Here is a 144,179-nt window from a genome sequence, read left to right as displayed (position 1 = left end):
AAATGACTAAAAATGCTTAGGAGTGAGCAGTAATAAGTAATAATGACTGAAATGACTTGTAATGACTAAGAAATGACCAGTATTTCTAACGACAACCTTTAATGACCACAATTCATTAGAAATGACTAAGAATGCCTAGTAATGACTAATAATGACTTGTAATGACTAGTAACGACTACGAAATGACTATTATGTCTAACGACAACTTGCAACGACTACATTTCATTATAAATTGCTAAAATACTTAGTCATGACCAGTAATTACTAATAATGACTGAAATGACTTGTAATGACTATTAATGAGCATATGACCAACATGTCTAACGACGGCTTGTAATGACCTAGAACTGGTACAGCACAATATACAAAGGAAGAAACAAGCCGAGCCTGCTAGATAAAGGAATAGAGCGCTGCCCGTTGTACAAGAAAAGAAGTTCACTAGGGTTGAGGATTGGGCGAGTTGGTATTGCATTATAGAACTGGTGCAATGACCCCAACTGATTACAAATGACTAAACATGCTTAGCAGTGAGCAGTAATGACTAAAGGAAAGAAGAGAAAGAGGCGAATGATAACAGGAGGAAGAGTAGGCTTTCTCCGTTCACTTCTTAAGAAAGTTCTTAAGAGGCCCTGTAACTTTTTGCTTGCTGCCTATTCGGTCAGTCGGTATGCGTGCAGCGTCCATCGATCTTTCGCGGAATGTTTGAGGACATTACTGTCGATGCGCGAGAACGCGTAATCACGTGGTAACGTTCTTCAAATCTTGCGCGCTTTTGTGACAGCCCGGAGAAAAAAAAAAGGAAATAACCACAGCCTCTGTCACAATGGAAAGAAATTATTTGAATGTTTCTCAATAGTACTCTACATCTCCAGTGAAGATTTTCCAGTTTAGACAATACTTAAAGAACTGGTTAATTAATTATTTGTAAATAATTACCTAAGACCATTAAGATGCAGCTCAAGTTGCGAATGAGGACCGTGAACAATGCCTGCATCCGCAGCTTCTGACTGTCCGGGGGCCGCCAGGTTTTATTGAAACACTGCAATGACACGCCGACCTTAGCTCATCGCTTATGCGGCTACTGTGGAGATAGCTGCAACCGATTTCGATACGTGCGGATCGCTGTCTTATCTGCTTAATCTCTCGGCAAAAATACAATTTCTTATGCGGTATGGATCAAGTAAATCATGGTGTCAGCATACGTAATCTGTGGCTATTAAATTTTACCTTCGTAGCGTCATTTGACGAGTTGCTATGTAAACAAAATCGGCCCTGCTATTGCGCCCATTTTTCTACGTGTATCATACCGTGTAAGACTGCTCTATGACGCCTAACATGGATGCATTGTAGTTGTTGGCCTAGATATAAACCTCTCTTCAATGTTGTGTCCGTAACTTGTGGAAGATGGAAGACACTGCGCTATATTTTGAGGGGGGGCGCCACTTTCAATTTTTATATTTTTTTCGTTGCATAGAACGTGCAAATCGGTTGATATGCACATCATCCGAATTGCGTATGGTTGAAGAATAAAGACGTAAAACTTGGCAGTGTAGCTCTGCAAGGCGACTTTCAAATGTTACCTTTTCTTTCACCTCGATTCATTGGCTACTCCAGCAGAAGGCGTGTAACGTCTGGCCGAGTTTCGTTATCCCTGCATCACGAAAACGAAGATGGGCAAGACAGGACAAGGCAAGGCAGCTTCTGCGTCTTGTCGAGTCTTACTGACCCTGCCCTGCTGCATTGCGAGCGCAAAACAAGAAGCAACTCGAGTTACCACGGCAACTTTCCCAGCTCGATAATCGGTTGTCCTACCACTAAAAGCCGAGGATAAGAGGTGGGGGCGGCTGGTTCACTGCAGCTTCATAGAATAACGATTCAGCACTGCTTGTTATTTAGCACTGTCAATGTGTGTATGCGTTCAATTTCCGTTCGGAAGGCAAGCAAAATGATGACTTAAACGCAGGAATTTGAATGTCAGGCGGCATAACAATATCTTTCAAGTTAGGACGGGAATATTTTACAAATCGTAAATGAGGGTGTATGTATGCACGTGGCTTCTGTGCTGAGGGTGAGGGTGGAAAACAAACTACTGAGGGCATTTGCCCACCGCTACTGGTGCCAAGGTCATCGTAGGTTTGGTTCTAGGCCGCAGCCAACCCATGTATAGGAAGGTGCAGTGCCAAAAGGCTCAGACGCAATGCCAAGGAATAATTTAAAGTTCAAATTGTCAAAAACCCAACCAGCAATCTGGACATCTTTTCCTTTTCTTTCGTAGGCCTTCTTTGGGTCGTGTAACCATGTCAATCATTCCAGAAGGAAACCTTCCAACGCAGCTCTCGTATCGAGTTTCTTCAACAGAACAAAGGTAAGTATTTCAATATAAGCATTCCTGCGCTATAGTCAGATGAAATAAAAGAACAGCACAGCTCCATTTGTCGCGAGTATAAGTTCTGAAAGAAAAATATAAATAAGAGTATGCTTGAGACACCCTACAAGTCTTAAAAACTTAAATACTTTATAGGTGAAGAACTATTTCGAATGTTGTTTTACTGTCTTTATCAAGGTGGTCATAAATATAATTAGTTTTAAAATTTTCGTTGATGTTGAAGTGGTCTAGCAGTCTGATTTCAGATGTTATTAAATGAAACAGAATAAATGGCCCGCAGCTTTTTTTTAGTATCTAATTCATTTTAGTAGAAAGAATAGTAGACGTTTTTACGTTAACCAGCTCAGCCGTCTGTGCAATAAAGATGTAATTACCTGTACATCAACTTTAAATTTGTTCAGGTGTGTGACAGCGGAGGATGAAATTGTCAACCTTGAGTTCAGTACTGCGATTTCTCATTCAGTAAAATAAGACACGCCATTAATCAAAATTACTTAAAATCTGGGAGTTCACGTGCCGAAATCAAGATACCTTGACGAGGCACGTTGTAGTGAGAGTCCGGGTAAATTTTGTACCAGTTGTGCTTAAATATATAGATCCACAAAGGCTTTTTTTGCATTTCGCCCCATCGAAATGCAGCCGCCACGGCCGGGATCGAGCTCTCGAGCTCGGCTGCTCATGGCCGTAGCCACTTAGTTACCGGGGCAGGAATGGCAGGGCAGATGAAAACAGCACGTTCTCACTTGCAATAAGTTCTCACTTGCAGCTTAGCCAGCAGAGCGTTGCTCTAATTCAAATTAAAAGTTTGTCAGCACGATTAGCTTCTGTCCGATACTTTACCTTAAACATCTCTTACGGCTTTGCCGCCTTCTCAGATTGACTTTCCATTGACTTGTTTACTTGTACCACATGCCATTGTTTCAGGCATGGCGTCGTTTTCCAACTGCGATCCCTGCATACTTACCTGGTGCTGGGTCGGCGGTGATCACGGAGGCCGCGGCCCCGTGCGGAGGCCAGTCCATTGCACTGCGGTTGGCTGAAGCACGCCACTTCCCCAAGTCGGGGTAGCTGGAGCATGCAATTTTTGGTCGTGGGGATAGGCGTGCGCGCCAGCCCCCATTGTGAAAATCAAAAGGAAGATGTGGTGTAGCGTTAAGCACGCGTCTGTTCCAAGAACTAGGGTAGCAAAAAAAAAAAAAAAAAAAGAAACAAGCAAAGACAAAGCTGGCGGTCGTTTTGAGAAATTTGAACTCGTTCTTAGCGCGATTTTCAGGAATCTTTTGTCTCGTTCCCGTCGTTTTGCTGGATTCCTGCTTCGGTTCCGGACTGCGCACACTTTTCAGCTGTGTGAGGTCGGGATCAAACCACAGTCTATCACACACCTTGCAGCTGTGGCCGCCTTCACGGTCAAGGAATTCTCTCTTGAGCCATCCGTCGGCACCCTCCGTCTCAGGTGCTCGGCATCTGTTCCATTCGTTGCCGTAGAAAGTGACCAGCAACTGGAAACAAAACAGAAGTGTCAAAAAATGACTCTAGACTGCATGTCGTTTCACGAACAACCGAGGAGCCCACATCGCCACGCTCGCACGTAATGGTTGCTTAGTTGCTTCGCTGTGCCTCGTAATCCGAACGTGCTTTCGGCCAGTAAAATACCAGAAAGCATTTCTTTTTTATCGCCGCCCTTGCCGACTTTTACTTTGAAAGAAAATTTGCGACCGAGAAATGTCGTGGGAACCTCATGCTGCACCCGAACAGCTGTAATGCCACATCGTTGTCAGGATTGGCCGAACTACGCCTACACAGCATGAATTGATTCCGTAGCATTCCGATCATATCATTATATCATCATATATATATATATATATATATATATATATATATATATATATATATATATATATATATATATATATGTATATATATTTATACAGAATTCATATTACAGCGTTAGTGCACAGAACTGACTGTAGTAGTATAACAAAGCTTAAGGTTAAGGCATCATCCTGAACGGAGTATACCCATGCTTCCGTGAAGTTGTGGTCGCTCTCAACAGCCACACATTTTCTTGCTGAGCGAGCCAATCCGTCCAAAGGCGGCTATAATGACCAACGTCTGCTGTGCTAGCATAAACTCCGTGTCTTGAAAAATCGGAACGCGTAAAACAGCGCATGCCGACCGCTTCACATATTTTGCTGTTCCCATGCACCAATGCGTGACATGCCTAGATTCAGGTTCACACTGACATCATGCCGAGTGGAAACCCAGGCGCATAAAAAACGCATCAATCAGTTCGTCGGGTACTGATTTAAGACGATTCTTGATGTCTATTCAACATCACAAACTCATCGAAGCCTCAGTCTCATATGCTGAAGCTAGCAGCGTAAAATACATTATATTCTGTCCAGGAACGCTTGCAATTGCAGTGGACATTGCAGTGTCTTGACACCGGTCACACAAAACCAATTCAAGAAAGGGAAAAAGAGTTGTGTCTTGTCCACATAAACGTATTAGCGTTCGCAGAAAGCTGGGCAATCAGGCAGCGGTACGGCAGCAAAATCCTTGGTAGCGACGTCTTGCGACGCGTAGTCCAACGCGAGAGGGCAAAAAGCTATCACTGCGGCGTCCCGCCATGTTCCACTTATCTGCATGCGTTAAAGCGTCGGTAGGGACCAAACCACCAATGTGCAGACTTATTACGATTGGCTATTTATTTACTTTGTCTACGATTGTCTATTACGATTGTCTACTTATTACGCGTTGTAGTTGAAGAAATCGTTAAAGGAATTACTTTACCGACACGTACACTATGACGAAAACTACATAAACCCAGGCGAGTACTTGCCACCGTCTGTTCATTTTTCAGAGAAAGAAGATCCGACGTTGCATAGTTGCGATAACATTTAGAATTATATTGCCTTATTTTGCTCTTTCTAATGCCAGACCTCAGAATCTTGGTCGGATCTTATCTCTGTTATTCATGACGAGTTTACTTCATTCGCTTTTTCCACGCCCATGTACGTTGACTTCTCTTGCAACGAATTTGGTTGACACGCCTTTACTTTAATACCTTATGGCCAAGACGCCAGCTAGGTGGCATTATACCGTAGATAGTGAAGTTTATGGTGCAATATGGTTAATTTTCGAATATATTGGCGATAATTACCTGTGCGGCTAATTTTACCGGCCCAGCAAGAAATTGTCGCTGCTTGTTTCACACAGACCAACTTTTTGATACCATTTGCGACACTGCGACATTGGAGAAGTCGCAAGGTCGTTTTTTGACCAGGATGTCCGATACATACCCATGCGGACTCCACGTTCGCCAAACTCGTATGAAGATACAAAAGAAAAACCTTGACATAAAAAAGAAAAAAAGAAAAGGAAAGCCCGGTACAAAGACTTCTGTCCTGTAGACACGTGTATAATGTGTCGTTGTAAGGAAAACCTCGCTACTTCTAGCGTAAAAAATGTAAACGCTACGTGATTAACTGCCGAATATCGCAAGTTACTTGTGGGTTTCCACCGCGAAACCATAAACGCAGTTCGCATTACCCATTCAGCGGGTATTATTCGGTTCGTATAACAAACTTTGTTTATTCGCCCTGTCCTAGTTACCCGGCTTTCTAGGGCAGGTTGGAGAAATCCACTCTCTACATTACTACCTGTCTTAGGGACGTGAAAATGAAGTAGGGCGCCAGCAGAGACACTTCATTCAAAATTGTAGGTGTGGCCTATCCTGAGGGGCAAGATATGTATGCTCGCTAATCTTTAATGTGGTCTAAAATACGGGCCAATGCAGACGGCTCAAAGCCCTGGTGTTATTCTAGTCAAATTTGCTAGAATAATTAGCTTTTTGTTTTTATTTAGTGGATGGGGAAACGGCGCCACGGTAGCTCAATTGGTAGAGCATCTCACGCGAAATGCGAAGGTTGTGGGATCGTTGTCCACCTGCGGCAAGTTGTTTTTTCATCAGCTTTAATTTCAGTTAATTGATCGTTTCTTTATTTCATTTATTAAGCACAACTAATTTACCCTATGTTGTCCTTTGTGTAAGTGTGTCTTGGCTTCTTATGATATGACTAACAATAATCGGGCCCCTAGGTTGACCCCCTTTCTTCTCGTTTTTTTCTTAAATGCGACTAATTTCAGAAGTTACCAAGAACTATTTCTGCTGACACACAGAAACGACGGAAATTTACGTTAGATTAAAAGAAACTCATTTAAGTACTTACAAATATTCAATTGGCATGCTTACTCTGTATGGTTAGTATCTGAGTGTTCTCCAGTTTTACCGAACGATTAATCATAATATAGAAAAAAAAACATTGTGCACCAGGTATTTATTACGTTCGAAAGGGCAATGAAATGGTCTACTTAGTCTTGCATTTGCCCGCCAGTCCGTGTTTTTATGTATCCGTCTTTTGGTGAGCAGCGCAAGAAATAAGTACTCCTCTGCGTAAATTCGCCAATAAGTGTATCGAGTTGTTCTGGCGCAAACTGGTAGGCGGAAGGTCGTTGAAGAAGAAACTTTATTTAAGAATGGTCCGGCAGTTTTTGTTGTGGTGGCCTCATGTGGCGGCTCGAAGTCCTTGGACTCGGGCGGCATCTTCGGCGTGCCGGACGGCCCAGAGCTGGTCTGCCTGCTCTGAACTTTTGAGAGCCGCCTCCCAGCGGCGACGACGCCGACGGACAAGGTCCGCGGCGACTCCCGCAGCCGGGGCGGCGTCGGGAAGAAGCGAGCTCGAGGCTTCCCGTACTCTGGCAACGGCCTCGATTATGGACTCGTCGCGAACGGACATGGTCTCAATACCGTTGTTGCCGGCACATTCCCAGAGCGTGTGTGTAAGACGGCGGGGCTAGGGTAGGTGTGTGTCTGGAGCAAGCGTAAAGTGACGGCCTCGTTCCTGTTTTATTTTTCGTGCGGTGGCGGGAATGTGCGTCTTTCGAGTCTGCAGTGTTGGGTGAGGTGGTTCACTTTGATTCTAGGCGCTGCATTTCTGTCACTGAAAAATAACAAGCCAACAATGCGCCTGCGCCGTCTGCAACAAAGTTTTCGTCTGCCAGTACACCTACCACTTTCGGCTCCCCCCTGGCAGGAGAGACGGCTCCCACGTTTGTCCCGAATGCCGCCACGTATTCGATCAATTGGGCCGTTAAAACTTGCACCGAGGCGAGTACACCGGATGGAAAGGCCGCATATATCACGAATATCATAGTTCCTCTCACAAAAAAAAAAAGCTTCATCTCTACAAGCATCTCCCCACTTGACCCTGGTGGATTACGTCCCACCTATCTCGACATAATGAAAAAAAAAAGGCATTTGCGAACAAAACGAACGTCGTATAACCTGTACCTAGCCTGAAACGCCGTCTGCAGCGAAGATTTTCACAAATTTTATAAGGACCAGGAAAGTGCCGGCACTAGATGCCTGGGAACATCGGTGAAAGTATGTATCATTTAATGTGAACTGCAGCTTTGACAGTGATTGAAAACGAAAAAGAAAGCTTTCGACCGACATGTGATATGGTAGTATTAATTTGTATGTGCACCGCTGCATAAATTTCCGCGCTCATGACATCAGACTAGCCGATGCATGGTCCGTAATGGCGAAGCGCAAGTCTTTTTGTCGTCAGCGGTGGACCCGTGTATGTGGCAGGCACGTAACGCCAGGTTTGCCGTTTCGCAGCGCGTCTTCGGCGCTGTGCCGCTAACAAGGCTCCACCTGGACCCGTTATGCCTACGTAACGCGCAGCCTTGAACGAGCACTGCTGTATAACGTGCAAATGAATATTTTACGATAAGAAAATAAACGGCTTCGGAGTAACAATGTGTCATTTTTTATTCATCTGCAGCCGCTCGAGCTGCATCAATGCCTCTGTGTCATGGCTTGGCGGGGAAGTATAGGGAAAGAACATTTGCTGCAGAAGTCAAGAAGGGAAACGGTATAATGCGGTAATACATATCAATCATCAGTCGAACCGAAGACATCCCACTCGAGAGCGCAATGCTCTGACGCGGTGACGCGCTGCTTTATTGCGTGGAAATAGCGTCCGATGAACAGCAGTACTTATTACTACTACATAGTACTAAGTAAAGGCATACTTAGAAGCAAGATTCCGTCACAAAATGTCGCCCAGATTTCGCTGGCCCCTTTAATCACCCCGCAGAGAACCGCTCCTAAGATGTGTCGTGGCTTTGGTATGAGGGCTCCCTGTTCGTCTGGACGGCCCTCTCTGGCGCCGTTCGAGCGAATACGCCAGTACAGCCCCGTCAGTTCCACTTGTGGGGGCGTACCTTCGGCTGCACCACATCCGCGTTGCGAATTGTAACCGAACAGCTCGAAACGTGCAGCACGCTTGTGAGGTGGCTAGGCTCAGTGGAGCGCTGGAATAGGGGCCCACCCTTGCCGGAAGAGGCTCCAAGTCGCCGGCGCCCAAGAAGACGACGGAGACCTCGAGACGCTAAATCCTTGAAGGAACCAAATAAAGTTTTTTTTCTCTCTCTCTCTCCCAGAGTAGAACAACGAAACAGAAAAAAATAAATAAACGTGACGACGTCGTCACATTGGTTCTGTGGTCACAGACCGGTTCCGGTGAAATACAACTGCTTGCTTTCACGCAGTCGCGTTGGTGGACCATCTCGCAACTTGCAATAGCCGCGGACAGTGCCGGATAGGCAGAATTCTTCGCATAACTTCGATTCCCACACTGCCAGGAAATATATACATTTTTTTTCTAGCTTCGTCTGCTCATGACTACCGAAAGAGATTGCCATTTGCGTGTGCTTTTTTGTTATCGTGTTCGAGTATCTGGCAGCTGGGCTGTGCGGTCCTCACGTACTGTGACCGATTTCATATAGCTTCTCACCATTAGAGATGGAACGCCGAGGACTAGTTAAACTTAAGAAGACACGACTTCTTACACAGGGTATTCGCCGGCAGTCGTTAATTGGTTGTCATTGGGTCTGAAGCACTGCCTCGACCGAGCAGTACGTGTAGAGCAACGCTGCTACGTGAAGAACACTCGTGAAGCGTCGGCATCTTGCTTTTACCACCTACGTTGCACCTAGGAAGCCATTCTGCCAAATATCGCAGCACGCTAGAGACATGAGTGGGCCAGACTTGCATGTATCTGAAGTACTGTACTCAATAAACTTCAAATGCTTTTGCGAGCACTTTAATAGTTCAGAAATAATTTCGCAGAACATTATGGACGCTGCAAGTTACACAACGCCTGGTGTGGTTTTGTACTCTTTATTTAAGACAGCTGGTACGGGTTTGATTATTTGCAAAGTCTAGAGTGCATTGCTGCGGTACTGGATTCGTGCTGTCTACTTGAATTTTCAGTCATCATTGCGACGTGTTGAGTCGAACTTGCAACGGATATCGCTGAAGTGTGTGCTGAAAAAAAAAAAAAAGCAGCCACGCTGCCATTCAGCTTTACGATGGCTGTGTTCGACCATGTTTGCATTCATTCCTCTGTGTTGGGCAAAGCGGCGAATCTTGCTTTGTAGCCGGCTTGCCCCTGGAACGAGTACAGCAGGGGGGTGTAAAATGCGACAAGAGTTTTATGATAGAGGGCGGGGAACGCAAGCCACCGGGTGTGCGAAAGAATGCAGAGCGAGGACAAAAGAATTCCAGACCCCTCAACCCTCGGGTGTCTCTCGAGTGTTCCTTCTGTTCCGTTGTGGAAGAATGGCTCACTTCCTGCTGCCATTCCAAGAAGTGGTAGCAGGTAGTTCCTGTAAATAGCTCACTGTAGCATGACTTTGCGATCATGCACGAAATGGCGGGTGGGAGAGGGGGGGGGGGGGCAACAAGTAAATCTGACATGCAGGCCAACTTCTCCGGCGTTGTTTCCTCACTGCCCAGAGTGCAGCCATCAATAAAAACTGCCGGGAAAAGCCTGATTAAGGGCGCGCGGTAACGATTACGGTTAACAATGCCGCAACCTAATCCGTCGTAAAGGTGCGGCCTCCTAAAACGCGCCAGGAAATGGCCGCCCCGAAATTCCGGGCGTTCGATTCCGGTAAACTCCGCAACGGTGTGTCTACGACACTTGAGAGGGCGATTATATTTACTGCCTGTTGGGCTGCTAAGCATAAGGTCGCGGGATCGTATCCCGGCCACGGCGGCCGCATTTCGATCGGGGCGAAATGCGAAAACACCCGTGTACTTAGATTTAGGTGCACTTTAAGGAACCCCGGGTGGTCGAAATTTCCGGAGTCCCCCACTACGGCGTGCCTCATAATCAGAAAGTGGTTTTGGCACGTAAAACCCCATAATACATACATACATAATATATACATATATTTACTGCAACTGCCTCATATTATTAAAAATAAAAGAAAAATACCTACTTGCCTTGTGCCACCATCGTTCAGTTTACTATCACCCGCATATTCTGCAGAGAAAAATTAGTTTCGGCTGGAGAAGCTGCCCTTTCGCATTTGTTCACCCACAAGTTGTCCTGCTGTATATTAGTTCTGCAGGTATGCTTACAATAGTCCAGCGACTGGCGTATCTTCTCCGAAGCAAGGTCGGACAGACAATAGAAGCAAAGACTTTCTGGGACGAAAGCGACGGACCCCGAGAGCTGCTTTCTTCCAAGAAAGAAAAGGAAAATTCAGCATTCCTTTTGCCGTCCACGACGCTGCGACACTCGTTTGTGCTACTGATCTAATCGGTTCCCCGAGTTTTGTATTCCTTCGGTTGGTTCACAGTGGACGTGCAGACGCCGTGGTGCGTATATCTGCGCTCTTGAGTTGCAGCAGTCAGACATATCGTCCGAGCATACCGAAGCATACCAACGCACACCGACGTCCTGGGCTTCGCATCGACAGCGACTCTGCGCCGACCACGAGCCGTGCAAGAACTGACTACACCTCGTCAACGGTAGGCGACAACACCCGGTGAGTTATGCTTCCGGCAAACTTTTCGTTCGCTGTCGCAATCGTACGAAGAAGCAGGCAACGCTACCACTTGCTTTATCGGAAAGCATAAGTTGAGCTTATAAGTTTACGCTACTATAGTTTATTAAACTGGGAACTCAGTTGCATGGCTTTAGATTCTTCCCACAGAAATGGGCGCAAGTAAAAGCCAGTGTTCTGAATATTGCCGTATAGTGGTGATATTATTAATGATAAGAAAAACTATTAAATACGGACGAATGAAAATTTCCTTTCTAAGTGGATTTTTTTTTTGTAGTTCTTCTCTTTGAAATTCAGCGTTCTTCAGCAAATAGTCACCGGTCTGTTAACAACGCCAGTTGCTACATTCAGCCATATTGAAATGCGAAATTGCCATCGAAGTAAAAAGCCAACGTTTTCGAACTAAGTCTACAAACACGTCGTAGAGCTGCAGCAAGGCTCGCAATGCTGTAACCACGGTAGGTTTTTTGCCAAAATATGGTCTCAACCGAGACCCAATTACCAAGAACCGCATATATCGGGCTTATTCTTGGCAATTATTAATTTTTAAACTTAGACACACGCTCGCGTATAATATATACATTCGGAAACTATAAGAGAATTCAGCTTGACAATGGTACGTATGACAACCTCATACAAGAAGCAGAAGAACCGCCACGGCCGCTCGAAAAAATACTCGAAACGGATTGCGTTGTCAAGTGCGCAGATCAAACAGCTACAAAAATGATCCTACTCTTCGAAAGCGCCCGTTTTACTGCAGAAGACTTACCGCAGAAATTAATAACGGTGCTCTGAGGCTTGTCACGTCATTTCTAGTTTTTTAGAACTCCAGGATTTTCATTTAATGGAAGACATCATGAGCCGAAAATATCATGGCAGTGCCTCATTAAGCAGGATAAAAAGCTCGAAATGGACAGAGAACATAAACAGACATACGCGTTCCCACACGCTGTGCCTACGGTTCTATTGCTCTTTTTTGTTTTCTTTTTGATGGTGCACTGGCTGTTGGATTTTCGGCAGTCATATTAAGTTGTTGTAGCGCAATTATTAGGCTTCTGAATCATAATATACGCTCGACGCGTTTTATGTGACACACGAAAGGAAATGCACTGTAATTTCTTTGTTTCTTTGCTAAGATTAGTCACATCGAGCATGCATAGCAATAAACTTGACCCGGTGTAAGCAAAAATATGTATTATGTGAAATATTGATCGTTCAGGTAATGGGGATTGCTACGAACAGCGGTGAATGATTTTCCTGGTCTACGTAATGTTCGGGAAGCTGAGCCAAACATATTTGAGTATTTGAAAGACAGCTTCATGCTTAAGAAGACACTTCATATAGCAGAGCGATAAAATTGTATCAGTTGTCGCACAATATAGCTTACAGCTGTCTTTAAAAGCGAAGCTTCCTTTACCCCTTTTTTCGACTTTCCCACAGCTTAGAAAAACTTGTGTACCGAGTTGGTGAGGGAGGGAAGTTTTATAACTACCCCTAAACTAAAGCTCTATTGTGGCGCACTCCATGTGGCGCACACCCGCCCCAAGCAACATGCCTATAGAGTCGGCTTGGGCTGTGTTTTGCCAAACAAATCAACAGCGCGTGCCGGTGACGGCTTGTGTTATGGGCGCTGGGACAGGTCTGTGCTCGTGGCCTAATTTACTCAGAATACAAAGTAGTGCGAACCAGAAACGAATACATTAAGTACGAATACACATCTATGCCTACAATTCATTAAAGATTTCTTGGTTACACTTGACTGATCAGCATAGCATGCCCCTCGTAAAAGTGCGACATTAGGATTGGCGCGGTTCCCCGTTACTGTCTTCGCAGTGCGCACATAGTAGTTAGCTGGTTATGTCGGATGGTAGAGAGACCGCCCCGCAAAGACCTTGGCCCCGGGTTTGAATTTCTGAAAAGGTTTTGCTCAACTGCAAAGCTTTATTTCTAAAAAAACCCGTATGGGTTTCCTCTGTAGCTTTCTGCTGCATTCGAGTGGATCACAATGCTCGCTTTCACGAACCTTTCTCCACCTTGTGGGATTCCACAGAAGTGATTTCCAAAATATAGTGCCGAGGATCTTAGGTTTTATGAGTACGATTTGTATTTTATTGTCATTAAGTATGATTAGACAAGTCGGCGCCAGTGCGACCGCTAACGTGTACGTGCAAATAATGTCCCTAGACCTGTGTCCGTGTACGCGAGAACTCGGCAAATGCATGTCACTGTGCGGACCACAACGCAAGCGCGCGAGTGATATCCTAATGGTAGCATGAATTAAAGGAACTCATGATCTCAGTGTGAGTGTACCGTCAGTCCACCTACCTTGTAAGGAAATATCTTACCATTCTTTGTATTCATATGCTCCACAGACAGACGGAGTTGTGCACGCTTCGGTGGTTTGCTCTTTGCATGTTTATTATTATTATTATTACTATTATTGCGATTCCCTCTTATGTTATTCAGATGGTTCTCGCAATAAATTTTGTTGCTCGTTAGTGCTTGCCGGTGTCTGTCCTGCTCATCCATGTTTTCTTTTAGTTCTACTCTATTCATCATACAATGCTGCGTGTTCGCAGTTACGTTCTGGGGAAAAAAGTTTCTGAAGTATCCTGGCACACTTGCCCATTCTAGCATCTGAAACCCAGATATGTGTCTACTTGTAGTGAACCTGACGGCGCCTCCATGGCCGAAGTCCAAAGCAACGCGGTTTATAATTCAAATCTCAACGGCCCTCACGTTTGCGGCCAATGCGGGACGACCTTCAGCCGCCTGCATCACTTCCGCAGGCACCTAGCGATGCACCTGTACTGGGAAGCAATCGACGAGGAACGCGGTGCAAAAGTCGAGGAGAAGGCGGAACCACTGGACCTCCAGCAACTCCACGACAAAGGTAAAAGAAAAAAAATATTTCGAACCTCCTGACAATGGACGGAGATGCGATGGCTGGTGTCTTTGCCGCTTTGTAATGGGGCCGCCGTAGTTTCCCCCTGCGTCGTCAAAAAAAAAAAAAAACAATATATATATATATATATATATATATATATATATATATATATATATATATATATATATATATATATATATATATATATATATATATATATATATATATATATATATATATATATATATATAACATGGTTGTCACTCGCTTACGTACAGGCGATGTAATGTAATGCCGTGTCGGACGACCGCTTCATATGAACGAAGATAGGGAGTGTTTGAAGTTTTGGTGTATAAACTGCTTCACTATAGATGGTGCTTTAGTTCTAGTAAGTGTGAGAAAGATGTCGGTTGTGGTGGGCGGCTGGTTCTACTGTCGAAATTAGAGTCGTGCGAATATTGGGGAACTTTCCAATACCGAATCCCATAGTCACTATTTGTAAATGCCAACAATTGATCGAATACTTTTCGAGTATGTGCAAGCGTCCACTACGGCCAATGAAACATAAATTTGAAGCAAATGTACGGTAAGATTTCATCCCCGCGGGCATAGTATACAATTAAATACGAGAACTTACGTAGTGGAGCGGGTTAGGTCGTCTAAATAACCATACTTTACAGGCTATCACGTGATCATTCGCATTCTCTGAACAGTTCTGTGGATGCGAAGAAACGACTTGTTTGCACTTAATGCTCCATTTGTGCTTTTATTAAACAACGCTTAATTCATACATACTGTCTAATGACAGTAACTTGATAACTTTAAGACTACCAGTGTGAACATCATTTTATAATATTTGTCACAACGGTTGTAAACGAAATATTTCAGTTTATTATAGAGACTCTCTAGAGACTTGCTGGATTTCGTTACTTACCACACGTATTCTTGCAGCTGATCTAGACGCTGGTCGGCGACCACTTGACGAAGCCGAGGAACGTCGGGAAACCTGCGGACAGCTCCCGGGGAAGAGACGGAAGGCAGACGGCGTACAAGGCACCAGTCGCCCATTGACACGAAGTTACAGAAAGATGATTTTAAGGAAACGAATAAAGAGAGAACACTGACTGAAATTGCACTCGTAGAAGTGTTCTTCAAGCCCTGTGATTTCATTTAAAAGGACCAATAAAGAAAAGAGCCAAATTGTACTGGTAGAGTGTTCAGAGTGTTCTTTCTGCCCGCTGATTTAATTTATTAGGGGATGAAGGATAATTAATACAGCGGAGTAACCGTAGGCCCAGCTTCCTCCTTTTTACGCTGGTCTGGGAAATTTTGCCGTCTTTGGGCAGTTTATTTGTTCTTGTTTTCTTGCGCATCAGTAGAAGGCGCTGGCTGCGTTAGGAAGAACTGTAATCCAGTCGCTTATCGATAAACAACTATCTCCGAGCAGACACTCCCAAACGCATGAAGCAACCTCGAGCTACTACGGTATCGCCAAGGATGCATTCCCGCCAGTACCCACTCTTGAATCACTCCTTGCTTAGGAACCTCCGCTCACTTTAAGACTAAACATTAGGCTATTCCAAACATTAGGCTATTCCACTTGCCAGCACTCGCACATAATTACAAGAGTTCTAGAAGGGGAAATAGGAAGAAGAAGAGAGCTAGTCACTATAGCTCTACAGTCTGAAACGCACTTGTGTAGAGCAGCCGCCAGTGTCTGCAGTTACTACCTTGAGGTAGTAACTGTGGTAACTGAGGTAGTAATACTAAAAACAAGGTAAGTTCAAGATCACCCAGAAGTAGCGACGGATACCCGAGCAAGCCCGACGCAGACGGCAACCTCCGTGGAACGGAAAGACAAATTAGACGAGCCTCCATGATCTTACAGAAACTGCCGAACGATGGAGAAATGTAAGAAAAAAAGATAAAGAAAAAACGACGACGTCTTTATACGGGAAACATTGATGACATTTTATGCGTGTGCCCTGATGTTGTTGTTGTTGTTGTTGTCCAATGTGGTCGTGGCACTTACCCACAGTGGGGGATTGGCCAAGAATCGGGCGGTTTAATTAAGTGCCTAAAAATAATAATGAAACAAGGGAGTTAACAATTTGGGCGTGTGAGCTTAAAAGTAAACGTTTTGTGTCTACTCAGGATGTCATGCACATGCCGAATGTTCCACAGCATTTTCATTTTTGGGTGACAGACAACGAAATGTTGCCTCCGCCATAGACGTCACCTAAATGAGCGAACATAATTGGTTGGTTCGTATATACAACTTGGGCAGCAGTGTCCCCCAGCTACGGTCTTAGTATTACACTTTGTGATAGAACGTCACCAAACAGTTTCGAAGGCCTGTCACGTCTAAAACGATGCCATGTGGTGCTGGTAGACATGTCAATTTAATGTTAATCTGGGGAGGCGGCAAACTCGCAAACGATATTACATCTGATGATTCTGACGAAAGGTAGTCGGACTGACAAAGCTTTAAATTAAATTAAAGCGATGCTCTGCAGACTGGGCTGCAAATGAGAACTTATGCGAGCAAATGTGCGAGAAAGTCAGCGCGCCGCGGTAGCTTAGTGGCTGCGGCGATGAGCAGGCGAGCTCCAGAGCTCGATCCCTGCCTTGGCGGCCGCATTTCGATGGGGGCAAAATGCAAAAAAAAAAAAAAAGAAAAAAAAGAGTTCGTGCATATATATTTGGAGCGTCAGCTGGTTTAAAACTTATCCAGATTCTCAGTATAACATGCCTCATCATGTTCTGCTTTCAGCACGTGAACCCACAGATATGATTTAATTTTATTTAACGCCGCGTCTTGTTTTACTGAGTGAGAAAACGCAACCCTGAACGCAAGATGAGAATTCCATCCGGCCCTGTCACACACCTGAAGAAACAAGTTCATGCAGATATGAATGCATCGTCATTGCGCAGTCGGCTGACCTAGTTAAAGTAAAAACGTTTACTGTTCTGTCTACTAAAACTGACAAGGATGATAGAAGAGTTGCGCGCCTTTTGTTCTCTAACATTTAATACGATCAGAAATGAGACGACTAGATCTCTTCGACATCGACAAAATTGAAAATTGATTATTTTTATGACCACTTTGATAAAGACAGCAAAACAACAGCCGAAATAGTTCGCCGCCTCAGCGTCATTTGTGGCTCACACCCCGCAACATTATATTCACACGAAGCGACTTTTCAATGATTCGTAAAAAACACGTTGATATACTTGTCACACATTGAACTGGTCACAGGTTTCTCGCCATAGGATTTACATTAGGCTGGCTGATATCATTCGCTTCGAAGATAATCGCCGAGTTTATTCAGAGCGCCGCGCACCAGCCCCGAGTGCTCGGAGGCGCTCGCACCTTAAACCTCGAATTGTGGCCGAGATACGGCAGCATTCTGACCTCGTATCTCGTCCGATTCCTCTGCGAGCGGCCGAACGTTTAGCTGGAGCAGACTAGAGAGAGCTCGGCAACCTCCACAGGTCTCTGCATCGCTGTCAACCGAAATGGCGCAGGGCAGGGACCAGTGGAATGTGGGCAGGCTATGTCATCCGGCTCAGAGCAGCGGGACGTTCACACCACGCGCGAGTGTCCACAAGTTACGCAGGTTTCGTAAGATGGTCCTCCATTGGCACACTGCGCGTACCAAATGATATCCTCTACACCACCACGTACTTTAGGTATATTATTTGCGAGGACGCGGTTGGATTATGTTTGGTACCAACAACAGTAGATCCGTTCGCCACTATCTTGAGGGGAACCACCTCGCGGTAAATGGCATCACTCGGCGGCTGAGCCAACCTCGTCCACCGCCGGTTTTATTTTGTGCTCGCGTGTGTCCAGTCGCGCCAAGCGACTGACAGGTTAGACTAAAAGCGACACGACTGTCTTCCCGACCAGTACAGCCGCCCTGATTTTTAATAATATAGCGCGAGCGTCGACTGAACTGCTGGTGAGCGCCTTATAACGGCGATAAGTGTGCAACAAGGCGAGAATTCGCGCACGAGCAGGAAGAAAGCTCGTGCGCGTGCGCGAACTCTCGCCTTGTTGCCCGCTTATCGCCGTTATAAGGCGCTCACCAGCAGTTCAGTCGACGCTCGCGCTATATTATTAAAAATCAGGGCGGCTGTACCTTCAAAGCTCAGCGCCCGACACGGTGCATCAAAAAGGGGGAAAAAAGTAACGCTGTCGGGATGCTGTGTCATGCCGAACAAGGCGGCTGGTTTCCGCGTCGCTCCCTTATCTACGCGAACATCTAAGTTGGGAACGAGAGTAGCGGCGCCGGTGAAAGGTCAGCGAGAGTCGCGTGACGCAGGGGTGCTGTGCATTTACGTGGTAGAAGCCGACGCCCGAGTTCCAGGGGTGCGAAGGAAGAAAAAACGTCAATATGGTGGTTCCCGGTCTCAGCAAGGAACATAAAGCCTCCGACGAAGTTGGAAGTAAAGCTTCGTCCCTTTTTCAGCGTAAACAGTTCTCGGCATGGCTTCAGGGGGTGAGCCCTCAACTAAAGTTGGTTCCGCTAAAAGAACAGTGCGAGAAGGCTAGCAGCTGGGAACTAGGTTAGGGATCCGAATGCCGAAATGTTCATTTATGAAGAATATTGGCACCTTAAGGAAATTAGAAGTGAATGCGCAGTCCTCCACTATTGTGTATCCCGTTTCAAAGAGCCGTTTATAAAGGTAATTGATTTCTCTGTCGTTCCCTGCGCGCTGCATTGAGACGTTAAAGCAATCAATCAGCCACTCAGTCGACGAAATTTATATAGGAGCAACCACCCGGTGCAGGCAAGCATCGCACAGTACGCATGCATACTTACGAATACAACGTGCCTGACGCTTTAATAAGCTGCCAAACAATCGTGTTGCGGGCCTGCATAGACCGCTGTGGTACTGCTACGTAACCTGAGAACACTGACGTCGCAAAGGCAGCTCGTTCGCGTCAAGTCTGCCCTTGCGGCCGATACGTCAATCGCGCATTGAGAAAACAAGTCGAATTTGGCTTCTTACATGCTCATTGGGAAAACTATGTAAATAGGTATGTATAGTGGCGTGCTAATCTCATAGGGCGAATCCTTTCATGACTACGAGTGTCATAACCAAAGCTACGCATTCATAACCGAAGCTGTAAGCGTATGCCAAAGCGCGTGCGGCGTGCTTTCTGCTCCCCCCCCCCCCCCCCCCAGACGCTTCCGCGTGTATCGAAATATCACGTGACCGGATCGTCGTGACTTAGGCCGAGAGAGATCTATTCTCGGAGCTCAGTTCGTTTCAGCGAAAGCCTTTCTAGGCTCATGGTGAAGTTGGTGTCAGCAGACCTGACCGCCGGAGTTCCGCCGCAGCGTCATCACGCCATACGAAGACAGAGTAAACACAGAATAAAGAATGAAAAATTATTGGTATTGACAGTTAGTGAATGATAACGTTACAATAGAGATTGGTAGAGGTTAATAATGACTAGTAATTACTACTTATGACTACTAATGACTCCGAAATCACCAATATGTCTAACGACGGCTAGTAATGACCAAAATTGATTAGAAATGATTAGAAATGTCTAGTAATCAATAGTAATGACTAAAATGACTACTAATTACTTGTAATGACTACGAAATGACCAACATGTCTAACTACGGCTGACTAAGAATGCTTACTAGTGAGCAGTAATGACTAATAATGACTGAAATTACCTGTAATGACTATGAAACGGCCAATATGTCTAACGACTAGTTGTAACTACAATTGATTAGAAATGACTAAAAATGCTTAGTAATGACTAATAATGGCTGAAATGACTTGTAATGACTGCTGATGACTACGACATGACTAACATGTCTAACGACGCCTTCTAATGACCACAATTGATTACAAATGACTAAATATGCGTAGTAGGGAGCAGCAATGACTACTAATGACTGAAATGACTTATAATGACTAGTAATGACTATGAAATGACCAATATGTCTAACGACAACTTGTAACGACTACAATTCTACTAAAATGCTTAGTAATGAGAAATAGTGAATAATAATGACTGAAATGACTTGTAATGACTACTGATGACCACGAAATGACGAATATGTCTAACGACGAATTGTAACGACTACAATTCATTAGAAATGACTAAGAATGCTTAGTAATGACCGGTAATAACTAATAATCCCTAAAAGGACTTCAAATCACCACTGATCACTATGGTATGACTAATATGTCTAACGACAACTTGTAACGACTACAATTAATTAGAAACGACTAAATATGCTTAGTAATCACCAGTATTGACTAATAATGACTGAAATTACTTGTATTGACTGCTAATGACTAGAATATGACCAACATGTCTAACGACGGCCTGTAATGACCACAATTGATTACAAATGACTAAAAATGCTTAGGAGTGAGCAGTAATAAGTAATGATGACTGAAATGACTTGTAATGACTAAGAAATGACCAGTATGTCTAACGACAACCTTTAACGACCACAATTCATTAGAACTGACTAAAGATGCCTAGTAATGACCAGTAATGACTAATAATGATTTGTAATGACTAGTAACGACTACGAAATGACAATTATGTCTAACGACAACTTGCAACGACTACATTTCATTATAAATTACTAAAATACTTAGTAATGACCAGTAATTACTAATAATGACTTGTAATGACTACTAATGACCATATGACCAACATGTCTAACGACGGCTTGTAATGACCTAGAACTGGTACAGCACAACATACAAAGGAAGAAACAAGCCGAGCCGGCTAGATAAAGGAATAGAGCGCTGCCCGTTGTACAAGAAATGAAGTTCACTAGGGTTGAGGATTGCGCGAGTTGGTATTGCATTATAGAACTGGTGCAATAACCCCAACTGATTACAAATGACTAAACATGCTTAGCAGTGAGCAGTAATGACTAAAGGAAAGAAGAGAAAGAGGCGAATGATAACAGGAGGAAGAGTAGGCTTTCTCCGTTCACTTCTTAAGAAAGTTCTTAAGAGGCCCTGTAACTTTTTGCTTGCTGCCTATTCGGTCAGTCGGTATGCGTGCAGCGTCCATCGATCTTTCGCGGAATGTTTGAGGACATTACTGTCGCTGCGCGAGAACGCGTAATCACGCGGTAAGGTTCTTCAAATCTTGCGCGCTTTTGTGACAGCCCGGAGAAAAAAAAAAGGAAATAACCACAGCCTCTGTCACGATGGAAAGAAATTATTTGAATGTTTCTCAATAGTACTCTACATCTCCAGTGAAGATTTTCCCGTTTAGACAATACTTAAAGAACTGGTTAATTAATTATTTGTAAATAATTACCTAAGACCATTAAGATGCAGCTCAAGTTGCGAAAGAGGACAGCGAACAATGCCTGCATCCACAGCTTTATTGAAACACTGCAATGACACGCCGACCCTAGCTCAGCGCTTATGCGGCTGCTGTGGAGATAGCTGCAACCGATTTCGATACATACGGATCGCTGTCTTATCTGCTTAATCTCTCGGCGAAAATACAATTTCTTATGCGGTATGGATCAAGTAAACCATGGTGTCAGCATAGGTAATCTGTGGGTATTGAATTTTACCTTCGTAGCGTCATTTGACGAGTTTCTATGTAAACAAAATCGGCCCTGCTATTGCGCCCATTTTTCTACGTGTATCATACCGTGTAAGACTGCTATATGACGCTAAACATGGATGCATTGTAGTTGTTGGCCTAGATATAAACCTCACTTCAATGTTGTGTCCGTAACTTGTGGAGGATGGAAGACACTGCGCTATATTTTGGGGGGGCGCCACTTTCAATTTTTGTATTTTTTTCGTTGCATAGAACGTGCAAATCGGTTGATATGCACATCATCCGAATTGCGCATGGTTGAAAAATAAAGACGTAAAATTTGGCAGTGTAGCTCTGCAAGTCGACTTTCAAATGTTACCTTTTCTTTCACCTCGATTCATTGGCTACTCCAGCAGAAGGCGTGTAACGTCTGGCCGAGTTTCGTTATCCCTGCATCACAAAAACGAAGAAGATGTGCAAGACAGGACAAGGCAAGGCAGCTTCTACGTCTTGTCGAGTCTTACTGACCCTGCCCTGCTGCATTGCGAGCGCAAAACAAGAAGAAACTCGAGTTACCACGGCAACTTTCCCAGCTCGATAATCGGTTGTCCTACCACTAAAAGCCGAGGATAAGAGGTGGGGGCGGCTGGTTCACTGCAGCTTCATAGAATAACAATTCAGCACTGATTGTTATTTAGCACTGTCAATGTGTGTATGCGTTCAATTTCCGTTCGGAAGGCAAGCAAAATAATGACTTAAACGCAGGAATTTGAATGTCAGGCGGCAAAACAATATCTTTCAAGTTAGGACGGGAATATTTTACAAATCGTAAATGAGGGTGTATGTGTGCACGTGGCTTCTGTGCTGAGGGTGAGGGTGGAAAACAAACTACTGAGGGCATCTGTCCACCGCTACTGGTGCCAAGGTCATCGTAGGTTCGGTACTAGGCCATAACCAGCCCATGTATAGGAAGGTGCAGTGCCAAAACCCTCCGACGCAATGCCAAGGAATAATTTAAACTTCAAATTGTCAAAAACCCAACCAGCAATCTGGACATCTTTTCCTTTTCTTTCGTAGGCCTTCTTTGGGTCATGTAACCATGTCAATCATTCCAGAAGGAAACCTTCCAACGCAGCTCTCGTATCGAGTTTCTTCAACAGAACAAAGGTAAGTATTTCAATATAAGCATTCCTGCGCTATAGTCACAGGAAATAAAAGAACAGCACAGCTCCATTTGTCGCGAGTATTACTTCTGAAAGAAAAACATAAATAAGAGTATGCTTGAGACACTCTACAAGTCTTAAACAGTTAAATACTTTATAGGTGAAGAACTATTTCGAATGTTGTTTTACTGTCTTTATCAAGGTGGTCATAAATATAATCACTTTTAAAATTTTCGTCGATGTTGAAGTGGTCTAGGAGTCTGATTTCAGATGTTATTAAATGAAAGAGAATAAATGGCGCGCAGCTTTTGTTTCAGTATCTAATTCATTTTTAGTAGATAGAATATAGTAGACGTTTTTACGTTAACCAGGTCAGCCGTCTGTGCAATAAAGATGTAATTAGCTGTACATCAACCTTACATTGGTTCAGATGTGTGACAGCGCAAGATGAAATTGTCAACCTTGAGTTCAGTGCTGTGATTTCTCATTCAGTAAAATAAGACACGCCATTAATCAAAATTACTTAAAATCTGGGAGTTCACGTGCCGAAATCAAGATACCTTGATGAGGCACGTTGTAGTGAGAATCCGGGTAAATTTTGTACCAGTTGTGCTTAAATATATAGATGCACAAAGGCTTTTTTTGCATTTTGCCCACATCGAAATGCAGCCGCCACGGCCGGGATCGAGCTCTCGAGCTCGGCTGCTCAAGGCCGTAGGCACTTAGTTACCGCGGGAGGAATGGCAGGGAAGATGAAAACAGTACGTTTACTTTCTGACACATTTTGCTCGCATAAGTCCTAGCTTGCAGCTTAGCCAGCAGAGCATTGCTCTAATTCAATTTAAAGGTTTTTCAGCACGATGAGCTTCTGTCCGATACTTTACCTTAAACATCTGTTATGGCTTTGCCGCCTTCCCAGATTGACTTTCCATTGACTTGTTTGCTTGTACCACATGTCATTGTTTCAGGCATGGCATCGTTTTCCAGCTGCGATCCTTGCATACTTACCTGGTGCTGGGTTTGCGGTGATCACGGAGGCCACTATGTTAGTGCGTGAGGACTCGGGCATTACTTACGTTGAAAATGTGCTGTGTTTCGTTTCTTACATGTTATCGTCCCGGTGGAATTGTGTCGTGATTATGACTCAGTGTTCGTATCGTCTCTTGTCGAAATAAACTTTTTCTAAACACACGGCCCCGTGCAGAGGCCACTCCATTGCACTGCGGTTGGCTGAAGCACGCCACTTCCCCTAGTAGGGGTAGCTGGAGCATGCAATTTTTGGTAGTGGGGCTAGGCGTGCGCGCCAGCCCCCATTGTGTAAATCAAAAGGAAGATATGGTGTAGTGTTAAGCACGCGTGTGTTCGAAGAACTAGGGTAGTAAAAAAAAAAAAAAAAAAAAAAAAAACAAGCAAACCCAAAGCTGGCGGTCGTTTTCTGAAATTTGAACTCGTGATTAGCGCGATTTTCAGGAATCTTTTGTCTCGTTCCCGTCGTTTTGCTGGATTCCAGCTTCGGTTCCGGACTGCGCACAATTTTCAGTTGTGTGAGGTCGTGATCAAACCACAGTCTATCACACACCTTGCAGCTGTGGCCGCCCTCACGGTCGAGGAATTCTCTCCTGAGCCATCCGTCGGCACCCTCCCTCTCATGTGCTCGGCATCTGTTCCACTCGTTGCCGTAGAAAGTGACCAGCAACTGGAAACAAAATAGAAGTGTCAAAAAAGACTCTAGACTGCATGTCGTTTCACGAACAACCGAGGAGCCCACATCGCCACGCTCGCACGTAATGGTTGCTTAGTTGCTTTGCTGTTCAGCGGCTAAGCTCGCCGGCTGAAATCCCGGCCGCGGCGGCCGCATTTTGATGGACGGTGAAATGCAAAAAAAAAAAAAAAAGCCCGTGTACCGTGCTTTTGGTGCACGTTAAAGGGAACCAGGCGGTCGAAATCAACTCGAAGTTTCCCCGCTACGGCGTGCCTCGTAATCAGAACGTGGTTTCGGCCAGTAAAATACCAGAAAGGATTTTTTTTTTTATCGCCGCCCTTGCCGACATTTACTTTGAAAGAAAATTTGCGGCCGAGAAATGTCGTGGGAACCTCATGCTGCACCCGAGCAGCTGTAATGCCACATCGTTGTCAAGATTGGCCGAACTACGCCTACACAGCATGAATTGATTCCGTAGCATTGTATCATATCATCATATATATATATATATATATATATATATATATATATATATATATATATATATATATATATATATATATATATATATATATATATATATATATATATATATATATATATATATATATATATACATATATATATATATATATATATACAGAATTCATATTACAGTTTTAGTGCACAGAAGTGACTGTAGTACTATAACAAAGCCTAAGGTTAAGGCATCATCCTGAACGGAATATACCCATGCTTCCGTGAAGTTGCGGTCGCTCTCAACAGCCAAACATTTTCTTGCTGAGCGAGCCAATCCGTCCAAAGGCGGCTATAATGACCAACGTCTGCTGTGCTAGCATAAACTCCATGTCTTGAAAAATCGGAACGCGTAAAACAGCGCATGCCGAACGCTTCACATATTTTGCTGTTCCCATGCACCAATGCGTGACATGCCTAGATTCAGGTTCACACTGACATCATGCCGCGTGGAAACCCAGGCGCATAAAGAAACGCATCAATCAGTTCGTCGGGTACTGATTTAAGACGATTCTTGATGTCTATTCAACATCACAAACTCATCGAAGCCTCAGTCTCATATGCTGAAGCTAGCAGCGTAAAATACATTATATTCTGTCCGGGAACGCTTGCAATTGCAGTGGACATTGCAGTGTCTTGACACAGGTCACACAAAACCAATTCAAGAAAGGGAAAAAGGAGTTGTGTCTTGTCCACATAAACGTATTAGCGTTCGCCGAAAGCTGGGCAATCAGGCAGCGGTACGGCAGCAAAATCCTTGGTAGCGACGTCTTGCGACCCGTAGTCCAACGAGAGAGCGCAAAGAGCTATCACTGCGGCATCCCGCCATGTTCCACTTATCTGATTTCGTTAAAGCGTCGGTAGGGACCAAACCACTAATGTGCAGACTTATTACGATTGGCTATTTATTTACTTTGTCTACGATTGTCTATTACGATTGTCTACTTATTACGCGTTGTAGTTGAAGAAATCGTTAAAGGAATTACTTTACCGACACGTACACTATGACGAAAAGTACATAAACCCAGGCGAGTACTTGCCACCGTCTGTTCATTTTTCAGAGAAAGAAGAACCGACGTTGCATAGTTGCGATAAAATTTAGAATTATATTGCCTTATTTTGCTCTTTCTAATGCCAGACCTCAGAATTTTGGCCGGATCTTATCTCTTTTATTCATGACGAATTTACTTCATTCGCTTTTTCCACGCCCATGTACGTTGACTTCTCTTGCAACGAATTTGGTTGACACGCCTTTACTTTAATACTTTATGGCCAAGACGCCAGCTAGGTGGCATTATCCCGTAGATAGTGAAGTTTATGGTGCAATATGGTTAATTTTCGAATATAGTGGCGATAATTACCTGTGCGGCTAATTTTACCGGCCCTGCAAGTAATTGTCGCTGCTTGTTTCACTCAGACCAACTATTTGATACCATTTGCGACACTGCGACATTGGAGAAGTCGCAAGGTCGTTTTTTGACCAGGATGTCCGATACATACCCATGCAGACTCCACGTTCGCCAAACTCGTATGAAGGTACAAAAGAAAAACCTTCACATAAAAAAGAAAAAAAGAAAAGAAAAGCGCGGTACAAAGACTTCTGTCCTGTAGACACGTGTATAATGTGTCGTTGTAAGGAAAATCTCGCTACTTGTAGCGTAAAAAATGTAACCGCTACATGATTAACTGCCGAATATCGCACATTACTTGTGGGTTTCCACCGCGAAACCATAAACGCAGTTCGCATTACCCATTCAGCGGGTATTATTCGGTTCATATAACAAACTTTGTTTATTCGCCCTGTCCTAGTTACCTGGCTTTCTAGGGCAGGTTGGAGAAATCCACTCTCTACATTACTGCCTGTTAGCGCAATTCAAGCATTAGTAACAAGATCGTTACACAGGACATGCACCGGCCATTGTTGTCTTAGGGACGTGAATATGAAGTAGGGCGCCAGCAGAGACACTTCATTCAAAATTGTAGGTGTGGCCTATCCTGAGGGGCAAGATATCTATGCTCGCTAATCTTTAATGTGGTCTAAAATACGGGCCAATGCAGACGGCTCAAAGCCCTGGTGTTATTCTAGTCAAATTTGCTAGAATAACTAGCTTTTTCTTTTTATTTAGTGGATGGGGAAACGGCGCCACGGTAGCTCAATTGGTAGAGCATCGCACGCGAAATGCGAAGGTTGTGGGATCGTTGCCCACCTGCAGCAAGTTGTTTTTTCATCCGCTTTAATTTGAGTTAATTTATCGTTTCTTTATTTCATTTATTAAGCACAAGTAATTTACTCTATGTTGTCCTTTGTGTAAGTGTGTGTTGACTTCTTATGATATGACTAACAATCATCGGGCCCCTAGGTTGACCCCCTTTCTTCTCGTTTTTTTCTTAAATGCGACTAATTTAAGAAGTTACCAAGAACTATTTCTGCTGACTTACAGAAACGACGGAAATTTACGTTAGATTAAAAGAAACTCATTTAAGTACTTACAAATATTCAATTGGCATGCTTACTCCGTATGGTTAGAATCTGAGTGTTCTCCAGTTTGACCGAACGATTAATCATAATATACAAAAAAAACATTGTGCACCAGGTATTCATTACGTTCGAAAGGGCAATGAAATGGTCTACTTAGTCTTGCATTTGCCCACCAGTCCGTGTTTTTATGTATCCGTCTTTTGGTAAGCAGCGCAGGAAATAAGTACTTCTCTGCGTAAATTCGCCAATAAGTGTATCGAGTTGTTCTCGCGCAAACTGGTAGGCGGAAGGTCATTGAAGAAGAAAGTTTATTTAAGAATGGTTCGGCAGTTTTTGTTATGGTGCCCTTGTACTTGTACTCGGGCGGCATCTTCGGCATGCCGGACGGCCCAGGGCAGGTCTGCCCCCTCCAAACTTTTGAGAGCCGCCTCCCAGCGGCGGCGACGCCGACGGAGAAGGTCCGCGGCGACTCCCGCAGCCGGGGCGGCGTCAGGAAGAAGCGAGCTCGAGGCTTCCCGTACTCTGGCAACGGCCGCGATTATGGACGCGTCGCGAACGGAGGTGGTCTCAATGCCGTTGTTGCCGGCACATTCCCAGAGCGTGTGTCGGAGCGTTGCTCTCTGTCCGCAAACTTTACACGCATCTGTTGGATATAAACCCGGGTAGTAGTGATGTAAGACGGCGGGGCTAGGGTAGGTGTGTGTCTGGAGCAAGCGTAAAGTGACGGCCTCGTTCGTGTTTTATTTTTCGTGCGGTGGCGGGAATGTGCGTCTTTCGAGCCTGCAGTGTTGGGTGAGGTGGTTCACATTGATTCTTGCCGCTGCATTTCTGTCAGTGAAAAAAACTTTTATTTCCCGTCTATTTCAAGGGATGAAAGCGAGGAGACAAGCCAGCAATGCGCCTGCGCCTTCTGCAACAAAGTTTTCGTCTGCCAGTACACCTACCACTTTCGGCTCCCCCCTGGCAGGAGAGACGGCTCCCACGTTTGTCCCGAATGCCGCCACGTATTCGATCAATTGGGCCGTTTAAACTTTCACCGAGGCGAGTACACCGGATAGAAAGGCCGCATATATCATGAATGTCATAGTTCCTCTCACAAAAGAAAAGCTTCATCTCTACAAGCATCTCCCCACTTGACCCTGGTGGATTACGTCCCACCTATCTCGAGATAATGAAAAAAAAGGCATTTGCGAACAAAACGAACCTCGTATAACCTGTACCTGGCCTGAAACGCCGTCTGCAGCGAAGATTTTCACAAATTTCTTAAGGACCAGGAAAGTGCCGGCACTAGATGCCTCGGGAACATCGGTGAAAGCATGTATCATTTAATGTGAACTGCAGCTTTGACAGTGATTGAAAACGAAAAAAAAAAAAAAAGCTTTCGAGCGACATCTGATATGCCAGTATTAATTTCTATGTGCACCGCTGCATAAATTTCCGCGCTCATGACATCAGACTAGCCGATGCATGGTCGGTAATGGCGAAGCGCAAGTCTTTTTGTCGTCAGCGGTTGACCCGTGTATGTGGCAGGCACGTAACGCCAGGTTTGCCGTTTCGCAGCGCGTCTTCGGCGCTGTGCCGCCAACAAGGCTCCACCTGGACCCGTTATACCTACGCAACGCGCAGCCTTGAACGAGCACTGCTGTATAACGTGCAAATGAATATTTTACAATAAAAAAATAAACGACTTCGGAGTAACAATGTGTCATTTTTTATTGATGTGCAGCCGCGCGAGCTGCATCGATGCCTCGGTGTCATGGCTTGGCGGGGTAGCATACGGAAAGAACATTTACTGCAGAAGTCAAGGAGGGAAACGGTATAATGCGGTAATACATATCAATCATCAGTCGAACCGAAGACATCCCACTCGAGAGCGCAATGCTCTGACGCGGTGACGCGCTGCTTTATTGCGTGGAAATAGCGTCCGATGAACAGCAGTACTTATTACTACTACATAGTACTAAGTAAAGGCATACTTAGAAGCAAGATTCCGTCACAAAATGTCGCCCAGATTTCGCTGGCCCCTTTAATCACCCCGCAGAGAACCGCTCCTAAGATGTGTCGTGGCTTTGGTATGAGGGATCCCTGTTTGGCTGGACGGCCCTCTCTGGCGCCGTTCGAGCGAATACGCCAGTATACGCCCGTCAGTGCCACTTGTGGGGGCGAACCTTCGGCTGCACCACATCCGCGTTGGGAATTGTAACCGAACAGCTCGTAACGTGCAGCACGCTTGGGAGGTGGCTAGGCTCAGTGGAGCCCTTGAATAGGGGCCTACCCTTGCCGGAAGAGGCTCCAAGTCGCCGGCGCCCAAGAAAACGACGGAGACCTCGAGACGCTAAATCCTTGAAGAAACCCAATAGTTTTTTTTTCTCTCTCTCTCTCCCAGAGTAGAACAACGAAACAGAAAAAAATAAAGAATAAACGTGACGACGTCGTCACATTGGTTCTGTGGTGACAGACCGGTTCTGGCGAAATTCAACTGCTTGCTTTCACGCAGTCGCGTTGGTGGACCATCTCGCACCTTGCAATAGCCGCGGACAGTGCCGGATAGGCAGAATTCTTCGCATAACTTCGATTCCCACGCTGCCAGGAAATATATACATTTTTTTTCTAGCTTCGTCTGCTCATGACTACCGAAAGAGATTGCCATTTGCGTGTGCTTTTTTTATCGTGTTCGAGTATCTGGCAGCTGGGCTGTGCGGTCTTCGTGTACTGTGACCGATTTCATATAGCTTCTCACCATTAGAGATGGAACGCCGAGGACTAGTTAAACTTAAGAAGACACGACTTCTTACACAGGGTATTCGCCGGCAGTCGTTAATTGGTTGTCATTGGGTCTGAAGCACTGTCTCGGCAGAGCAGTACGTCTAGAGTAAGGCTGCTACGTGAAGAACACTCGTGAAGCGTCGGCATCTTGCTTTTACCACCTACGTTGCACCTACGAAGCCATTCTGCCAAATATCGCAGCACGCTAGAGACATGAGTGGGCCAGACTTGCACGTATCTGAAGTACTGTACTCAATAAACTTCAAATGCTTTTGCGAGCACTTTAATAGTTCAGAAATAATTTCGCAGAACATTATGGACGCTGCAAGTTACAGAACGCCTGGTGTGGTTTCGTACTCTTTATTTAAGATAGCTGGTACGGATTTGATTGTTTGCAAAGTCTGGAGTGCGTTGCTGCGGTACTTAAATCGTGCTGTCTACTTGAATTTTCAGTCATCATTGCGACGTGTTGAGCCGAACTTGCAACGGATATCGCTAAAGTGTGTGCTAAAGAAAAAGCAGCCGCGCCATCATTCAGCTTTAGGATTGCTGTGTTCGACCATGTTTGCATTCATTCCTCTGTTTTGGGCAAAGCGGCGAATCTTGCTTTGTAGCCGGCTTGCCCCTGGAACGAGTACAGCAGTGGGGTGTAAAATGCGACAAGAGTTTTATGATAGAGGGCGGGACACGCAAGCCACCGGGTGTACGAAAGAATGCAGAGCGAGGACAAAAGAATTCCAGACCCCTCAACCCTCCGGTGTCTCTCGAGTGTTCCTTCTGTTCCGTCGTGGAAGAATGGCTAACTTCCTGCTGCCATTCCCAGAAGTGGTAGCAGGTTGTTCCTGTAAATAGCTCACTGTAGCATGACTTTGCGGTCATGCACGAAATGGCGAGTGGGAGGGGGGGGAGGGCAACAAGTAAAGCTGACATGCAGGTCAAGTTCTCCCTCGTTGTTTCCACACTGCCCAGAGTGCAGCCATCAATAAAAACTGCCGGGATAAGCCTGATCAAGGGTGCGCGGCAACGATTACGGTGAACAATGCCGAAACCTAATCCGTCGTAAAGGTGCGGCCTCCTAAAACGCGCCAGGAAATGGCCACCCCGAAATTCCAGGCGTTCGATTCCGGTAAATTCCGCAACGGTGTGTCTATGACACTTGAGAGGGTGATTATATTTACTGCCTGTTGGGCTGCTAAGCATAAGGTCGCGGGATCGTATCCCGGCCACGGCGGCCGCATTTCGATCGGGGCGAAATGCGAAAACACCCGTGTACTTAGATTTAGGTGCACGTTAAGGAACCCCGGGTGTTCGAAATTTCCGGAGTCCCCCACTACGGCGTGCCTCATAATCAGAAAGTGGTTTTGGCACGTAAAACCCCATAATACATACATAGATAATACATACATATATTTACTGCCGCTGCCTCAAAATAATATTATTAAAAATAAAAGAAGAACTACTTGCCCTGTGCCATCATCCTTCAGTTTACTATCACACGCATATACTGCAGAGAAAAATTAGTTTCGGCTGGAGAAGCTGCCCTTTCGCATTGGTTCACCCACAAGTTGTGTGGCTGTATATTTGTTCAGCAGGTATGCTTACAATAGCCCAGCGACCGGCGTATCTTCTCCGAACCAAGGTCGGACAGACAATAGAAGCAAAGACTTGCTGAAAGGAAAGCGACGGGCCCTGGGACCTGCTTTCTTCCAAGAACGAAAGGGAAAATCCAGCATTCCTGTTGCACTCCAATGCGCTTCCACACTCGTTTGTGCTACTGATCTATTCGGTTCCCCGAGTTTTGTATTCCTTCGGTTCGTTCACAGTGTACGTGCATACGCCGTGGTGCGTATATCTGCGCTTTTGAGTTGCAGGAGTCAGACATCGTCCGACCATACGGTAGCATACCAACGCATACGGACGTCCTGGGCTTCGCATCGACAGCGACTCTGCGCCGACCACGGGCCGTGCAAGAACTGACTACACCTCGTCAACGGTAGGCGACAACACCCGGTGAGTCCTGTTTCCGGCAAACTTTTCGTTCGCTGTCGCAATCGTACGAAAAAGCAGGCAACGCTACCATTTTCTTTATCGGAAAGTATAGGTTGAGCTTATAAGTTTACGCTCCTATAGTTTATTAAGCTGGTAACTCAGTTGCATGGCTTTAGATTCTTCCCACAGATATGGACGCAAGTAAAAGCCAGTGTTCTGAATATTGCCTTATAGTGGTGATATTAGTAATGATAAGAAAAACTATTAAATACGGACGAATTAAAATTTTTAGTTCTGCTCTTTGAAATTCAGCGTTCTTCAGCTAGTAGTCCCCGGTCTGTTAACAACGCCAGTTGCTACATTCAGCCATATTCAAATGCGAGATTGCCATCAAAGTAAAAATCCAACGTTCTCGAACTAAGTCTACAAACACGTCGTAGAGCTGCAGCAAGGCTGGCAATGCTGTAACCACGGTAGGTTTTTGGCCAAAATATGGTCACCACCGAGACCCAATTAGCAAGAACCGCGTATATCGGGCTTATTCTTGGCAATTATTAATTTTTAAACCTACACACACGCTCGCGTATAATATATACATTCAGAAACTATAAAGGAATTCAGCTTGACGATGGTACCTATGACAGGCTCATACAAGAAGTAGAAGAACCGCCACGGCGACTCGAAAAAATACTCGAGACGGAGTGCGATGTCTATAGTGCGCAGATCAAACAGCCACAAAAATTATCCCACTCTTCGAAAGCGCCCGTTTTACCGCAGAAGACTTACCGCAGAAATTAATAACGGTGCTCTGAGCCTTGTCACGTCATTTCTAGTTTTTTAGAACTCCACGGTTTTCGTTTTATGGAAGACATCATGAGCCGAAAATATCATGGCAGTGCCTCATTAAGCAGGATAAAAATCTCGAAATATACAGAGAACATAAACAGACATACGCGTTCCCACACGCTGTGTCTACGCTTCTATTGCTCTTTTTTGTTTTCTTTTTGATGGTGCACTGGCTGTTGGATTTTCGGCAGTCATATTAAGTTGTTGTAGCGTAATTATTAGGCTTCTGAATCATAATATACGCTCGACGCGTTTTATGCGCCACACGAAAGGAAATGCACTGTAGTTTGTTTGTTTCTTTGCTAAGATTAGTCACATCGAGCGTGCATAGCAATAAACTTGACCCGGTTTAAGCAAAAAAATGTATTATGTGAAATATTGATCGTTCAGGTAATGGGGATTGCTACGAACAGCGGTGAATGATTTTTCTGGTCTACGTAATGTTCGGGAAGCTTAGCCTAACATATTTGAGTATTTGAAAGACAGCTTCATGCTTAAGAAGACACTTCATATAGCAGAGCGATAAAATTGCATCAGTTGTCGCACAATATAACCTACAGCTGTCTTTACAAGCGAAGGTTCCTTTACCCCTTTTTTCGACTTTCCCACGGCTTAGAAAAACTTGTGTACCGAGTTGGTGAGGGAGGGAAGTTTTATAACTGCCCCTTAACTAAAACTCTATTGTGGCGCACTCCATGTGGCGCACACCCGCCCCAAGCAACATGCCTATAGAGTCGGCGTGGGCTGTGTTTTGCCAAACAAATCAACAGCGTGTGCCGGTGACGGCTTGTGTTATGGGCGCTGGGACAGGTCTGTGCTCGAGGCCTAACTCACTCAGAATACAAAGTAGTGCGAACTTGAAACGAATACAATAAGTACGAATACACATCTATGCCTATAATTCATTAAACATTTCTTGGTTACACTTGACTGATCAGCATAGCATGCCCATCGTAAAAGTGCGACATTGGGAGTGGCACGTCCCCGTTACTGTCTTCGCAGTGCGCACATAGCAGTTAGCTCGTTATGTCGGATGGTAGAGAGACCGCCCCGCAAAGGCCTTGGCCCCGGGTTTGAATTTTTGAAAAACTTTTGCTCAACTGCAAAGCTTTATTTCTAAAAAAACCCGTATGGGTTTCCTCTGTAGCTTTGTGCTGCAGTCGAGTGGATCACAATGCTCGCTTTCACGAACCTTTCTCCACCTTGTGGGATTCCACAGAAGTGATTTCCAAAATATAGTGCCGAGGATCTTAGGTTTTATGAGTACGACTTATATTTTATTGTCATTAAGTATGATTAGACAAGTCGGCGCCAGTGCGACCGCTAACGTGTACGTGCAAATAATGTCCCTAGACCTGTGTCCGTGTACGCCAGAACTCGGCAAATGCATGTCACTGCGCGGACCACAACGCAAGTGCGCGAGTGATATCGTAGTGGTAGCATGAATAAAAGGAACTCATGATCTCAGTGTGAGTGTACCGTCAGTCCACCTACCTTGTAAGGAAATATCTTTCCATTCTCTGTATTCATATGCTCCACAGACAGACGGAGTTGTGCACGCTTCGGTGGTTTGCTCTTTGCATGTTTATTTATTATTATTATTATTATTATTATTATTATTATTATTGCAATTCCCTCTTATGTTATCTAGATGGTTCTCGCAATAAATTTTGTTGCTCGTTAGTGCTTGCCGGTGTCTGTCCTGCTCATCCATGTTTTCATTTAGTTGTTCTACTCTATTCATCATACAATGCTGCGTGTTCACAGTTACGCTCTGGGGAAAAAAGTTTCTGAAATTTCCTGGCACACTTGCCCATTCTAGCGTCTAAAACCCAGATATGTGTCTACTTGTAGTGAACCTGACGGCGCCTCCATGGCCGAAGTCCAAAGCAACGCGGTTTACAATTCAACTCTCAACGGCCCTCACGTTTGCGGCCAATGCGGGACGACCTTCAGCCGCCTGCATCACTTCCGCAGGCACCTGGCCATGCACCTGTACTGGGAAGCAATCGACGAGGAACGCGGTGCAAAAGTCGAGGAGAAGGCGGAACCACTGGACCACCAGCAACTCCTCGACAAAGGTAAAAGAAAAAAAATATTTCGAACCCCCTGACAATGGACGGAGACGCGTTGGCTGGTGTCTTTGCCGCTTTTTAATGGGGTCGCCGTAGTTTCCCCCTGCGTTCTCAAAAAAAAAAAATAAGATATATATATATATATATATATATATATATATATATATATATATATATATATATATATATATATATATATATATATATATATAACATGGTTGTCACTCGCTTACGTACAGGCGATGTAATGTAATGCCGTGTCGCACAACCGCTTCATATGAACGAAGACAGAGAGTGTTTGAAGTTTGGGTGTATAACCTGCTTCACTATAGATGGTGCTTTAGTTCTAGTAGGTGTGAGAAAGACGTCGGTTGTGGTGGGCGGCTGGTTCTACTGTCGAAATTAGAGTTGTGCGAATATTGGGGAACTTTCCAATACCGAATCCCATAGTCACTATTTGTAAATGCCAAGAATTGATTGAATACTTTTCGAGTATGTGCAAGCGTCCACTGCGGCCAATGAAACATATATTTGAAGCAAATGTACGGTAAGATTTCATCCCCCCGAGCATAGTATGCAATTAAATACGAGAACTTGCGTAGTGGAGCGGGTTAGGTCGCCTAAATAACCATACTTTACAGGCTATCACGTGATCATTCGCATTCTCTGAACAGTCCTGTGGATGCGAAGAAACAACTTGTTTGCACTTAATGCTCCTTTTGTGCTTTTATTAAACAACGCTTAATTCATGAATACTGTGTAATGACAGTAACTTGATAACTTTAAGATTACGAGTGTGAACATCGTTTTATAATATTTGTCACAACGGTTGTAAACGAAATATTTCAGTTTATTATAGAGACTCTCTAGAGACTTGCTGGATTTCGTTACTTACCATACGTATCCTTGCAGCTGATCTAGACGCTGGTCGGCGACCACTTGACGAAGCCGAGGAACGTCGAGAAACCTGCGGACAGCTCCCGGGGAAGAGACGGAAGGCAGACGGCGTACAAGGCACCAGTCGCCCATTGACACGTAGTTACAGAAAGATGATTTTAAGGAAACGAATAAAGAGAGAACACTGACTGAAATTGCACTCGTAGAAGTGTTCTTCAAGCCCTGTGATTTCATTTAAAAGGACCAATAAAGAAAAGAGCCAAATTGTACTGGTAGAGTGTTCAGAGTGTTCTTTCTGCCCGCTGATTTAATTTATTAGGGGATGAAGGATAATTGATACAGCGGAGTAACCGTAGGCCCAGCTTCCTCCTTTTTACGCTGGTCTGGGAAATTTTGCCGTCTTTGGGCAGTTTATTTGTTCTTGTTTTCTTGCGCATCAGTAGAAGGCGCTGGCTGCGTTAGGATGAACTGTAATCGAGTCACTTATCGATAAACAACTATCTCCGAGCAGACACCCCCAAACGCATGAAGGAACCTCGAGCTACTACGGTATCGCCAAGGATGCATTCCCGCCAGTACCCACTCTTGAATCACTCCTTGCTTGGGAACCTCCGCTCACTTTAAGACTAAACATTAGGCTATTCCAAACAATAACAATAGTGAGACAATGCTCCCTTTGCCACTTGCCAGCAGTCGCACATAATTATAAGAGTTCTAGAGGGGGAAATAGGAAGAAGAAGAAAGCTAGTCACTATAGCTCTACAGTCTGAAACGCACTTGTGTAGAGTAGCCGCTAGTGTCTGCAGTTACTACCTGGAGGTAGTAACCGTGGTAACTGAGGTAGTAATACTAAAAACAAGGTAAGTTCAAGATCACCCAGAAGTAGCGACGGATACCCGAGCAAGCCCGACGCAGACAGCAACCTCCGTAGAACGGAAAGACAAATTAGACGAGCCTCCATGATCTTACAGAAACTGCCGAACGATGGCGAAATGTAAGAAAAAAATAAAGAAAAACGACGACGTCTTCATACGGCAAACATTCATGACATTTTATGCGTGTGCCCTGATACTCAGGATGTCATGCACATGCCGAATGTTCCACAGCATTTTCATTGTTGGGTGACAGACAACGAAATGTTGCCTCCGCCATAGACGTCACCTAAATGAGCGAACATAATTGGTTGGCTCGTATATACAACTTGGGCAGCAGTGTCCTTGCAGCTACAGTCTTAGTATGACACTTTGTGATAGAACGTCACCAAACAGTTTCGAAGGCCGGTCGTGTCTGAAACGATGCCATGTGGTACAAGCAGACATGTCAATTTAATGTTAATCTGGGGAGGCGGCAAAGTGGCAAACGATATTTCATCTGATGATTCTGACGAAAGGTCATCGGGCTGACAAAGTTTTAAATTAAATTAAAGCTATGCTCTGCAGACTGGGCTGCAAATGAGAACTTATGCGAGCAAATGTGCGAGAAAGTCAGCGCGCTGTTTTGTACTGCCATGCTATTCTTGCCGCGGTAGCTTAGTGGCTGCGGCCATGAGCAGGCGAGCTCCAGAGCTCGATCCCTGCTTTGGCAGCCGCATTTCGATGGGGGCAAAATGCAAAAAAAAAAGAGAGTTCGTGCATTTATATTTGGGGCGTCAGCTGGTTTAAAACTTATCCAGATTCTCACTATAACGTGCCTCTTCATGATGTCCTGATTTCAGCACGTGAACCCACAGATATGATTTAATTTACTTAACGCCGCGTCTTGTTTTACTGAATGAGAAGTCGCAGTCGAGAACGCAAGATAAGAATTCCATCCGGCACTGTCACACACCTGAAGAAACAAGTTCATGCAGATATGAATGCATCGTCATTGCGCAGTCGGCTGACCTAGTTAAAGAACGTTTACTGTTCTGTCCACTAAAACTGACAAGGATGATAGAAGAGTTGCGCGCCTTTTGTTCTCTAACATTTAATACGATCAGAAATGAGACGACTAGATCTCTTCGACGTCGACAAAATTGAAAATTGATTATTTTTATGACCACTTTGATAAAGACAGCAAAACAACAGCCGAAATAGTTCTCCGCCTCAGCGTCATTTGTGTCTCACACCACGCAACACTATATTCACACGAAGCGACTTTTCAATGATTCGTAAAAAACACGTTGATACACTTGTCACACATTGAACTGGTCACAGGTTTCTCGCCATAGGATTTACATTAGGCTGGCTGATATCATTCGCTTCGAAGATAATCGCCGGGTTCACTCCGAGTGCCGCGCTCCAGCTCCGAGTGCTCCGCGGCGCTCGCACGTTCAACCTCGGAGTGTGGCCGAGATACGACAGAGTTCTGATCACGTGTCTCTTCCGATTCCTCTGCGAGCAGCCGAACGTTTGGCAGGAGCAGACTAGAGAGAGCTCGGCAACCTCCACAGGTCTCTGCATCGCTGCCAACCGAGTTGGCGCACGGCAGGGACCAGTGGAATGTGGGCAGGCTATGTCATCCGGCTCAGAGCAGCGGGACGTTCACACCACGCGCGAGTGTCCACAAGTTACGCAGGTTTCGTAAGATGGTCCTCCATTGGCACACTGCGCGTACCAAATGATATCCTCTACACCACCACGTACTTTAGGTATATTATTTGTGAGGACGCGGTTGGATTATGTTTGGTACCAACAACAGTAGATCCGTTCGCCACTTTCTTGAGGGGAACCACCTCGCGATAAATGGCATCGCTCGGCGTCTGAGCCAACCTTGTCCGCCGCCGGTTTTATTTTGGTCTCGCGTGTGGCCAGTCGCGCCAAGCGACTGACAGCTTACAGTAAAAGCGACATCCCTGACTTCCTGACCAGAACCTTCAAAGCTTAGCGCTAGACACGGTGCATCAAAAAGGGGGAAATAAAATAACGCTGTCGGGATGCTGTGTCACGCCGAACAAGGCGGCTGGTTTCCGCGTCGCTTCCTTATCTACGCGAACCTCTAAGCTGGGAACGAGAGTATCGGCGCCGGTAAAAGGTCAGCGATAGTCGTGTGACGCAGTGGTGCTTTGCAAGCACACGGAAGAATCCGATGCCTGAGTTGGTCCGACTTACTTCAGGGGTGCCAAGGAAGAAAGAACGTCAATATGGCGGTTTCTGGTCTCACGAAGCAACGTAGAGCCTCCGAGGAAGTTGTAAGTGATGCTTCATCGCCTTTTCAGCGTAAACAGTTCTCGGGATGGCTTCAAGGTGAACCCACAACTAATGTTGGTTCCGCTAGGCTACTGCGAGAAGGCTAGCAGCTGGGAACTAACTTAGGGGTCGGAATGCAGAAATGTTAGTTTATGAAGAATAATGGCACCTTAAGAAATTTCGAAATGAATGCACAGTCCTCCACAGTTGTGTATCCCGTATCAAAGAGCTGTTTACAAAGGACACTGATTTCTCTGTGGTGCCCTGCGCGTTGCATTGAGACTAGCGTTAAAGCAATCAAACGCTCATTCAGTCGATGGAATTTATATAGGAGCAACTGCCTGGTGCAGGCACGCATGTATACTTACGAATACAACATGGCTGACGCTTTAAGTTGCCAAGCAATCGTGTTGCGGGCCAGCGTAGGCCGCTGTGGTACTGGTACGTAACCTGTGATCCCTGACGTCGCAAAAGCAGCTCGTTCGCGTCAAGTTGGCCCTTGCGACCGATAGATCAACCGCGCATGGCGAAAACTCAGTCAAGTCGAATTTTGCTTCTTACATTCTCATTCGGAAAACTGAAAATAGGTATGTATAGTGGCGTGCCAATCTCATAGGGCGAACCCTTTCATAACTGCGTGTGTCGTAAACAAAGCTACGCTTTCATAACCGAAGCTGTTAGCGTATGCCGAAACGCGCGCGGCGTGCTTTCTGCCTCCCCCAGATGCTTCCGCGTGTATCGAAAAATCACGTGACCGGATCGTCATGACTTAGGCCGAGAGAGAGATGTCTTTTCTCGGAGCTCAGTGAGCGTTTTTTTTTTAAATTGAAAATCTTTCTAGGCTCATGGTGAAGGGGGGGGGGGGGGGGGGCTTGTGTCAGCAGACCTGACTGCCGGAGTGTCCGCCGAAGCTTCATCACGCCATATAAGACACATTAAACACAGATTCAAGAATGAGAAATAATTGATAGGAACGGTTAGTGAACGATAACGTTACAATAGATATTAGTATATGTTAATAATGACTAGTAATGACTAATAATGACTTCTAATGACTCCGAAGTGATCAATATGCCTATCGACGGCTTGTAATGACCACAATTGATTAGAAATTATTAGAAATATCTAGTAATCAGTAGTAATGATTAAAATGACTGCTAATGACATGTAATTACTACCAATGACTACAAAATGACCAATATGTCTAACGACGGCTGACAGGCTGCTTACTAGTGAGCAGTAATGACCAATAATGACTGAAATGACTTGTAATGACCAGTAATGACTATGAAATGACCAATACGTCAAACGACAACTTGTAACCACCACAATTCCTTAGAAATGACTAAACATGCTTTGTAATGACCAGTAATGACTAATAATGGCTGAAATGACTTGTAATGACTACTGATGACTACGAAATGACTACTATGTCTAACAACGAGCTATAACGACTACACTTGATTAGAAATGACTAAAATGCTTAGTAATGACTAATAATGATTGAAATGACTTGTAATGACTACTGATGACTGTGATATGACCAACATGTCTAACGACGGCTTGTAATGACCACAAGTGATTACAAATGACCAAAAATGCTTAGTAGTGAGCAGTAATGACTGAAAATCACTGAAATCACTCGTAATGACTACTGATGACTACGATATGACCAGCATGTCTCACGATGGCTTGTAATGACTACAAATGATTACAAAAGAAGAAAAGTGCTTAGTAGTGAGTAGTAATGTCTAATAATGACTGAAATTACTTGTAATGAGTATTGATGACTACGAAATGACTAGTACGTCTAACGACAACTTGTAGCGACTTCAATTCATTAGAAATGACTAAAAATGCTTAGTAATGGCTAGTAATGACTAATAATGACTGAAATGACTTGTAATGACTACTAATGACCACGATATGACCAACACGTTTAACGCCGGCTTGTAATGACCAGAATTGATTACATATGACTAAACATGCTTAGTAGTCAGCAGTAATGACTAAAAGAAAGAAGAGAAAGAGGCGAATGGTAAGAGGAGGAAGAGTAGGCTTTCGCCGTTCGCCTCTTAAAACAGATCTTAAGAGAGCCTGTAATTTTTTGCTTGCTGCCTATTGTGTCAGTCGGTATGCGTGCAGCGTCGATCGATCTTTCGCGGAATGTTTGAGGGCATTAATGCTGCTGCGCGAGAACACGTATTCACGTGGGACTTTTTTTCAAATCTCGCGCGCTTTTGCGACAGCTCGGAAAAGAAAAAAGAAAACGCAGCCGCTGTCACCATGGAAAGAAATTATTGGAATGTTTCTCAATAGTACTCTACAACATCTCCAGTGATGATTCTGCGGTTTAGGCAATACTTAAAGAATTTGGTAAGTAATTATTCGTAAATTATCAAGTTGCGAAAGAGGACAGTGAACAATGGCCGCATCCGCAGATTGTGACTGTCGGGGGACCGTCAGGTTTTATTGAAACACTGCAATGTGATGCCGACCCTACCTAAGCGCTTATGAGGCTGCTGTGGACATAGCTGCCGCCAATTTCGACACATGCGGATCGCTGTCTCATCTGCTTAACCTCTGGGCAAAAATACAGTTTCTTATGCGGCATGGATCAAGTAAATCATGGTGTCAGCAGCTACATAATCTGTGCCTATTGAATTTTACCATCGTACCATCATTTGGCTAGTTTCTGTCTAAACAAAATCGGTGCTGTTATTGCGGAGGTTTTTCTACGTGCGTCGAACCATGTAAAACTGCGAAATGACGCGATAGTTGGACGTATTGTGGGTGTTGGCCTTGATGTAAACCTGACTTCAATTTTGTGTCTGTAACTCGTGGAGAATGGAAGACACTGCGCTACGTTTTTTTTTTTTGGGCGCCACTTTGAATATTCCTCTTTGTTTCCGTTGCATACGACGTGCGATTCGGATGATATAAATATCAACAGAATCGCGCATGGTTGAAAAAGAGTGACGTAAAACTAGGAAGTGTAGCTTTGCCAGGCGACCTTCTAATGTACCTTTTCCTTTCATCTCGATTCATTGACTACTCCACCAGAAGGCGTGTAACGTCTGGCCGAGTTTTATTATTCTTGCATCACAAAAACAACGCATATGGGCAAGACGGGGCAAGGCAAGGCAGCTTCTACGTCCTGTAGAGCCTCACTGCCCCTGCCCTGCTGTATTGCGAACGCAAAACAAGAAGCAACTCGTGTTAATACGGCAACTTTCCCAACTCGATAATCGGCGCTCCTACTACTAAAAGCCGAGGATAAGAGGCGGATGCGGCTGGTTGGTTGCAGCTTTATAGAATAGCAATTCAGCATTGCTCGTTGTTTAGCACTGTCAATGTATGCGTTCAATTTCCACTCGCAGGGCAAGCAAACTAGTGTCTTAAACGTAGGCATTTGAATGTCAGTGGCATAACGATTCCTCTCAAGTGAGGGCGGGAATATTTTACATAGCGTGGATGAGGGTGTATGTGTGCACGTGGCTTGTGTGCTCAGGGCGAGGGTGGAAAACAAACTACTGAGGGCATTTGCCCGCCGCTAATGGTGTCAGGGTCATCGTAGATTCAGTTCTGGGCCACCGCCAGCGCATGTATATGACGGTACAGTGCAAAAAGCTTCCGACTCAATGCCAAGGAATTCTTTAAGAAACTTCAAATTGTCAAAAGCCCCAACCGGCATTCTGGGCACCTTTTCCTTTTCTTTCGCAGGCCTTCTTTGGGTTGTGTAACCATGACAATCATTACAAAAAAAATAGGGGGTTTTACGTGCCCAAACTACTTTCTGATTATGATGCACGCCGTAGTGGAGGATTCCGGAAATTTCGACCACCTGGGGATCGTTAAAGTGCACCTAAATCTAAGTGCATGGGTGTTTTCGCCCACATTGAAATGCGGTCGCCATGGCCAGGATTCGATCGCACGACCTCGTGCTCAGCAGCCCAACACCATATCCACTAAGCGACCACGGCGAGTGATCATTCTAGAAGGAAACCGTTCAAGGCCAGCTCTGTCATCGAGTTTCTTCAACAGAGCAATGATAAATATTTCAATACATGCATTCCTGCGTTATTGTCAGATGAAATTAAAGAACAGCACAGCTGCGTTTATCGCGAATATAATTTCTAAAAGAGAAACATAAATAACAAGTGTATGCTTGAGGTAGTCTACAAGTCTTCAACACTTAAACGCGTATATAGGTGAACGATTTCGGATGTTGATTTACTGTCTTTATCAAGGTGTTCACAAAAATAATGAATTTTAAAATTTGGTCGATGTTGAAGTGGTCTACTAGTCTGACTTCAGATGTTATAAATGAAAGAGAATTAATGATCCAGTAGATAAGGCAGCTGGACAAGCGCGTTCAAATAACGCCACAGATGGTCTCCCTTTAACACAAGGCGAATTGCGCCGCATACTACGGGGGATATTAGCCCGTGGGTGCCAACTGACACGGTTTGATGAGAACACGAAATATTCCGATTTATTTCACATTGACCCATCGCTTCAATTCCAAAATCCCGTCCACACTAAATACAACCAGAGCCTTTGAAACGCTGATTCACCATCTGCGTCTCGGTAACGCGTGCGCAAAACATTTTCTGCATAACATTTCAAGAGTTAACAGTGCGGAATGCACTTGTAGCCACGCTGATGACGATGTACAGCATCTTCTGCTAGAATGTCCGCCACACCCCACACCCAGACAACGCTTAGCACTTGACTTAGTGACATTAGATCGCAGGCGCTTCCACCTCAGGAAGATCTTAGGTACTTGGCCAACATACTCATTGCAATGACGAGCGTTACAGGTCCTTCAAAGATTTCTAGAACCGAGCAATGTTCTTGGAATGTATTGATTAGGGTTTTTAGATGTGATAGCGCATTCCATGGTTTTCATTTACCCGACTTTGGCCAATCCAATGCCTGGTTATTTGTCCCCGGTTTCTTAATCCGTGATTTTTTTTATGTGCCCTTATTTTAGTCAAGGTATGTGACCGGACTTTGTGTTTACTTAAGTGCACATATGTGACTGGACTCTGTGTTGATGTGTTACTGAGTTGATCTTTGTTTTAGTGTGGCATTAGTCTAATTACATGACTGGGCTTCGTGTTTTTGATTTGGATTGTCTTTCAATTATAGTGTGACATTAGTGAACTTACGTTATCGGAATTAGTGTTGTTATGATTTCACTTGTTTCGTTACGATTTATTCGTTTTTTAAAAATCCCTGTGTGAAAAGGAGTAGCCGGCGACAAGTAAAGGCCACAACATTTCTAAACACCATATAATAAAAGAATGGCGTGCTGCTTTTTTTCGTATCCTAGTCATTTGTAGTAAATAGACCAGTAAAAGTTGTTATTTCAACTAGGTCAGCCATCTGCGCAATAAAGATGTAATTATCTGTGCATGAACTTTAAGTTTGTTCAGGTATGTGACAGCGCAGGCTAACATTCTCAACCTTGAGTTCAGGGCTACGATTTCTCATTCAGTAAAACAAGACGTGCCGTTAAAATTATTTGAAATCTGGGGATTCACGTGTCGAAATCAGGACATTATGATGAGGTATGTTGTAATGATAATCTGGGTAAATTGTGTACCAGTTGTGGTTACAAATATAAGTGCACGAACATCTTTTTTGCATTTTTTCGCCATCTAAATGCGGCCGCCACGGCCCGTACCGAGCTCTCGAGCTAGGCTGCTCATGGCCGTAGCCACTTAGTTACCGCGGCAAGAATGGCAGGGCAGATGAAAACAGCATGTCAACTTTCTGACACATTTGCTCGCATAGGTTCTCACTTTCATCTCAGTCTGCAGAGCATTGGTCTAATTTAAATGTTTGTCAGCAGGATGATCTTGTGTCCGGAACGTCGTCTTGAACATCTCTCGCGACATTACCGCCTTCCCAGATTAACTTTCCATCGACCCGTTTAGTTGTACAACATGCCATCGTTTCAGGCATGGCGCCGTTTTGAGGCTGCGATCCCTGCATACTTACCTGGTGCGGGGTCGGCGGTGATCACAGAGGCCGCGGTTCCATGCGCAGGCCTCTCTATTGCATTGCAGTTGGCTGAAGCACGCCACTTCCCCAAGTCGGGGTAGCTGGAGCATGCAAATGTTTGTAGTGGGACTAGGCATGCGCGCCAGCCGCCATTATGAAAATCAAAAGCAAAATATGGTGTAGCCATTTGGTGTAGCCTTAATACGCGTCTGTTCCAAGAACTAGGGTAGTAAAAAAACGAGCCAAGCCTGTTCCACGCAGTTGAAGGCCTTCAAAACAGCGAAGCTGGTGGTCGTTTTCTGAAGTTTGAGCTCGTTTTTAACGCGATTTTCAGGAGTCTTTTGTCTCGTTATCGCCGTTTTGCTGGATTCGTGCTTCGGTTCTGGATTGCGCACACTCTTCAGTTGAGTGAGGTCGCGATCAAACCAAGTCTATCACACACCTTGCAGCTGTGGCCGCCTTCACGGTCGAGGAATTCTCTCTTGAACCATCCGTCGGCACCCTCAGTGAGAGGAATCTCTCTGCATCCACGTCACCGCTCGGCCTCCTACTCTCGAAGTTGCGGGCTAGCTCGCCTCTGCCACCGGGGCTTGGCTTGCGCTTTCCGTTCTCGAGGCTCGGGGTTTGGGCGACGTCTGCGCTGCCGCTCTCGTGCGATCTGTGGCATTTGTTGTGCACTTCATCATCGTCTGTACATTTCGTCATCAGGTGTGTGCCCTTCATCTTCGTCGCGCGTGAGGGTGCATCATCAGCGCGGACTGAGCCGAGGGTCCTTCGCCGTGTATCTCGGGCTTAATAAAGGAAAACCCTTATCGTGATGTATATACATATATTGTAAGAGTAACAAAGAACGCCACAAGTGAAAGAGGAGGAAGAGAATGGCAAGTAGAAGGATAGAGCAGTAGTGGGTCAGGAGCTCTGAATCCGTCCCCCCCCCCTCCCCCGCGCCCCTGCGTGACACCGGACAACGGACGGCGAAGGTTCGACTTGGGACTGCTCCGCTGGTAAAAAAAGGAAGCATACAGTGGCGATTTTACGGTGGAGGCGAGAAAGATTCCTTCGGAATACGTAGTACCTACAGCGTTCACCACATGGCAAGCTGTTCTTGTGGATCTCATTCGACTCCAGTCCTGATTTTTCGAAGACTGAGGTGCAACTGACGGTGGTGCGGGGTCGACCACCGTCAGTTTCTATATATAAAGTAGATACAGGTTGTCCCAAATATCTTCAGTCAGAGTTTTCAAAATGAAAGTCGCTCCGGACGGGAGTTGAACGGAGTGCCTAATATTGGCAGTGGCCTATAGTTACTCAAGTGATCTTTTATTTTCCCCTTATGAGAAAGCTTTAGCTCGGGCCTAACTCCGATGCGACCTATTCAAATGCATGTAAAACGCAAAAACTCTTCTTTTTTCCCCGAGAGAGGTCGATGCACGCACTAGCACAGTTACGTGAAAGCAAGTCGCAAGTTCTGTCATCCTATAACTATGTGGACCATTTGGGAAAACATGAGAAAATGTAAATGCCGTTTTTTTAATAAACTTGATCTACAGAAGCGGGTTCACATACTTTCTGAGAAATAGATGCGGATCCCGCTTCTTGCACTAGAAGCTGCATCGTCTTGTCTCACGCTGCACGCTGATTCACGAGCTTCCACTTTGGGTGAAGATTCGCGAAATCTAAAAATGCGGATGCGTGCGTTCGTTCGCATAATGAAACAAGCTTGGCTTATTCCATAGAGTTTCCTACGATGTACTAGAGGGAACTCAGCCGCTGCAATCGTCGAGCTGTCATGTGAATGATGGGAAGTACACAGGTCTGTCTGATCATCATGCTTTTGGATTCAGACGTTCTTGTGGATTCGTTTATTGCGCTTCGCACGCCTTCATTATCGTAAATTTTAGAGCAACGTATACTTCTCTGATTGTAGAAGATGCTGCGAACACGCAGAACTGCTACTCATTGCAATGGCTCAGCTTGTCGACGTGGCCAAATCGAAACGCGCCAAAGGCGTTAGGGTACTAGCTTTCCAGCGATTAACTCATATGTGCGTGATATGTCTCTTGTTGATGTGTGCGTTCATGGCGCTGTCGTTTAAATATCGGGCGTCTGTGCTGGAGGTCGTATGTTCGAGTCCAGCCGTCGAGGTATTTTGACAATGTTAATTGAATTATTCATTAAGCAGTACATTATTGAAATAGACGACTTTACAAAGTGTCGAATGCCGTTTAAAGCGAGAAGGACAAAGTTTAGGCAAATCCATGCGCTTTCCATAACTCCCATGGTGGCCGAACCGCCCCGATTGCAGCTTCCGTGGACGCTAGCGCCAGAGTTCCCTCTTGCAATTATTAAATTATGGAGTTCTACGTGCCAAAATCACTTTCTGATTATGAGGCACGCCATAGTGGAGGGGTGCGGAAATTTCGACCAACCGGGGTTCTCTAACGTAAGTTCTTTCTTGCAATTATGGTATGAAACTCTATGGCTCGTTCGATACTGATGTATAGTTTACCGGACCTTTTGTGGCAACGTGTTCGCCTTGTGTGTCTCTGAAACCAAACTGCTTGCGCGAAATCGACAAGCAAGGAACACTCGCAAATAAACTGAATGCTTGAGAAATGCTTTAAAGCTGACGTGCTGCAACCAGATGTTCGAATATCGAACGAGTGGTTCAAAGTATTCTTTCCTTTCTTTTCCGGCGCCAAAGCAACGTTCACGATTCAAGAGCTCATGTCAGCAGGCATGGCTGCTACGTAGAGTGCGCTCCTAAAGGTTATTTGACCAATACAGAGTGTGCTATCAAGGTAAGAAGTCATAAGGTGCCTGAGGAAGGCTCGCCAGCGTTTCCATAGGAGGGCGTATCTCTGGCAAAGGCGGCTGCCATTCTTTGGAGGTTTGGTTTTTGCTATTTAGTAGTGGGATGTCACGGGTGGTTGTCGGTGGTAGCTGGCTGTAAAGGGAGAGGCTTAAAAGAAAGTGAGCGCTGTCTCTTGACGCCTCTAGACGTGATTTCTTAGGCAAGGGGATAAGAGCAAAAGACTGGCAAGGCAACAAAAAAAAAAAAAAGGAAAAGGAAGAAAAGAGAAAAGAAGGACATAGGAGGGTGTTTGGGCTCGGAGCGGTTAGGGGACCTTCAGATAACAACAGAACAGAAGCCACGGTGTGATGGGCGGCAAGCGTTTATGGTTTCAGAAAAGATGGTCAGACGGTCAGTGTGCGAGTAGCAAAAAGACGAGTTGAAGGAATTACTTGCGAAGCGTAGCAGCAGTGCGTCGGTGATGTTGAAAGTGTTGATGTTGCGTCACAGAGACTGGGGGCAATGGATGGGGTAGTTGGTAGGCAGCGGCTCGGTCTTTCATGGGACGTTAGCCTTTGGACCTAGGCCTAGGCGTCGTGACGGCGGCACACTGACATGGTGCCACCCTTCGTGGTCGAGGCGTCGGAAAAGGTATTCTGGCAGTCTTCTTAAAAATTGAAAAGTAAAGAAGAAAGGAAAGAGCGAAAGATTAGGAAAAACAAAACAAAAAAGGGAGGAATAAAGAAAAGCCTGACGGCAGAAAAATCGAAAGGGCAGATGTACTTGAGAAAGCGCTCGTATGGTTGACATAAGCGCAATAGCTGGAAGAGAATATGAAATCGAGTGGTATGGGAAAAACAAGTAAGAACTCGAAACGGATGAAAAGGTGACGTTAAGAGTCGAGGTTGCCTTGTGCCATCAAGTGTTTTTTTGCATTTAATGATGTGAAAATTTCTGCTGTAAGGTACAGTTTTCAGTGATTCGAAGTTTCCACGTGCAAAATTGTTTCCTTTCGAGTGTAGACATTTAAATTTGTGTATGACGATGATTCCATACATTTACCCTCACGAGGGGAACAGAAATTAGTTTGCGATTTTTAGGGCCTTTCTTCATCGAATATATGGCCATGTTCATTGAAATGGTTGGTTACTGCGTTATGTAAATTGTGTTTTGTATCTGCGCGATGGCAGTGGAATTTGTTGTCCAGTCTCACCTATGTATTGTATGTTACAATCGACACATTCTAGTCATTCGACTGCGTAGCTTGAAGTGCACGTGAACGCGAAACTACACCGTGTCTGTAATTCGACGCCGTACTTTTTAATGTAGTACGAGATAGAATATGTTTGCATGTAGAGCACCTGGGGTGGCCACAGGAACCGGATGTTGACTTCGTCTTTGTCTTTAATTCGCCATGTTCAAAAATGTCCTTAAAGTTAGTGTTGCGTCTATAGGCTACTCTGGGTGGGTCGGGAAAGACCTCAAGTTTCTGGTTTCTCGTGAGAATTGGGCATGGAAGGCGTATCCGGTTGCAACGACGCACCTCTACGAGATGTCACGTTGTACTAACGGCGTGCAACACAGTAGCAAGAACCGTGAGTGACAAAGTAGTCTTTATTGGGCCTAAATGAACAAAGCAAAGAAGCTATGCACGGGCAGAAAGATAATGCCGGGCACATTCGTCGATCGTCCAAAACGTGGTTTGTGTTTAATGAGCGTAGGCCATTTCCACGTGATTCGTCTAAGATTCCTCCGTGATCGCTGGAGCTAGCGCGTCTTTAGGAAGGCACATATGTATACACAATGCGTCTAATTACAACGCAGACAAACAATATAATCAGCGATAAATTTTGAGACTGTTCTGTTACATGCGGGCGCGTCATGCGCTCAGCAGTAACTTAACCTTTGCTAGCAGTTCAAACGCGTTCAAAGTAAAGAGATATACAAGTAAGGGCATCAACACGCATCGCTGCACCTTACTTCTCATATCAATGCTCGCACGGATGCGTTTGTCACATCAGACTAAGAAGATTCTACAGTTGCAACTAGAGAGCAGGCGTAGTCAGTACACGCGACTTCATAGGGGATAAAAACTGCCGTTTGAAACTGACGGAGGTTATGCCACAATAAAACAAGAATAACTAAAAATTTTGTAGAAGAAGACCATATCATACAATGAAGTTCCAAACCATCTGAATTTAATAGTCCCACTACTGTCATCAGCTTTGTTTATGGTATGGAACAAATATCTTCGGTAAGAATACAAGAGCCAAAGAGAGAACCAAAATATTCAATGTATTAAAAAATTTAAAAGAAATAATATTGCCTGACGAAGTCAGCAGGCCTTAAGAACCTCAATTAATCGCAGAGATGACTTTTCAGTTGACAAAGAAAAAACGAACAAAAACACGCCTTACTTTTTAAACTGCTCCTAGCGAGATTTGTTTTCTCTTCACACAGCAGAAACACTGAAAGGATGGTTTACTAAATCTTGTTTTCTAGTACACGGTCAAAACGCTTGCACAAAGCAAGTCACTAACTAAACCGCCTGTCGAGGACCTTGTGCGGACCTTTCAGCCTTCTACTTAAACAAAACACATACTTGCAGCCCATCAGGACTTGTCTTCAAATGAGTTTTCTAAAGCTAGGTTCAAGAACAACAGAGTTCTGAATGCAATGAGCTCTAGCCATGACCTGCACTGTACTTCGGCATTTAAGCACGCCGAATTATGGCGATGACGTCTTGTCTTTTCTAAAAACCTAAAAATTTCTAAAAACCAGCATTTTACTCAGCCGTTTTAAACGTAAAAAAAAGCCGGTCTGTACAGATGATGCGTTTAGTTAGCTGCTCAATCCTGTGAAAGAGTATCAGCCTTGTTTCCCAGCATGGCTTCACTCTCACGTTGTTATGCCAAAAGCTGCGGGCGAGTTTAATTTACGCACAAGTCAGAATACTACGGCTGCCCGCCCTTTTGCGTCACAAGGTGTTTCAGTAGTTGAACCGCGTCTCCAAGTAAATCTCCACATAAGTAGCACGTATTACACCGGTGTTACACCTACAGTTCTGATCGCGCTTGGGGCCGATCGGGATCCGGGTTGATCCCGATCGGGTGTTTCTACGCAGTCATTTGGGATCGCGATCCTGCGGGTTCTGCATCTGGGCGATCGCGATTCGCCAATTTCGATCAGTCCCCTTAACCGCAATCGCAGGCTGACGTATGTGACCTCTAGCGCAGTGTTCTGAAAACGTTAAAAAGAAGGGAAGGCAGCTCAGTAAAAAAGTTAAAAAATATTTTTACCAGTAATATCAGGCGTAAAATAGAAATATTGCCCAAATTTAACCATATTTTACAAACTGAATTTGTAGCCGATACATTATGCAGTTCTGAGAGTTGCTGACGATCAGCAGACGACAATAACTCGATCCGGATCGTTTAACCATGTAGCAGCGACCACTGTTTATCGCGATCACGAAATCCAATCCTGATGGGCCCCGATCGCGATCAGAAGTGTGCGTCTGACACCAGTATCATCACTCATACAGCGTTTTATCCTCGTGCATGCTTTGGCGGCGCTGAGACCTGAGTTGTGCATAAATAAAAGATGACATATTTCTCAAACGAAAGCTCCATTCCTACAGTACAAGTTGAGATGACGCTTGAGATGTGGTATGGTTTTGAATCGCTTGGTGCATTTATGGCACACATGGGGTTTCTCGTCTGTGTGAGTGTACTGGTGTATGTGTAGACTTGCCGTCTGCGCGAATGATTTACCACAGGTTTCGCAAGCGTATGGTTTCTCGCCTGTGTGAGTGCGCTTATGGTCATCTAGATGTCTAAACCAGCGGAACGATTTATTACAAATATGGCATTTGTGGGGTTTCTCGCCTGTATACGTGCGCTTATGGTCATTAAGATGTTTGGGCTGCTGGAACGATTTATTACAAATACGGCTTTGGTAGGGTGTGTCGCGTGTGTGCGTGCGGTAATGTGCAGTTAGGTCATCAGCCAGGTGGAACGATTTATCACAGGCTTCGCATCTGTGGTGTCCGTCTGTGCTGTTCCGGCAATGTTTTACGAACTTCGAATTCTTCACAGAGGTTAGAACACACGCATTACGAATTTGGGCTGTGTCACCCGTGTGTTCGTTGGCGTGCCCGTGTAAGGCATCGCGACTGCTGGAAACATTGGAACATGCACCGGACAACTCTTGCTGTTCTCGAGCCCCAGCTCCAGTAGCACTCCTGCAAGTAGACGGACAAAGCAGCACAAAATAACCGACTCTTGTAACGGGACGACGTAAACACATTTCGGGAAATTGAGAACCTGGCAAACTAAATCGCTCGTTTACGTTGGGCGACTTGCTCCACATGTGCAATAACTTACTACCTTTATATTTAACGCTCGATTTGTCCTCTAGATTGGCAGAATTGGAACAATGGTGCTTTTCGTCGTCTGTGGCATTAAACTGAAAAACACAAACTATAGTCACTGGAGTGGCAAGTAATACAAAAGTCTTATTACATCATGTGTAGCCTAAACGTAACCGGTGCAGGTGAGTAGGACTATCTGAAAACGGCGGTTAGTTAGTAAACCTTCACGTTCGACAGATTAAAAATACTCATGCATTTCTCTCACGCTAACAAGGAGTGTTCAGGCAAAAGTCCAGAAATTTGTGCTCGGTAGTGGTTAACATTTCGTATTGAAACAGGCTGTATTGCCTGAGCTAAAACAGGTCTGCGGTTTATAGGACCCCTTGTACGCCAGGCGTCACGTTATCTCTGACAAATACAGCCAGACGGAGTACTCGTCATCATCGTATGTCGTAACTAAATCCTTACATGTAGAATAACATGAAATAATTCAGTGTTTTCACGCACGATCGTTAAAATGTGCTGCCGAGGAATTTTTAAAAAAAATTCTGTTGTACAAATACAGTACAATGCTCATTGCAATGTTCGTCATAATAACATCGAACACCTGTATTTCTCTTTCTTTCGATTCCTTGTCCATAACATTTTTTGTGTTAATTGATGAACTTTGCATGCTTGAAGTTTTGGCATCGCTGGCGCGACATCGTTCCTACCGTTTATGGGAGAAATAAAACAAAAAATATATGGATAGAATAGGGCATATACACAAGTGCCTAGTCTATGTGTTCTCTCCTGTCTGTTTTTTTAAATGTTCTGCCCTATGAACTTGATTAACATTGTACGCTGTGGTGTCGTTAGTATGCAATTTATTTATTTACCTATATTTATCCTAGTCATTGTTCACGTGACTCGTGGAATGTTGTGGTGCGTTTCGATCATGAGGTGTAAGCTTGTACGTTTCCTCTAATCGTGTCGGCTAAGCCCGTATGTAAACCAGATTATGTATTTAATAATTGTTACTACGTAAATAAATCAATAAATCAATGATAATAAATGCTGTTATGATAAATTATAGAAATGGATAACTGGCCACAGCTGCGGCAGTAGCGTTTTCAGAGAACTGGTCTAGGCTGAAGAAAAGATCTTTATTGCCTGCCGTATGAATTCGAACATAATTTATGGCTTTTCATTGAAACAGTTTAATTAGAGCAACTGTATCAATCACCATCTTGACTTTGGTTGTGAACAACAAAAAAAGAAATCACACAATATTTACTACAGTAACTACACAGAAAAATATATATCGCAGTTATATTACCTGCATGTCGGAGAATGTTAGGTGGACAACTTCCTGTGTATACATTTCCCGTTTACATGTAGTTTGCGTTTGTCGGGATTTCTAAATTATCTGCTCATAAAATACTATATTTCAGAGCGTGGTGTAATGTATCAATTTTGTGTTTTTAGATGTGTCATTTACAGCAGTTTATAGAATCGCACCTTTGTATGTATTGCTGTTTCTGAATTTTCGATAGGTACCACATAAACCACTTTTTTTTTTCAAATGCCAGAAACTTCAGTATTCCTGCAGTGTGCTATCGAGCAGATTGATTTCTCATTTTCAATGTAATTAGGGTCTGAGCTAAAGCTTCCTGTTTGCGTCAGCGCCATATTGTCTTGATTGCAGATGACATTTGGCATTTCAGGCAACAACACTTCCATCCGTCGCACGAGTTCGTCAGTGCAAGTATAATTGAGCCAGAGATAGCGTTCCGTGTCGTCTCAGTTGTTTGCTCCATCGAAAGCAATTCATACGAAAGTATCGCTCACCAAGCGTCGTTTCCAAAAATGCCCGATGGTTCCTCCATGCGCGCATAGCTTGTACTGGCCATTGCGTTGTCTGCACCACCGCTGCTGCTGTAGACCGGAAGTGTGAAACCAGTGCTTCCAGTTTCTGCGTTGTGCGTACGCCCTGAAAGGAGAGACGCCAATTTTCCATTGTGCGACAACAAGGCTGGAGCATTCCGTGATATTAACGCGCAGGAAGCAAGAAGAAACTGACATCACTGCAGCCGTCTGAAGTGATTCTCTGAATTCAAATCAAAGTGGCAACGTGGAAAGCCAGAACGTGAGGCTACGAAAAAGACACGCATGTGTTCCGGCAGTTGTTCATTGCCGTATTCCTTGGTCTTTGCTGCCTAGACCGGAGCTTGGTTGAACTCTCAATGGCAGATTTTCGCTCTCTCGCTTCTTGTCACGCTTTGACAATTGGTTGGCTTTGTTGTAAGCGACTCAGCGCCAGACATCGGTGCTGTATGCCACACAACAAAATGTGACATGCAAATGCATGCAGGGAACGATCTCTGCATGCTAGTTTGCTGCTGTTATTGAAAAGTAAAGCGAAGTAAACTTTCCATCTTTTACCTCTAAAATCGCTACAAAAAAATTGGGCTTATGAAAAAAACCAGTTATCCCTGAAAAGCGGGGAATCTGGAACCGTATGTTATGATGAAACCTGGACATGTTGGCAAATCTTATGGGTGAATCTCATATCAGCGCTGAGACAAAGGTAATACTTTAACTTGAAATTGCGAGCTTTCAATCTTCGATTAGGTTACATTTACGTTAGCAGAGCCAGGTCATTAAGGTGCTAGCGGATTCCAGCTGGCTTTGCTTTGAGAGGGTGAGGGCGGTCGGGCTTGGGAATTGTGGGCGGAGCTTGCACTCCATTCCTGGGTTGCCACAGTATATTGAATGAGACAAAGAATGCTTAGTAATAAAATGATTTGACGGAGGCAACGAAAGTTTGGATCAACCGAATAACGAAAAGGTGTGTGAAGTGCACCTCAGCCAGCGACGATGCTGCTTAACATTGGTGGCACGTTAAAGGAGCACTGACACAAGAATTCCAAGTCGACCTAACGTGAGATCCATTTACTTGGGCACACACATTTCGTCTGCAAAATACAAACGGCGAATATAGCTTGGATCATATTTAAGATCGATCTTAAAGCACACGTGCGCGCAGCCAATCGCTACGCTGACGGCAGCACAAGAAATCTGCTAAAGTGTGATTCCGAGGTGGCATAACTCGGAGCAAAGTGCCATCGAAAGTGTGCGTGTCAAAACGTTGCGCGAAATAGTAAATATTTGGCGTAGCAACCGTTGCAATCGTCTCTGCGGACGACTCGCCTGGCTAACGTGCTCTCTCATCGCTACCGACGGCGTCGGGATAACTAATTGTGCTGTCACTTATAAGCGACATAAATCTGAAGACACTGATTGCGTTGACGAATATATGTGCTTTATTAGGAGCTTCGGCTGGATGGCAAGGGCCGCCGGCCTCGGATCTGACGGTCTGCGACCTAGGCTTATACCGTTTCCCACCGATCGCCAGCTCACCTGACTTGATCGTTCGCAACCGTCGGCGTCGATAAGCGGCAGAAGTGGTCCGAGTTCGTGCGCGCCGCTGGACGCTTAGAATGGACCCCGCTGAAGTGGAGCCGGATTTGCAGGTTTCATTTCGAGCGTGCCTGGTATAAACAAAACCCGCCGAGCTTAGAGCAGTCCGATGATGTTCCATCAAGACTACGTACCCCCAAGCCTTATGCGCTCCGGAATACTCTTCATTCACAAAGCGCCCTCGACGAATGGTTCGTACTACTTGTAGCAGTGCGTACGCATATTGATAGATGTCGCTGACTGAACTTTCCGAGTCGCTGCTTCGAAGTGGATCCAATCGAAAGTGGTTGACCACGTCTAATACGGCGGCGACTCGCGCCTGCAGGAAACAGTCGCCGCTTGTGGAAGAAAACGAGGACGACGATGATGGCGAGGACGTCGATGAGCACGAGCAGGCGTAGCAGACGAACCGGCAATGCGAAGCTCGCGCGCCGGCGAGCGCACGTCACAGTTTTGTACGATCACGTGGCCAGCTGTGTTTGCACTCCTTCTTTGGCTTATGTCGTTGCTCTCTGAAACCGGAACTTGGACTGCTCGCTAAAAACAAGACTCCAAATAATTACCTGTCGTGATCTGAAGCAAATGATGTTTCCGGCTGTGATTACTGGTTAATCACCTACTTATTGCAGAGGAAGAAATAAGATCGAAAATTTGTGTCACTGCTCCTTTAAGGGTCCCCTGGTGATCAAAATAAATGCGGTGTCCCACACTACGGCATGCCTTATAATCAGATCGTGCTTTTGACACGTAAAGCCCCAGAGTTCATTCATTCATGCGGTGTCAATTTGCAGTGTGCGATAGCAGATGTTAGCTTCCTCTATCATCTCGAAGGCGTGGCATGGTATATCAGTGGCCGCAAACATTCCCGCACCTACCCGATACGGTGGATGTGCCATCAGCGGGGAAGTACTTTGTCTTCATTTGGTCAATACTGGTGGTCTCAGGAATTCTGCAACACCAGAAAGATATTCACATGAACACATAGGCAACAATGCTTGAACAAAAATCGTAGCTGAAGCCAACGTTTCGACTATAGGGGACACATCACATCAGGACAAGTTCCCTTGTGTAAACGTTTGCTTCCAAAATCCTTAAGGCACAAAAGCACATCGCACTTAAACAAACTACGGTCTAAGATATTGGAATGAAAGAAGCCTCGTGCCGATATAGACGCAGTCTTCGCGGAAGGGCGAAACTATTACATTTATAGCATGATATTAGAAACAACAAAAGTAAGGCTCGTAGGATTTAGACAGTGTATATTCTAATGACGGCTCACGTATTAACGAAACATGTTGTACCACGTGCACAATCACCCGCATAGCACGTCACCTTATGACATCTAACATGCCCTGTCAAAAAGATGGCGTGATGAGGAGGGCCGGCGTAGGAGCCTGCAGGTGCTTGTCCCAAAGAGAACGTTTCCTGATGCCTCTGCCCTTTACGCGTGATTTCCGCCGCGCAGACCAAGAGAGCGGGAAAGCCATTACGTGTCAAGGCATCAGACTTTGCTCGCCGTCTCTTCATCACCCCACACGCATATAAGTTTACGTGACTTCCAAAACTCCGCCTGGACGACACATGTGCAGTGGAACTTAGGATAGAATGGCGGTTGCGACGATGCGCGAATGCCTCGAGATTTCCTAGCATAATTTTTCTCATAATTTCACCTAGAGGAAAATTTTGCGCCACAATCTGAATTTCCTAACGGCCATCGTGCCGCCATGGTAATGCCGAGATATTGGTGTCCGAGGCATCGTCTGTAAAGTGGCATGGCTCGAAACATGGTCGTGACTTCACAGACGCAAAATTATTATGAAATATTCATAAAGTGTTTTCAGTGACTGGCACAACTACTTTCGATAAAGTTTACTCGCCCGCAGTAGATAAGCATACGCTATAGCAAAATGTGGCCATGCTTCCGCAAGTCTTGTCTGTTCTCCAACTTCACTGGCTCGAAGGCACTATGCATTTCACATAATTTTAAATCCAAGCACAAGCGCTTATGACTGAAAATCAAAAATTATTGTCCCACAATAAAGAAAGAACAGGTCATTACATACAACTTCAGCAAAATAAAATTAACCATCATTAAAGGCGAAACGGTGTGGCCATGCGCGTCTTCGAGGTGTCCTGTCTCTGCGAAAAGGATACCGATCCTAAGTTTCCACATCCCGCTTTCCCATGCGTGCAACACAAATGCGCCGTGGAAGACTCTTCTACGTAATGTAGTAAAAAACCGATACAGCTCCTGTATTTGCAAGCAATACAGAGAACCTGCTGCGATTTGTATCCCGCTAAAATATTCCATTTACACAACTATCCGATACGTGAGGAATCGCCGACGCAGGTGCTCTTAAGGCTATACATATTCTATGGATGTGTGCCGCAAGGCATACACAGTATTATTTATATCGGATAGTCTTGTCAAGGCACCCTCTTTTGTTCAAAGCGCACGGGAACCCTTCTGGCATACGGTAAGCTAACCACAGCAATGCGTACCAAATGACGCTAGTAGCAGGGAAGCCGAATAATATTCCGCGGCATGCAGCAGTTAGCCAAGAATATAACATTAGACACTGAACCCTGGCTTGAAACTTGAGAGGTTATTTGTAACGTTCAGCCCAAGATCTTATAAGCTTGCGAAACAACACCGTTACGCTGGCTATTTAGCAATTGTTAATGGCGGACTCGTGCACACTCATCTAGCTATCTCGGAAACAGAAGCCTCATTTGTCAACGCGTCTCAACCGACCTGCCAAGGCTTGTTCTGCCGCTCTCCGGCAAGCTTATTCTTTATTGTGATAGCAAGTATATGGACACTCAAGACGCAGTTGTGCCGTCGGCGTCGCGATCTCCGTGATGTTCCGTATAAATTCCAAGGGCGATAATGCGGTCCTCGCTCCCACAGCGCTGCGTGTGCGAGTGTAAGCACGTGTTTATTTAACTGGTCACGCACATCTCTGAAATCAGGCCAATGGCTTTAATGCGAGAATAATGGATGCGTAAGCCTTTGAAGAATTCGGGTATCGGGCACACTTCTGCGATTTTATAATACTGCGTTAGTGTCAACCGAACCGCCAATCATTGTCGTATGACTAAGTGAATCAGTGAAACACTTGAGAACGTGCCCGGATGCATAAAGCATAGCCCGGAACAAGTGTGCTTGGTGAGGCTTTCCTGCTCGACAGATTGTTTCCGTGTTGCCTTGCACTGCTTTAAGTTTTCCTTTCTTTTCATTTTTGTGGTGAAGTCTTACACGGTTAATTGCCTAAAGCTACCTCTTGTTGTGAAGTTCTTGAACACAGCCGAAGTCGAGACACGCATATTGACATAGCTTTTACCATATATTTCTTGCCCTTTCAGCGGAAAGAAATAAGGAAATCAAATTAAAACCAAAGTGGGCGGCCTGGACGGGTCGGGGTGCTCGCACTTGTTTACACAAGCACTGCAACACGCCGTATTATCGGTACAAGGCTCACTTGTGCAGTTGGCCTAGCGGTTAACGTATCATAGCTACGTATCGATCAAGCTGAGAACTCCCCCTCAATGACATGCAGAAGTACGACAGGCTAAATTTAAAATAAGATTTACTTTAATATCATCAAAAATAGGGAGCGCCTATTTACCCGAAAAAAAAAAAAGAAATGGTGGGATTACGGAGTACTTTCCTTGACATTTTGACATATTTCATGTTTTCTTACTGAGATATCTGCGGCTCAGCAACTGCTTAAATTACGGCTACCTAATACATTTCTTATTATGGCCTTTGAAACGTTTGGTGTATGTAAAAATATTAAAACATCAAAAATTGAATTCTGGGGTTTTTACGCGCCAAAACCACGATCTCATTATGTTGTACGCTGTAGTGTGGGAGTACACATTTATTTGGACCGCTTTGCTTACTACCTGGGCACTTACGCTACATTACCGAGGTAGACTTAGACATCCTCTGTTTGATTGTACGCGCTTTCTTTTAGATGAACATCTTGCTCCTCACTATATTCAGGTATTTCACAGGGGGAGTGAGCAACCACGGTAACCATCCTTGAAGCGTGCCTTCACGTGTAACAGGAGTGCTACATGCTGCCTGTTTTTGTTTTGTTTTACTCTGTCCGTGTCCAGTCGCTCTCTTGCAAATATTACGTATGTCATGGCAAGCTCCGCCTGCCGAACACTCAGCACTGCTGATGCAGCGCCTGTTTTGGGCATCATAGCTAGCCCTTCCCGGGAGAAATTAGCGAGTACAGACATAATTTTTCCACGGGTAGCCATCCCTGTAGTCTCAGAGTTTCTTTGGAAAGAAACTTTTCTAAACATGGGCTCACCTGGCGATGCCTTCTATAATGACTGATGATTCCTCCATGCTTCTGCAGCTTGTGCTGGGCGTTGCGTGATCAATGCTGCTGCTGAACCCCTGGTGCACGTAACCAGTGCTACCATTGTCAGTGACACCTGTACGGTACAAAAGTACAGCACAGGTGTTCATTCTCCGCTGTGCAAGGGTAATTCATAGGAAATGATAGATGGATAGAAGGTTGATGGTGCTAGGCCAGAAGCTTTATTCGTTGGCGAACCCTACTGCATTGCTTCAGGAGTCGTTGCTTTTCCTTTCTGTAACTATCTCTTGACTTCACGCAACAACTTGGTGCTCCGCGATGGAATGGAACGTAGAATCATGGAATGGAACGTAGAGTATCGCATTCTGACGTGACCACCTGGGAGCATGCATTCTCAACTCGGTCATATAAGTACAAATTCGTTCGAAAACTTGAACTGTATAGATGTCGTCTGAATTTGCATGTATTTCCATCAACACAGACCGAGCGAGAGCAAGGATAGCAAAGGCAGGGAGGTCAACCAGATACGCACCTTGTTTGCTTACCGGCGGTGGGGCTGAGGGAAAGGGGCCACACATTTCTAAGGACAGTGAAGAAGTGGCTTATGCGGAAACGGTGTAGGCGCCGCTGGTAACGTGCCTCTTTATACGCAATGAGTACTCATCTGCCACGCACGTTTGAGCTATCTTCCACGTTTGTTGTAAAGGCGTGCGACCATCGCCTACGTACCGTCGACGTTGTAAGTCCCGTCTGTTATTGGCTTGTGCTGAGTATTCCGTTGGAAACACAAGGCGTCGTCAGAAATGCTGCAATTAATAAACGTGTAGGTGTTAGACACAGCTGTGGCGAAAAGTTGAAAGTACATTTTGTTGATACAAATTTCAAGAAAGGCAAAGTACTGTTTTGTAAACGGGCTACTTGAAATGTTTCGCTCTCACTAAAGGCGCAGGGCGCTGGCTGGAAAAGCACAAACGGCATACGGGGCAACATCTGGTGCAGGGCACTCATCCACCGTGGTCGAAACGGCACCTACCTTGACTTGCACGAGCATTTTCAGCTTTATCGTTAAATTACTTGCAATGGGCATGATGCCTCTGTATGTACTTTCCTATATAACAGGCGTGCTCCACTTGCCACAGTGACAGAATCCTAACAATTCTGGAAGAAAATATTTTGCGCCATGGAACATTTTTTATGCAATAATAATAAAACAGGTTGGGACATAAAAAAAGACACTGTGCGGACGATTTCTACAAAGCTGATGCAAAGCAGCGCTTATGTTAGAAAAAATTCCCTTTGTACCCTCATGTTGTGGTTCGGCATCGTCGTGGAGAATGTAGCCTTTTCGCGCTAATTACATTCATGACTCGTGCATCCCGGAGCTGTGTGAAATACAGGCATTTTAGGTAGTATTTGAAATTTTGGGCTTAAATAACTTGATCATAATACAAAACAGATTTTGTCTCATAGCCAAGTGTCAATTTGAACAGTTCAGAATGAGAGGATGAATTCGAATGGATTGCGGATCAACGAAGATGGAGTTCATAAATATTTCTTTGCAAACTATGCTAAGTTTGCTTCTGCTATGACAGTCGCAGGTGATTATGTGAGAATTTTTCGAAGGATCAAGTTTATTGGGAGACCAGCATGAAAAAAAATGACAGTCACTTTAGCATACGCCATAGATTGTGGAGATTAATGTCACCGCGCTCAAGAGAGAGCCATCGAATTACTCGACATTTTCTTTCGAATGCATTCTTGCTTCTTATTACTTGTTTTTCCCAATAAAGGTCGTGGGTTCGAGCGCCCTAATTATGCTACCTTTATTAACTGTGCCTTAGTCATCTTCGCCCTTAGTAACACCAAATCTCGTGGGTTCGACTCCTATCAAAGGTCCTGAGTTCGGGTGTTTTAATTGACTCTACAATAATTGACTGTCTTTTTTGGCATGGTTAGTAGCGTCGATGTGGCAGCGATGTGAAATACGACGGCGACGAAAGAGCCAGTAGCGATACGAGCACTCCGATTTTCTGTGCAATTATAACGTGGCCTTGAAACAGATCTAGGCTTTCCGCTTTAAAAATGTCCGATGACGGATACACTGTATAGCATGAGCGTAGCAGAAACGCGACGTACGACCGCAATTGTTTTTAAATGGTAAAGGGTACCGCAGCATATGGTCACTTTCCACATCTTGATCGCTGTAGTGAAATGTCGCGTAAGTTTGCTTTTTTAAAAACATTTGGGAGCCCTGTTATATAAATTTCAGTGGTAAAGGAACCCTTAAAAATAATACCAAGAGTGGTTTCATTGGACCTACTACTCCGAGCGGAAAATGGGTCAGCTCGCCCAGTACTTTGTTTTTTCTTCAAAATACATTGGTCGCCCTTAGGCAACAGGCAATACGACAAGCAATCGTGTTAAACCAAACTGTTGCTTTTCCTCTACCGGCCTTATGTTTAATTTACCGGAATTTAATGTCTCTGTTATCTTTGTAGCAACTTGGTTAACACAAACACATGCGTGCAATTTATCGCTCCCGCACAGCACACGAAACAACCGACATGCGCATAATCTATTGCATCATACACCGCGTGCGCGAATAGGTGAAATACAAGTACGTTATGTATAAACGCACAGTGGATGAGGTATGCCGACAATGAAATTTTCTGCTTCTTCCAATCTCAGTCTTCGAATCTACATATCAACACTGATTGCAATCTGCTTTACTGTAACATAGGTAACCTCTATTTTTCTTTATTTCTTTTGCTTCGGTGGTACATGATTGTTTTTATAAATAAAATAATGAACATTTCCAGCTATAACTTCTACCTTCTATATTTTATAAATTTGTATATGAACAGTAGGAACAGTTGGGCGAGTTTATGTGCTGACATAATTGTAAATCTGACCTTGAGAGGCAGCGCGCCGTCCCGTTGTTTCTTTTCTCTGTATGCGCCCCTGGCGCTGTATTATAATTAGGATTGCGTAGTCGCATTTATTCTGTTACTTTTGTTGTCGCGACTCAGCGATTGTGTGACGATTCAACGCACGTGATGTTACTTTGTAAGCCTTCTTTAACTCTACTGGCTTATGTGGTATCTATATCGCAATACGTACTTAAGTAAAAGGAGGTAAAGAAACCACATAATATAAATCGATAGAATTAAGTAAATATTTATCATTTTGTAAGGAAAATAGAAATTTATTCAGGAAGTATAAAAATTGAGATTTAGGCAGAATTGTTCGCACGATCAATGTCGACCTTTATTAAACCAAAAGCACTGGTTACTTGCCTGTGGTAGAAGATATACAAACCTAAACTCTTTATCTTACAAAAAATTGCACCAACTATTATAATACTTCCGAATGTCTAATTTTGGCACAGCTGCATACGTGTTTTCCTTTCGCGATATATTGGCTGGCGCGGACAGTCTCGCGCGGCACGTTGCAAACGGAGCCAAGTGGGGCGCAACTGCCTCGCTAAATGGGAGATCACGAGAGGCAGCGCGTGGGTGACGCGGGAGCGCGATTCACAGCAGCCGCCGCCGTCATCACTTCAGTGTCGTAATCCCATCGTCGTGATGCCGTCACACCACCCTCGATGATGTATCGATGTCATTTTTTGTTCGTAGTTCGGCTGCAGTTATGCTGTCGCCATCGTGTCGGGATTATGCCGTCGTTGTCATGCCATCGTTGTCATTGCGTCGTCGTCACACAGACGCTATCATGCATTCGTTGTCATTACGGTATAGTCATCGTGGCGCCTTGGTGGTGCGGTCGTCGTCATTCTCGCTTTTTCATGCGGTTGCTTTACCGTCATCGTCACGTCGTCCTTGTTATACGATCATCATGACTTAAGGATGCGCCTGTAATTGTAATGCCGTCGACAGTGTACGACTTTACCATAACATCAATATAATTCCTTAAATATAAAATTAAATTATGGGTTTTTACGTGCCAAAATCACTTTCTGATTGTGAGGCATGCCGTAGTGGGGGACTCCCGAAATTTTGACCACCTGGGGTTCTTTAACGTGCACCTAAATCTGAGTACAAGGGTGTTTTCGCATTTCGTCTTATGAAAATGCGGCCGCCGTGGCCGGGATTCGATCCGGCGACCTAGTAATATCATTCCTTTTTATTCCATTATCATTGCGTTAGCGTCATACAGTCATCATGCCTCCAGTCTCATAGGCTACCTTCGTAAGCGAAAGTCACAGCAAAACGGTAGAATATTTGAGCATGTGGCATATAGTCGAATCATCGAACGTCTAAGAATTATCGCTGCACTCTGAAATGAACGCCACTTTAGCAATATGGCCTGTCGCTGCAATGCTCGATTGCTTTAGACACCCGCCGTGGTTGCTCAGTGGCTATGGTGTTAGGCTGCTGACCACAACGTCGCGGAATCCAATCCCGGCCACGGCGGCTGCATTTAGATGGGGGCGAAACCCGAAAACACCCGTGTACTTAGATTTAGGTGCACGTTAAATAACCCCTGCTGATCGAAATTTCTAGAGTTCTCCACTAAGGCATGCCTCATAATCAGAAAGTGGTTTTGGCCCGTAAAACGCCATAATATAAGTTATTTTGTCTTCAGACGGACACCTTTTTTTTTTACTATCTTTAAAAACGAATATAGCAGAGTACGTACGCATTTGAGAAACTTGCAAGAGTGCTGAGCATGACAAGCATGTTAGCATTACCTCCACCATACCCGGTGTTTAGAATAACGGTTGATATTGTGCGCGTTTTAAGCATCAGAGCTCTCCTCCATAAGAAAAGTTCGAAAGTGGAGGCATAGTTGCACCACGGGCAGCATTACGCACCATTTGTGATTTGGTTTATGCAAGGAATTTTTCCAAACGTGTGCTCACCTAGCAATGTTTTCCTGAATGGCCGATGTTTCCTCCATGCCAGCGCGGCTTGTACTGGGCTGTGCGTGATTGATGCTGCTGCTGCACGCCATAGGTGGGGAACTGGTGATTCCGCTTTCAGTGACATGTGTATGGCCTGAGAGAATAACAGAGGAGTTAGCTCGTCACTGTGCAAGGGTTATTCAACGAGCGTCAACATATCGTGCTGAAACAAAAAAAAAAAAAAAAAACGCGGAGATTTGGTTGAGGTTTAGTGATAGGGTAACCTGACCTTAGTGCTTCCGTGTGCGGTGCTCTTTCTGTAAATATGCCTTCAATACATATGACGAAAGAGACGTGCTTGACGGAAATTATGCAACGTTGTATTTACCCGAAAATATGTGCTGTATTTAATACACCAGAACAAAACACGACAGTGTTCCATGCCGAAGATGAGAGTAGGCATTTTTAACGCGATAGTACTACGGGCATCGTGTCGCAGAAAATCAGGTGTCTGCGTCCGCCGCCGGCGTTGACCATCTTGAGAGCAAAAAATCATTCCGAATCAGACATACCGAATCCCGCAGGCCTTCCTTGTAGCGCAAATGTGTTACTGAACTAAATGAACATAAGTAAAGTGCGTGAGAACCATAGTAAAGTACGACTTACACACTACCTAGACATATTATTGCACCAGATTGTAATTTCAATATAAGAGAAAACATTGTTTTAAGTGGAAACTCAAGCACAAAGCAATTTTCCAGCGTTTCTACCACTCTTGTACCACGGGCAGGGGTGTACCCATTTCCGTGCAAAACCATTCAGATGCCGCTCGCCTCCGAGCATAAGCGACCCTCGCAAGAAGCCGCGTACCAGAAAGCTCGTTTTCGTGCATAGCGATTGCAGCCAGCGCTTCCCGGTAAACATTACGGTTACATAAGATGCAGTTACCGGGAAGCGCGAGAAGCAACCAGGGATCTTTGAATGGTATCGCGTTCCACTCTTAAAGGAGAAGCTAAAGCGTCCTGCAAAGTTCGTTGTGTCTGTAATCGGAGTCAAATCTTTGCTCTACATTTCCAGCAATGAGCATATTTGAGGCTTTACCATGGGGCCGATGGAAAATATGCAAAATTGTTTAAGCTGGCTTTTGCACAAACCTAACTTGCCTTATACATAAAGGCCGCGTTGTTGTTATAGTAAAGCTCCTTAGTAGCACAGAAAACTAATGTTTAGCTCGGGGGATTTTGTCTAAATACATGAGAAATACGCGGTAACCATTGCACTAAATTTGCTGAGGTCTGTTGCACTTAAAAGAAAAAAAATTGTAATGTAGTGACTGGAGCAAACGAAGTTTTCTTTTGGTTGTGAACGTATCTATAAAAATATTTCAGTATGAAAGAATTTGTAAAATATGTACAATATCAAGCTTTCAAATCTAATAGACCAATAAAAAGGGTTACACAGTTTTGGATACATCTAATAATATATCTCAAGTGGTCAAAATGACATAATATGCGGCGCTATGAAATACGATACTATGTTACGGGTAGGACTTTTGAAAAAGCTCGTAAATATTCGAAATATTTGTAAGTTGGTGATTCATGAACTAATATTGTCCACCTTCGGTGCTCTAGCACATGCAGTTTTCCAGAGCTGTGATATCTGTTTCTTTTTGGGGGTGGGACAGAGCCACAAATTTGTAAACTATGTCCTTGACGGTTGTGTCTTCCAAGTATGGCTTGCACGCTGTATGACTTTCACCCGCCAACTTTCCCAATCCGCTATCCTGTTAATTCGCATTGGGGCTGCTCATACATAAACCGACACGGTGACGCTCGTAAAGTCTTTCCTCTTGTGCAGTAAATGCATCGCTGTCGTGGCCTACATAAATGTTCTTTCCTTTGAGGGTTGTTAAGCGTCTTCGCAAGTAGTGTCGATGGTCGAAGGCCATACCGTACATACCCGTAATGTCCCTGGCATCGTCGTGGCTGTTCAATGCGTTCCAGAGGTCTTCGAAGGAGTCGTCACAAATCCTAGAATTAGACATACTATTTGGTATCGGACTCTTTGCTTCCAGGAAAGGCGGGAAATATCTGATGAAGCTCTTGTAAAAGCACAATTTGGAACAAGCAACTACTATTTCGTTAATGAACGTGATACATGTATGGTTTCATTTTACCCAAATGCTCACTTGCTGGGTGGCATAAGGGGAACCCGGCGTAACACGTGGAGTGTGGAGCGACCATCGACCTTAGTGGAAACGCCTTCTTGACTCGCACGAACACGCAAGTCAAGTTTAGTTTACTTTAGTTTCGAACTTAAGTTTTTGTTCCCTTACAACGGTTCGGATTAGTGCTTTATAGTTGGCAATATGTGTTCGGTTTTCAAATTATGGCGTGAATAACTCGTGGAGGAGAATCGCAGAGATAACTTCCGAAAAGGCTCGCCGGAAATTTTTTATCTAATTGTTCTATAAAATAGGGGCAGAATCAAAAGAAGAGGCTGCGTTAACTTCTTGCATGCTTTGATTCAAAGCAAAGTTGCAATAAAAAGAGGTGCTCCTTCCGCGTCGGATTGAATTAGCAATCGTTGCGGTGGTATTAGGATTTTCACGGCAATTTCAATCAATTACGAATAATGGATCCGTGCCATGAGGAACCTATCTTATAAATAACTGAAGTTACGCGCAACGTGGCTTCCACAGAATGATAGAGAACCGACAGTTGCTTCTTAGGGAAGACTCATTTTCAACACTTGAGAAGAGTAGGACTCAGTCAGTTGAAGTTAAGCATATGTGACAAGAATGTGTTCTTGCCAGTTTGCTTCACGTGTGACCCGTGCAGCTGCCTTTCCGAAAAATTAAGTTACAGGGTATGAACAAGGCGCAATTGCAGACATAACCCTCTGAAAAATAAAACGTAAATTAAGGGACGTGCATCTGCAGTTGTATACCGCAAATTATTCTAACTACCGACTTTTTTACCGTGGCAGCAAAAAAAAAAAAGTTGTCCAAGGTTTACTCTTTAGAACCTGTTTTAGAAGTTAAATATACTAATAACTTTTGCTTCAGCTGTAAAAGAGGCGTCATGAAGTCAAAGACGCACGTTGAGCAGCACGCGTGAACGGTGCGGCGTGCTGTGTGTTTTTGTGTTATGCGTTAGACAAACTCTCGTACAGGGTGCGCATCAGTCGGCCGAGACAATCACGCAGCTTGCGATGGCATTTCAGGAATTGCCCGACATTTGTGCGCAGGTGCGAGTAAAAGCAGGGGCGAGAGAGAGAGAATCTGGGGGCTTCTGCTCCTTGAATATCTGACTGCCTAGGTACTACCAGAGTCCTTCCATGTTTTTCTGGTCACGAAACTCCGCCGTCTCGCTATGGGAGAGGTTCATATGCTGCCCAAAGGTGCCGCGACGCGGCGCCACTGTGCCACAGAGGGCATCGTTCGCGTACCGAAACGCGTGCGCAGTGTGAGGCGAGCTGAGTGAACGGGTGCGTTCTGTGCATGTGCTGCGCTATTTTTCGAGTGCTGGGCTGTTTAGTTGAAGTGGCAGGGTGGGACAACGATGCCGAACACGTGTTGCAAGTAACAGCTGAAAAAGTAGAATGGTGGTATCTCTAACAAGCCATTTAGAAAAAGTGCTATATTTGTAATGTGGCTACTTGTGTTCGTTTGAGAGTTGTTTTGCCATGTGTTATGAAATGCTTATGCCTTACACTTTCTTGTTTATAGAAACAATCGATTATGCATTCTGTATTTATTGCCATTCGTTTGCTGGTGTTTGTTTCCTCCCCCATTGCATATCTCTCACGTTTGATGTTATTTCTTTATGCTTATTATATCAGTGGTGCCATGCTTTTACCAAACTTCTTGCATTATGAATGGTGGACCATTCGTGACCGGACGCCTCTGTGCTGTCTGTATTTCGATCCGCTTATTTTACATGATAAATAAATGATCGTGTTTGTATGTTGTTCTTGCACCAACACGTTCTATTTCTTTTCTTAATCGAATTATAAAGTTTTTAACATATTGTAAATAGTTGTGCATTAAGAACCAAAATACCTAGTCTCGTCGTTTCCGCGTCGGAACCACGAGCAGCGTGAATAAGTGCTGGGCTTACTGACGCTTCTAAACGACTGCTTGCTAAGGCAATTGCCTAATTACAATACAGCTAGTTTGAACTGTGCAGATCCTAACACTTCACGTTCGCCTTAATCCGTTGCTAAAAGCCACACCGAAGACATTTAGTAGCGAAGTTTGTCTTGCAATAATCCTACCTATTCAGAAATGACATCGCTTTGCAGAAAAATCTTAAGCGCACGGAGCAGCTCAATTTCCTTTTCTTTGTCATAAAGTATTCTACGGTAGCAGCCCTTTGCAATAACAATTTCATTCTTTTGATCTCCTTATAGGGTACTGCCCACAGTCAGAGTCCTTCTCTGCCACAGTTTAACAGAAAGTGAACAGCTGTGCTCGGCGAACATTCTGGCGCTATGCCAACGGAGAGTTTGCGCTTACTTAAGGGTAAGCGGGGGTGCAACAGTCCATATGTTTGCATCTGGTGATAAGTGGGGCCACTGGCACTTTGTTGCGAATGCGCGGTGTTTAATTTCAGGCAAATATTAAAAAGCTGAGCCCACCGAAGTGTTGAGGCGAACGGCGATGATGCAGAAATCTGGACCGAGACCGCTCGGCCGCGTACAGCGGACGCATTTCGACGGGGGCGAAATGCAAAACACCTGTTTATTTAAATTTAGGTGCATTTTAAAGACATTTAGTAGCGAAGTTTGTCTTGCAATAATCCTACCTAAATCTCATTCAGAAATGGCATCGCTTTGCAGACCTTTAGGTTCATTTAAAGAGATTTAGTAGCGAAGCTTGTCTTGCATTAATCCTACCTAAATCTCATTCAGACATTTATTTACGTTTATATAAATTTAGGTGCATTTTAAAGGATCCCAAGTGGTCAAAATTAATCCCGAGTCACCCACTACGGCGTGCCTCATAATCGTATCGCGGTTCTGGCTCTTAAAATCCCAGATATCTTTTTTTTTTTTTGGTCTGAGACCGCCGCAAGCTACATGTTATAAGCGGCTTTTCTTTCGTCCCGGGCGCTCATATCATGGCAGAAGACGCGCTCAGGCAGTAATTTAAGCATATTCAATGCTAAAAATAGTAACGTGAAACTAAAGCGACGGTTGAAGAAGTTGAGAAAGCTAGAATACCGAGGCTGCCCCACACACAACCACAGCGGTAGCGGCGTTCGCATGCCCTCTCATGCACGGTTGCGCTTCTAGCGGCGGGCGCTCGCTCTATATGAAACTGAGGCGGCAGTTTCGTGACCAGAAAAAAAATGGAAGGACTCTGGTACTACGGAGGAGCAGTTTCTTTGCTCGTTTTGTATGCGTTTGCCCCGGTAGTTCCGGCATTGCGGAACGAGGTCGCGCGCTGGCAATGCCCATGAACTTGTGTGTTTATGCTCCGACGCTAGCTGCCGGCACAGTAAGTCAATTGAAGCAGTTGGCATTGACGGGGCACGTGGTGATCGCTGTTTCTAAAGTTACATCGGACGTACGCGAATCCCAGAGTCTAACGGCACGTCGGCCGTACCTTATTTGCTTCGGTTTCGCTAGCTCCGCTGCTCCCGCCTACCAATTTTTTTGCACATATTTAAGTGAAGCACGTTTATTTAGCTCAAAGGGGGCCATTATCAAAATTAGCAAAAAGGTCACGACAAGTAGCATTCGAAACGCCTGACACGAACGAAATGGCGCTTCACCACCTGGGTTTCGATAACAGGCACGTATACCCGTATGTGCTTTTGCATTTAATCATCAGCGATACAAGGGCGTTGCTCCAGGGACATCAGGGGTGACCTCAAACTCGCCAGCTTGATGCCCCAGCCTTGGGTGCACCGCAACAGCTGTGCGATGCGGTGACCAAACACGAGTAAGGAATGTGTTTTTGATAAAACCATTTGTTTCCAGCAGTGACATTCCTTTGGACCTTAACGATAAACAGCCGCAGCTGTGCTTTCCGTGAAAATATTTTCGCATCACCGTGCATCGACGGGGAAAAAGAAGCTAAGAATGTCGCCCACGTACGATGTCTGAAGTTGTCTGTTAAAGGCCTGCTTTGAAGTAACAAATCTATTGCTGTCAACGCCTGTGCTCCGGGTCATACCTACAGCGGACAATATTCATCGAGAATTTTCGCAAGCGGCAAGACTCACGTAGTGCAACAGTCGGAAGTGCATGAAGCTCCCTCGAAGAATTCCTGGCTTGTGCTCGGAGTTGCTTCGTCGCCGAAGGTAAACGCAGGAGGCGTGTTTCCACTGTTACTTTCTTCAGCCATGGCTGTTTCGGCGCCTTTGGAGCACTAGCGTCTGTTTCAAATCCGCCTTGTCTGTTTCGTGACAGAAGCACACGGAATCATAGCACATGCGCAGTCAGTGCCGATGAGGAAAGGGAACAAATGAAACGTTTGGCTCTTTGGAAACTAGAAGATAGCCGTAGGGCTCATCTGAAAAAAAAAAGAAGAGCGGATAGAGTGCGCCACTACCTCGACGCTAAAATGCTCATATTTTAACTGTAGAAGAGGCGTTCTAATAACCCACGCTGTCTTGCCACCATATGATCAAAACCGTGTAGCCCCCTCTCCCAGTTAAAAACCGTCGACATGAAGCGTCTTCTTTAAGGCGAAAGTCTAAGATGGCTCATGGGTCGAAAATTTGTCCGTAGGGCGTTATGGCATCAAAATTCAAGCGCATGCGCCAGTATTTCTTTATCAATAAACTAAAAAAGAGTTCGATCACCTTTGTTCGCGTTGAACGGACGCCCTTATAAATAATCAGCGTGGCCACAAAGGTGTCTGCGTGTGGTTTCCCCGATTTTGTTCATGTCTGGCGAGCAAAGTACACATGTGTTATGACGTTTTCAGGACCATCAGTACGTCTGCATCAACTGGAAATGCATCTGTCATTGAAAGTTAGCGCTTTCTGTTTTGCCTAATTTGCCTTTCCATGTACCTCTCATGCTGTGCTAAAAGAATATACACAAGCCTTCGTCGATTAACGTGCTACAAAAATCATTCAGGGAACCAGCGTGTGTCTCCCAATGGTCTTCATAGCCTTGCCATGGCCGTTCTACCGTTCCTTTAACCACACGGAATCAGTAGCGATGCCTAGGCGACTGCAAAAGAGCGCAAAAGAAAAATGAGTGAGGGGAAAGCAAGCAATAATAGAAAGTAACAACGCATTCGAGTGACAATGTCAAAGTAATTTAATGATTTTCTTGTGTGCGCGCAGCCTTTTCCTTTCATCCTCTTTACCATATGCTAAAGTGACTGTAATATTTTGCTTTTTCTTTTTATTAAGTGCTACGGCTTGCGGGGGAAATTGGTGCATGTTAAGCAATTCGGAAATATATATAATGTAAAAGCTTTCATTTGCAGAATTCTCTCTCTTAAATCGGACGCAGTTTGTCCCCGGTCTGTGAGGGGGCGCTGCGGTCGAGGGTAGGGCTGTCGTGCGTCCTCGATGTTGGTGCTAATGAACTTTTCTTCCACCTTTCTTGAGTGGCCAGCCAGCGCGTTTATCGTTTTTCTTTGTCTTTTGACTCTGTGAACACGTGATCCCATTGACAGCTTGAGTGCATGCAGACCATCGAATTAGGAACGGTGGCCTCTAGACTAAGCCCCTTTTATTCTTTTTTTGTGGAAATATTGGAAGTTGCTTCGCGCCCGGCTCTACCCGCGAAGCCTGCGTGGCTTGTGATTAGTGTACTGTCGCGGCTACTGCACGTCTGACACGTGGATGCGCCGGTTCTTTGTTCAGGCACGTCATAAGATGCGAATGTAAAGCAGATGCCAGGTCAGGCACCCTGCGGCCCATTCGGAGTTCCTTCCAGTGATGGCATCACTGTCGTAAATTTTTTTTCACACTCGCTACATGGTATGGTGATTTTCTAAAAAAAAATGCCTTGGAAGCTGCATCGCGAGTACGAAAAAATTTTGTTTAACGCACTTTTTTGAAATATGGAACTTGAAAAAAAGATAGTGCAGAAATTCTGAGTATTGTCTCGTAATGGCTAACCGTTCCTTGGCTCTGCTGTTGGTTCGCTTTTGTTTACTTGCTACTCGCAGCTTATGCATGTCTACCTACCGATCGCTTTTCCGATGTCTAAAAATGCCTGCATATTAGTGGACAATTATCAGAAATACGGTAGCATTTTGTATTGTTTATCATGTCTGTCCCGCATAGATCACATCATGCTACATAGTGAATCTCTCGGTTTGGAACTGGTTCATCAAGCTACCTTTCGGAAATAGCAAAGACATCTGCTTGGTTGAGAACTGTGCCGTGAGCACTACGAGATTCGATGTTGGATGAAACCAGCGACAACCCACGGTTTGCTTTGGCCGCAGCTATGCACCGGTTAGCCTCACTGTACACGATCTGAAGTCTCACTTTGTTTAAGCGTTGCATTTCATAAACGAGAATTCTGTCATTGCGCTTCCCTTTGTGTGACGAAATGTGACGACATCCTTGGCATTTGGGAGATACAGGCCTTCCGAGCTGGTTGTTCTTGAAGCAGCGACGTAGACAAATTCCAGAGGAGCAAAAATTCACAAGAAGATGACATGCAAGTACGCGTGTCAATATGCCTAAAACCTGCATCTCACTTTTCCTGTCCTTGCTCGCGCAGATGCGTTTGTCACATCACACTAAAAAAGTTTCTACAACTGCAAATAGAGAACATTGCGATTCATAACAGGTGGCATAATAAAACAAGTGAAATTTTGTAGCGGGAGACCACATAATATAGTGAATCTCCAAATTATTTCAATCTAGTAGTCTGAGTACTGTGATCAGCTTAGTTTATAGTTTTCAACAAATATTTTCGGTATGAATACACGAGCTAAAGAGAGAACCAAAAGAGTCAATGCATTCAACACATTTTAAAGGAAATAAGCTTTCCTAAACGTAACATGTGTCTATATATTATAAACGCTGTCTCTGGAAGGCAAGAGGGCGTAAGGAGCTGAATTAACGACACCTTACTTGTGAGTTGCCAAGAAAACAGTGCCTCCTTTTTTAAATGCTTTTCAATGATAGATGTTCCCTTCTATCCACACTGCAAAATAATAAAGCAGAGGGTCCATTAGAGCTTGTTTACTAGCCCACTGTCAAAATTCCTGACAAAAAGAATTCTCTAACGAAACGGCGGGTCAAGGATCTTTTGCGGGCATTGCGACCTTCTACTAACACAAAACACAAACTTGCAGCCCATGAGAGTTTCTCTCGAAATTAGTATGCTAAAGCTGCGTTCGCGAACTACACACGCAGTTATGCGAGCAGTAAGCGCTGGCCAGGATCTGAAGTATACTTCGACATTGAAGCACCCCGAATACTTCTGGCGACGACGTCTTGTCTCGTAATTTCGAGAAACCAAGTGGCTGAGAATGAGAATGGTTATGAGAATGCCGAAACGGTTTTTCACATATTTCACATATCTAGGGTTTCTCGCCTGTATGTGTGCGCATATGGCTATCTAGATCACTGGACCACCGGAACGAATTATCACAGATGCGGCATTTGCAGGGTCGCTCGTCTGTGTGTGTGAGTTTATAGTAAGCTAGATGACCACAGTGCCGAAACGATTTTTTACGCATTTCGCATTTGTAAGGTTTCTCGCCTGTGTGCGTGCGGCAATGTATAGCTAGATTACAAGCTTGGCGGAACAATTTGCCACACGTTGCGCATTTGTGGTTTTTTTCCTCTTGTATTCCGACAGCGTTTTTCGAACTTCGAATTTTTCACAGAATCACTCGCTTTTCAAGTGTGGGCCGTGTGTTCATTGGCGGGCCCGTGTAAGGCATCCTGTCTGCTGGAAACAGTGCCACAAACATCGCAGAATCCTTGCTGTTCCCTTCCTCCTGTTCCAGTAGCATTCCTGCAAATGGACGGACAATGGAACTCAAAATGGGCGTCTCTTTTTACGGCATGACAAAAACACATTTTCGCCAATTGAGAGCTCGGCAAGCTAAATCTCGTGTTTATAGTAAGGTGATTTGCACAATCTGAGTGCGTACTTGCTACATTTAGATATTTAATGCTTCTTTTTCTAGATTGGCAGAAATTGAACACTGGTGCTTTTGGTGGTCTATGATGTTAATCGTCAAGACACAAGTGTCGGTGGAGTGAAAATTATTAAGAAAGCCTTGTTTTATTTATTACATCTTGTAAAGCCTAAATGTAACCTGTGCAGGCGAGTAGAACTATCTGAATATGATGGTTATGTATTAAACTTACATGCTCTCAAGATTAAAAATACTCGTGCGTCTTAGACACGCTAACGACGAGTATTCAGGCAAAGGTCCAGAAATATGCCCTCGGAAGTGAGACACTCGGCACTTAAACAGACCGTATTGCCTGAGCTAAAACAGGTTTGCTTTTGTAGGACGCCTTGTACGTGAGGAGGAGTAATAAAATTGCAAATGCTTCAAAGGTGTACTATACTATTCACATTATCTCCGAGAAATACAGGGAGGGAGGAGAGGGCTTAACTCATCGTCGAACATATGTGGTAACTCAGTACATACATATCAAATACACATCGTATAATATGAAATATTTCAGAGTTTTCACTCACAATCGATAAAATCTGCTGCCAAATACTTTAAAGATCCGATTGTTCAAAAATGCAGTACAACGCTCACTGCAATGTTCCTCAATGTAACATAAAACACCTGTATTTCTTTCGTTTGATGCCTTGGCCATGATATTCTTGTGCCTTAATTTCATGAAGTTTGCATTCGCGGAGTTTCAGAATTGTTAGCGCGTCATCGCTCCTACCGTTGAGAGCAGAAATGTAAAAGAAAAAAAGGAAAAGTACAGATTAGAAGACATGCACAAGTGCCTAGTGTATACGTTCGCTACCGTCTGTTTTTTGAAATTACTGCCCTATATGAACATTGTCTGCTATATTGCTGTTAATATGCTATTTATTCGTTTACCTATATTATTCTAGTCGTTGTTCACGTGACTCATGGAAAGCTATGGTGCGATTGAACTCATCTGGTGTAACCTCTCACGTTTTTTCTAATCGTGACCGCTTGGGCCGTACCTAGACCAGATTACGTACTTAATGAATTTTTCCATTGAAAAAATGTGTTAAGTAAGTAAATAAATAATTATAGCAGTAGGAAATAACTGCCTACAGCAGCGTTTTCAGAGAACCTGTCTAGGATGAAGAGTTGTTTATTGACTTCGGTTCGAATTCAAACTTAATTGATAGTATTAAGGCGAAAGCCATTCAAGGCTCATGATAAAGTTTGTGTCAGCAGACTTGATCGCCGGAGTGCAATTTTATGAACACGCGGATTTTTTTTTTAAACCGGTGGGAAATTGCGCGGCACCGGGATTCGAACCAGGGTCCTCAGGCACGCGAGGTGGTTGCTCTACCTCTACGCCACCGCTGCACAGGCAGTCATTGGAATCTGAACCTGGCAACGTTTAACGCTAGAACGCTATCTTGTGAGGCGAGTCTAGCAGTGCTATTGGAGGAATTAGAGGACAGTAAAGGGGATATAATAGGGCTGAGTGAAGTTAGGAGGACAAATGAAGCATATACAGTGCTAAAAAGCGGGCACGTCCCGTGCTACCTAGGCTTAGCGGAGAGACGAGAACTACGAGTCGGATTCCTGATTAATAAGAATATAGCTGGTAACATACAGGAATCCTATAGCATTAACGAAAGGGTGGCAGGTCTTGTTGTGACACTTAATAAGAGGTACAAATTGAAGGTCGTACAGGCGTACGCCCCAATATCCAGTCATGAAGACCAGGAAGTCGAAAGTTTCTGCCCGCAGGGGCGTCTGCGCAAGCAGGCGTTTGGTGCGTTGCGACACCACGTACCCGAGCACACGAGGGTTGGACCCTCCCGCGTGTAGCCGTGCGCGGCTTAGCCGTGTCCGGGGAAAGGGGGATCCTGGGGGTTGAGCCGATGCCGGGTGTTCGGACCTTTAAGGCCCCCCGGCGGAGGCAACACACCTCTTTGGCCTCTGCTTCACGTAGACGGCACCCCCGGACTGACCCACCCGGGGGAAATCGGTAGTTGCCTTTTCCTGTCTCTCTCTCCCTACAACCTTCGTCTTTTCCTTACTTTCCACCTTTCCTGTCTCCTTCTCATTTCTTTATTACTTCCGACCTTCCTGGCAGCAAGGGTTAACCTTGTGTGAGTAGCCAACCTTGGTTATGTCATATTGGGTTATAGTGGCAACGTACAGCTGGCGTTTGCAGGCCCTGTTTTTCAGGCCCTGCAGCGTCCCCTTGTAGGAATCCACGGTGGGTGGCTGGCGTTACTGCCGAAATATCACACATATTTATGGATAGCTCCTTTCCTCCACTTCCTGATCGCCCTCAGAAAAGAGGGCGCACCGATGAAGTTTTTCAATTTTTTGGACACCAAGCCCACAACTTCCCACGTTTCCATGTAGTTCACTCGGAAAAACCCGGCAAACCAGTGCGCACTATTTCTCCGTTCCTTGTATCAAAGACTTTGACTGATGTTTTTGGAGCCGGTTATAAGGCGACCAGGATGGCAAGCGGTGATCTTCTCCTAGAGCTCCGCGATAAGAAACAATACGAGAAACTGCCTAAGCTTGTGTCATTTGGGGATAACCAACTAACAGTAACCCCGCACCGTACTATGAACACCACCCGCGGCGTTGTGTCGGACGATGACGTGCTCGAGCTCACTGAGGCTGAACTCTTGGAGGGCTTCAGTGAACAGAATGTAATAAATGTGAAAAGAATTAGGATTAGGCGAGATGGCAAAGAAATCCAAACCAAGCACTTGATAATCACCTTCGGATCAAGTGTCCTGCCCGAGTCAATCGAGGCAGGGTACATCAAGCTCCGTGTTAGGCCATATGTGCCCAATCCGCTCAGATGTTTCAAATGTCAACGTTTCGGCCACAGTTCGCAGAGCTGCCGAGGCCGTCAAACCTGTGCGAAGTGCAGTGCCCACGAACACACCTCTGAAGCTTGTGAGAACACTCTCCATTGTGTAAACTGTGAAGGGGAGCACGCCGCATACTCGCGGTCGTGCCCATCGTGGAAAAAAGAAAAAGAAATTGTGACGATAAAAGTCAAGGAAAATATCAGTTTCAAGGAGGCACGCAGGCGGGTATCCTACCTGCCCAAAAACACATTTGCCGAAGTGGCGCGTCAGGGGGCAGCGCCACAACGGTCTCCGGCGGCTGTCCGACTCACACCCAGTGAGGCGGCAGTAACGTCATCCGCCCCCCCGGCGGCTGCAGCTAGCGCTGCTGCGCCAACCGAGCAGACAGGGCCATCTACCTCTGTGCAGGTGCCCCCAAAGGCCTCGTCCAACGTGCCGAGGCCTTCACGCCAAACAAAGTGCTCGGAAGAGCGCGTGTTCAGAGCCTCGCAAGAGGTGATGGACACAACCACCAGCAAGACGGTGCCACTAGCGCCAAAGGAGCGGCGAGGCGCTCTCGACCGCTCCAAAAGAGACAAAACTCCCGTCACGGCGCCTGAAAAAGGCCCGTGAGTTAACCTCAGTCTCTTAAACACACAGCACCCAACACATATAGCATAATGGATACACAAATACTACAATGGAATGTGAGAGGACTTCTCCATAACCTTGACGACATTAAAGAAATAATACACAAACACAATCCGAAGCTGCTGTGTGTTCAAGAGACACATCTCAAACCTACCAATACAAATTTTCTTAGAAACTACACCATCTTCCGCAAAGACCGTGAGGAGGCTAATGCCTCCGGCGGTGTAGCAATAATAGCGGACAGGTCCGTAGCTTGCCGACACGCAGCCCTTCAGACGACCCTTGAGGCAGTGGCAGTTCGGGCCATTCTCTTTAATAAATTAATCACTGTCTGTTCTATTTATATACCCCCGAACCATCATCTGAAAAAAACAGACCTTTACAACCTTACTACCCAACTTCCCGAACCTTACATAGTTGTGGGTGATTTTAATGCTCACCACACGATGTGGGGAGACACACGATGCGACGTGAGAGGCCGATTAGTAGAAAACTTTTTAGTAAACACGGGAACATGCCTCTTCAATAAAAAGGAACCGACTTATTATAATATGTACCACCACTCACATTCTTCCATAGACTTATCTATCGGTTCCGCAGATCTTTTCCCTTACCTAGAGTGGAGTGTTATTAAAAATCCATACGGAAGTGACCATTTTCCGATCCTTTTAAACTTAATTGAAGAACATCAATGCCCTTCACATACGCCTCGGTGGAAGCTAGCTTCTGCCGACTGGGAGCATTTTAAGCAATCGACCTACCTATCACGAGATTTTATCACAGATTTTAGTATTGACGACGCGGTAGCGTATTTTACCGCTTTTATCATCGAAGCAGCAAATAACTTCATCCCACAATCAAGGGGCACCTCGTCCAAAAGACGAGTTCCATGGTGGAATGAGGAATGCAAGGAGGCGCGGAAAAAACAAAATAAAGCGTGGGGCATACTACGCCGATACCAAGGCAAGCAAAGAAGACAAGCTGGGAGAGATTCTTGTCCGGCATTAACTCCTACACACAGGAGGCAAAAGTATGGAACGGGCTGAGGAGACTAAAGGGAACACAATTTCAGCCATTGCCCCTTGTTGACGAAGAAGGAAACAAGTTGGAAGACCAGGCTGATGCTCTTGGTGAACACTTCGAGCGCGTGTCTAGCTCCACTCAGTATTCGGAGAACTTTCTTAAACATAAAGCAATAGAAGAAATTAAGCCACTGAATCGGAAATCCATCCCAAACGATCCTTATAATCGTCCTTTTACGATTGCGGAACTTAAAGCCTCCTTGTCAGTATGTCGGAGCTCTGCACCGGGCCCCGATGGAATCATGTATGATATGCTTAAGCACCTACACTCCGACACATACATCACGCTACTTACACTTCTCAATACTATCTGGGCTGCTGGTTACCTCCCATCAAAGTGGAAGGAGGCTATTGTAATCCCTGTTTTGAAGCATGGTAAAGATACTTCATTGCTCACTAGCTACCGTCCCATAGACCTTACAAGCTGCCTCTGTAAGCTTTTTGAAAAAATGATCAATCGCCGTCTCATACATCTCCTAGAGTCCAGTAAAATGCTTGACCCATTTCAATGTGGTTTTAGGGAAGGGCGATCTACAACCGACCATCTCGTGCACATCGAAGCGAGCATTCGCGATGCCTTCGTGCACAAGCAATCTTTTCTATCTGTATTTCTGGATATGGAAAAAGCGTACGACACAACCTGGCGGTGCGGCATCCTGCGCGACCTTTCAGCGCTGGGCATCCGCGGTAATATGTTAACTATCATAGAGAGCTACCTAGCGAACCGTACATTTCGGGTTAAAATAGGTCCTGCACTGTCGCGTACATTCATACAGGAAACTGGGGTACCCCAGGGTGGAGTACTCAGCTGCACGCTCTTTCTCGTAAAGATGAACACGCTTCGGGCCTCATTACCACCAGCTATTTTTTATTCCGTCTACGTAGACGATATACAAATAGGTTTCAAATCCTGCAATCTCACAGTCTGCGAGAGACAGGTACAGCAGGCCCTAAACAAGGTGTCCATGTGGGCAGACCAAAATGGATTTAAAATCAACCCCCACAAAAGTTCCTCTGTTCTCTTCACAAGAAAGAGAGGCCTGGTCCCAGATCCCTTTCTAGAACTGGGCGGACAACAAATTCCTTTTAACAAAGAGTACACATTTCTAGGTGTTATACTTGACTCCAAGCTTACATTCATTTCACACATAAAATGTCTAAAAACAAAATGTCTAAAAACAATCAACCTACTTAAAATCCTATCCCACACAACATGGGGTAGCGACAGGAAGTCCCTGTTGAATCTTTACAGGAGCCTAGTTAGATCACGGTTAGATTACGGTGCCGTAGTATATCACTCTGCTGCACCTAGTGCGCTAAAAATGTTAGACCCCGTTCATCATCTGGGTATCCGCCTGGCCACTGGCGCATTTAGAACAAGCCCTGTTGAATGTCTATATGCAGAGTCAGACGAATGGTCACTACATTTTCAGAGAACGTACATCAGCTTTACCTATTTTCTCAATGTGCGCTCCAATAAAGAACATCCGTGTTTCAAAACTGTTAATGACTTAACGTGTCAAACACTTTTTAGTAATAAACCCTCCATGACACTTCCTTTCTCACTGCGTGCAAGAGAACTTAGCACGGAAATGGATGTCCCTGTTCTCGAACATCGCCTAATGCCTCCAACTAAGCTATTACCGCCCTGGGAGTGGCAGGTGATAGACTGTGACGTATCCTTTGCAGAGGTCACAAAACACGCACCTGATATAGAAATCGCTATGCATTTCCGCGAACTTCAATCGAAGTACAACTGCTTTGAATTCTATACAGACGCGTCTAAATCACATGCTGGTGTATCTTATGCTGCTGTTGGTCCCTCTCTTTCCATATCTGACTTACTGAACCCGCAAACAAGTATCTTCACTGCAGAAGCTTATGCAGTACTGTCTGCAGTAAGACATATACAGAAATTAAAACTCGACAGAGCAATTGTATACACAGACTCGCTAAGTCTCGTAAAAGCGTTAATTTCATTACAAAAGCTTAAAAATCCTGTATTCATTGAACTTTACTCCATCTTATGCAGTATTTATATATCACATATACATATAGTAATATGCTGGGTACCTGGGCATAGAGGTATCGAGGGTAATGTACTGGCTGATAAAATGGCCACATCACTCACATCACTAAACACTTCTTCTGCAGCTGCTGTCCCGGTCACAGATCTGAAGCCTTTCTTGCGTAAGAAACTGCGACAACACTGGCAACGCATGTGGAACGCAGAAATAAACAATAAACTGCACATTATAAAGCCACAGCTAGGTTTTTGGCCCTCGCCATCAAAATCACGGCCAACAGATGTCCTATTCTGCCGCCTCAGAATAGGGCACACATTTGGTACACACAATTTTCTTCTTACTGGAAATGAACCGCCAACCTGTGGTCGATGTGGTGAGAGGCTGACCGTCCTCCACGTCCTCTTGGAGTGTCGTGAAGCCAAACCTAAAAGAAAGAAGCATTTTCCTCTTGCATATCGTTATTGCATACCTCTTCACCCAGCTATGTTTCTTGGCAAAGAACCATTTTTCAACACCAAAGTAGTCTTCAATTTTTTAAATGAGGTTGTCCTACATGTTATGAGCCCAATAAATTCGTAGCGCATCCTCTCTCCAGAGGATGCCGCTGTGATAGTTGTTTTATATAGCACATGCCTCCAGGCCCTTGTGTCTCAAGGGCTCTAACGAGGCCAGGATGCTCTAGTTAATTTTAGAAACCTATGCATTTCTTTATATCATATCATTATTTTGCAATGCACCTTAATGCACATAGTACACGTCATTTTTCATCACCATAATTTTATTACACGTACATTTTACGCACTTTACAGTGACTATATTTTAGGCCCCTTTACAGCCACGTCACCTCAACTTCACAGAATTCATAACTCCACTGCGAAATCACTAACACTTGCATGGCGCTCTTTGGCCATACCTGGCCCTTGCGCCAATAAAAACCACACATTCATTCATTCGAAAGTTTTTATGAAGACATGCAATCAGGAACGGGTGAAGTTAAAACAAAATACAGAACAGGTATTCGGCTTTAACTCAGGACGAGGACCTCAGTATTGAAGCAATGAACGACAGTCTTATGGACATCATTAAGGAGTGTGCAATACAAGTCGGTGGTAACTTCGTTAGACAGGATACCAGTAAGCTATCGAAGGAGATGAAAGGTCTGATTACGAAACGCCAGTAAGCCTCTGAACCTACAGCTAGAATAGAACTGGCAGAACTTCCCAAGTTAATCAACAAGCGTAAGACATCTGACATAAGGAACTATAATATGGATAGAATTGAACATGCTCTCAGAACGAACGAAGCCTAAAAGCGGTGAAGAAGAAACTAGGAGTTTGCACGAATGAGATGTATGCGTAAAGAGACAAAGCCGGCAATATCATTGCTAATATGGATGAGATAGTTCAAGTGGGTGAGGAGTTCCATAGAGATTTATACAGTACCAGTGGCACGCACGACGATAATGGAAAAGAGAATAGTCTAGAGGAATTTGAAATCCCACAAGTAACGCCGGAAGAAGTTAAGAATGCGTTGGGAGCTATACAAAGGGGGAAGTCAGCTCGGGAGGATCAGGTAACAGCTGATTTGCTGAAGGATGTTGGGCAGATTGTTCTAGAAAAAAACTGGCCCCCTGTATACGCAATGCCTCATGACCTCGAGCGTACCGGAATCTTGGAAGAACGCTAACATAATCCTAATCCATAAGAAAGGGGACGCCAAAGACTTGCAAAATTACAGACCGATCAGCTTACTGTCCGTTGCATGCAAAGTATTTACTAAGGTAATCGCAAATAGAGTCAGGAACACCTTAGACTTCTGCCAACCAAAGGACCAGGCAGGATTCCGTAAAGGCTACTCAACAATAGACCATATTTACACTATCAATCAGGTGATAGAGAAATGTGCGGAATATAACCAACCCTTATATATAGCTTCCATCGGTTACGAGAAAGCGTTTGATTCAGTTGAAACCTCAGCAGTCATAGAGGCATTGCGGAATCAGGGTGTAGACGAGCCGTACGTAAAAACACTGAAAGATATCTATGGCGGCTCCACAGCCACCGTAGACCTCCATAAAGAAAGGAACAAAATCCCAATAAAGAAAGGCGTCAGGCAGGGAGATACGATCTCTCCAATGCGGTTTACAGGAGGTATTCAGGGACCTGGATTGGGAAGAATTGGGGATAAGAGTTAATGGAGAATTCCTTAGTAACTTCAGATTCACTGATGATATTGCCTTGCTTACTAACTCAGGAGACTAATCGCAAGGCATGCTCACTGACTGGGAGAAGCAAAGCAGAAGGGTGGGTGTATGAGAGAAAAGTGTATAACAGCTGTGTCTTACCAGTACTCACATACGGGGCAGAAACCTGGAGGCTTACGAAAAGTGTTCTACTTAAATTGAGGACGACGCAACGAGCTATGGAAAGAGGAATGATGGGTGTAACGTTAAGGGATAAGAAAAGAGCAGATTGGGCGAGGGAACAAACGCGAGTTAATGATATCTTAGTTGAAATCAAGAAAAAGACATGGGCATGGGCAGGACATGTAATGAGGAGGGAAGATAACCGATGATCATTAAGGGTTACGAGCTGGATTCCAAGGGAAGCGAGACGTAGCAGGGGGTGGCAGAAAGTTAGGTGGGCGGATGAGGCTAAGTTTGCAGGGACGAGATGGCCACAATTTGTAGATAAACGGTGCAGTAGGATAAGTATGAGAGAGGCCTTTGCCCTGCAGTGGGCTTAACTAGGCTGATGATGATGATGATGATGATGATGATGGTTGTAAGCTGGTGATCGGAATACCTCCAAGATTCACAAGACTGGTTAGCGTCTCCTACTCCTGTTTTTCGTGAAACAAGAGCAGGAGTTCTCCGCTGACCATTTTTAGCACCTCATAGCCCGCACCTAGGGTGTAAGCCAAGGAAGTGCCAGCAAGAAAAGGAGAAAGTATTCTAGCTTGGTTTTAACTTTTATCGTATTTTGCTTCATCGAAATGGCGGAAACTCTTTCGGTCGATAGAAAGAGTTGACAAGCCTCCATTGGTGCGTCAAGTTATGTGGAGAGTTGCGGTAGTGAAGGAGAAGATGGGGTTCTCATAGCCTTGTATTTTGTTTAGATTGCAATGACTATGAGACGTTGGAGGACCTAACATGTAAGAATGCATACGTGAGCCGTACAAATAGGAAGATAGAAGTTGTTATGAGTAAAATAAAGCACGTCAGGAAAAATACGGTATCAAAAAAGGGGAGAGGAAAATGTCAACGCCGAATTTCCTCGGATGGGTCACTCGAGATGTACGGAAAATCCAAGGCAATAACGTGCAGGGCCTCCACCGAAGGGCTTTAAAAGGCCCCGGCACTGTTCTTATCGTCTTAACTGTCCTAATCACCTTTCTTTCGGACACGTCTAAGCCGCGCACGATGAGGGAACGAAGGGTCCGACCCCCATCTGCTGGACACTTTGATGTCACGGCACACCAAACACCTGCCGACAAATGAGCACCTGTGGAGGCAACTGTATGAAAAATGCAGCGTCGTGTGAACACAGCGGAAAGGAGATTGCAATGTAATGTAATTCAATACTTTTCGTAGTTCTTGAATACTTTCGAGATGAGATGACTGCGTGGCATTTGACTATTCATAATTCCAGCTTTCGAAGATGCCGTCAGGCAATTCACCTCGCGGTTGCTTTACATGATTCGCCGACGAAGGAATATGCATATTTTCTGGCGCATTTTTTTGCACTTGGAGGTATTTCATGAACATGCACAATTGCCATGGTATTAATTTTTGTGAACTGATGGTCTGCTACTCGCCTCTTTATCTTATATCGCACAAATAGAAAGCACGTCTGGGAACGCCTACTTCCTGTTAGTTGAGGACACGATTAACTTTACTGAACTGTCCTTTATAACATCTTTTTATGGTGCTTTGAAGTAACCTACCCAGTGATGCCCAATCAATAAGCAATGGTCATTTGTCGTTACTTTTTATAGCTTTCATTAGAACAAAATTATTTCTTGATATCAACGGCCCTAAATAGCAACGTAACGGTTCACATACCCAAGCAAAACCACGTTTCGTGCGTTATTACGAGATTGAACATGCTTGCCCCATCTCCGTGCATAGTGCAGAAAACTGTACAAAACCTACGTAATCGCCTCCTTTCCTTTCTTGTCTCCCTCCCCCCATATTGTCTCTTGCCACAGTTTGCTAAAGTGTTCTGCTATCGGTGCCAAATCAGGCGTGAACAGCGGAGTCCGTTTCCGAAGCGTAACTCAAAGTTCAGTGTGCACAAACTGCCAGTCATCAGCATTGACAGATACATCAGGTTTGACCTCACCAGGCGATGATGCTCCCTTTATGTCGCGATATTTTCTCTTCTGTTTAGTTCCTCTTTAATTTCAAAGGCAGAAAACACAAATCAAAGAAACCAGATGCGAAAATATCGCGGTATAGGGCGAGCACCATCGCATAGTCCAGTAATACCAGATGTTCGAGCCTGTCAATGGTGATAACTATCCGACAGCGCCCGCATTACCTTTAGTTATGCTTCGGTCACGGGATCCACTGCTCGTGTTTCGTTTGATACAGACAGTACATCAGCAAGTAAAGTAATGCGAGTCAACACAGATACAGTCCACCTAGATAAGAGGTTTTTACAGTGGAACTGTTAGTGCCTCGCTGGTTTTCCCTTGACGTTCGCAGCTTCGCCGAGCTGGGGGAGTGATTGCTGAGAGAGAGAGTGAAAGCAGTGTATAAAAATTAGCTTCGCGCAGCATAGTGGCGTGGCGAGGGTGGGTGGAGTCTAGCGAGGGAGAAGGAGCTGCGTGGCGGGGACACAGGTGGCGTCACGTCATTGCTCTCAGATTTAAAGAAAACGAGAAAAAAAACCGCGCGCTCGCTTCGGTTCGACGCTTCGCCGTGCTCCCTGACGGGTTGCAGAATCAAGCGTCTTTCCTTTCTTTCTCAGCGGCGCTGCAGTGTCTGACATACGACACCCACGCATATGCCGTCTCAACAAATCGCTTCTGTTGCGGCGGGCGACTGAAATGGCGCGCCGTCCCAATCGAGACCTCCCACAGAGGAAGACAGTATCAATTTTCCTGTAGCCTTAGCTTTCCTCCGCTTCGCTGGTCTCTGATGCTTACGATAGCAGTCACGCACAATTTTCTTTTACTGTGGACGAAAGTTCCACTAAGACGCGGTTTAATATTTGATATTTCAACGTTGAAATGACGGTGAAAAACACAGCAGCAAGAGCCCCGATTCACGAAACCAACTCTTTATTGAGCGAAAATATGCCCACGAAACAAGTTACACTCGGGCCGAATGGTAGCAGCGAGCACATGCATCAACCGTCGGAAAACTCATCTGCGGCTAAAGCGGGTTGGTTATTCATAAATGTTTAGCCGAAGATTGCAGACTAATCGCATGGGCTCAAGCGCCTTACAGCATGTGGAACACTATTCTCGTCACTGGCAGTGGCAGCAGTCCGTACACTGGCAATTGTCGTACCAAGGATTAGTCGTAGGCAGGATTTATCCGGTCGCCACGAAACACCTCTAGTAGATGTCACGTTGTAGTGATGATGAACAACAGTCAGAAGAACCGTGAGTCATTAAGGAATTTTTATTGGGCAAACCGGAACCAACAAAACAAGTTACATTCGGGCAGAAAAATTGTGCCGGGCACATAAGTCGATCGTTGAACAAATGATTTGCGATTAACGAGTATCGGCTATTCTCGCTTTTTTCGTAAAGGATTCCGTCCTTATCATTGGCGCTCGCGTGTCTTGCAGAATGCACAACTGTATTCGCGTTGTGCGTGCACTTTGATTACAAAGCGCTCCACAATTGCAGAATGTTCTGATACATGCTGGTGCCTCATGCCCTGAGCTGTAATTTAACAATTGTTATTCGGTGAAACGCGTTCAGTCGAACAAGATATACAAGTGCGCGTGTCAGTAGTATAACTAAAATTATCTCAATCGTCCTGTCATTGCTCGCAGGGATACGTTTGTCACATCAGGCTAAAAAATTCCACAGCTGTAACTAGAGTGAAGGGCAAGCCGAAACAGATGACGTTCGAGTGAATAAGAAACTGCACTTTAATCGTGACAGAGGTTACACTTCAATACAACAATAATTAAAATAGTAGGAGTGGAATAACACATAGTTGAGCTCAACATGATTTGAGTCTAATACAGTCTCACTGTTGTCACCAGCTTGATAAAGAACTAAAACCTTCGGTATGAATACATGAGCCAAAGAGAACCAAAACATTACCTGGATTAAAAAATTTGTAAGGGAAAAAAGTTGTCCCGTGCCTGTATCTATATGTTGTAAGAGCAGTCTCTGGAAGGCAGCAAGGCCTAAGGAACTCAATTCTTCACAGAGATTCGATTTTAGTTGACAAGAACACACTACCTCCTCTTTAAAATGGTTCATCATGTGTGGTACTCCCTTCTATTCGCCCTACATAATCATTACAAGGAAGATTAGGTAAAGCTTCTTTACTAGTACACTCTCAAAACGTTTGCACAAGACTAAACGAGGTGTCAAGGATCTTGTGCGCACATTCAACCTTATAGTTACAAAAAACACAAATTTGCCGCCCATTAGGATTTGTCTAGAAATGAGTTTGCTAAAGCTACGTTTTCGAACAACACAGTTCTGCAAAGAGTGAGCTCTAGCTAGGTCCTGCAGTATACTTCGACGTTCATGCGTCCCCAATTCTGCTGGAGACGACGTGTTGTCACGTAATTTTTAAAAAAATCAAGCGGCATCCTTTACTTCTTGCATTTCACTCAGCAGTCTTAAACGTCCAAAGAAGCCGTATCTCCACACGACGCGTTCGGTTAGTTTCTCGCCCCTGTGGGAGAATGTCAGCGTTATGTTCTTGCGCGGCTTCAAGGTCACGTTTCTATGCAAAACACGTGGGTGACTTACTTCTCTTGCGCACCAGTCACACTGTTACGACTGCCCACCTGCATGCGTCACGAGATGTGCAATAAGTTGAGATGCATCTCTGAAGAGATCTCCACACGATTTGCACGTAATATTCTTGCAGAGATGTGCGTCGAGGTTTTCTTTCATTGCGGACCGAAATCCACACTGCTTGCATTGTACGCCATTTTACCCTCGTGAACTTCTTTGCGGTGTCTTAGGAGATCTGATCTGCGCTTGTAGGAGAGATTACATATGTCACAAACACAAGGTCTGTCGTTACTGTGTGTTTTGAGATGACTCTTAAGGTCCTCTTTGAGTTTGAATTGTTTAGTACAATTTTGGCAGATATGGGGTTTCAAGTCTGTGTGAATCTGTAGATGTCTACGGAAATTGGACTTGTCCGCGAACGATTTCTCGCACATTGGGCATTTGTAAGGTCTCTCGCGTGTATGCGTTCGGTAATGTGCAATTAGACCATACCCCCTGCTTAACAATTTACCACATGTTTCGCATTTGTGGTTCGACCTCTTGACAGATGATAGATCACGTGCTCTGAAACTAGGGGCGGTATCGCCCGTGTGTTCGTTGGATTGCCCGTGTGATATGTCCTGTCTGCTGGAAACCTTTCCACTGACACCGCAGGACACTCGCTGTTCCCTTTCTCCGGTTCCCGTAGCATTCCTGCAAGGATATGGACAAATTAGCTCAAAATGGCCGACTCCTTTTAGATGACGACAAAAACACATTTTGACCGATTGAGAGTTTCACAAATTAAACGGCGCGTTAATTGTAAGGCAACTCGCTCAATTTTAGCGCTAAGTTGCTGCATTGATATTTAACGCTTTATCTGGGCTCTGGACTGTCAGAAATTGATCACTGGTGCTTTCGGTGGCCTGTGATGCTAAATTGGTAATTAAGAACTTTCCTCGTTCGAGATGCAACCATAACAGAGACCTTGCATTATCTAATACGTCATGTATATCCTACATTAAACAGGTGCAGTATAGTAGAAATATCTGTCGGTGATGGTAAGTATAAAAACTAGCTGGTGTAAGTATTAAAAATACAGCTCCGTCTTCTACACGCTCACAAGGAGTATTCAGGCTAAAGTCCAGAAACATGCCCTCGGAAGTGACACATTTGTCATTGAAGAAGACTGTTTTGCGTCGGCCAAAATACGTCTCCGTTTTATGCCGCAGCTCTCAATGACCTGCTCCTGCGGCGAGCGTCGGCGACGTAACCGAGCGAACGAGCACAACAGCGAAAAATGAAAGAGCAAACGCGGATCAGAAGAAGACGCGAACCTTGCACGCTCGAGAGGCGGAGACCAATGATAGCGTCCCCTTGAGTGACACGAGCGCGGAAAACTGGTTTCAAGCGGATCCGCGCGACCACTCGCTTCGTAGTAGCATTTGGTTTCAGCCGGAGCGCTCATTCTGTGCTACGATCAGCTCGTGTCACCTCTCGCTTTCGCTTGTTTCGACTGCTTGGTTCGGTTGTCTTGGTGTGCGATTGTTTTCCAATCGGATTTTATGCACGACGCTAATTGTTCAGGATTTTATGGAAGCCATGCAGCACCAGCTATTACACTGGATCCTTCGATCAGTCATTTACAAAAGCCGTCGCACTTGACCCCTTATACGTGTCTCTCGACATATTTGCCTCAGTATATCGCGAAATGAGAACACGTACACAGCGGCTCTCAAATTTAGCATTATCAATTATCCTAATGGTCGGTTAATTTTTCAGGACAGATTGTATGCTAGGAAGAACAAAAAAGTTCGGCAGCATGGTACACTCTACTAGCACCTGAAGAGGAAAACCTGCTGCACACGTGCTAATGCCTAAAGTCGTAGGATCTTACGGGTCAGACATAATGAGCCGCAGCATAAAGTAAACGTTTGGCACTGTAGGTTGACCTCATCAACGTGACATGAGAGAACCTAATGCAATACACAAAGGTCATTGCATTCTTCGTTTCATTCGCTCATTTGTTCGCACGTTCGTTCGATGTTTCTTTCTTTCCTTCGTTCATACTCCGCCATTACATCCTTGCTTGCTTACGGAGGTATGATACATTACTGATGATGACATTTTTCTCGCACAGCACTAGAGCAACTTTTCTCCGGGTATAGGCCATTAATATTAATCACTTAGGTCTCTCGATTTAAGAAATGTAAATTGCGCAAAGGCGAACTATTTACTTTATTTCTGACACGTGTAGGTGGACCGACTCCCCGTCGGACATCATACGTTTTAACTCAAGCCCTACATATCGAATACGAAGAAAAACTTCCGGGTTCAAGTTTTGCTGCAGTGTTTGTATGAAGTCATGTAACATTTGACCCGCATTCGAACTGCACACCGTTTCTTTCGAAGGCATGGAGCAGACGACACAGACCTTATCTATTCCCCCATACGCAACAAGCACAGAGGCGACAAATACCTAAGTGTTTTCATGTACAATGGACGAAATATGCTGCCAAAGAAGTTAGTATTGTCTTTTCTCTGTAAGTTAATGAAAGCTGCAAGCGTTGAGGTAAAGGATTACAAGTACGGCCTCTGTTCTTCCGTTTAGTGAGAGAGAGAGAGAGAGAGAGAGAGAAAACTTTATTTGTTTCCTTCAAGGATTTAGCGTCTCGAGGTCTCCGTCATCTTCTTGGGCGCCGGCGACTTGAAGAAAAATGCAACGGGCAGAAACAACGCGTACAGTGTATGTCTTTTGTACAGCCTGTTGTTCGTTTGAAATGTCTACACTAAACACAAATGAACATTGGTCGCAATTCTTGCGGTAATGTGCTTTCTACTTTTATATTTTTATTTATTCTTGTTGCGTTTGTTCATGTGACTCATGTAATGTTCTGGCTTAGTTGGAGTCGTGGTGTTACCTTGTGCGTCCTTTCTAATTATGCCAGCTTCGCCGGCTTCAAGACCGGATTATTTCATGAAGAAGTTAAAACTATCACACAATCAAATTGAGTCTGATAGGGCCAGGTTATTTCCAGCAAATGCATCCATCAGAATTTTTATTCAGGCTTGCATGTGGGAAAAATTATGAGATCACCTAGTTTAAAAAGAATAGAAGCCTAGAATTTACAAAGTGAACTACATGAAAACAATATATATCGCAGTTATATTTGCTGCATATCTTAGAGCATCCTAAGCCGACAACATTTGTTATATTCGCTTGCAATTTGTTTGAAATCGATACAATGTATCCGAGGACTGGCGAATAATCTACCCATAAAATAGAAAATTTCAGTGCGCTGCGTAACAGATGAACTTTGAGCGCTTCGAATGTGTTATTTGGCGCAGTTGGCCGAATTGTGGTGGTGTTTTCAGTGCTGAGTTACAACGATGTAATTTTGTTATACGAGTTTCTCAACGTTCCCTTAAGTATTTGACGAATCTAAACTGCAACTGCTTCATTTACGATATTATCACATGTCCTTAAATGCCACGAGCTTCAATACTCATGCAGTGCGTTGCCAAGCACCTTCATTTCTCTTTTCCAAAGTTTTTAGCTAGTAGATCCTGAGCTAAATGTTTTTGTTTACGCCGACACCTTATTGTCTGAACAGCAGTTCGTATTTGTTATTTAAGTCATCGCAACTTTTATCCCTCGTACAAGTGCGGTATGTACCAGCGTAATTCTCCCAGGAATTTCACAGGAAAACAGGAAAACCCTGTTTCCTTTGATGAGCCTCCACTCCGATGAGCATCTTTCCTTCACAGTCTTTACATATTACATAATGGCGAGTCAGTAAGCAGGCTACAAACCTGCAAGTGTACCGCACATCGCGGCGTGTTAACAGGATGGAAAATCTGGCGAGCTTGTGTAGCTTCGTCGTTGCGGCATAGGGTGTGGGTGCGGACCGGACACTGATGTGCGGTTGCGCTGTTGGAACCATAATGTTTGTCAAGGCCAGCCACGACGACCGAACGCTCTGAACTGCTGATGCAGTACCTGTTTCAGCCGTCAGAGCTTGGCCTCCGAAGGAGAAATTACCGAGTGGAGGCATAACTGTCATATCGGGTAACCATTCCTCGCCTGTGTAAGTTGGTTTTTGATGGAACTTTTCTAAATGTGAACTTACGTGGCGCCGTCTTCAAAATTCGCTGATGCTTCCTCCATGCCTGCGCGACTTGTGCTGGGCCTTATGTTATCGATGCTCCTGATGGACCACAAGGGCTGGAAACTTCTGCTGCCATTATCCGTGACTCCTGTATGGTATAAAAGTATAGTAAAGGTGTTCATTCGCCGTAGTGCAAGGGCAATTCGTGGGAAACGAATATTTCATGCTTATGTTGCAAGCAAGAAGATTTTAGTGGTAGGGAAACTTTACTGCTGAGTTTCCGTACGCGGTGCTTTTTCCGTGGCGATAGGGAAGCCGAGCACAATCAAGATTGTGCAGTGCTGCATTCTTCTGAAGCTTATCACGTTTTATCTCAAACCATGGGCAGAACACGACAGTGCTCTACGTGAAAAACGACATGTCGGTTTCTTCTGCGTGAAAACCTTGACCCAATAAATTTACGGCGTTATCCAGTAATAAACACACAAGATGCTTCACGAGGTTTTAGCTTATTGTTCATCTATTATGGGCAGCAGACATAGCCAGACGCATACGAGCAAAATGAAAAAAAAATGGAGAGGACGCACTTCTACCGAAAGATTTGAAATTTTTATTTGACGTATGCCGTTAATCTATTGAGGGTCTATAACACGGGTGCGTCATCGAAATACGCACTCGCCTTGCAGAAAGTGGTTATCTGAAAACCCTTTGGTGACTCGTGTAGCTGAAGTTCATAAGCACCAGCAGTAAGCACTGCAGGTTTAGCAGCTCATTACGTGCACTAAAACGGCTGTCCTCGCCAATGTTCCTGTGTAGGCCATCAACAGACTATAGGACAACTTTCAAAAAGATTGCTTAGTGCGCATATGTAAGAGTCGTAAAGCAGACAGCACATTACCTTCGAAAGAAATGCGGATGTGTTAATTCACGAGACAATGTCGCTAAACTATGCAACAGGAAGCCTCAAAGCACGTTAAATGTGTGGCCAGTATGGATAGCGCTTCAAGTATTGTAGCTAGCTACACATATTACCTATAACGGCGCAGACATTGCGTGAAATTGAAAAGAAAACGCGAGACCTAAAAGGCGGAAATTACAGAAGAATCCTACTCACGGTGACCATCGACGCTACTGATAATAGCATTGAAACAGCAGGGAAACGCCGTATTTTCGAATGCACCTTTTTTACAATATGAAGAGGGGGCGGGGGGAGTTGCCTAAGAATGTTTACGGCACTACTACTCCCACATGCCTTAGTGTCTGCCTTCGTACGCTACAGAAAACACTCAACGCGGATTACAAACCAGAGGAACTAAAGATTTTAGTTTCATCTTTGACTTCGAATGAACTACAGTGTGATAGCATAGGCGTAATCTAAGGAACCCATTTTTATTGTCTGGTATTCTCAACTTTATTAGTCGCGCCGTTAAAGTCGCAACGTTCGTCAGGTGAGCGATAGAGGTTGTGCGCATAGTGGCAGAAGGAATAATGCTTGACGCATCCAAGGAAAGCTAATCACCTTACAAAAAAGAACATTCAGTTTTAAGGCCGGTGTTTCAGCATGGCGCAGATTTTCTCGTTTACAGAGCGTTACAATTTTGAAGTAGTGGCATACTCATCGGAAATTGTTGGGTACAGTGATTGTTACTCTGTCAATACGAATGTATCTTTCAGAACCCTCTAGTCGAGATATTTGGCAAAAGTTTATGGTAACAGAGCGCAAAAGACTACCTAACAATTTTGTTTCTCCTTGCGTTGCATTTTCATTAACTTTTTAAGGTTGTTTATGCTGCAGTTATCGCTTCGCATGCTTGCTATGAAAGAACCGAGAGCTCCAATATAAACTGTTTTGGGGTGCCCCAAATGGTACGCTGTAACTTCTGTATTCGGCCGAAGCGGGATATGTCTGCTACTCGTAACATGCTATTTATGAGCAATTTTCACACTCTGCCTTCTTGTCAACCAGCTCAGTTTAAGGAAAACATCACCATGTTAGCAGGTCAAACCCATTGAGATTCTGCCTGACAAATAAAATTGTAGACTAATGGTCAAGCGATCATCCCATTTACGAGCGAGTTAATCACTGCATGGAATGTAGTCTCAGCTTCTGTCCTCATCATCCAGGAGCGTCCTTTATCAGCCGACCGATACAAAAATAAATTCATTCAAAAACTTATACTGGATAGATAATGTATGATTTTGCATATATTCAGATACGCAGAAATCTTTCAGTAAGGACAGCTATAAGGTGGCTCATGCGGAAACCGTCTTGGCCGTGCTGGTAAAGTGCATCTTTACACGCAATAAATTTACCGCTACCAGGGTAACCGTAGGGGCTATCGACCATGTTTGTGGTAACGGCGAGTGGCAATCGCCTACGTACCGTCGACGTTGCAAATCCCGTCGGTTAATGGCCTTGGCTGTGGGTTCCGTTGGTCACGCAAGGCGTCGTCATAAATCCTACAATTAATAAAAGTATTGGTCAGGCAGTTACTAGCTGCGACAAAAAAAGGTTAACTTATGTTTTATTAAAGCAAAGTTCGGAAAAAGCAAAGTCGTGTTTTGTAATCGCGCTGGTCGGAGTGGTTGGTTCTAATTAAATACCGACTATGCTGACTGGCATAGCACGAACGGCACAGTCAGGGCAATCCATCATGCAGAGCACTCATCTACCATAGATGAAATGGCACAATGACTTGCACGAATACTGTCAGTGTGACTGGTAAAGTACTTACAACGTGTTTTATGTGGTTACCTATATAAAATTCTTGTTCCACTTGCTACAGTGACAGAATCCTAACAATAATTTCAGAATAAAATGTTTTAGAGCATGAAACATGTTTTTTTCATCAATAAAACATGTTGACGTATAAGAATGACACTGTGCAGATGGTTTCTGCAATTAAGATGCAAACCTGCGCTGATATTAGAATAATTAGTATTTGTGCCTCCCTGATGCGATTCGGCAACGCCGTGGTGAATATGGCCTTTTCACGCCAAATACAATCATCACTCATAGATCCGGCAGCTATGAGGAATATATCGCCTTTCAGGTAATATTTGAAATTATGGGCTGAAATGTCTTGCACTGAGGAATACAAGCAGATTTCAGTCTCTTAGCCAAATAATAATTGGAATACTTACGAACAACATGACGAGTTCAAATGAAATAATGATGAACTAGAATGCAATTCTTAAAGGTTTGTTTTCAAGCGATGCTAAGTTTACTTCTATGTCACTCGCTGGACCCTATAAAAGAAATCTTCGAAGGATAACGATTATTGTTTGAACGCATGAAAAATATCCTAAGACTGATGCAATGCTTAGCAAGAAAAAGCTGAAATGCCACGTGCCACTGCATTCGTTCACAAATTGTAAAGGGTACCGCAGTATTAATACCATGTCTTCCCACTTCTTTACCGCTGTGGTATTAACTCACCCCAGTTTGCTATTTAAAAAAAAACTTAGAATTAAGTAATCTAAATATAAGTTGAAAAAAAAAACATTAAAAACAAAACAAAATACCTTCTTTGGCCACGCAACTCCAAGCGGCAAATGTGGGTTTGCATGCGCACTTATCCTTAAGCAACACATGCAAACGGAAGAACAATTGTTTTAAACCAAGTTGTGGTTTTTCATACACGGAGCTTACTTTTTAACAATGTAACGCATTAGGCGGGCTGTACCCACTTGGTCCCATTTTTGTTTGTTAATTGGCAAGTGACAGTATTGCTGCGCACTTTGACGAGCTGTCTAGAAAACACTTATGGTTCGGCACACCAGTTGATCACTGCGGTTAAAACTAATTCCGCGGTGTTTCGCGCAAGAGCCAGTACCTGATAAAACACATTACAAATTTAGGCTTGCTGCGCATACATTTTGACCATTAGGGTTCTGTAACGAGTACCTAAATGCAAGTAATCGAGAGGCTTGTTACAGTGCGCTTTCATCGAAATACGGTGGTTCCAACCGAAATTTTACCCGGGACTTCGAGCTATAGCACCCCATCGCGTGTATGCAATGCAACAATTATACATCAATGAAAAATATTTTCTTCTGTAAGTATACGTTCCATTCATGTTCCGAAAAATCTTATCCTGAGCGCTAAAGAGCCGACTTTGCGCTGAACATGGCAATATTTTCGCACCGCCACTGCATCGACGCGTCTTGATCTCAAGCTCAAGCTGGCTGTAAAGCTCAAGCTGGCTGTAAAAAAGACCCGTTTGAGGTGGAACCAAATGTACAGATGTTAGAGCCTATTATGTGGGTCGTGTCTAAGGGTAACAGTACTCAATGAATAAATTTATAAGTGGTAGAACTCACGTTGTATAGGGGCCCAAAGTAGATGAAGTGCCCTGGGTACCGTCACGGCTTGTACTTGGCGTTGCTTTGTCCTTCATGCTTAAGTCAAGAGGCGTGTATTCGTTGCTGCTTTCTTCAGCCATGGCTGATGTTTCGATGTCCTGTAACTGGCGTGTATTGTCGACTGCGCGTTGTTGAATCACTGCGCTTGCGCACTCAATGCGAAGAAAGAACGGAAACTAATAAAACTTTTCTCACTTCGGTGTTTCGATTAAAATGATACAGCATATCTGGAAAAAACGAGACGTTTGAGTGCGCCACTAGCTTGACGCTAATGTGCAAATTTTTGAACACCAGCAGAGGCGCCCCGATTACCCATGCTATCTATCTGCCAAATCATCTCTCTAAACTTCACTTACTCCGAAAAAAGTACACTTATCGGATGATATCGCTACTTTTATTTCATGCTCCTCTCAAAGTGAAGTGCACATCTTGCTCCAAAAAAATTGTTGCTCGCGTAAGCACTCGTGGAAGCGCAGCAGGTATACAAACTAAGTTAGCCCTAACTAGCGTATGATTACCAGATCGATGTTGTAGGGCTGCTGAGCACGACGTCGCAGCATCGAATCCAGGCCATGGCGGCGGCATTTGGACGGGTGCGAATTGCGAAAACACCCGTGTACTTAGAGTTAGGCGCACGTTAAGGAATCCCACCTGGTCTAAATTTCCGGAGTCCTCCCCTACGGCCTGCCTCATAATCCGAAAGTGGTCTTGGAAAGTAAAAGCCCATAATTCTCTTTGATTACCAGATGCTATAATTCAGCTGACTGCTGTGGCATTCTCTGGCTCAGTTGAAATGAAGCAGGTAGTTCTTTATCGCCTGACGGGTGGCGCTTGCGTCGTTCTGTTCCCCACAAGTTCCAGTGCTGTCTTCGCTTACCCCTTGCAATGCAGAACTGCAACTGCTTCGCACTTGCCGCGGTTCTTCGGTAGCGAACGCTCATGAGCCGTGCATAGTCGTGTCTCAGTTAGACCGCTGACATTGGATAACATTTTCTGCGATTGCTCCACAGTCGTATATTGCGTTTCACACCAAGCATGACGAGTGGTGCTGGCGTTAAACAAAATAGGCTGCTTCCCACTGCGCACCTCATAGATTTGTGTTTTACTAGCTTTAATCAAATACGGATGAAAAAGAACGAAGTTCGAAACCTTTATAACAGTTGCGAGTATGGAGCCACAACAACTAAGGGGCGCTAGCAGAGACAAGCCAAGTCAGCAGTCGAGGCAGTTTTCCCTGTGCTCTTGCCTTGAGCTGATTCACCGTCCTGTTTTTGTTGTCGTATGAAGTACAAGGGCGACAGTTGCCATAACCTCCTGCTTCCATAGCTTCGTGCAAATAGTTGCGGTACAAAAGGTTCCGCCGCTGCAAACACGACTGAATACTGAGAACAAATCGCGGAAAGTTATGAGGTCGATGGTTTTTGAGCTTGTTCTACATCGTGCATGCCTCAGTGTGCTATCTGTATTTTCTGTAGCTGTGCCAGCTTAAAATACTTTATACTGAGCATCACCAGGCGATGTTAACCCGCTAGTGGCTCAGACAACGTTAATTTAATGAAGTAAATTATGTCTGTTTGTATTCCGTAAGCAAGAGTGAAAAGTCTCGCCAAAAGGGTGATTGGATCGCAAGAGCACATGCAGCCTCTCAGAAGGACAGCAGTCTACATACCTGATTCACTCACGTGACATATATAGCCCACAGCTGCTCATGAGGTTATACAAACGCAGCGCAGTAATATAATTCTTCAAGAAAACAGACAGGTGGGCTAGTTGGCACTGCATAACTTCAGGCAAAGCGCAAAAAGGCACGTAGGGCCACAGAAGTGAAGCATTGTGTCTTTGTTCGCTTCTGTTGTCCTACGTGCCGTTCTGCGCGTTGCCTAAAGTAATTTATTTCTTGCTACTAACAGATACCGGTTATATATTTGGTTTTTCATACCTTTCGGAAACGACAAACGCGACAGTGTGTAGCCTTCGTAGAGCATATGTTCACCTAATGCTAAACGGAAGGGCATTTATTTCCGTGCTTAGTATATTCAATGCTTTCTTACTAAATCTGTCAATAAACAATAGTATCAAGTGCTAACATAGCTGGACATTGTTCACGTAATTACGTAATTCTGGTAAGTTAAATTTTAATTCCATTTACTGCAGACTTTTCCCGCTTCGTGACAGTGAAGTTTGCTCTTCACCCTCCCACTGTGTCAACTACTCTATGACTTAACTTTCTGTTTCGATAATATTTTCAGTGCTTTGGTGTCGACGAAGTGCGCCCAGTGCATTGTAGTGTTTCTTTAGCGTCTTGCTGCATTCATCCTTCCCCCAGGTGAGCGGCCTTTTGCGAGTATTGTATTTCGTTTATACAACGCTAAATTTTAACAGGAAAGCGTTAAGGGCGTCACACGTGACAGAAAATGCGGTGTCGGCGTCGGCGTCCTGCGCCGGCGTCCCCATGAGCGAAAGTTCTCGTACGTTACAGAGCATCGCACGCGTAATGCGAAGACGTGGGATCCTTCCCCACCTGTGGCCAAGTTGTTTTTCGATCCGCTTTTAGTTCCATTAGTTTAGCATTTCCTTAATTCCATTGGTGAGCGGAAGTTTCTGGGAAAGATTCTGGGCATGTCCACATATTTGCCAGCAACAGTTGCCTTTCATTCGTTTGTCTCTTTTCTTCCTTGTCACAATATGCTGAAATGTTCTGCTATCGGCACCGAATGGGAGGCAAAGGGCGGAGTCCGTTTCCGAAGCGGAACAGAAAAGTTAATTCTGCACCGTCTGCAAGTCATCAGTATCGAGCGGCGAACACATCTGGTTTGACCTCACCGGTCGATGATGCTGGTACTTCACTGGGACATTTTCTCCTCTATTTCGTTTCCCTTTACTTTAAAAGTGAGAAAACAGAAACACAAAGTAAGCAGATGCGAAAATATAGCAGTTTAAGGCGACAATCGTCGCCCAGTGCAGTAAGACTAGCCGATGGCGCCCAACGTTTGTTGCAGTTGTGATTCAGACATGGGCTCCGCTGTTCGCGTTTCGTTTGGTACAGATGGTGCGTCTGTAAGTAAAGCAATGCGAGACAACACAGATACCTTCCATCTGGATAAGAGTTTTCTTTTACTGTAGACTACGTTTCCGCTAACCTTCCAGTGACGGTGAGGAACACAGTAGAGAGAACCGGGAGTCACGAAACCAATCCTTTATTGAGCGAAACTGTGCCCACAAAACAAGTTTCGCTCGGGCTGAACGACAGAACCGAGCACATGCGTCGATCCTAGGCAAACACATCTGCGACTCAAACGCGTCGGTTATGCATAAATGTTTACTCGAAGATTCCAGCGTTATCGCATGTGCTCAAGCGCCTTACAGAATCTGGAACACTATTCTCGTCACGCATGCAATCTGATTACACAAGGTTCTACCACAACATAGACAGCAGATTAACTCAGCGAGGTTGAGCCCGAATGTTCTCATAAATGCAAGCACGTCTTGTGCCGAGCGATAACTTAGCATTCGTTAACCGGTGAAACGCGTACACCGAAGAAATATAAAAGGTATATGTGTCATTGAGCCCATTTTTAAAGGTATCGTGCGATTACTATGAGCGCCACACGAGAGCTAAAAAGAAAAGACGTAGGAAAGAAAGAAAAATAACTGAATTACAGAGTTCGTTAGCTATAGGCCTGAGCTTACTTGACTATGAGCCTGACTTGGGGGCCTGAGCGGCGCCGCTGTGATTGCATGTCGCCCAGCACTACATCGAATTTACGCGCCCCAAATCAGTGAATTTTCTTGTAAAGCGTGTAATAACATCAAATTAGCATTTCACTCAGTTCATGTCGGCTGATAGGGGGGCAATTCCAAACGTGCTCGCCACGCTGGTGTTCCGCAAAGCGTCGCCGAAGATTATAGCGTCGGCTGTCTGTCCTTGGCTGGTGCTTGATGCATGAAGAAGCGCGAGTTGTCACGATTTTTCGGCGCGCCGCAGAAAGCTGGCGTCGCGGATACTTTCTTCGGCGGTGACGTGTGGTAGCAAAGCGTTTACAGCCGCAGGTATGATCCTTTCAACTGAACTAGCTTGAACGCCGCGATCTCGATTGATTCTTTCACTGCCGTGTTGTAAGCGCAGGTTACGTACGGAAGGGTGGCACCGCGGGTCTTGCGTTCGACCTAGGTGCACATTCCAATCATCTTTACAGGTGACCAACAGCTGCTCGCATTTGGGGGTCATAACAATGGAGTCATAACTTCCCCCACTGCGCTTTTAAGGGTTCACTCATAACTGAGCGGTCGGCTCCTGTGCCCAATAAAGCGGCTACTTCGTGACCATAGAAGAGCACGTCGAGATTGGTGGTTCGGGGTATCGCCTTGAGGCACGAAAGGGTACAATCCCGATGTCCTGTAGCCTTTTGTGTCACGGCAAAACAAACATCTTCTGACACATAAGCACTTGCGGCGTTAACTGTGTGGAAACGGCAGCGTCGTGTACAATGCGGAAAGGATAATAAAACGCCACGATAAATTAATGAGATACCTTTTCTGGTTGTCGAATAGCATCGAGAGTCGACGACTGCATGGCCGTTGGCGCTGCTCTTCATAATTAGCTTTCCAAGACGTCCTCAGCCAACGCTCCTACTTGCGCTCGCTTTACATGATTCGCCGACGAACGAAAGTGCACATCTTTTGAGTCATTCTTTTTACACTAATATGTATTTGGTACAAATGCGGTATCGTCACAGATTTAGTTTTTGGGCACTAGGTGTCAGTCAGCTACTCGCTTTTGTATCTTATTGCGCACAACTGGAAAGCACATGTCATGTGGCACAAGCTTCCTTTCAGATGAGGACTCGCTTTACTTTACGGATTTGTTCTGTAAACCATCTTTTTATGGTGCTTCCTAAGAACCAAGTTTGTGAGGCCCAAATGACATGCATTGGTTATTGCTATAGTTACTTTTGAGTGCGTTGATTAGCCGAGAAACATGTACTTCCACGATAGCAGACACTACTAGAATATTAAGTGGGTGCCGCGTAGTTCTGTTTCCCGAAACAGCTTTTATTTTTGTTGGCAACTTCGCTTTGAGTCTGCAACCTATACTGTTTTTCTTCACACACGTCATGAAGTTATGCATTTGGGCAGAATTATGTGGTATGTTAGAGTCTTGTAATTTAATACCGATAAAAATTCCTCAAACACATAACGATGGCCCTACATCACGGCAACTCCCCAACTCCTACACGCAGCAATTCTCCCATTCGTGTTTCCGTGCTTCGGTCTATTCGGTATTCACATGACTTCTCGGGGCAATCTTGAAGCGGTCAGTTATGTATTCCCCCCGGTTAGGATCCACTCCATGACCTCGTATATACATTATTGCTGAGAACTAAATAAACGAGTAGAATAAGTGTTCATCATTGAAACAAAATTGTCTGTCTGTCTGCATGCCATTCCGAGCTCTGCTGGTACTGTTGCGTATTCTAAGATATACTGCAGTATGCATTTAATTTCGCTGCACATTTTGATTTCGCTGTAAAATGGGCGACCGCCACAGAATCGCCGGCATACAAAGCGCATGTTGTACAGAATAAGGTCCTTTAACCGTGAAATTCGGTGTGAAAAGTAGTCAGAAAGCGTTTTTTTTTTGTTTATCAATGCTTCTAAATAGCAACATAACGATTCGCATATCCGAGGAAACGTTTTTTGTTTCCTGCTTTACTGCTTTATTGAACATATTGAACATGTCTTCCCCATCTCCATTCGTATTCTAGCAAACTGAACAAAACCTAGTTACGCATGTCGTTGCCTTTCAGTCCGTGACCTCGTTTCTCCGTTGCAGTAATGCGCTAATATATTGTGCTATGGGCGTCAAATTAGACGCGAACAGTGGACAGCGCGTTCGGAGTATAACTGTAGGTTTAGTGTGCGCCGTCGGCCAGTCACCACCTTTGACAGCTGCGCACACCCAGTTGCACCGCACTGCGCGAAGACACTCGCCCTATACTGCAATGTTGTCGCTTCTGTTTTCTTTCTGCGACGTTTGCTTTCTCGCTTGCAAATAAAAGCGAACACGCGCCCCGCCATTACAGCTTAATTTGACGCCGGTAATACATCTGCAATTGGAGCACTGCGACTTAACGCCGAAGCCTTCCACCTGGATGATAGGTTTTTACGCGTAAGCGTACAAGTTCACTTCCTGAAATCGGCGAGGTCAAGTCGCAGGCAGCTCAGCTGGGAGAGGGAACCGAGCGCAGGTAGAGAAGGGCGCTTGGAGGTAGACAAGAGTGCGAGGCGGCGCGGCGAGGTGGAAGGAGGCGGAGCGCCGCGGAGGATGAGGGTAGGTGAAGGCATGCTGGGTTCATATCCCCTGGCAGTTGTTCCGGGCTCTGCGTGCGCTATGGATGTGCATGTTTAGATCGGGAGGCCCAGCGCCAAGAGTGGAGCAGCAACGCAAGTGGCGGCGGGCCGAGCGTGAGTCGACCGACCCTGAAGGGGTCGGCAGGCGCAGGGCACGTACGATCTAAAGAAGACAGGCAAGAGGGGGGGGGGGCTAGGCATGCTAATGAGAATCCCCCAAACAAGCCAACCTGGTATGTCCCGCAAGGCCTCATAACCTAGAAGCTCCGAATAAAGCAAAAACATTTACGCTATGATAATCGTTATTCATCGGTATTCTCACGTTGCAGGGACGGTCAGGAACACAGTAGCAATAAGCGTGAGTCAGAGAACCAACTGTTTATTGGGCAAACATGTGTCCACAATAAAGTCACACTCAAGCAATATGCAAGCGCCGAGCACATGTGTTGATCGTCGTAAAGCTGATTCGCGTCGCAAGTGCGTCAGCTATTTATAAAGGATTAGTCGAAGATTCCAACGGAATCGCATACGCTCGTGTGTCTTCCAGAATGTGCAACAATCTTCGCGTCAGGCATGCAATCTAATTACAATAGATCCCACTACAACACAGGCGAGAGAATCACTGAAAATGACCGAGAATGTTCTGATACATGCGATAGCTTTTCACTCAGTCAGCAGCGGTGTATTGGGGTCCAAACCCAAACACGAACGTTGGGCTGCTGCTGCTCATATCTTCGTCGAAGATTGTAGCTTCGGCTGTCCGTCTAGGGCTAGTACTTCATGGGTATGGAAGCAGGTTGTCGTGCTTCTTGGGCACGCTGCAGTAAGGTGGCGACGTCGAGATTTTCTTCTGCGGTGACGTGTGGTAGCATTGCAGTCGGTGTTATCAGCTCACATCCAGCTGCCTGGATTCGGAGGCCTTAACCGTGTAGTCATAACCTGCACCGAAGGCGCGGTGAACGATTCACTCATGACGGAGTAGTCAGCTCCTATGTCCACTAAAGCAGCGACTGCGTGAACATCGAGGAACACGTCGAGGTTGCTAGTTATTGCTGTGTTAGTTACTTCGTGGCGTTGAATGAAGTCTGGATCGCATTGCCTCGCAGTTATGTCGCATCCACAGTAGGCGGCGTGCTTTTCCTTCGGAGGTTCCTCGAAATTGCAGCGTGTCTGCGACGTCGTGCAGATTGCTACGTCGCGCAGTCGGCCGAATATGGGTTCCTGAAAATACTGGCCATGTACTGGGCCAGTATAATGTGAGTACTGCAGCGAGAGGTAGTGCCGGGACCAGGGCGATCGGGAAAGTCGCCGGGCTCTCCCCCGAGTTGCAGTCAGGTATTTGGGAATTTAACCTAGTCGCTAGCCCCGCTTTGGACCTGGAGATTTAGCGCGCGATACATGATAGTCCTACCTCACGGTTTGGTTATCTACAGAAGACGTGGCCTCGATTTCCGTTGTGACAGCAGAGCGGGCGGTGGTCAGGTGCACACCGTACGTGCGTCTTCTCGGGGAGTTGAGTGAGCAGACGGGCGGTTGGGTTGGTGGCGGCAAATGGCGACGGTATTAAAGAGTTCCCGCACCCTGTTGCGAGCTCGGAGGAGGACGCCGATGGCGGATTACAGCGACGTCAATCATGACTTCGTGCTTGAGCTGCGAAGAGCCAGGGACTCATGACTTCTGGATATGCCCTCAGATGATGTCCGCAATCAAGGCTATTTGAGGCCGCGTCGAACAGAAGATCCTACGCACTTATTCGCGTACAGTGGCTCCGATGGGCTATGGAGCTTGTCGTAGCTTTGTGCGTGTATTTTTCACTTCAGCGAAAGCACTAGGTGGCTATGTTGCCGAGTGAGCATTCCCAGCGTCTTGCCGATGTGGCTTCTGTTAGAAATTTCGTGTAGGTCTTGGCCGGTATTTTTTTTCTCCCCATAATAATTATAATCTTTCTTTACTTTGGGATGATGGAGGAGGTCGTGGGTTAAAGCTGCTCGCAAGCGGCAGCTTGACAAAGGCCCACAGCCCCCTCTACAGGGTAACAACAGCAAAGCAGGGAAGGACACACAGAAGTATTCATATAATCTCTTCGCAATTTCGCAGAGCCAAAAATAACAGGATCATTTCATAAATAAAATAAAATAGAAACAAATAAAGGAGAACAATGATCAATACAATAAATACAAAGGGTATAAATCAGTACAATAAACACAGGTATAAGTATACTGATTATAGGAATACAGGTGGAGTTTTTAAGAAAGTGTTCAGTGAAGCTGTCGTAATGCATGCTTAGATACGTTAAGTAGGTCGGTCCCGGATTTTTTATAGTTGTTTAGTAGAGTTGGAAGTGTGAAGGATAATTTTTGCATTGCGAAGTTGGTTCTAGTAGTTAGTACAACCCACTCCTTTTTATGGCGGGTGGGGTAGCGCACAGTGCTCTTTTCCAGCAATGACAAATGCAGAAATTCAAGATATTTTAGTTGGCGCTGGGATGAAACTGCTAGCTTATAATTGTAAAGATTGAATACTGGCATTATGTATGTTTTGGAGAAAAGACCTTGCGCGTGACTGTTGTAATGTACACGAAAAGTATTCTGATAAGCACCTGTACGAGATGACACGTTGTAATCACGGTGAACAATACTATAACGAGAACCTTGTGTCACGCAACTATTTCACCGGGGAATGGGAAGGAACAAAACGAGTTACCCTCGGGCAGAAGGATGATTGCGATAGTAGGCGTCAATCGTCGAATAAGTGATTGAGGGCTAACCTTTGTCGGATATTCATGCATGATTCGTTGAACATTGTAGCGTACTCGTCTGTGCTTGCAAGCCTTCAAGAATGCACATTTGTATTCGTATTGAGCATGCTGTTTGATTACAAAAGGCTCGACTACAGCTTAGAAAAAAATTTATAATTGGCGAGAAAGATCGAGAAGGTTCTGATACACGCAGGCGCGTCTTGCGCTGAGCGGTAACCTGACATTTGTTAGCCGGTGAAACGTGTTCACAGGAAAAATATATGTATAAGTGTGTAAACATATATGAAAACTTACTTGTCATGTCAAACCTTTGTCATTTTTGCACAGAAACTTTTGTCACATCCGGCTAAAACGATTTCACAGCTGCAGCTAGATAGCAGTCCGACTAAAAACAGACGACTTCCAAGTGGATAAAAACTATCCAATAAACTTAAAATTTCCGCAGCAATAAAACATAACTAAAAATTTTCCTATTGGGAGACCATATTATATACTGAAGCTCCAAATGATCTGAATCTTACACAGTCTCCCTACCGTCATCAGCTTATTTGATGGTATAGAACAAACGCCTGAGTTATGAGTACACGCGCCAAATAACAGTGAATTTCAAGCAAATAATTTTCATACGGTTACGATGTAGTTATGCATTGCCGTGAAAGCATCTGCATGTGCTTTCTCTCGAAGGCAACTTGACCTTTGGACTTCATATAATGGCAGAAATTCCTTCTTGACAAGAATACAGTAGCTGTTTCTCAAGTGCTTCCTAAAGAGAGATATTCCATTCTGCTTATGCTGCTAAATCACTACGAATATAGTTCATTAAAGCTTGTTTGCCGGCACACTGTCAAAAGACCTGCACAAGTAGTTTCTCTAGTCAAATGGGGGGGGGGGGTCAAGGATTCTTTGTGGACATTTCAAACATGTAGTTAGAGAAAACGCAATCTTGCAGCCCATTAGGGTTTGTCTTGAAGTCAGTTTGATAAAGAAACGTTCACCAAGTACATGGTTCATGGAACAGTGAGCGCTGGCCAGAACCTGCAGTATTTTTCGACACTCAAGCACCCCAAATACTTCTGGCCACGAGGTCTTTTGGCGCAATTTCAAACAACCAGACGGCATCGTTCACATCTTGCATCCCTTCTGGCACACATGTCTATCTCGTGTTTCCTTGTCTGCAAAACGACATCCGCACTGCGTACACTCATACGGTGTTTTATCCACGTGCTTTGTTTGGCGGTGACGAAGGAGATTTGAATTGTTACGAAAGGATCGATCGCAAATTTCGCAAATGAAAGCACTCTTTCCACAATGCGAGTCTACGTGTCTGTTGAGATTATATTTGTGCTTGAATGATTTAGCACATTTGTGGCATACATGATGTTTCACTTCTGCGTGAACGTGCTTATGTCTACGGAGAGACGACGCCTGCGCGAAGGATTTACCGCATGTTTTGCAAATGTAGGGTTTCTCGCCTGTGTGCGTGCGCTTGTGTTCTTCTAGAAGACTAGACCGCTGGAACGATTTATTACATATTTCACATTTGTAGGGTCTCGTCTGTATGCGTGCGCTTATGATTATCTAGATGACCAGACTGCCGGAATGACTTATCGCACATATTGCATTTGTAGGGTCTCTCGTCTGTGTGCGTGCGGTAATGTTGAGCTAGGTGGTGGGCACGGCGGAACTGTTTACCACAGGTTTTGCATTTGTGTTTTTTTTCAGTAAGGTTGCGGGAATGCTCTACAAACTTAGACTTGTTCACGGACCATTGATCACATGCTTTGCAAATGTGGGCGGTGTCTTCAGTGCGTTCCTTGGCGCGCCCATGTAAGTCATCCCGTCTGCTCGAAACATTGCCACAGACACAGCATAACTCTCGCTCTTCCCTTCCTCCGGTTCCAGGAGCATTCCTGCAAGGACACAGACAAAGGAGCTCAAAACGGCCGACTCTTGTAACGGGAGGACAAAAACGCATCTTGGCAGTTGAAAGGTTGACAAAATAAATCATGCGTGAACGATAACGCGACATTCCGAACCCTAGCGCTAACTTGCAGCATTTAATATTGGTGCTCGATTGGGGCACTTGTTTGTCGTAAATTCAGCACTGTTGCCTTTGATGGTGTGTGTGGCTAAACTTGAATGTAATAAAGACCAGTACCTGGCTCACATAGGTATACAGAACGCGATAAGTAAATTGCGTAAAGTAAAACTCTTGCTTGGGCTAGTTGGTTCATGCTTGCATTAGTAAAGGCAAGGCGCCGAAGTCCAAGACTCAAGAACACAAACGACAGGACCGGCGCCACCCACAAGTAAGTTTATTTCCGCAACAAGCCTGCCTTATGTAGGTTAAGCCGAATCACACACGAAACATTAGAAGCAAAATACAGCAATCTATCGACCACTTAGGAATCATATCTGGCACAAAATATCAAATGAGCAAACAAGAACCTGTCGTGGAGCAGCACGGGAAGCAATTCATCGAGCATAGTCTTTTCCAAGCCAACGGGGAGAAAAAAACGATACATAACAAGTACCGTCTACGCTCACTATCAAACTATTTACAACATAACACCCTTCAAAGGCCTAAGGCCAGTCAGTGATAAAACCCGCACGACTATAGGAATAATGACCAACGAATAACGCGGAAAAAACATTAATCAAGGCGTCTAATTACAGTGTCTGCGTCTAAACTAAAATCTCTAATAGTCGCTCACCTAAAAGAAAATCATAAAACATGTGACCGCACGAAAAATGAACCATGCGACAAACAATGAAATGGACAGAACACTTGAACAATAAAGGGTCAAAAAACAGTGTCTGCATCATAACGAAAAAAAAGAACGCAACAAAAGCTCAAGAGCAACTAGAAAGTCGTCAACAAAATAAAAACTAGATAAATAAAAGGACGACAGACGGAAAAAACTAAATGAAATCACTCTAACATGACGCCTAAAAGAAACCTAAAAAAGTAGTCTCCTTGTCACTAAGCACAATGGACGGCCTGCTGACGCATTTGTGTCCCTCTTTCTTGATGAAATAGGATTCCACAATCTCCCACTCGAACGTGTCTTTTCCAAACTTCAAAAATTTAGTTTTGTCCAACTGAGGGTGGCAATTAGAGCAGTCTCTGCAATGCTCTGCAAGGAAGCTCCCTTCATTGTTGCGCAGGTTACGACAATGTTCCATTGCGCGCTCATTGAAACATCGACCTGTTTGTCCGATATAGCTGCGACCACAGCTTAGAGGAATTTGATAGACGACACGTGTTCTGCATTCAGTGAACTTCTGATGCTGAATTGAACAAGCCGGGCGGTACTCTCGGTTCATGGCACAAAGCTTAGACAACTTGCAAGGCGCCGTGAAGCCAACCTGAACGTTATGCCTGCTCGCCACTTTCTCAATGTTGTGCGAAACCTTATGAAGGTACGGAATTACCGCAACAGAACTGCGTGAAAATGGCTCCCTGATAAGAAGCGGGTGCTTGAGTTTTTGGAGCATCGTTTCGCAGACAGCTGAAATCCGACATGGCGGGAAGCCTGCCTGCTGTAGTCGTTGCACTTGAGCGCTAAAGCTACTTGACACCAAATGGATACAAGATTTAGTTAAAGCAGCCTGCAGAGAATTGGTAGCAATTACACGCTTTACAATCTTGGAATGGGCGCTCTCAAACGGTAGCAGGCCTTTCAAAGAAAGCGGATTGTACATCCAACAGATGCCTTCCTTTGGAAACACTAAACTGATATCCAAGGAATGGAGATGACCACAGCTCGGAACTTCCTTGGTAAACCTGAGACCCTGACTGTGGTTCGAGAAGATAGTCATGGTTCTCTCAACGGTAGAAACTAATTCTTGCTCAGGGACGTCCTTCAACATGACCAAGAAATCATCAACATATCTGTAAATGGACACTACATGAGGATCACGAAGATTACTACTGATCTCAGCTCCTACAACAGATAGGAAGATATCGAAAAGGACAGGAGCTACAGAATAACCGATGCATGTCCCGTTCTTCTGCACATAAAACTTTCCTTCAAACAAAATGGCGGTTGAGTTCATCGTAGAACTCTAACAAGGAAATCAAATTGTCCGGGCTTACACCTGCAGGATTCTGGAAGCGTACTTCACCAGTTGATTGGATCTTGTCCCTGACCGCCGCTAAGAGACGTTGGTGAGGGGCCGAACAGAAGAGATCTTCAGTGTCAATCGAGAATGCGTTGTTTTGATGATGCGGCAAGTTGTCCAGATCCTTTAGCACTTTCAGAGAACTACGCACCAGGAAAGGGTCGTCGATCACCGCGTTTCCTAGGTGTGTCTGAAGGTATCGGCTTTCATCACGTAAGCAGACATCTTTCTTTAAATTAATTTGCAATTTCTTTGAAATCTATACAATGTGTCCGAATACTGGCGAATGATTTACCCATAAAACCAAAATTTCAGAGCGCTGTGTAATACCTGAATACTGATCGCTTTAGTGTGTTATTTGGTCCAGTTAACTGAATCGTGGCGGTGGTTTCATTGAGTTATCAAGAGGTAATTTTGTTACATGGGTTTCCCAACGTTTTCTTAAGTATTGGACGAATCTAAAATTCAAGTCATTTAGTTACGGTATTAACACACTTCTTTAAATGCCACAAGCTTCAATACTCGTTGTTTGTTGCTAAGCAGATTCATTGTTCTATTCCAATGCACGTAGGTAGGACATCCTTAGCTAAAGCTTTTTGTTCACGCCGACACCATATTGTCTGAACAGCAGTTGATATTGTCATTTAAGTCATCGCAAAATTTATCCCTCGCGCAAGTGCGTCAGTATCTTGTTTCATAGCATGAGGCTCAGTTCTGATGAGCGTCTCTCCTTCACCGTCTTTACATATTCCATAATGGGGAGTGAGTAAGCAGGCCACAAACCTGCAAGTGTACCGCACTTTGCGCCGTGTTAGCAGAATGGAAAATCGGGCGAGCTTGTGTAGCTTCGTGTTTGCGGCATAGGGTGGGTGTACACACTGCCGTGTTGTGTCCGGTCGCAGTGTTGGAACCATGAAGTTTGGCAAGGCTGGCTGCACTGGCGCAAAGGTCTAAACTGCTGATGCAGTACCTGTTTCAGCCATCAGAGCTAGCCCTCCCAAGGAGAAATCACCGAGTAGAGGCATGATTGGTATAACTGGTAACCATTCCTCGCCTCTCTGAGTTGCTCTTTAATGGAACTTTTCTAAATGTCAACTTACGTGGCGCCGTCTTCAAAATGGCCTGATTCTTCCTCCATGCCAGCGCGACTTGTGCTGGGCCCTGCCTTATCGATGCTCCTGATGGACCCCAGTGTCTGGCAAATTGTGCTGTCATTGTGAGTGACACCTGTATGACATAAAACCATAGTAAACGTGTTCATTCGCAGTAGTGCAAGGGCAATTCGTGGGGAATGAACATTTCATGCTTATAGTGCGAGACAAGTAGCTTTTAGTAGTACGAAATATTACTGCTGTGCTTCCGTACGCGTTGCCTTGTCTTTCTGAAGCTTTGCCTTGAATGCATGCAAGAACTTCGTGGCGATGGGGAAGCCGAGCACGATCAAGATTCTGCAGTGTTGGATTCTTCTGAAGCTTATCACGTTTTGTCTCAAACCGTGGGCAGAATACGACAGTGCTCGAATTGAAAAACGACAGTTCGGTTTCTTCTGCGTGAAACCCTTGACCCAATATATTTGCTGTGTTATCCAATTATAAGCACACATGCCTCATGAAGTTCTTGCTTATTAATAACATATAGCGAGCAGCAGACATAGCCCGACGCAGACGACGACAATGAAAAAGTGAGAGGATGCATTTCTATCGAGGGATTTAAAATTTGTGTTTGACGTATGCCCTAATTTATTGACCTATGACACATAGGTGTGTCATCGAAGTACGTACTGAACTTTCAGAAACTGGTTATCTGAACCCCATTTGGTGACTCGTGCAGCTGAAGTGTTAAATTACGGTGCAATATTACTGAACTAAGCAACGGAACGAAGCAAAGCACGTTAAAAGTGTGAATTGTATGGATAGCGCTGCAAGTATTCTAGCTAGTTGTACATCTTCCCTATAACGGCGCTGAAATTGCGTGAAACTGAAAAGAAAACGCGAGAGACCTGAAAGGCGGAAATTACGGCTGAACCCTCCTCATGATGACCATGTTCGCTACGGAAATTAGTACTAAACCTGCAGGGAACCCCCGTATTTTTGAATGCACCTTTATTTACAATATGAAGGGGGCGGGGCAGTTGGCTAAGAACTATGCCTTCGTACGCTACAGAAAACAATCAACGCAGATTCACAACCACAGGAACTCAAGATATTAGTTTCGTCTCTGACTTCGGATAATTACAGTCTGGTAACGTAGGCGTAACTTAAGGAACTCATTTTTTTATGCTCTGGCATTCTGAACTTTGCAAGTCTCGCCGTTGTAGCCACAACTTCATCAGGCCTGCGAAAGATGTTGTGCAGATACTAGCAGAACAAATAATGCTTGACGTATCCAAGGAAAGCTAATCACCTTACAAAAATGAACATTCAGTTTGAAGGCCGCTGTTTCAGCATGGCGTAGATTTTCTCGTTAACAAAGCATTACAATTTCGGAGTAGTGGCACGCTCACTGGAAATCGTTGGGCACTGTGATTGTTACTCATTGAATAAGAATAAAGTATACGTCTGAGAAGCGCATAGTTGGGATGCTTATTAAATATTTATGGCGACAGATCGCCAACAACTGCCCAACAATTTTGTTTTTCCTTGCGTTGCATTTTCATTAACTTTTCAACGCTGTTTAAGCTGCGCATGTGGCTTGGCATGTTTGGTATGAAAGAACCAAGAGCTCCAATATAAACTGTGTTGGGTTGCCCCAAATTGTAGTCTGCAACTTCTGCATTATGCCGTAGCAGTTTATTTCTTCTGCTGGTTAAATACTATTTGTGAGCAATTCTCACACACTGCCTAAAACGTAACAGCACCGTTAAGACACTCCGCCATAGACATCTGAAGCGCCGCTCTAATTACACATCACGCGGGGCATTCGCATCAAAGCACTTGCTTTGTCAACCAGCGTGATCGGTTTAAAGGAAACATTATAACGCTGTTAGTAGGTCAAACGCACTCAGATTCTGCTTGGAAAATAAAATTGTAGACCAATGGTCGAGCGATGATTCCATTTACGAGTAAATTATCACTGGATGGGATGTACATTCTCGGTTTCTGCCCTTTTCATCTAGGAACATGCTTTACCAGCCCACCTATTCAAGAAGAAATTCATTCAAAACTTCTACTGCATAGATGATGTATGAATTTGGATATATTCAGATAAGGTCAAATTTCTTAGTAAGGGCAGGTTTACGTTGGTTCATGCGGAATCCTTGGTCGTTCTAGTAACGTGCATCTTTATACGCAATAAATGTACCGCTACCACGGTAACCGTAGGTGCTATCTACCATGTTTATGCAAAGGCGAGTGACAATCGCTTACGTACCGTCGACGTTGCAAGTCTCGTCTGTCAACGGCGTGTGCGGCTTATTCCTCTGGTAACGCAAGGCGTCGTCCGAAATCCTACAATTAATGAAGTATTGGTAAGACAGCTACTAGCTGTGACAAAAAAAAGGGGAAATTAGGTTTTATAAAAGCAAATTTCGCTAAAATCAAAGCCGCGCGTTGTAACTGCGCTACTCGCAATGGTTCGTTTTCACAATATACCGACTAAGCTGGCGCTTTGACTTGCACGAATACTGTCAGTTTAACTGTTGAAGTACACACAACGTGACCTATGTAGTTTGAGATATACAATTTCTCTACTTCCTACAGTGACAGAATCGCAAGAATAAATTCGGGATAAAAAATTTTAAAGCGTGGAACATGTTTTTGCATGAATAATACAGGTTGAAGTATAACAATGACACTGTCCAAGTAGGTTCTGCAATTATGATGCAAACATGCGCTGATATTACAGTAATTAGTATTTGTGCTTCCCTGATCGGAATTGGCAACGCCGCGGTGAATGTAGCGTTTTCACGCCAGCTACAATCATGACTCAGACCCGGCAGCTATGAAGAACATATCGTATTTCAGGTAATATTGGAAATAATGGGCTCAAATGTCTTGCTCTGAGGAATGCAAGTAGATTTCTGCCTCTTAGCCAAGTATTAATTTGAATACTTACGAACAAAATGACGAGTTCGAATGAAATAACGATGGACTAGAATGCAGTTCTTAAACGTTTGTTTTCAAGCGATGCTAAGTTTGCTTCTATGTCACTTGCTGGAGCCTATATAAGAATTCTTCGACGGATAAAGATTATTGTGACAACGGATGAAAAATATCCTAAGAAGGATGCATGCAGCAAGAAAACTGCTGCAATGCAATGTTTAACAGCATTCGTTGACAAAAGCTAAAGGGTGCCATAGAATACCATGACTTCACACTTCTTCATTGCTGCGGTATCAACTCACCAGAGTTTCCTTTTTTAATAGAAAACGTTTCAGATCTAAGTAATATAAATTTGGGTTGTCAAGCAACTTCTAAAACAAAAACAAATACCTTCTTTGGCGACACAACTCCAAGCGGCAAAAGTTTGTTTTCTTCTAAGGCGCATTTATTGCCCTTATGCAACAGATGCAAACGGAAGAACAATCCTTTTAACCAAGTTGCGGCTTTTCATGCACGGGGTTTACCTTTTTCTAAAGTAAAGCTTTACGCGGGCAGTACCCACTTGGTCATATTTTTTTTTGTTATTTGCAAATGACAGTATAGCTGCGCACTGTGACGAGTTGTCTAGAAAACACTTATAGTACGGCACACCAATTGTTCACTGCGGTTAAAACTAATTCCGAGGTTTTTCGTGCAAAAGGCATGACCTGATAAAACGCGTAGCAAATTTAGGGGGACAGCGCATATATTTTGACCATCCGAGCTTCTGTAACGAGCTCCTAAATTCAAGTAAACAAGAGCCTTTTTACAGTGCCCCTTCATCGAAATACGGTGGTGCCATCCGGAATTGCACCCGGGACATGAAACTACAGCTCGCCATCGCGTACATGCAGTGAAAGAATTATGCATCAATGAAAAATGTTTTTGTCTGTAAGTATACGTTCGCTTCATGTTCTGAAAAATGTTATCCTGAGCGCTGAACAGCTGACTATGCGCTGAGCGTGGCAATATTTTCGCACCGCCTTGCGTCGACGCGTTTTAATATAAGGCCTCCGATTTCAAAGCTCAAGCTCGCTGTCAGAAAGACCCGCTTTAGGTGGGAACAAATGTAGCACAGATGTTAAAGCCTATAACATGGGTCGTGCCTAATGGTAACAGCATTCAATGAAAAAATTGACAATGGTAAAGCTCACGTTGTGCAGGAGCCCAAAGGACAGGAAGCGCCCTGGGTACCGTCACGGCTTGTACTTGGTATTGCTTCGGCATTCATGCTTAAGTCGAGAGGCATGCATTCGTTGCTGCTTTCTTCAGCCATGGCTGATGTTTCGATGTCCTATAACTGGCGTGTATTGTCGACTGCGCGTTGTTGAATCACCGCGCATGCGCACTCAATGCCAAAAAGAAAGAACGGAAACTAATAAAACTCTTGTCACGTCGGTGTTTCGGTTAAAATGATACCGCATATCTGAAAAAAAAAGGCGTTTTAGTCCACCACAAGCTTGACGCTAATGTAGAAATTTTTGAACGCCAGCAGAGGCGCCCCGATTACCCATGCTATCTATCCGCCAGATCATCTACCTAAACCTCACTTACTACGAAGAAGAAAATACACTTATCCGATGATATCGCTACTTTTCTTTCATGTTCCTCTCAAAGTGAAGTGCACATCTTGCTGGAAAGAAATTGTTGATCGTGTAAACGCTCGTGGAAGCGCAGGAGGTATACAAACTAAGTTAGCCCTAACTAACGTATGGTAACAAGATCTAGGTTGTTAGGCTGCTGAGCACAAGGTCGCGGCATCGAATCCGGGCCATGGCGGCCGCATTCGTGTACACCCGTGTACTTAGATTTCGCTGCATGTTAAGTAAGCCAATGTGGTCTAAATTTCCGGCGTCTTACACTGTGGTGTGCTTCATAATAAGAAATAGGTCTTGACACGCGAAACCCCTTAATTTTCTTTGATTACCAGAGGCTACGATTCTGCTGACTGCTGTGGCATTCTCTGGCTCAGTTGAAATGAAGCAGGTAGATCTTATCACCTGACGTGTATTGCTTGCTTTGTTCTATTCCCCACAAATTCCAGGGCTTTCTTCGCTGACCCCTTGCAATACAGAACTGCTACTGCTTCGCACTTGCCGCGGTTCTTCGGTAGCGAACGTTCATGCGCCGTGCAATGTCGTATCTCAGTCAGACCCCACACATTCGGGGGACAGTTTTGTGTGATTGCTTCAAAGTGGTCAATTGCGTTTCACGCCCAGCACGACGAGTGGTGCTGTCGTTAAACAAAATACGCTGCTGCCCACTCCGCACCGCATACATTTGTGCTTTGCATGCTTTAATCAAATGTGCATTAAAAAGAACGAAGTTCGAAACCTTTATAACAGTTGCGAGTAGGGAGCCACAACAAATACAGGGCGCGAGCAGAAACAAACCGACTCAACAGTCGAGTCAGTTCTCCTGTGCTCTCGCCGTGAGCGGATCCACGCTTCTGTTTTCGCCATCATTTGAATCACAAGCCATTTACATGTGCTTCCATTGCGTCACGAAAATATTTGCGCTACAAAAGCTTCCGCCGCTGCAAACACGTATGAATATGGAGAACAAATCGAGGAAACTTAACAAGTCGATGGTTTTCGAGCTTGTTATGCATGGTGTAGGTCTATGTATCTGTATCTGCTGTAGTTGTGCCAGTTGAAATTTCACAACACAGAGCTTACCAGGCAATTTTAACCCGCTGGTGGCTCAGACAACGTTATTTTAATGAAGTAAATTATGTCTGCTTTTATTCCGTAAGCAAGAGTGAAAAGTCTCGCCAACAAAGTGATTGCAGTGCAAGAGCACAAGTAGTCTCTCAGAAGGGTAGCAGTCAACATGCGCAATGTACTCACTTGATATAAAAAGCCCACATATGCTCATTAGGTGATACATACGCCGCAATGCAGTAATTGATTTCTTCTAGAAAATAGACAGGTGGGCTAGTTGGTACTGCATAACTTCAGGCAAAGCGCAAAAAGGCTCGTAGGACAACAGAAGTGAAGCGTTGTGTCTTTGTTCAATTCTGTAGCCCTACGTGCCTTTCTGCTCGTTGCCTCAAGTAACTTATTTCTTGCTACTACCAGATACCGGTTATATTTTTGGTTTTTCCAACCTTTCGGAAACGACACACCTGACAGTGTGTAGCCTTCGTAGAGGAATATGTGCTCCAAGTGCTAAATGGTAGGGCATTTACTACCGTGTTTAGTATATTCAGTGGTTTCAAAGTAAATCTGTAAATAAACAATGATATAATAAACAATGATCCCATGAGTAAATTTTTGATTCAATGTACGCAAGACTTTTCCCACTGCGTGACACTGACTAGCAAATGCTTTTTTAATGCAATATCTTACTTGAAAAGTAATGATAACAGTGTTTCTATATGTTTGCCACATTGTTGATGCTTGCTTACCCTGTTAAACACAGTTTATACACCCCTTGGTGAAAAAATAATTGGTTATCAAGAAAAAACGCACCGCTCCCAAAGTTGCCATTACGATGACCTCTCCGAATCTACAAAAATATATAATCCGATAAACCTTCGCATTCGAAACTTTCGCCACCATGCTCTTCAGCCTGGCACCGTGTCGAGTACTGTATGACCTACGTTTTTGATTAGATAATATTTTCCGTGTTTGGGTATCGACGAAGGATTCGTAGTGCTTTGTAGTGTTTCTTTCGCGTCTTGCTCCAATCCTCATTCCCCCAGGTCACAGTTTTTTTGCGTCTATTGTATTTTGTTTGTGGAACGACAAATTTTAACACCAAAGCTTCAAGGGCACCGTACGTATGACAGAGAAGCCGGTGTCGGCGTCGCTGTCCTGCGCCGGCGTCCCCATAACCAAAAATTCTCGTATGGTATAGAACATCCCGCGCGTAATGCGAAGACGTGCGATCCTTCTCCACCTGTGGCCAAGTACTTTTTATTCCGGTTTCAATTCCATTATTTAGCATTTCCTTAATTCAATTGGTCAGCAGAAGATTATAGGAAAGATTCCGGGCGTGTGCGTATGTTAGTCAGCAACAGCTGCCTTTCAATCCTTTCCCCTTTTTCTTCCTTGTTTTAATATGCTGAAAAGTTCTGCTATCGGCACCAAATGGGACGCAAATAGCGGAGTGCGTTCCGTGCGGAACACAAAAGTTTAGCGTGCACCTTTTGCCAGTCATCAGCATCGAGAGGTGGACACTTCTTGTTTGACCTCACCGGTCGATATTGCTGGCCCTTGACAGCGACATTTTGGCCTCTATTTTGTTTCTCTTTACTCTTAAAGTGAGAAAACTTAAAATCCCTGGGGTGGTGGTGAAATTTTACTGTAGAACCAGCACTTTACGATGGCCAGGTTTAAGCCTGCCATAAAGGGACGTCAAGAGCTTGGTTCTTTGCCGTCTCACGGGCGTGCTGGGTCGCCCAAGTTTGGTCGTCGAGGCTGAAGCTCCGCAGAGCCTCATGCAACCTCGACGAGAGGGTCATGGTGTTACTGTGTGTGTACTGTACTAGGCACTCCCACAGCATGTGCGGAAGTGTAGCCGGGGGAATACCACAGCACCAGCAGTTGAGGGTAGTGTAAACGTCTGGGAATATAAGGCGAAGGCAGGCGGGTGAAGGGTACATGTTTATTTGTAGCAGAGGCAAGGTGGTAGCCTTCGTCCGGCTGAATTTGGGGTGACGTAGGAGAAGGTTCGGCGAGTAAAGTCAATGGCCTTAGCAAGATCGTTATAGGTAGTCAGATTGTTTCTGGTGTCCAACTCGTCTCCAGTGACTCCAACGCGGTTGACTAGGCCTCGCGCAATGGAGTGGGTGACCTGGTGGAGATTGGGGAGGTGTTGGAGGACAGGGCCTGCATGGGCCGGGATGCATGTAAGGCAGATCACGCAGTATGTAGAGTGTGGTGCCTGGCAGAGGATGCGAAGAGCTAGGGGGAAAATACGGCCTTTGTAGAAGTTAGTGACGGCTGAGCGAGGGTCACACATGATGGTGTTACAGGTCGGATCTAGAGTGGCCAGGGTGATGCCCACTTTTTCAGCCGTCTTGCCTCCCTGGAATGAAAATTATTTACCGAACGTAAACGATAGATGCCCCGAACGAGCAAGTGACGTTACTTCACAATAATAAAATAATTCATCTACAGCAAGCACTGTGTAGTTTCTGCTGGACAGGTGAGCAGCTGGCACCACGTTAGAGCGGTCACTGTTTTCGCCCCAGAAAGTAATATGGATTGTCGCTGCTAGAATTTCCTTCTAGTACGAAAGGCCCTGCCGTCAATTTGCCTCGTCATCCACGTGGCACTGCTGCGTGAATTAGAAAAATCTTGCGCAAAGAATGGTCGTTTCCTATGCGTTTGCGGAGCCACATTTTTCTGCTAGACAATCATAATCTCTCCATATTATCAGAGGGACAATCATGAATGGAATGGCAAAATCTTGATATCTGAACCATGCAGGCGGGACCACATTTCTCAACGGTATGTTGTGGTACAAGTTTAATGCTTGGCAGACACAGCTGCCGTAGGAAGTAAATTTTTAAGATACGTGCACGCGTATCGCGGACAAGAGCAGGAATTTCTTGCGGCAATTAGAGCTGATAGTGCTTCGAAGTTGACTACGTGCGGGAAATCTGTACACCAGACTCAAGAAGTGAATCTACAGGCACATTTAGCGAGCATTGCTCAATGCGGTCGTTTTGCGGTAAGAACCAAACCATTGCCTCAGTAAACGCCCTCTTTGGTGAGACAGTTTTCGTAGTTAGCTCAGAGGACGAGCTTGCTCGGGTTGTATGGCAAGGTTCTGTATATTCATGTTGATTCATTGTAAGATGGCTAAAACAACAAAATACACCTCTTGAAAACGTTGTCCTTCCAGTAAACGTCGTGCTTATTGGCTCAATGACGCCTTTCACCTCCTTGTCAAATGATGCGCCTTTCCAGGAAGAGGCTACCTTTAAGCAAAGCATGCGTTCTCTGAAGTATATAAACTCAAATGAAGTTTTCCCTTTTTGGGCTGTGTGTGCCTCGAATAAGGGCGCCTTATTTCTATTCATGTTCTGCCACTAAAATTACTATGTTTAAAATTTAAGCTGAAGCCCTCCGCACCGTTGTAAGTTAAAGCTTGAAAGTATTTGGCGCCGCGAACGCACATACGGGTCGAGGGCGACAAAAGTGATCTTCTCTCAGGATTTGTTTTTACGGTAGTAGCAAATCTTTATCGGAAGCAGTCTACGTTGTTGTGCCTACACGCTGTTAAATATAAGTAATAGGAAAGAAAATTATGCTCATCCAGTACACAAGTTGGCATTGTGTAAGCACAGGTGTGTACATGGAGAAGTATAAGACTCCAATGACAGGTGTAAGGTTGGCTGTTTTTTTTTCTCGGTTCATGCTTGTGCTCGTGGCGTAATGGAAACTGCACTGCGCATGCGTGCGAAGCGACGTCAAGCACGCGCGCATGCGGTAACACAGCAGCAGCTGCAATCAACAACAATGTCCGGGATGGTTCGCCTAAAAAGCTTCACTTTAAAAACAAAAAGACCACAATTGCATGGACTCACCCTGAACTGTCTTTCGATGTGGTTTAGTCTACGTGAATGCCTACTTGGCCAGTGCTTGGACTTATAAAACTGCTCCTGGACATGTGAGATGCGTTTTTCATGTTTCTGTGTTTATCCATGTCCTACGCTACGAATGAAGAACACGTGAAATGCCGTGGACGATGAAGCCAGGCTGCTATCCTAGGGAGGTTTATATATCCGACGTAAATCACTTGCTTCGAAACCTCAGATGAGGAAAAACTCTTTCAACTCTGCCATGTGCGGGTCGACGTGGCTGAATTAAGAGTTGATTTCTGCTCTGAAATCACGGTGCTCTCATTGAACTTAGGCCCACTCCTTAAGCATGACACTCGTGAATGTTTGTGAAAATGTAATTCGTGAAATGGTGTAAAAACGTATGCTGTGAAACGGCAGCTTTTCACAGTTTCATTTGTTAAACATAGCGGTTCTTGAGTAGGTTTCCGGCCAGCTTTTCAGATTTCCAAACAGTGATCCGCTAATGATCGGTGGATTCCTTGGCTTTTGCAGCCCACGTCGCTGCAGGTGACATGGGCACTCTCATTATGCCAGTTACTAGGGCCACCAGGTTCCTAGCCTTCTCGAGCAGAGGTCAAGTACTCGGGCGGTAGTCGTAGCCTGCGGCTATCTCCCTCGCCCCCTAACGACGTTCGCGTTTTTTCCATGGTAGGGTTTATTCTGTTTCCATGAAGCACCTCTACCAGATGTCACGTTGTAGTGACGGTGAACAACACAGAAGGACCGTGAGTCATGAAGGAATCTTTATTGGGCGTACCTCTGACCAACAAAACAAGTTACAGTCGGGCAGAACGATAGTGCCGGGCACATGAGTCGATCGTTGAACAAATGATTTGCGATTAGCGAGTATCGGCTATTCTCACTTTTTTTCGTAATACATTCCAGCCTTATCATTGGCGCTCGCGTGTATTCCAGAATGCACAACTGTATTCGCCTTACGCGTGCAATTTGATTACCAGACGCTCCACTATTGCAGAATGTTCTGATACATGCTGGTGTCTCACGCCCTGAGCTGTAGCCTAACATTTGTTATTCGGTGAGATGCGTACATTAAAAAAAAAAGTACGCGGGTCAATGATTAACTAAAAACTATCTGAGTTGTCCTATCATGGCTCGCAGGGACACGTTTGTCAGATCAGGCTAAAAATTCCCCTGCTGTAGTTAGAGCGCAGGGCAAGTCAAAAGAGACGACTTCCGAGTGAATAAGAAACTGCACTTGAAAACTGACGGAGGTTACACCTCAACACCACAATAATTTAAATATTGACTCTGGAAGAAGATGTATAGTTAGGTTCTAAATGATTTGAGTCGAATAAAGTCTCCGATTTGTCCGCAGTATGATAAAGAATAAAAATTTTCGGTAAGAATACAAGAGCCAAAGAGAGAACCAAAACATCACGCGCATTGAATAATTTGTAAGCGAAAGAAATTTTCCCATGGTTGTGTCCATATATTGTAAAAGCTGTCCCAGGAAGGCAGCAAGGCCGAAGGGCCTCAATTATTAGAGATTCGTTTTTAGTTGACAAGAACGCAGTGCCTCCTCTTTTAATGGGTTCCCCATGTGAAGTACTCCCTTCTAGTCACACTGCAGAATCCTCAAAGCACGGTTAGCTAAACCTTGATTACTAGTACACTGTAAAAACGCTTGCACAAAACTACACGATGTTTCAAGGATCCTGTGCGAACATTCAACCTTCTAGTTACGCAAACACAAAGCTGCAGCCCATTATGGTTTGTCTAGAAATGAGTTAGCTAAAGCTACGTGGGCGAACAAGATAGTTTTGCAAACAGTGAGCTCTACACAGGATCTGCAGTATACTTCGACATTGAAGCATGCCAAATTTTGGTGGAGACGACGTTTTGTCACGTAATTTATAAAAATCTAGCGGCCTCCTTTACGTCTCGCATTTCATTCAGCCCTTTTAAACATCAAAAGAAGCCCGTCTCGACACGATACGTTCGGTTAGTTTCTGGTCAGTGTGGGAGAATGTCAGCGTTAATTTCCTGCACGGCTTCATGGTCCCGTTCCTATGCAAAACACGTAGGCGATCTACTTCCCTTGTGCACTAGTCACACTGCCCTAGTCACACTGCACTTGTCACTGCCCACCCGTATGCGTCACGTGATCTGCAACCAGTTGAGCTGCATCTGTAAACGAAACTCCACACAATTGGCACCAAATATTCTTGCAGAGATGTGCGTCAAGATTTTCTTTCATTGCGAACCGAAATCCACACTGCTAGGACTCGTACGGCTATTTACCCTCGTGAATTCTTTTGCGGTGTCTGCTCAATGCTGAGTTATACTTAAAGGACTGATTACATATGTCGCAAATAAAAGGTCTATCATTACTGTGCGATATAACATGAACTTTAAGTTCCGCTTTGCTTTTGAATGCTTTAGTACAATTTTGGCAGATATGGGGTTTCAATCCTGTGTGAATCAGTTTATGCGTATGGAAACCGGTTTTGTGCGCGAACAATTTATGACATATTCCGCATATGTAGGGTCTTTCTCCTGTATGCGTGCGGTGATGTGCAGTTAGAGTAGCAGCGCTACCTAGCAATTTACCACATGTTTCGCATTTGTGGTTCGACTTGTTGACAGGCGATCGATCTCGTGCACTGAACATGGGCGCTGTGCCTCTCGTACGTTCGTTGGGTTGCCCGTGTGAGGCGTCCCGTCTGCTGGAAACCTTCCTGCTGTCACCGCAGGACAGTTGCTGCTCTCTTCCTCCGGTTTCAGTAGCATTCCTGCAAGGATATGGACAATTTAGCTCAAGATATGGTGGACTTTTTTGTGGGATGGCAAAAACAGATTTTGACCCAATCAGAGTTTGACAAAGTAAACGGTACCATAATGGTAAGGTCACTCGCTCAATTTGAGCGCTAAGTTCCTGCATTGATATTTAGCGCTCGATTTCGGCTCTAGATTGTCAGAAATTGAACACTGGGGCTTTCAGTGGCCTGTGATGCTGAACTGTAAATTAAGAACTTTTCTCGTTCGAGATTCAAGCATAACAGAAGCCTTGCATTATCTAATATATCATGTTAATACTACGTGAAGCAGGCGAAGGAGAGTAGAAATATCAGTGATGCTAAGTAAGACTAGCCGGTCTAAGTGTTAAAAATACAACTCAGTTTTCAACACGCTCACAAGGAGTATTTAGGCAACGGTCCAGAAGCGTGCCCTCGGAAGCGAGACATTTGGCATTGATAAAGACTGTTTTGCGTCGGCTAAAATACGTCTCCGTGTCATGGCGCAGCTCTTAACCAGCTATTACACTGGGTCCGTTGATCAGACACTTGCAAAAGCGGTCGTGATTTACCTCTGCTATGTGTCTCTCGCATAATGTTTGACTCCATATATCGCGAAAGGGAAACACGTGCAATGCTGCTCTCAGATTTCGCATTATGGGCTTTCCAAATTGCCCGTGAATTTTTCAGAGTCAAAGAGTACAACAGTTCGGCAGCATGTTACACTTCTAACACCTGAAGACACAGGCCTGCTGCACACGTGTTAATGTTTAAAGTTACACAATCTGACGGGTCTGACATAGTAAGCCACAGTACAAAGTATACGTTTGGCACTGTAGGTTGACCTCCTCTACGTCACATGAGAGAACCTAATGCAATACCTAAAGGTTGTTTCGTTTCTGTTTTCATTGAAACATTTTTTTCGCTGCTTGTTTCTTTGCTCAATGTTTCTTTTCTTCGTTCATTTACAGCCATTGCATCATTGCTTGCTTACTGAGGTATGAGACATTCCTGGTGATGATATTTCTCTCTCACTGCACTAGAGCCGCATTTTCCGGGTATACGCCATTGCAATTAGTCAGTTGAATCTTTCGCTTTAAGAAAAAGGCGAACTATTCGCTTTATTTCTGGCCTGGACTGACTGCCCGTCGGACATCACGTCTTAACTGAAGTCCCACATGACGAATACGAAGAAAAACTGCTGTGTGCATATTTTACTGCAGTGTTTGTATGGAGTCCTTTGGTATTTGTCTTCATCACAAGAACAACACACACAGTGATTTCCCCCCACACGTAGCAAGCGCATATACGTCAAATAATTTAGTGCTTTATGTACACAGGATGAAATATGCTGCCGAAGAAGTTAGTATTCTCTTTATTTTCTCGATAACATAATGAACGCTGCAAGCGTCGAGTTAAGGCACTGCTGGCACGACATCTTTTCAACCGTTTGGTGAAGCAAAATATAATGGGCAGTAGGGTAGAGACAGCGCGCTTGGTGTATGTCTTTTGTAAAGCCAGTAGGTCGTTTGAAATGTCTACGCTAAGCCCTAGATTAACATTGGTCGCTATTCTTGCGGTGATGTGCTTTGATTTATTCTTGTTGCCCATATTGACGTGACTCATGAGATGTTATGGTTTGGTTGCAGTCGTGTTGTGTTACATTGTACGTCATTTCTAGTTATGCAAGCTTCGCCGGCATTAAGACCGGATTTCATGAAGAAATAAGAACTATGAAACATTCAAATTTCGTGTGATAGGGGCAGGTAAATTCCGGTAAAGGTATACATCATAACTTTTATATAAGTTTTCAACTGCGAAAAATTATGAAATCGCTAAGCTTAAATAGAATAGAATCTTACAATTTAGAAAGTTAACTACACGAAAAAAATATATATCGCAGTTTTATTAGCTGCATCTATTGGAGCATCCCAAGCGGACAACTTTCTTTATATTTATTTGCGATTTGCTTGAAATCGGTACAATGTGTCCGAGGACTGGCAAGTGAGCTACCCATAAGACAGTAAATTTCAGTCAGCCGTGTAATCCATTTTGAGCCCTCTAAATATGTTATTCGCGGCAGTTGATTGAATCGTGGCGCTCTTTTTGTTTCTGAGTTATAAAGAAATAAGTTTAGTAGAGTAGTTTGCTGGGCCAGTTGGTGCATGGTGAACGTATGATGGTTTCCAGCAAGTACGGACGCGAGCACAAGAAGTAGAAACAGACAGGACAACGCTGGACTTGCACTAAGCTTGCACTGACCAAATATTACTGGCCAAATATTAACTGGTATTTAGACAATATGCTGTCGGCGTAAACAAAAACCTTTACCTCAGGGTCGACTACCTAGGTACATTTGGAGAGAAATGCATGTGCTCGGCAACACCCTGTACGAATATTGAAGCTTGTGGAATTAAAAAAAAATTCATAATATTGGGACCGAAGCTGTTGTATTTTAGATTCGTCATATACTTAAGAAGGCGTTGAGAAACTCAAGGAACAAAGTTACATCTTTGTGAACGTATAATGGTTTCCAGCAAGTACGGACGCGAGCACAAGAAGTAGAAACAGACAGGACAACGCTGGACCTACAATTGAAGTTTTTTGTGAAAGCATTCCCCAAATCACCGCCAACATGTGTATACACCCAAGAACAATAACAACGTTTGTAGTGAATTATCAAAAAAAGTTATACACGTACACAAAAGCGAAATCGCATCCCTTCCCGACAAAGGCAACAACAGGTGGATTGATATGATATGCTTAGAAATTGCAATTCTTTATCATTGATATGAAACGAAAGTTCACTCACACATGTATGCCCGTCCAACTTTTTCATGTGGAACGCTTCGTTAATTTCTCTTTCCAGTTTGACGCGCTCTCTCCCCACTATTGATACACTATCAAAAACAGGTCGGCATTCGTGCTTTTTGCAATGGAATGGCAAGTTCCCTCCTGTACCTTTAGGTAGGAAATAGCGATGCTCACGCATGCGGTCATTAATGCAATGACCTGTCTGGCCGATATAGGACAGTCCGCATGAGAGAGGTATGCGATAGAGAACAGAAGATGCACAGTTTTTGCGAAAAAAAGTGGTGTGCTTTTTCCACCGCCACTAGTCGCATCTTTCTTCTCTCCTGTGAAGCTTTTGCGCAACCAAACCAGTTTTCCACCCTCTCGAGATTATGAGACAAGCCATGCAAATACGGCATCACTACCACCTTCTTTCTTTTTGAAGGTTCATTGTTGTACGCGCTTTCCACGGTTTTCTTTTTGTGTACTTTCTAACACAGCCATCAAAAGTGAGACCGGGTACCCTGCCGACACTAATCTCGCCTTCTGGGTGTCATACTAGCTAGTTTTCGCCGCCGAGCAAACTGGTTAGGTTGTGCAAAAGCATCAGAGGGGAGAAGAAAGATGCGACTAGTGGCTGGTAAAAAAGCTCATCACTTATTTTCACAAGAACTTTGCATTTTCGGTTGTGTATCGCATACCTCTCTCATGCGGACAGTGCTGTATTGACCAGACAGGTCATTTCCATAATGACCGCATGCATGAGCCTCGCTATTTGCTACATACAGGTACAGGAGAGAACTTGCCATTGCATTGCAAAAAGCACGAATGCCGACCTTTTTTCATATTGTATCGATAGTGGGTAGAGAGCGCAGCAAACTGGAAAGAGAAATTAGCGAAGCGTTCCACATGAAAAAGTTGGGCGCGCATACTTGTGCCAGTGAACCTTCTGTTCATCTCAATGATAAAGAACTGCAATTTCGAAATTTATCATGTCAATCCACGTGTTGTTGCCTTTGTCGGGGAGGGGTGTGACTTCGCTTTTGTGCACGTGTAGAGCTTTTCTAGATAATTGACTACAAACCTTGTTATTTTTCTTGGGTGTATACGCATGCGTGGCAGTGATTTGGGGAATGTCTTCCCAAAAAACTTCTATTGTAGGTTCAGCTTTGTCCTGTCTGTTTCTACTTGTTGTGCTCGCGTCCGTACTTGCTGGAAACCATTATACGTTCACAAAGATGTAACGTTGTTCCTTGAGTTTCTCAACGCCTTCTTAAGTATATGACGAATCTAAAATGCAACAGCTTCGGTTCCGATATTATGAATTTTTTTTTAATTCCACAAGCTTCAATACTCGTACAGGGTGTTGCCGAGCACATGCATTTCTCTCCAAATGTACCTAGGTAGTCGACCCTGAGGTAAAGGTTTTTGTTTACGCGGACAGCATATTGTCTAAACACCAGTTATTTGGCATATAAGTCATCGGGACTTTTAGCCCTCGTGCAAGTGCGTCAGTGCAAGCCGAATTCTTGCAGTAATTTTACGGTAAAACAGGTAAAGCCTGTTTCATTTTATTAGCCTCGACTTGGATGAGCATCTTCCCTTCATAATCTTTACATATTCCATAATGGGGAGCAAAACTGCAAGTGTACCGCACATTGCGGCATCTTAACAGGATGGAAAAGCGGGCGAGCCTGTATAGCTTTGTGCTTGACGCACCGGGTGTGCACACTTCCGTGTGGTGTCCGCTCGCGCGTTTGGAACCGTGAAGTTAGTCAAGGCCAGCCGCTCCGGCCGTACGCTCAAAACTGCTGATGCAGTACCTGTTTCAGCCATCAGAGCTAGCCCTCCCAAGGAAACATTACCGAGTAGAGGCATGATTGTTACACGGGTAGCCATCGCTGTCGTCTCCGAGTCGCTTTGCAATGGAACTTTGCTAAATGTGAACTTACATGGCGCCATCTTCAAAACTGGCTGATGCTTCCTCCATGCCAGCGCGGCTTGTGCTGGGCCTTGCGTGATCGATGTTGCCGATAAACCCCAGGTGCTGGTAACTTGTGCTGCCATTTTCAGTGACACCTTTATGGCATAAAAGTATAGTAAAGGTGTTTATTCGCCGTTGTGCAAGGACAATTCATGGGAATGAATTTTCCACGCTTATGGAGCAAGGCAAGAAGCTTGTAGTGGTCGAGAATCTTTACTGCTGTGCTTCCATACGCAGTGCTTTATCTATGTCTTGAATGCATGCAAGAAGTTCGTGGTGATGGGTAAACCGTACACGATCAAGATTGTGTGGTGTTGGATTATTCTGACGCTTATCACGCTTTATCTCACCACGGGCAGAACACGAGTGTGGTAAAAGTGAAAAACTACATCTCGGTCCCTGGTGCGTGAAAACCTTGACCCAATATTTGCTGTGCTATCCAGTAATAAGCACATTAGATGCCTCACGAAGTTCTTACTTAGTCTTCATTATCTTTTACGAGCAGCAGGCATAGCCCGACGCCGACGATGACGATGCAAAAGTGAGAGGACGCATTTCTACCGAGGGATTTAACATTGTTGTTTCGCATATGCCCTTAATTTATTGGCCTTTTATGACGCAGGTGCGTAATCAAAATACGTACTCGTCTTTCAGAAAGTGGTTATCCAAACCCCTTTTGGTGCGTCTTGTATAGTGAAGCACATAAGTACCGGTTGTAAGCACTGTAGGTTTCCCTGCTCATTACGAGCTCTAAAACGGCTGTCTTTAACAATGTTCCTGTTTAGGTCATCAATAGACTATAGAACAGCTTTCAAAAAGATAACTTACTGCGCATATATAAGAGTCGTATTGCAGAAAATGCATTAGCTTGGATGGAAATGCGGAAGTGTTAATTCACGGGGTATATGTAACTAAACTATGCAACGGAAAGCCTCGAAGGACGTTAAAAGTGTTGACTGTATGGATGGCGCTGCAAGTATCGTAGCTAGGTGCACGTATTTTATATAACGGCGCAGCAATTGCGTGAAACTGAAAGGAACACGCGAGAGACCTAAGAGGCCGAAATAACGCCATAAAACTCTCAGGATGACCATCTACGCTACTGCAATTAGCAATTAGCAACTTTTGTTTACAATATGAAGGGGGGAGGTTTGAGCTGGCTAAGAATGTTTATGGCATTATTGCACCCACATGTCTTAGTACCTATACCTTCGTACGCCTAAGAAAACATTAAACGCGGATTCCCAACCACCGGAACTAAACGTTCTAGTTGCATCTTTGACATCGAATGAACTACAGTGTGTTAGCAAAGCGTAAATTAAAGAACTCATTTTTATTGTCTGGAATTCTCAACTTTATTAATCGCACGATTGAAGTCGCACCGTTCGTGGCGTCTGCGAAATAGGTTGTGCGGATACTGGTAGTACGAATAATGGATGATGTACCCAAGGAAAGCTAATCACCTTACAAAAAACGTCCATTCAATTGGGAAGACCGGTATTTTAGCAAGGAGTAGATTTTCTTCTTAACGAAGCTTTACAATTTTGAAGTAGTGGCCCACTGATTGTAAGTCGTTCGGTAAAGTGATTGTTACTCTGTCAATAGGAATAGTGTTTACGCTCCAGAAGCCCATAGCAGAGATATTTGGTAAAGATTTAAGAATAAAGATGCATTGCATTTTTATTATATATTTAGTATTGCTTATGCTGCGGCTGTGGCTTGCTTCGTATGAAAGAACGAAGAGCTTCAATATAAGCTGTTTTGGGGTGCCCCAGATTTTTCGCTGTAACGTCTACATTCGAACGCAGCGGGATACGTCTGCTGCTCGTAACATGCTATTCATGAGCAATTTTCACACCCTGCCTAAAAAGTACCAGTGCTCTTAAAACATTCGAAACGCCTAAATTATTGCACATCACCCACGGTATTCGGATCAAAGCTCTTGCTTTGTAAACCGGCGTGATTGGTTTAAGGGAAACATTGCCATGATGTTAGTAGGTCAAACGCACTGAGATTCATTTTGGCAAATAAAATTGTAGACCAATAGTCATGCTATGATTCAATTTACGAGCTACTTATTCGTTGCATTGAATGTACAGTATCGGCTTCTGCCCTCATCATCTAGGAGCGTGCTTTATTGGCGCCCCGATACAAGAACACATTCATTCAAAAACTTCTACGGCATAGGTTATGTATGAATTTGGATATATTCAGATAAGCACACATTTCTTACTAAGGACCGTTATAAGCCGGTTCATGCGGAAACCGTCTTGGCTGCGCTGGTAAAATGCATCTTTATACGCAATAAATGTACCGCTACCATTGTAACCGTAGGGACTATATGCCATGATTATGATATGGGCGAGTGACAATTGCCTGCGTACCGTCGACGTTGCAAGTCTCGTCCGTAGTGGGCGTGTGGTGTGTGTTCCCCGGGTAGCGCAAGGCGTCGTCGGAAATCCTACAAATAATAAAAAAAGTCATCAGACAGTTACTAGCTATGACAAGAAAAAAAGAGGTGAAATTTTATTTAATTTCTACCCGGGACTTCAAGCTATAGCACCCCACCGCGTGTGTGGAGTACAAGACTTATACGTCAATGAAAAGTATTTTCTTCTGTAAGTATACGCTCGCCACCTGTTCTGAAAAATCTTAGCCTGACCGCTAAGTAGATTATCTTGCGCTAAACGTGGCAATATTTTCGCACCGCCCTTGCGTAGACGCATCTTGATCTAGAGAATGCCTTCGATTTCAAAGCTCAAGCTGGCTGTAAAAAAGACCCATTTTAGGTGGGAACAAATACACACATGTTAAAGCCTATTATATGGGTCGTGTCTAAGGGTAACAGTATTCAATGAAAAAATTGACAAGTGGTAAAGCTCACATTCTGTAGGCGCCCCATGTAGATGAAGCGCCCTGGGTACCGCGACGGCTAGTACGCTGTGTTGCTTCGGCCTTCATGCTTAAGTCAAGAGGCATGCATTGGTTGCTGCTTTCTTCAGCCATGGCTGATGTTTCGATGTCCTATAACTGGCGTGGATTGTCGACTGCATGGTGAATCACCGCGCATGCGCGCTTAATGCCAAAGAAAAGAACGGAAACTAATAAAACTTTTGTCACTACGGTGTTTCGATTAAAACGATACCGCATATCTGGAAAAAAATGAGACGTTTGAGTCCGCCACTAGCTTGACCCTAATGCACAAATTTTCGAACGGCAGCAGAGGCGCCCCGATTACCCATGCTATCTATCCGCCAAATCATTTAATAAAGCTCACTTACTACGAAAAAAAGTACGGTTGTCGGATATTATCGCCACTTTTCTTTCATGCTTCTCACAAAGTGAAGTGCAAATTTTGCTGGGAAGAAATTGTTGCTCGTGTAAGCGCTCCAGGAAGCGCATGTGGTATAGAAACCTAACTAGCGTATGATTACCAGATCTGTTGTGTTGGGTTGCTAAACACGGGGTCGCGGCATCGAATCCGTGTTATGGCGGCCGCGTTTGGATGGGTGCGAGATGCGAAAACACCCGTGTACTTAGATTTCGGTGCACGTTAGGGAAGTCCAGGTCGTCTAAATTAGAAAGTAGGCTTGGCAGGTAAAACCCTTTAATTTTTTTTATTACCAGAGGCAACGATTCTGCAAACTGATGTGGCATTCTCTGGCTCAGTTGAAATGAAGCAGGTAGTCCTTCTCACCTGACGAGAGGCGCACGCCTTGTTCTGTTGCGCACAAATTGCAGTGCTGTCTTCGCTAACCCCTAGCAATAGAGAACTGCAACTGCTTTGCACTTGCCGCGGTTCATCGGTAACGAACGCTCAGGCGCCGTGCATATTCGTATCTCAGTCAGACGCCTGACATTGGATACAGTTTTGTGCGATTTCTCCACTGTCGTAAGTTGCGTTTCACGCCCAGCATGCCGAGTGGTTGCTGTAATTAAACAAAATGCGCTGTTTCCCACTCCGCATCCTCGTTTTACAAGCCTTAATCAAATATGGATGAAAAAGAACCAAGTTCGAAACCTTTGTAACAGTTGCTAGTATGTAGCCACCACAAGTAAGTAGAGTCAGTTTTACCTGTGCTCTCGCTTTGAGCGGATTCACGCTCCTGTTGGCCAGTTGCCATAACCTCCTGCTCCCATTTCTTCGTGAAAATGGTTGCGGTACGAAAGATTCCGCCGCTGCAAACACGACTGAATACTGAGAACAAATCGCGGAAAGTTATAACGTCGATGGTTTTTGAACTCGTTCTACATCGTACAGGCCTCAGTGTGCTATCTGTATTTGCTGTAGCTGTGCCAGATGAAAATACATTATGCTGAGCACCACCAGGCGATGTTAACCCGCTAGTGGCTCAAACAACGTTAATTTATTGAAGTAAATTATGTGGGTTTTTGTTGCGTAAGCAAAGGTGAAAAGTCTCGCCAACGGGTTGATTCAGCGCAAGAGCAAAATAAGTCTCTCAGAAGGGTAGCAGTCTCCATACGCAATGCACTCCGGTCACATAGAAAGCTCAAACATGCTCATTAGGTGACACATACGGTGTGCAGTTATTGATTTCTTCAAGAAAGCAGACAGGTGGGCTAGTTGGTACTGCATAACTTCAGGCAAACCACATAAAGGCATGTAGGACAACAGAAGTGAAGCGTTGTGTCTTTGTTCACTTCTGTTGTCCTACTTGCCTTTCTGCGCGTTGCCTCAAGTAATTTATTTCTTGCTACTAGCAGATACCTGTTATACTTCTGGTTTTTCATACCTTTCGGAAACGACGCACCTGAGAGTGTGTAGCCTTCGTAGAGGAATATGGGCTCCAAATGCTAAACGAAAGACCATTTATTTCCGCGATTACTATATTCAATGCTTTCTAAATTAATCTGTCAATAAAGAATAATATCAAGTGCTAGCATGGCTGGACATTGTTCGCGTAATTACGTAATTCCCATAAGTAAATTTTTAACCTTTCGGACAACGAACAACGAATGAAATCAACGAATGAAATTCTTTTTCCACATAACCAGAAATCAAATAAGTATAAACAAAGAAACATATATTCCCCCATTAAAACACAGTGCGCGTTTAAGCTACAGTGCTAGTATACAGCCTTATAAAACACGCCTTGATGGTTTTAAATACTCGTTCTTTCCTTCATGTATTAATATATGGAATGGCCTTCCGCACTGCAATGTAACAGCACAAGATGTTAGCCAATTATATACTCTACTAGAATTGTATTACAGGCAACGGGATAATTAAGAATTGATCATGCTTACTGTTATTCTGCGTATACTTGTTCATCCTCCCTGTAAATTGTTTTGTGTTGTATAGTAAATTGCGTTGTAATTGTATTGTTGGTGTTGAATTTATCTTTTTATGTTTTTTTTTCTTCTGTAATGGCCCTCAAGTGAGGGCTGCAGTAATAAAATAATGCAATAAAAATAAAATTAAATAAAAAGTTAGTTCCCGCAAGACTTTTCCCACTGCGTTACACTGACTAGCATATACTTTTATTTATAAAATATCTTACTCGAATAATGAAGGATAAGAGTGTTTCTACATGTTTGCCACAATGTTGATGCTTGCTAAACGTGTTAAACACAGTTTATGCAAACCTAGGTGAGAAAATTTATTCGTTATCAAGGAAAAACGCACTGCATCCAAAGTTGCCATTACGATGACCTGCCCGAGTCTAATAAAATATATAATGCCATAAACTTCCCCAGCTTGCTCTACAGGCTGCCGCCATGCCAGGTACTGTATGACTGTTGTTTCTGATTAGATAATATTTTCTGTGCTTGGGTGTCGACAAAGTATGCCCAGTACTTTGTGGTGTTTTTCCCCCGTCTTGCTGCAATCATCATTCCTCGAGGTCAAAGGTCTTTTGCGTCTATTGAATATCGATTATGGACCGATAACTTTTAACACGGAAGCGTTAAAGGCGCCGTACATATGACAGAAAATCCGGTGTGTGCGTCCTGCGCCGGCGTCCCCGAGAGCTAAAATTCTCGTATGGCATAGAGCATCGCACGCGCATTGCGAAGACGTGGGATACTGCCCCACCTGCGGGAAGGCGTTTTCTTCAGCCACTTACAATTTCAGTAATATATCATTTCTTTAATTCAAATAGTGCGCACAAATTTGTGGGAAGATCCTGGGTGTGTGCGTATGTTTGTCAGCAACAGTTGCCTTTCATTCCTTTCGCCCTTTTCTTCCTTGTCACAACATGCTGAAATATTCTGCTATCGGCACCGTGTGAGATGCCAACAGCGGAGTGCGTTTCCGAAGCTGAACATAAAAGTCTGGTGTGCGCCATCCACCAGTCATCAGCATTGAGAGGCGGGCACGTCTGGCTTGACCTCACCGGTCGATCATGCTGGTACTTCACTGCGAAATTTTCTCCACAGTTTTGTTTCTCTTTAATTTCAAGGTGAGAAAACAGAAAATCAAAGAAAGTAGATGCGAAAATATAGCAGCTTAAGGCGAGCTTCATCTCCTAGTGCAGTAAACTAGCTGACGGCGCCGACATTTGTTTCAGTTGTGATTGGGACACGGGCTCCGCTGTTCGCGTTTCATTTGGCACAGATAGTATAGCTGCAACTAAAACAATGTGGGACAACACAGATACCTTCCACCTGGATAAGAGGTTTGTCTTTTATTATCGACTAAAGTTCTGCTAAGGTGCAGGTAAATCGTCGCTATTTTCACCTTGCAGTGACGGTGAGGAACACAGTAGTAAGAACCGGGAGTCACGAAACCAACTCTTTATTGAGCGAAAGTGCCCACAAAACAAGTTTCACTTGGGCTGAATGATAGCACCGAGCATATACGTCGATCGACGGAAAACTAATCTGCGGCTCAAGCGAGTCGGATATTCATAATTATTTGGCCGAAGATTCCAGACTAATCACATGCGATCGAGCGCTTTACAGTATGTGGAACACTATTATCGTCACGCATGCAATCTGATTACACAAGGTTCTACTCCAACATAGACAGCAGACAAGATCAGTGAGGATGATCCGGAAGGTTCTGACACATGGAAGTGCGTCATACGCGGAGCGATAACATAACACTTCGCGCGGTGAAACGGAATCAGCGGAAGAATATAAGCACACGTGTCAAAGCGCCCACATTAAAATGTGTCGTGCCAGGGTTACGAACACCAAACGACAGGGGAGACCAGAAGAGCACGTAGCAACGAAAAAACAACGAAATGATAGCTGGATGTCTACGGTAGAACCGGTTACTGACGCATAAGTTGCACTGCTTACAGGCATGTTACGGCCATACGGGCCATGCGCACATTCGGCGAATTTTCGTGTACAGTCCGAAATACCTTTTTCGCTCAGTCTACGTCGGCCTGTGGGGGTCCAAACCCTATCATAGTCGCCGGCCTGGTATTCGAATATTGTAGTCATCGAAACTTGTAGCGTTGTCTGACAGTCCATGGCTTGAGGGTCATGCGTAGTAGGGCGAGTTTTCCTGATCCTGCGACAGAAGGGTGATTATGCGATGCAAGCGTGTCAGAACACGTCTCGTGTTGAACGTACGTGCTCATTGCAGTCGTCCTTGCCCGCTGATCTCCAGCTGCCCGGAGTTGGGGTTCTTGCCATATAGTCGTAACTGTCATCGACTGCGCGGTTCAGGATTCATTCACGACGGAGTAGTTGGGTCGTCTTTCCACTAAAGCAGCCACTGCACAGTGACAGCGTTGATCTTGGTGGTTTAGTCATACTTATTTCAAGGTGTCTGGTCATCGCTTCATGCACTGTCCCGTTGTTTCGCGGCATCGTCAGGTATGCTTTAGGAAGCTTGGTTTTTCCTTCGGAGCTTCGTCGAAATGGCAGCGTGTGCTTCCTTCTTCCTGTGGACTGATCTTGCGTTGGCGGCGGAGGACATGCGGCCCTGCAACGAGAAACAACCGCACCTCCATAGGTTGCTGTGTTTTGTTTCCCGGATACGGACTACATATCGGCCATGTATTGGCCCAGTGTACACTTGGTACTGTAGTGAGAGGCAGTGCCTTGGCGACAGCGATCGAGTAAGTCGTTGGGGTCTCCGCCGAATTGCAGCCAAGCACTTAAGCAGTCAGCATTTTCACGGTGTCATTCGCCTTGCTGCGGGTGCAGAGAGTTGAAGGCAAAACATCGTAGTGCCATCTCACGGTATGGGTATAGGCAACAGACGTGTCCGGTTTCTTCGCAGTGGCAGCAGAGTGTGCAGTCGGCAGGTGCGGGCGCGAAGGGGGACGCAGACGGCTGAAGACGGTGACGTAGGCCATCACTCCAGCATTCAGCTACGGCAATTCCGTCACGGTGAATGGCTGCATGAACGCCTCTTAGTCAGCGTCAAATATTAAGGCTGCTTGAGGCTGCGTCGAAGAGAACACCTTAAATAGTTCTTCGCGTGCAACTGTGGTATTTCAGAGTTCGTCGGAGCCTAGTGCTTGAATTTTTCCCCTCGGCGAGAACACTAGGTGAGAGATGTCGCCGAGTGCACTTTTCCAACGTCTTTTTGATGTCCGGGGCTTCCGTTAGGAACTTCGTAATAGTCTTGGCCAGTTTAGGTATCAATCCGGTCTAAACTGCTTCCTTCAAAACCACAGATGACGAAGAACGCTTTCAACTGTGACATGCGCGGGTCGACGTGTCTGAATAAACAGTTGATTCCGCCCTGAAGATCACGGTGTTCTCATTCAACTTCGGCCCACTCCTTGGACATGACGCTAGGGAATCTTTGTCGAAATACACTGCGAAAATGCGAAACCGCAGCATCTCGCAGATTGAAATGTTAAACATAGCGCTTCTTGCGTAAGGTTTGCGACCAGCTTTTCAAATCTCCAAAGGGGGATCTGCAAATGGTCGGTGACTTTCTTGGCATTTCCAGCACATGTCCCTGCAGGTGACACGGGCGCTCTCATTGTGGCAGTTGTCTGGGCCATTTGCTTCCTAGCCTTCTCGGGCACAGGCGCGTACTCGGGCGGTAGTCGTAGCCTGTGGCTAGATGGCCCGCCCATGACAATTTTCTCGTTATTTTCACGGCTGGCAGGATTTACCTGGTCTCCACGTAGCACCTCTACGAGATGTCACGTTGTAGTGATGGTGAACAACACAATCAGAAGAACCGTGGGTCATGAAGGACTTTATTGGGTGAACCGAAGCCCACAAAACAAGTTACATTCATGGAGAAAGATAGCGCCGGGCACATAGTCGATTGTCGAACAAATCATTGGTGATTAAGAAGCGTCGGCTATTCTCACATTATTCGCAGAAGAGAGAGAGAGAGGGAGAAAGGCAAACGAAAGACAGGGAGGTTAACCAGAGATTATCTCCAGTTGGCTACCCTGTACTGGGGGAGGGGAAAGTGGATGCAATAGATGAGAAAGAAGGAAAAAAAAACCCAAGCACACACACGCACGTACACACGAACTATTTCTGTGGGCACTGTCACGCAGCCCGCAAAGGCATTCCTAGTCTTACGCAGTGTCACCGTACAGTCCTACGCCACACAGTGTACTGTCCCAATTTGTCAGAAAGTCCCGTGTCTTTCAAGTATCGCAGCAGCGCCTTCATAGCGGATCGCGCTGATGTTCGCATAGGCCAGGTTCCAAGGATCTTGTTTTCTGTCATTGGGCGCTTGTCCAGTTTGTCTAAGGTGGCTGAGAGGACAGTTCTTTTTGGGTTAAAACGAGAGCCCTGACAAAGAAGGTGCTCGATCGTTTCGTTGCACCCGCAGAAGTCACACAGTGGGCTGTTGGCCATTCCGATAGGGAAAGAGTAGACATTTGAAAATGCTACTGCAAGCCATAGACGGACAAGAAGAGTGCAGTCACGTCGTGGAAGCTCGGACGGAATATGGAGCTGTAAATTAGGGTCCATGGTATGGAGGCGTGCACTTGTGAAATCGGATGAATTCCATTGGGCTAATGTCAGGTCACGCGCAAGTGCGAAAAGTTTTTTCGCTGCGTCGGCTCTCGAAAGAGGAATGGCAATGCAGTTGACGCCGTCATGGGCAGATCGGGCAGCTGCGTCTGCTCGATCATTGCCATGTATGCCACAGTGACTAGGCAACCACTGATATATTATATCGTGTCGTTCGTCAACTAGCCGATGGTGGACTTTTCTGATCTTTGCGACGAGCTGCTCATGTGATCCATGGCACAGTGCTGAGAGTACATTCTGTAGGGCTGGCTTGGAATCACAGAAGATTGACCATGCCTGGGATGGTTTCTCCTTAATGAAATGAAGAGCCGCACACAGGGCTACCAGTTCAGCAGCTGTCGTAGATGATACGTGACGTCTTTAGCTGTATCTTGACGGATGCTCTTGGTATCACCACAGCGGCAGCTGCGCTTGCAGATGTGACTCAACCATCGATGTAAACATGTACGCGGCCACTGTGACCTCATGTAAAATTTCTAATGTGGCCTGCTGAAGGGCAAACGACGGCATGTTGGCTTTCTTCATGATTCCTGGGATGGTGAGGCGTATGTCAGGTCTGTGCAGGCACCATAAAGGTAAGGATGGTCTTGCTGCAGGCATGTAGTTCGATGACAATGAGGTACGATTGGTATCAATTAAACGACTGAAAGTTGTGTGGCCTTTCTGCGGGTACAGCGGCAAGATGGTGAGAAGGTAATCGGGCAACGTGCCGAATATGCACCCTGAGAGCGTCGGTTGCCAAGTACGTTGATAGTGGATGATCTCGAGCTATGACGATCGTTGACGCTGTAGACGTACACCTCGGAAGACCGAGACACGTCTTTAGGGCTTGAGCTTGTAGTCCCTGGAGTACACGCAGGTTTGTTTTGAAGGTGTTCCCAAGCACAGGGAGGCTGTATCTTGCGAAACCGAGGAACAAGGCGTTATAAAGCTGCAGCATTGACCGCACCGAAGTGCCCCATGACTTTCCGCCGAGAAATTTGAGGGGACGTATTATTGTCAATAATCTCTTCTTCAGGTATGAAACATGCGGGCTCCATGATAGGTCGCGGTCAATGATTACCCCTAAAAAGCGGTGTTTCCGTGCATTTGCTACTGCTTGCCCATTGACCTTTACACTAACGCTTCATTTCCTTCCGAGTGAATGTAACAAGGCAGCATTTCTCTGAAGACAGCTCTAAGTTCTGTTTTCGCAAGTACAGAGATGTTAGCGTAGCTGCCTTTTGTAGCCGTCCTCGTACCTGCAGTCGTGTTACGACAGACGCCCAAAGGCAGATATCGTCGGCATATATTGATACCTGAACTGTGTTGGGCAAGCATCAGACTAGGCCAACGAGCACTAGGTTGAATAGCGTCGGGCTCAACACTCTGCCTTGCGGTACTCAATGGCACGTTTGGTGTTGAGTCGTGGCGCCATCCTCGGTCATTACGAAGAAATGCCTATCGGTCAAATAACTGCACAGCCACTGAAAAGTGCGGCCACCGATTCGGGCTTCAATCAGAGCATTTATAATGGCATAATGTGCTATATTATCATAGGCGCCTTTTATGTCTAGGAATAATGCAGCAGTGAGTCGTTTCCGGCGTTTTTGATGCTGAACAAACGTAACCGAATCGATTACATTATCTATGGATGAGCGCCCACGCCGGAAGCCAGACATGGCATCTGGGTAAACGTTGTAATTTTCCAGGTACCATTCCAGGCGCGTCCAAATCATTCGTTCCATTATTTTCCCTATGCAGCTGGCCAGAGCGATGGGGCGGTACGATGACAAGTTTAACGGTGATTTATCAGGTTTGAGAAGTGGAACCAAGCGGCTGCATTTCCATTCACGTGGAACCGAACCGTTGCGCCAAGACTCGTTGTAATGGTTTAGTAGCATGAGTCGTGCTTTCTGGCCAAGATTGGCGAGCGCTGCATAGGTAACCCCGTCCGGGCCAGGTGACGAAGAGCGCCTGCAAGTCGCCAGTGCCGCTTCATTTACACTTAGAGGTATTTCGTGAGCATGTGCAATTGCCATAGTTGTAGTTTTTGTGAACTGACGGCCTGCTACTCGCCCATTTATCTTGTATCGCACAACTGGAAAGCACATGTCTGGGAACGCCTACTACCCAGTGAGGGCCAATTGGCAAGCAATGGTCGTTTCTCGTTACTTATAATGCGTTCATTAGAAAAGAAAATATTGACATCGACGCCTCTAAGTGGCGACGTAACGATTCACATACCCAAGCAAAACCCCGTTTCGTGCGTTATCTCGAGATTAAACATGCTTGCCACATCTCCGAGAGTTGTGCAGAAAACTGTAAGAAGCCTACGTAACCACCTCCTTTCCTTTCTTGACTGCGTCCCTCCATATTGTCTGTTATCACAATGTGCTAAAGTATTCTGCTATTGGTGCCAAGTGAGACGTGAACAGCGGAGTGAGTTTCCAAAGCGTAACTCAAAGTTTAGTGTGCACAAACTGCCAATCATCAGCATTGACAGATACATCTGTTTTGACCTCACCAGGCGATGATGCTCGCCTTATACTGCGATATTTTGTTTTCTGCTTTCTTTGTCTTTATTACGAAGGGAGAAAACAAAAATCACAGACAACAGATGCGAAAATATCGCGGTATAGGGCGAGCGCCGTCGCACAGTTCAGTAAAACCCGATGTGCGTGCCGGTCAATGGTGATAACTATCCCACGGCGTGTACGTTATCTTCAGTTATGCTTCGGTCACGTGATCCGCTGCTCGTGTTTTGTTTGGTACGGATAAGTACATCGGCAAGTAAAGTAATGCGAGTCAAAGCAGATACAGTCCAACTGAATAAGAGGTTTTTACAGTGCAGCTGTTAACACCTCGTTGGTTTCCTGTTGACGTTCGCAGGTTCGCCAAGCTTGGGGAGAGATTGCTGAGAGGGAAACCAGGGTATAAGAAATAGCTTTGCGCAGCAGAGCGATGCGGCGAGGGTTGGCGAAGTCCAGCGAGGGAGAAAGAGCGGCGCGGCGGGGACACAGGTGGCGTGACGTCTTTGCTCTGATTTAAAAAAAACAAAAACGAAAAGCCACGCGCTCGTTTGGTTCGACGCTTCGCTGTTCTCCCTCACGGGTTGCAGAATCAAGCGTCCTCCCTTTCTTTAGATCACTATTATCCTCGCTTCGGCGTACTTCAAAAAGCTACCAGGTACACGGCGTAGGAGCCAGCATGCATCAGAGCGAAGGGTCGGTGGTGCAGCGTCTGGCAAACGACACCCACGCATATGGCGTGTCAACAAATCGCTTCTGTTGCGGCAGGCGCCTGCAATGGGGCACCGTCCCAACCAAAACGTCCCACAGAAGAACACTGCATCAATTTTTCTGTATCCTTAGCATCGCTCAGCTTCGCTGGTCCGCGATGTTTGTGATAAAAGAGCCACGCACAATTTTCTTTTACTATCGACGAAAGTTTCACTAGGACGCGGTCTAGCCTTTGATATTTCCACGTTGAAATGACCGCGAAAAACACAGTAGCATGAACCACGAGTAAACCAACAGTTTATTGAGCTAAACTATGCCCACAAAACAAGTTACACTCAGGCTGAATGATAGCAGCGAGCACATGCCTAAACCATCGGAAAACTGATCTGCGGCTCAAGGGAGTCTGTTATGTATAACTGCTTAGTCGAAGATTCTAGACTAATTGCATGGGCTCAAGTGCCTTACAGTATGTGGAAAAATATTCTTGTCACGTTTGCAATCCGATCGCAGAAGGTTCTACTATAAATTAGACAGCAGACAAAATCAGTGAGTTTCCAGAAGCGGAAGCGAAAACCAGAAGGTTCTGATACATGCAAGCACGTCATACGCAGAGTGATTACTTAACACGTTAGGCGCTGAAACACGTTCACCGGGAAAAGATAAAAAGCACACGTGTCAACGCACCTACCTAAAAAATTACCGTGCCCGGGCAACGAGAACCAAACGATAGCGAAGACCAAAAGAACAAGTAGTAAGCAAAATTAAAGCAATGGAATCATGGTTGGTTAGCTACGGTAAAACCGCTTACTGTCGCAAAAGTTGGACTGCTTACGGGCATGCTACGGGCTTACGGGCCGTGCGCACATTCCCTGTGTTTTTGTGTCGAGTCAGAAATAAAGTAGCTTCTAACTCAGTCCATGTCGGCTTATAAGGTTGCAAACCCAATCATAGTCGCCGGCCTGGTATTCGACGAAGCGTGGTCGAAGATTGTAGCGTTGTCTGACCGTCCTTGGCTGGTGCTTGATGCGCAGGCGGGAGAGTTGTCCTGATCCTGCGACACAAGGGTGATTCTGCGACGCAAGGGTGTATAGCACCTCTTGAGTTCGACGTACGTGCTCATTCCTGTAGTCTTTGTCAGGTGGCCTCCAGATGCTCGAACTTCGGTTCCTTGCCATGTAGACATAACTGTCATTGACTGTGCGGTTAAGGATTCGTTAATGACGGAGTAGTCAGGTCCTCTGTCCACAAAAGCCGCCACTGCGATGCGATACCGTCGATGTTGATGGTTCATAGTCTTACCTTAGTTATTTGGAGGTGTCTGGCTATGGCTCCGTGACACTGTCCCACTGCTTCGTGGCGTCGTCAGGCATCCTTTACGGAGCGTGGTTTTTTCTTCGAAGCTTCGTCGAAATTGCAGCGCATTGTTCCTTCGTCGTGAAGACTGATATTGTGTTGGCGGCGGAGGACCTTCGACACTTCAGTAAACAGAAACCGCACCTCCGCAAGTTCCTATGTTTGGTTTAACGGATACGGACCCACATATCGGCCACGTATAGCCGCAGTTTATCCTCGGTGCTCCAGTGAGAGGCAGTGCTTTGGCGACAGCGATCGAGAAAGTCGTCGGTGTTTCCATTCAGTTGAAGCGAAACAGTGAGCAATTTCACGGGGCTGTTCGTCTTCCTGTGAACGCAAAGAGTTGACTGCACAACCCTTTAATAGCATCTCACGGTATGGGTATAAGCAATTGACGTGTCCGGCTTTTACCGCAGTTTGAGCAGAGCGAGCAGTTGCAAGGTGCGGGCGCGAAGGGGGAACGAGACGCCTGAAGACGGTGACGTAGGCCATCACTCCAGGCTTCAGCTGCGGTAATTCAGTAACCGCGAATGGCTGCTGGAACTCCTCTCAGACGACGCCGAAATTGAGGCGACATGAGGCTGCGTCGAAGAGAACATTTCAAGGAGTCCTTCGCGTGCAATGTTTTGGTGGTCTTTCGGAGTTCGTCGGAGCCTAGTGCTTGAATTTTTCACCTCGGCGAGGGCACTGGGCGAGAATGTTGCGAGTGCGCTTTTTTAACGTCTTTTGGATGCCCTTTGCTTTCGCTAGGAATTTCGCAATGGTCTTGGCCGGTTTACATATCCGACGTAAATCACTTGCTTCAAATCCTCAGATGAGGAAAAACTCTTTCATCTCTGCCATGTGAGGGTCGACGCGGCTGAATTAGGAGTTCATTTCTGCTCTGAAATCACGGTGCTCTCATTGAAGTTAGGCCCGCTCCTTAAGCATGACGCTCGCGAATGTTTGT

At 44.8% G+C, this 144,179-nt stretch overlaps 1 protein-coding gene, 4 long non-coding RNA genes and 2 other non-coding genes across 8 annotated transcripts; 4 read left to right on the top strand and 3 right to left on the bottom strand.

Moving 5' to 3' along the window:
• The first annotated feature begins 3,342 nt into the window (after positions 1-3,342).
• LOC126516960 (U1 spliceosomal RNA) lies at positions 3,343-3,505 on the top strand. Its single transcript, XR_007596163.2, has one exon. It is a non-coding gene; the product is annotated as a U1 spliceosomal RNA (small nuclear RNA).
• A 28,079-nt stretch (positions 3,506-31,584) lies between these two features.
• On the top strand, positions 31,585-36,522 carry LOC129381501 (uncharacterized). 2 transcript variants are annotated; one of them, XR_011891175.1, is made up of 3 exons: positions 32,067-32,395; positions 35,075-35,301; positions 36,208-36,522. It is a non-coding gene; the product is annotated as an uncharacterized lncRNA (long non-coding RNA). The 2 variants fall into 2 exon arrangements; XR_011891174.1 differs by lacking the exon at positions 36,208-36,522 and having other exon boundaries at positions 31,585-32,395; positions 35,075-35,423.
• Positions 36,523-39,236: 2,714 nt separating this feature from the next.
• On the top strand, positions 39,237-108,480 carry LOC140214249 (uncharacterized). The gene is made up of 3 exons (XR_011891207.1): positions 39,237-39,361; positions 108,129-108,233; positions 108,309-108,480. It is a non-coding gene; the product is annotated as an uncharacterized lncRNA (long non-coding RNA).
• LOC126518416 (U1 spliceosomal RNA) lies at positions 45,361-45,522 on the top strand. The gene has a single exon (XR_007596388.2). It is a non-coding gene; the product is annotated as a U1 spliceosomal RNA (small nuclear RNA).
• LOC129381717 (uncharacterized) lies at positions 49,760-60,430 on the bottom strand. The gene is made up of 4 exons (XR_011891256.1): positions 60,328-60,430; positions 56,875-56,948; positions 54,368-54,509; positions 49,760-52,408 (listed from the first exon to the last, which is right to left on the bottom strand). It is a non-coding gene; the product is annotated as an uncharacterized lncRNA (long non-coding RNA).
• On the bottom strand, positions 107,133-115,963 carry LOC140214248 (uncharacterized). The gene is made up of 4 exons (XM_072285602.1): positions 115,765-115,963; positions 113,901-113,977; positions 111,632-111,758; positions 107,133-108,316 (listed from the first exon to the last, which is right to left on the bottom strand). The coding sequence occupies exons 1-4, from the start codon at positions 115,884-115,886 to the stop codon at positions 107,941-107,943; spliced, it is 702 nt and encodes a 233-aa protein (XP_072141703.1). The 5' UTR covers positions 115,887-115,963; the 3' UTR covers positions 107,133-107,940.
• Positions 115,964-121,935: 5,972 nt separating this feature from the next.
• LOC129381642 (uncharacterized) lies at positions 121,936-131,733 on the bottom strand. Its single transcript, XR_011890979.1, has 4 exons — positions 131,605-131,733; positions 131,105-131,181; positions 128,689-128,815; positions 121,936-123,940 (listed from the first exon to the last, which is right to left on the bottom strand). It is a non-coding gene; the product is annotated as an uncharacterized lncRNA (long non-coding RNA).
• Between the last annotated feature and the right edge of the window lie 12,446 nt (positions 131,734-144,179).

The sequence above is a fragment of the Dermacentor andersoni genome, chromosome 11 (assembly GCF_023375885.2).
Source record: "Dermacentor andersoni chromosome 11, qqDerAnde1_hic_scaffold, whole genome shotgun sequence".
NCBI classification, from domain to species: Eukaryota; Metazoa; Arthropoda; class Arachnida; order Ixodida; family Ixodidae; genus Dermacentor; species Dermacentor andersoni.
This window is presented reverse-complemented; position numbering and strand designations above follow the sequence as displayed.

Bases quoted from the DNA above. Each gene is read 5' to 3' on its own strand.
- LOC140214248 (XM_072285602.1), bottom strand. From the start codon at position 115,886: ATGGCTGAAGAAAGCAGCAACGAATGCATGCCTCTCGACTTAAGCATG. The intron at 113,978-115,764 runs GTGAGCTTTACC...CATTAATTGTAG, and splicing joins CCTTTGGGCTCCTGCACAAC to GATTTCGGACGACGCCTTGC. The intron at 111,759-113,900 runs GTACGTAAGCGA...TATGTCATACAG, and splicing joins CGAGACTTGCAACGTCGACG to GTGTCACTCACAATGACAGC.